This window comes from Saccostrea echinata, unplaced genomic scaffold, assembly GCF_033153115.1.
Source record: "Saccostrea echinata isolate AGI-Se365-2 ecotype Australia unplaced genomic scaffold, CSIRO_AGI_Sech_v1 ptg000009l, whole genome shotgun sequence".
NCBI classification, from domain to species: Eukaryota; Metazoa; Mollusca; class Bivalvia; order Ostreida; family Ostreidae; genus Saccostrea; species Saccostrea echinata.
The window spans coordinates 52,556,536-52,700,714 of record NW_026889758.1 but is presented as its reverse complement, the minus strand read 5'-3'; the positions used below and the strand labels follow the sequence as shown (position 1 = coordinate 52,700,714).

The 144,179-nt window shown below is 33.3% G+C and overlaps 2 protein-coding genes across 3 annotated transcripts; one reads left to right on the top strand and one right to left on the bottom strand.

Moving 5' to 3' along the window:
- Positions 1–47,349: 47,349 nt before the first annotated feature.
- LOC133183093 (small conductance calcium-activated potassium channel protein 2-like) lies at positions 47,350–106,122 on the bottom strand. Of its 2 annotated transcripts, XM_061318039.1 has the most exons (11): positions 105,851–106,122; positions 87,645–88,920; positions 74,953–75,048; positions 71,121–71,539; positions 66,228–66,363; positions 65,459–65,569; positions 64,446–64,573; positions 58,863–58,932; positions 55,864–55,935; positions 52,952–53,053; positions 47,350–51,939 (listed from the first exon to the last, which is right to left on the bottom strand). In XM_061318039.1, the coding sequence occupies exons 2-11, from the start codon at positions 88,518–88,520 to the stop codon at positions 51,574–51,576; spliced, it is 2,376 nt and encodes a 791-aa protein (XP_061174023.1). In that variant the 5' UTR covers positions 88,521–88,920; positions 105,851–106,122; the 3' UTR covers positions 47,350–51,573. The 2 variants fall into 2 exon arrangements, with proteins under 2 accessions (XP_061174023.1, XP_061174024.1); XM_061318040.1 differs by lacking the exon at positions 55,864–55,935 and having other exon boundaries at positions 105,851–106,121.
- Positions 106,123–134,898: 28,776 nt separating this feature from the next.
- On the top strand, positions 134,899–137,038 carry LOC133183935 (uncharacterized). Its single transcript, XM_061318810.1, has one exon. It carries the CDS (start codon positions 134,909–134,911, stop codon positions 136,814–136,816), a length of 1,908 nt encoding a protein of 635 aa, XP_061174794.1. The 5' UTR covers positions 134,899–134,908; the 3' UTR covers positions 136,817–137,038.
- The last annotated feature ends 7,141 nt before the right edge of the window (positions 137,039–144,179 follow it).

Sequence of the window (144,179 nt, the reverse complement as noted above, 5' to 3'; positions counted from 1 at the left end):
GGCCCAATCTCAGACCAAGACAAATGAGCACCAACAATCAACCAACAGTTTGTATCTACAAAAACTAGGAAGCGAGACAAGAACGGAAGAAAAATGCTCCTACGGGAATAAACAACAGAATCAGCGATCCAGGTATCTATGTTGAAATTTTGTTCAATCGTACTCGAGCAAAAATTTTGGTCGACACAGGTACCACTGTCTCACTGATATCTAAAGAACTGTACAACCAAATTCCAGTGCGAGAAGAGGAGGAGCTCATACCACTTACTAGAGATATTCCCTTTGCAAATGTTGAACCAATCGAAGTGTATGGGAAGACTGTTTTGAATTTCCACATCGGAGATAGATCGTACAAGAACACTGTAGCTGTAGCAAAACTGTTTAGATGGTGTATGGGGACTGGATTTCATGACTGAGAATAACTATACCATAGACTTGACAAACAGAAGAATACAAATCGGAAGAAATGGGGCGCCAATAATTTCAGAAGGGGTTGTTGGTTGCTACAAGGTTGCAGTGCAGTTGCAAATGCCCTGAGCGTTCCATCTAGAACTGAAATCATTACTACTGGTGATATTGGAAACGACATCTAGAGGCATTGGACTGATTGAGCCAGGTGAAACGTTCATCAGACCGGACAGAGCTTTAATAGGCAAAGCGCTTGCAATTAGAATCATGAATTTGACCTCAGATGTAAAAGTCTTAGATAAGGTGACGGTAGTTGCCACTCTGAGCCCAATTGAGCAGGTCATGGAAAATACGCATGATACAAATTCGACAGACTTGAATCAGCTCAGTCCTGTACTAGAGGATCTGTATGAGAGATCCAGCAAAAATCTGAGTGCAAAGCAGAAGATCAAGCTCAGATCATTGCTTCAGAAGCATTCATCTCCTTTTGCTGCAGATAGTAAGGATTTTGATAGAACAGACATCATCAAGAATAAAATAAATACAGGAAATGTTGTGTCTATCAAAGAACCGTTGCGCAGAATACCTGCCCATATGCGAAATGAAGTAGACAAACATATAGATTAGATGCTAGAAAATGGTGTTACTGAGTCGTCAACAAGTCCCTGGGCAGCTGGAATTGTACTAGTGAAAAAGAAATATGGCAGTACACGATTCTGTATAGATTACAGAAAGCTTAATGCTTCAAATATAAAAGACTCATATACATTACCACGTATTGACGAGTCTCTCGATCACTTACCTGGAGCTCGTTTGTTCTCACTATTAGATATGCGCTCTGGATACTGGCAAGTGGAGATGGATCCAGCAGATTAGTGGAAAACAGCCTTCAAAACCGAAAGAGGCATTTTTTCAATTTTCGCAGCTATGTTAAGGCTGTCCGAAGGCTCAATATGCATTAAAATATATATTTTATTTTGAGCTAGATTTTAATTTCAATTTGTAATCTATGAATGAATTTGCAGTAAACTTGTGACGACAGTATAACCAGGTATTATAATAACGCATTTTTGTGATGTCACATGACTTTGTTGATCACGTGACGAACGCACAAATTCCTAAATGTTACACAAAAATCGCATCGGCACAAGTGCAAAACAACATTATTGAGAAAAAAATGTCACATAAGTCAATTCATCGTAATCTCTGGTACATATAAAGTGCTGGGGGCAAGTCTGAATTTTCTTTCTTGAGAAAATATTCCACGAGAAATTCAACTTACCCATATACAAGGGGTTATTTTCCACTCTTTATCGCACTTTATACAAAATAGGATAAAATACATACAATCCCCCAGCAAAATTCAGTTAGAGGACGTACTTCTCTAGTAGATTCACGCCGAAGATCTTCAATTTATCCTTATTAATCACTTGTGCCAGTCCAATATATACACGATTTATAAATTTTAACTCTGTCCACGGACATGTAAGGGGAAGCGTTTCACATTCATTTTTTGTTATTGTTTGAATATGTGTATATCGGACAAGTGAAACGAATAACGATGTTCAACATCATAAAAGCACACTTAAGCTTTACGAACAATCCAGACGCTTGAATCAAACGAAAACGCAAAAAAATCTTTACATGTCATGTGAAAGGAATGTATAAGTTATGACACTTTCCCCGTCATTCCAGCTCAAGTTTGCAGTGACTTGACGTCATATGCTATTATGACGTCATATCTAGGTAGTTCATAGAAGTTACTACAGTTGGAACAGTTTGATATTTTACGGACAGCCTTATCCTAGCCACAAACTGACAGAAAAGAGCAAAGCGTTTGTGTGGACTGCGCAGTGCCAAGAATCGTTTGATACCTTAAAAATAAGCTTATACAAACTCCAATATTGGCATTCCCAGATTTTGAGAAGCAATTCATCTTGGACACAGATGCCAGTAAGACTGCAATAAGAACCGTACTGTCACAGATACAAGGACATAATGAGAGGGTCATACATGTAGCTTATGCAAGCCATTCAGTAACGAAGACGAAAAGAAATTACTGCGTAACAGAGAAGGAGCCTCCTGCCATCGTTACTTTTGTTCAGGACTTTCGACACTATCTTTATGGAAAGTCTTTTACCGTAAGAACAGACCATAGCTCATCAAAGTGGTTCCTTAACTTTAAGAATTCCGAAGGCTAGTTAGCCAGATGGTTGGACATACTGAGTATGTACGACATGACCACTGAACATCGTTCAGGAGCAAAACATAGAAACGCAGATGCCTTAAGTAGACATCCATGTAAATGGTGCAAGTTTGATCCTAAATGGGAGGAACAAGAAGTAAACACTAACACAACGCTACACAAGGTTGTTAGTAAGCGGTCAGAGGAAGAAAAGAGCTCATTTGAATTCAACACACTGTGATATTCAGAAGAATGATAAAGATATTTGCTTCATACCAAAATGGCTAGAAGGTAAAGAGAGCCCTAGACCACAAGACTTCAATTCTGGAAGAACCATGATAAAATCTTTCTGTGCCCAAAGGGAGATGCTTACAGTTAAAGACGATCTGTTATTTAGAAGATTGAAAAGTATGGGAGAAGAGATCTTGCAAGCAGTGATTCCTTTGAGCGAGCGCAGAAATGTTCTTCAATACAGTCATGACCAAAAGACATCAGCTCATCTAGGAGTGAGAAAAACTCTTAGCAAGATCAGGCAGTCATTGTATTGGCCTGGACTCTAACAAGATGTCCTTCAGTACATTGCAGGATGCACTGTATGCTCAAAGAGAAAGTCTCCTACGAAAACAAAGAGAGCGCCGATGCAGATAGTTAAAACTGCCGAACTGGCCTCTCAATGGTTTGATTGATTGTATGTTGTTTTACGTCCCATTCGAGAATTTTTCACTCGTATAGAGACGTCACCATATACCGGTGAAGGGTTTCAAATTTTGACCTTTACTCGGCACTCAGGGCCATTGAGCAGTGAGGGATCTTGATCGTGCCAACGCCTGCCGTGACACGGGGCCTCGGTGTTTAAGGTCTCCTCCAAAGGACCCGCAACTTTCACTTCAAAGTGCCGAGCGCTTGGCGAAGGAACAGTTGTTACCTTTTTTTATCGACTTAGGTCAGTCGCGGCCGTGAATGCACGACCTCCCGATCACGGAGCGAGGGCCTCCCAATGGAAAGAATAGCGATGAATATTTTTCGGTGAACTCCCAACAACAGGAAACGGCAACAAATACATATTAGTAATATCCGACTACTTTACGAAGTGGACGGGGCATTCGCCATGCCTAACATGGAGGCAAAAAACTACTGTGAGTTCCACACGGACTGGGATGACTACCTACCATTATTCATAATGATGGCGTATAGGTCAGTGGAGCATGAAACCACAGGGTGTAGTCCAAACAATTTAATGCTGGGAAGAGAAGTATCAACTCCAGTTGGTAATATTTATGAAATGCCAATGAATATAAAGAAGAAGCAAGGTTGAAGGAAAGAATGAAGACTGCACACACATTAGTGAGACAAAATTCTGAAGAATCTATTTTGAGACGGAAGTCTTTTCATGATCAAAAGCTGAATTGGCAGATTTTCAAGCCAGGTAATGAAATTTATGTATTTTTCCCAAGATACAAGCCAGGTACATCTCCGAAATTAACCAGCTTCTGAAGACCATTCAAAATACTGAGAAAATTCACTGATATGAGTTACGAAGTTGACTGTGGTGTAAGAGGTCGACCACAAGTTATTCATGTTGACAGGATGAGGATTAAGAAAGAGCAAGTTCTTCATAGTGAACGGAATGAAGAATATGGAGAAAAAGAAACAATGAGCATTGATATAGAAATTGTTTCAGATAATAATCCAGTAAATCTGAAAATGTCTCAGTCCCAAAACTATAAGGCCGTACTAAAACGTCCCCACACTGGTGGGAAGACTATATAGTTGAGAAATAAGAATAGTTTTACTTGCAGTATATTTGAGCATTCGAAGAACTGTTTGTTTGTTTGTTTGTTTGTATGTTGTTTAACGTCCCTCTCGAGAATTTTTCACTCATATGGAGACGCCACCACTTGCCGGTGGAGAGCTGCAAATTTTGTCCTATACTCGGCACTTACGGCCATTGAGCAGTGAGGGATCTTTTCCGTGCCAGCACCTACTGCGACACGGGACCTCGGTTTATACGGTCTCATCCGAAGGACCGGTCTCCACGTCTCACAGTGGGATTCGAACCCGCGACGTAAGGATCAACTTACTCCGCGACTCTAGAGCAGACGCTCTAACCACTGCGCCACGCGGGCGACTCGAAGAACTGATTTAAAGTAATACAAATTTCTTTTATTGTGGGACCAATTTGCCGAAAACAAAAACAACTCCAAGAAAGGAGCAGGAGTGTCCAATGTGCTCGTTTAAAGTGACAGTACGGCGCATCTTATCAAAAACTGACTAGATAAAATTTTCAGACAAGATTTGGAATTTTTTTACTACTCATAAATGTATAAACTTTCAGAAAATTACAACTTTTACAATTAAATAATTTGGATTATTTCATTAAAATTAATAGTTATTTATGGGACGTAAATATATACATCGCAACGTGTTCGGGGTTCCACATTCCATGCTATGCACGCATGCGTAGTTTTCATAAACAAAACAGCATGGTTAGAGAGGGAAGCCCGGTAGGCCTGCTACATTGGCAAAGTCGACCAAAAAGAAAAAGAAACTGAAAATAGAACTTGAAAAAGCAACTTTCCTGACTAAAATTTAGTTTGAGGATTAATATAATCGCAGGATAAGGAAGAAACGGGAACTCGGCGACACTCACGCAGGGCTCTCGAAGGTTCTATTCGACAGGTTTGTTGATATTTGTTATCATTTCTCATTTTTCCATCGCTTTCAAAGAAAAAAAAATAGTGTAAACTCAACATAAAAATACACCTTTGACTTATAAACATTGTTGCCATTTGAAATGCTATTTTTTTTAACTGTGCAGAAAAATATTTTGTTTGACATTTGCCGCGATAACGTAAATGATTAGTTGGTTTTTCTTTCTCGGACCCCAATACACAAAACGTCAACATTTGTACTTTTAATTCTTTTAAATTTGCCTGAATGCAGACTAAAATCTTCACGATTGTTATTTTAGATTATTTTATCAGAAAGTTATGATAATTTGTTTTTGAAAATTGCTTTTACCTAATACTCATTATAATTGTAAACTCTACAGTGTAGGCACGTGCCGTTTTAGAATTCACGTGGTACAAATAAACAGATCTAAGATTGCTCAAGTTCGTACGACCCTTGATTTTCCGGCAGATTCTAATTACGTTAATTTTGTTTGAGTACAGAATATTTCTGTTTCTCAAACTGCTTACATCAACTTTATACCTTATTTCTTAATGACATATTGGGTAAATTTGAATGAAAAAGCACACATTTTGCAGCCGTACTGTCGCTTTAAGGTTCATTGATACTCTGATAAGAGAGATAATTCTTAATGACATAAATATCTATTATTCCCTTATAAATTTGTCAAGTTGAAGTGTCCTTTTGTCCAATTTTGCCCCGCAATGTATGCTATAATTGTTTGTATTTTACTTAACAATTACATTCCTTTTGGAAAATCATAAGAGTTAAAGAAATATTTTTATATGAGTGAGCAGAGAGTTTATGAACCTTAAGACACTGGACTTGAAAGAGCTGAAGAGACACATTGTAAAATGTGGTTTGAGACAGCTAGAAAAGAGATTTCGATGTAATTTGTGTAACTATGCATCAAACAAGAATGCTAATCTAATCAGGCACAGAACGCGACACGTTCAAGAGAACAACGTCCGCGATTGCACAAATGATGACAAGACGTTGGATCCTAATGATATTCATGGGACCATTGGAACCATGTCAGAAGACTTCAAGTAGCGAGTTTAGTTCAGATCACTCTTATGGTAAAGATACGCCAAAGAAAAAGAATAAGACTCCCAAAGAACCAGGAGTGGTATAATAGGAAGCTCAAAGATCCTCATGTGAAATGCAAGAAGACCTAGAAGGGACCTGGAGGAGTTGTGAGAAAACCACTCCTGTTCATTTTCCAAAGAGAGAGGTTGGAGATGAGAAGTTCCAGTCAGCTCTAAAGAAAACCGTAAAGATGGTACGGCAATTTGTGCCAAAACCAAAGGTTCCCAAACCCCAGATGCTAGAAGAAGTTTTCAAACTTGGGAGTCCGGACATTGAGGTAGTGCTAATGAGGGACCCTCTACAAGACCGTGAAAGGGTACACGTTGGTTTACAGACGTCTTTCTCCAAGAGAAAAGATATCGATGGACCACAGCTAGGTGGAAAGAGGGAGATGAGGACATGGAAAGAGTTGAGATGATAGGACGAATTTGAATAATGAGCAAGAGACGAATCTGCTGAGATAGACAGTTAAGCTCAAAAAGGAAATTGTTTATTTTTATGAATCAGACTAAGAAACATTTTTATGTTTAGGATTTAAGATGGCAATTTTTTTGATATACTATTGCAATATGAAGATATTTCATTTTTAAAAACCTATTTTAAAATATAAAAAAGAATTTATTTTATTATTATTATCACGTGGGACACATGAAGAATAAGGCGTGGGTAATGTGATGATCAGAAATAATTCGAATTAGAAATTAGGAACTCCATAGTAGAGAGAAGATTACATTAAGTCAATAGCCAATGAAAATCAGTTCTTTTGTTAAATAAAAACAATTTATTCGGTCAAGTTAAATTTCAGTTGAAAGCATATGTATATATGGGTGTAGAGTGTTCGTTGCGCCTGAGCAGAAAAGAGCAAATAATGCAGGGTACAAAATATCTACGCGTCAGGTATATAAAATGTAATTTTGTATTTGGCTTTAACTGATATGAGAAAAAACTATTTAAAAATATAGTATAAATGAGAAAAACAAAATGCACAACGAAGCTCAAAAGGACTGATAATTTAACACTTGCTTGTCCAATATTTAAATTGTAATGTTCTTTACGGTTGAAACGATTTTTTTTTGGGGGGGGGGGGGGCTAATTACAAATGTTGTGCAAGTGGATAAAACGTAAAACACAACGAAACTCATTTTCCATGGAATTTCTAAAACGTATAAAAATCGAAATGGAATTAATTCACATCTCATCCAAAGCAGCAATGCAAAACAGCGAAATTCGCTGGGGTCAATCTCAGGTCTGGGCCTTTTAGGGTATGGTTTGATGTAATAGGTTGTACATATTTCTTTTAAAGAAACAACTTGTTATGTTCCCCAAACGAAGTTTGGGAACATATTGTTTTTACTCTGTTTCTTCTTCTTCTTCTTATTAAGGTCTTCCGTCTCCACGGAAGACCTTATAGTGATTCTATTGTTTCTTATTATTATTCTTTTTTTTTTAGACAAAATTTTGTGCACGCGATTTCTCGAAAACTATTCAATGAATTTCTTTGAAATTTTCAGGGATAAAAGGTCTTTATATGAAGTTTATATAAAATTCCGTTTTTTTGGTAAATTCGGTTCCAGTGCCAAGTTATGGACAATTTCCTGATTTTAAAATGAAATTTTGTCCTCGAAGGATCTAAGAAACGGCTAAAGATATGAACTGGAGACTTATTAGAGATGATAGACCATGACTTCTAGATGTTCGAAATTACCTTGGTTTTCGTCGTCAGTACTTCCGGTCGTCACCGGAAGTGTTCAAAGAAATTGAAAATTTCAACTTTTCTTTTTTTAATCAAATCTTGCATCACATTATTGCATCTCTTTCGCAGTTTCGAAATATGTTGGTCCCACCGGAAACAAAAACGACAACTTCCGGTTATAAGAGAAAAACTACATAATTTGAGTATTTTTCTTTCCCATAAATATCTTTTATAGGTAAAGTATTTGAAATAATTTTTAGATATGTTATTCAGATTGCAAATGTCTAGAGTAACGCCAAATATCTTTGCAAAATTCACTTCCGGTCGCGTGTTTTTCTGTCCTCAAAGTGAGAAAATATCTGAGCGAGATCTCAGAAACGGTAGGAGATTAAGACAACAAACTTATATGAGTAATAGACCTTGAAGAGTAGGCAAAATTATTTGGGTTAAACTGTCAGCCGTCACTTCCGGTCGTCACAGGAAGTGATCAAAGAAATCAAAAAATTCAACTTTTCTTGTTTAAATTAAGACTTGCATCACCTTATTGCATCTCTTTTGCTGTTTTGAAATATGTTAGACTCCTCCGGAAACAAAATCGTCAACTTCCGGTTTTAGGAGATAAAATACATAATTTCGATATTTAACTTTCTCATAAATATCGCTTAAAGAAAAAGAATTGAAATGTTTTAATACATGTTGTAGATACTGCAAATGTCTAGAGACACGTTAGAGATTTTTTTTATAAAATTCACTTCCAGTTGCGTGTTTTCCTGTCCTCAAAGTTAGAATTTGTTCTCACAATTGTTCGGCAACAATGAACGACTGAAGTCTGAAACTTTCAGGATTGACAGTCCGTCATCAGTTTATTTGCATCGTATGAAAATCGTGTGTCGCCGTTACTTCCGGTTGTGACAGGAAGTGATGCAAAAAAAGTGAATGGTTAAAGGTTAGCACGTTGGATTTTCACGCTGAAGACCAGGGTTAAATCTCCAGAGTGTCTGAATTTCTTTTATCACTTTTTCAGCTTGAATTTTCGTTTTTATATTCAGAATCGGACGGAAGACCTCTCATTGCTCGCAATGAGTTTCTAGTTAAGGTCTTCCGTCTTCACGGAAGACCTTATAGTGATTCTACTGTTTCTTATTATTATTATTATTATTATTATTATTATTAGGGCTTTTCGCTTTCAGGCGAAAAGCCCTATTGTTTTCGTCTTTTTTATTATTAGGGCTTTTCGCTTTCAGGCGAAAAGCCCTATTGTTTTCGTCTTGTTTATTATTATTATTATTATACTGAACACTTTTTTCGTTCAGCATTTGAGGAGTACCTTTAAATATAGGATTTTTCACTTATAACCACTAAATAGGAAATGTAGATATCTCGCGTATGTAAGGTACTGAACTTCCGATTTAGTCACTTCCGGTTTCTACTAAAGAAAAACTAAAATACCTAAAGAAGCTAAAATCTTTCTCATTTTGAATGTCTAGACTCTCAAATTCAAGATATAAATTCTAGAGATCAATACCTACAAAAAAGTAAGCGAAGGTGATTTTCGGCCAATGATACTTTCTGAGATATATGACTTCAAACATTGAAAAAGGGGGGGGGATGAAATTCTTTAAAGTCACAATTAAGGTTTGAAAATTATTTTTAGCATAGAAATACGTTAAGACTAATAAGTACAACATATACTGTAAGTTTCATATCGATCCAAGCCGAACTTCCGGTTTTAGGGGTCTTTGAAAATTGTCTATGGGAGTTTCTATGTTAAATTGAAATCAGTCGTGGCACGTTTTCTCTTAAAATAATCAAGATATTCTTGTGACATTTTAAGTGTAGAATGACTGTGATACGCTTCCGACTTCATTAGGTCATGGAAAGATAATTCGGGAAAATAAGGGATTTCTAGGGGCCAACATTGAAAACAGATTTCTTCCTGTAACTTTTTTATTTCTCAATGAATTTTTAAACAGTTTTCTATTCTGGGTTCAAATCAAAGAGAACAATCTAAAAAATTATGGTCCGTGGGGTCACTTTTTGATCCCTTATAGGAGTTACAGAAGACTGAAATAATGTAATTTTTATTTATTTCCAAAATAATAGAGTAAGAGTTATCTCCCTTTGAACATCAGTTAACAGGCTTACATACTCTTTAGGTTTCAAGTTTGGTATGCATATGACAAGTACTTCCGGTTTTATGAATCTCTGAATTTGTCTATGGGAGTTCTCATGTTAAATGGAAAATTGCATATTTCACGATATCTCTTAAAGTAATCAAGATAATATTGTGAAAATTTAGTGATATAATGAATGTGACATTGTTTCAACCCCATAAGGTTTTGAAAATGAATTTCTGGAAAATAAGGGATTTCTAGGGGCCAAAGTTGAAAACTGATCTTTGCCCATAACTTTTTTAATTCTTCATGAATTTTTGAACAATTTTCTTTTCTGGGTTTAGCTCAAAGAGTACAATCTAAAAATTATGGTCCGTGGGGTCACTTTTTGACCCCTTATAGGAGTTACAGAGCACTGAAAAAATGAAATTTTTATTTATTTCAAATATGATGGAGTAAGAGTTATCTCCCTTTGCACATCTCTTGGTGGCCTTACATACTCTTTAGGTTTCAAGTTTGGTATGCATATGACAAGTACTTCCGGTTTTATGAATCTCTGAATTTGTCTATGGGAGTTCCCATGTTAAATTGAAAAATGCACATGTCACGATATTTCCTAAACTAAATAAGATATTCTTGTGAAAATTGAGTGATATAATGACTTTGATAATATTTCAACCCAATAAGAGTCCAAAAGTGAAATTCTGAAAAATAAGGGATTTCAAGGGGCTAATATTGAAAAATGATATTCCCATGTAACTTTTTTATTTCTAAATGAATTTTTAAACAGTTTTCGATTCCGAGTTCAGCATAAAGGTTACAGTTTAAAAATTATGGTCCGTGGGGTCACTTTTTGACCCCTTATAGGTGTTTTAGAGACCTGAAATATAGTAACTTTTAGTAGTTTTCAAAATAACATTGTAAGAGTTACGCGCCTTTGCAGAGCTCTAGTGAGAATTACATACTCTTTAGGTTTCCATTTTTATAAGCTCCTGAAGACTTGATCCTGTCTGATTATTTTTTTCATGTTTTTCATTTTGTTAGAGTTATCGCTCTTTAAGGTCCTTGAGATTTAAAGCGTCGAAAAGCCCTCCGTTTTTGTTGAACGACAAAAAAGGTCTAGTTATTATTATTATTATTATTATTATACTGAACACTTTTTTCGTTCAGCATTTGAGGAGTACCATTAAAAATAGAATTTTTCTCTTATAACCACTAAATAGGAAATGTAAATATCTCGCGTATGTGAGGTATTGAACTTCCGGATTAGTCACTTCCGGTTTCTACTAAAGAAAAACTAAAATACCTAAAGAAGCTAAAATATTTCTCATTTTGAATGTCTAGACTCTCAAATTCAAGATATAAATTTTAGAGACCAATACCTACAAAAAAGTCAGCGAGGGTGATTTTGGACCACTGATACTTTCTGAGATATAAGACTTCAAACATTCAAAAAGGGGGGATGAAATTTTTTAAAGTCACAATTAAGGTTTGAAAATTATTTTGAGCATTGAAATACATTAAGACTAATAAGTTGAACATATACTGTAAGTTTCATATCGATCCGAGCCGAACTTCCGGTTTTAGGGGTCTTTGAAAATTGTCTATGGGAGTTTCTATGTTAAATTGAAATCAGTCGTGGCACGTTTTCTCTTAAAATAATCAAGATTTTTTTGTGAGATTTTAAGTGTAGAATGACCTTGATACGGTTCCGACCTCATTAGGTCATTGAAAGATAATTCGGGAAAATAAGGGATTTCTAGGGGCCAACATTGAAAACAGACTTTTTCCTGTAACTTTTTTATTTCTCAATGAATTTTTAAACAGTTTTCTATTCTGGGTTAAGATCAAAGAGAACAATGTAAAAATTATGGTCCGTGGGGTCACTTTTTGACCCCTTATAGGACTTTCAGAAGACTGAAATAATGTAATTTTTATTTATTTCAAAAATAATGGAGTAAGAGTTATCTCCCTTTGAACATCAGTTGATAGGCTTACATACTCTTTAGGTTTCAAGTTTGGTATGCATATGACAAATACTTCCGGTTTTATGAATGTCTGAATTTGTCTATGGAAGTTCCCATGTTAATTGGAAATATGCACATGTCACGATATCTCTTAAAGCAAACAAGATATTCTTGTGAAAATTGAGTGATATAATGACTGTGATATTGTTTCAAATCCCTTAGGGTTTAAAAATAAAATTCTGGAAAATAAAGGATTTCTAGGGGCCAACATTGAAAACTGACCTTTGCCAATAACTTTTTTATTTCTCAATGAATTTTTGAACAGTTTCCTATTCTGGGTTCAGCATAAAGAGTACAATTTGAAAATTATGGTCCGTGGGGTCACTTTTTGACCCCTTATAGGACTTTCAGAAGACTGAAATAATGTAATTTTTATTTATTTCAAAAATAATGGAGTAAGAGTTATCTCCCTTTGAACATCAGTTGATAGGCTTACATACTCTTTAGGTTTCAAGTTTGGTATGCATATGACAAATACTTCCGGTTTTATGAATGTCTGAATTTGTCTATGGAAGTTCCCATGTTAATTGGAAATATGCACATGTCACGATATCTCTTAAAGCAAACAAGATATTCTTGTGAAAATTGAGTGATATAATGACTGTGATATTGTTTCAAATCCCTTAGGGTTTAAAAATAAAATTCTGGAAAATAAAGGATTTCTAGGGGCCAACATTGAAAACTGACCTTTGCCAATAACTTTTTTATTTCTCAATGAATTTTTGAACAGTTTTCTATTCTGGGTTCAGCATAAAGAGTACAATTTAAAAAATATGGTCCGTGGGGTCACTTTTTGACCCCTTATAGGAGTTTCAGAAGACTGAAATAATGTAATTTTTATTTATTTCAAAAATAATGGAGTAAGAGTTATCTCCCTTTGAACATCAGTTAATAGGCTTACATACTCTTTAGGTTTCAAGTTTAGTATGCATATGACAAATACTTCCGGTTTTATGAATGTCTAAATTTGTCTATGGAAGTTCCCATGTTAATTGGAAATATGCACATGTCACGATATCTCTTCAAGTAAACAAAATATTCTTGCGAAAATTGAGTGAAATAATGACTGTGATATTGTTTCAAATCCATTAGGGTTTGAAAATGAAATTCTTGAAAATAAGGGATATTTTCGGGCCAATGGTGTAAACTGACCTTTGTCCATAACTTTTTTTTATTTCTCAATGACGTTTTTAACAGTTTTCTATTCTGAGCTCAGCATGAAGAGTACAATCTAAAATTTATGGTCCGTGGGTCACTTTTTGACCCCTTATAGGAGTTACGGAGGACTGAATTAATGTAATTTTTATTTATTTTAAAAATGATAAAGTAAGAGTTATCTCCCTTTGCACATCTGTTGGCGGGCTTACATACTCTTTAGGTTTCAAGTTTGGTATGCATAAGACAAGTACTTCCGGTTTTATGAATCTCTGTATTTGTCTATGGGAATTTACATGTTAAATGGAAAAATGCACATGTCAGGATATCCCCTAAACTAAATAAGATATTTGTCTGAAAATTGAGTGATATAATGGCTTTGATACTGTTTCAGCCCCATTAGGGTCTGGAAATGAAATTCGGAAAAATAGGGGATTTCAAGAGGCTAATATTGACAACATATTTTCCCATGTAACTTTTTTATTTCTCAATGAATTTTTAAAAAGTATTCAATTCTGAGTTCAGCTTATAGAATACAATCTAAAAATTATGGTCTGTGGGGTCACTTTTTGACCCCTTATATGGGTTAGAGAGGACTGAAATAACGTAATTTTTATTCTTTAAAAAAAAATAATAATGCAAGGGAATTTCAAAGGGTCAGAGTTGAAAGGAGACTTTTCCCTGTAACTTCTTTATTTATCAACCAGTTTTTAAACCCTTTTCGGTTTTAAGTTAATCATAGAGAGTTTAATTTAAAAATAATAGCCCGTGGTTTAATTTTAGACACCTTATAGGATTTTATGAGGATTGAAATTTACAACTTATCATTAATCATGCAAGAGTTACCTCCCTTTGCACAGTTCACAATTGTTATATTTATCTGAAAAGCACTTCCGGTCTTATGGATCATTGCATATTGTTTATGGAAGTAGTCATGTTAAATTAAAATAAAATCTTAAAATCATAAATCATAATAAAATTAAACTCATATCATGTTTTCTCTAAAAGCAAAATACGATATTCTTGTGAAATTTGAAATCAACTAAAATAACTACGATATTGTCCCAACTTGAATAGGTTCTGAAAGAAAAATTCTGAAAATTAAGAGATATCAATGGGTCAGAGTTGAAAACAAATCATTGCCTTTAATCTTTTTATTTCTTTACCAGTCTTTAAAACTTTTTCTGATTTGAGTTCATGATGAAGAGTACAGTCTACAACTTCTGGTTCGAAATTGCTAGAAATAATTATGCATGAGTTATCTCCCTTTGCACAGCTGTTGATAAGCATACCTACTCCTGAGATTTAAATCTATCTATCTATCTATCTATCTATCTATCTAAAGAGCTTTCGATTTTTGATACCCTAGATGAGTGAAATACATTTTTTAAAATTCATTTTAAAATGAAATAATTATAAAAATTAATCTTGAAAGAGTTATCTCTCTTAGAATAGCGATTTATGTCACTTGAGCGAACACGGTAAGGTATATACATGTATCTCTATTTACACAGCGATTGATAATATGTTTTTTTTTCTTACATTTTTTTCTTACAATTTGCAAGTAAATATTTTTTTGTTGAACATCCCCAGACTGATGTCCAGATTGGAAAGAGTCCTGAAAATTAAATTTTCAATTGAAAATCAACAAAATATATATAAAGCATCTATAGTAATACAACTTTCCAACTATCCCGCCAGCCTCATAAACACCATCGTCGCAAACCACGGCCATAATTAATGTACGATCCTCCCCCATTATGATAGGAGAGAACAATATTATATCCAGACTCCGGACTGTGGCTTTGGATGATGCATGGACACATACACGTACCAGTACTAGTGTAGCCTTGCTTCTGTGATGTTACGAGCACGCACATCTCTAAAAATTGTTTTAAAACTACGCGTTCTTATATGGAATTGTCATTTTGTTATTATGATTTCTTTCATTAATTACATGAATGCCTAATTTTGGTTGATGAATAGATGAACTGCCTTATTTCACATATAACCAACGAATAAGTGTTTGAAACCTGTAGTGTAAATCCAGTTTTCTTTCATGAATGTGAAATCCTCATCCACCAGTCTTGATGAGGGCGGATCCAGGATTTTTCCCCTTTGATACATGACTCTATGTATACCATCCAAAAAAATCCGTCTAAGAATTGTTCAGAAACAATTTTTAAAAAATAAAAAAAAATATTGCATAATGTCATAGTGCGATCGAGTACATTCAAATTTGAGAAATGCACTTAGGGAAGAAGAGGATCAGGAGAGAAGACAGCTAGACTGATGCTTTGCTGTGCAGAAATTTTCAGATACTGTTAAGGAGGAATGCCACACCAGAATTTTATTTAATAGATCTTTAAGACATCCCTTTTAAACTACGGTTTCAGCATTGAAAGACCGATATTAGCTCTTAATTATTTTTTTTCCAATTTTTCATGGAAAATGAAAAAAAAAAATGTTTTTCTTGCAAATGCTTTATGGTTTAAAATTTGCTGTTATTAAATGCATAATATGAATGTCTAACAAGATATGTAAAGAAAGGCAGGATAGGCATTTTAGTTGTTTTTTTTTTTAATTTAAAAAAAAAATTAAAAAAAAAAATACTTATGAAAATAAAACACCTTATTTGTTAAAGTTACATAAAACAAAAGAATTATGTGAAATATGACTAAAGCGAAGTTTTGACAAGTCAACTGCACTGTAAAGCAAGAAAAGAACTGCAAAATGTAAGTGCCCGAAAAGCAAAAGTTGTATCTATAGCTTATTTATTATCGTCAATGTCAACAATGTCAAGGTCACGAGACTTTTATTCTTAGCGTGAAACTTGTAAACAACATTGAATTGGAGCAAGCAAAAGTGAGGAATAAGTTCTGATCATCTTTATTGAAGATTGTATCAAAATCCTCGGTCATCCGACATTTATATCATTGACACCATGGTAAATTCTTCAACTTTTCTGCGCTTGCTTGAAGTGAAACAATATTTTTGTGTTGGGGCAAACAAAAATTTTACTTTTATTTTTCTCCATAAAAGTAGATTTTTTAGGTTCTGAAACCTGTAATTTTCTGAAACCTAATATCTTTAAGAATAATCCATTGAACAAAATTTGCATGTGTCATGCAAAAATTCTACTTTTGTCAGATTTCCCCTTTTTCTGTCACGGTGTCTCTTTAATATTAATTTATTTCTTAAATCTATGGATAGAATCTTCATAAAACTAGCTACAACTAGGGAGAACATATCAATCATGTTTTAAAAAGAAATTGAAATGAAATTGCGAAATTGTAGGGGAAATAATTATATTTTATATTTTGACCAATCCCGATCAAAAATTAAACTGATCATGATCAAAATTAATCCAAAATAAATAAAATAATAACTTATTGCCTTCTTTATGTATTTATCACTAAGCAATCTATTTGATTGTTAAGTTTAATTACTTTTTAACCCGTATTACAAATAAACAAACTAGGGTTCTTGTGAAAATGTTATCTGTTTCCAATTATAAAATTCCAATTGGGATCAGTCTAATTTCGATCGGGATTAGCCAAAATTTAAAATATTAATTTCTCCGAAGTTCCGCAATTTCATTTTCATTCCCTTTTAAAATATGATTTTCTAACATATCCTTTGTAGCTGTAATTTGGTTGTTTTTGTTTTTGTTTTTTGTTTTGTTTTGTTTTATTTTTTTCTTTTTTTTTTTTTTATTATTATTTTTTTTTTAAATTTATTATCCATAGGTTTTAAAAATATTCACAAATAAAATGTTTTTTTTTTCATAAATAATTTTTCAATTTAAAAAAAGTAAAATGTCTATCCGGCTTTTCTTTACATATTTTTTTAAAAAGATATTCCCATTATGCACTTATTAAGAGCAATTTTTTTAAAACTCTAAAGCATCTTATTTGCAAAAAAAAAAAAAAATCTTTTTTTTTTTTCATTTTCTATGAAAAAATGGGGAAAAATTCTTATAAGATAATTAAGAGCTTATATCGACCTTTCAATATCGAAACTATAAATCAACAGGGATGTCTTAAAGATCTATGAAATAAAATTTGGTGTGGCATGTCATACGTATAAATTAACACGAGTACATGTCATACGTATAAATTAACACGAATTACCATCGGGATCGAAGTTACAAATATACAATACATTTCTCGTGCTGGAGGAAACGTGGTTACCTATACCGTGCAGAAATCGACTGAGATTATATTCATTATTTCGGGCTTCTCATATTTTTGACAAGTCAGAACATTTGAAGAGTTATTTGCTGAACCCACAATACTTGTAAGTAGAGTTATTGTGTGAATAATAATTTTCATAAGATACAAAATGTGTACAACAGAGTTTACAGTAGAATGTTTTGTTTTTTTTAAGGAAACTTTGAGGCTTCTTGTTCGTAGTCAGAGCTGCATATTTGGTTCATTTAGTTGAAGAATTATTTGCTGTGCCCAGAATAGTTGTAAGTATTTCTTGTGAATTTAGTATTTTCAGGAGATAGAGATTACAAAACAAACGAATATAGGTCTTCCCAATCTTAAACATGTTAATACAAAATATAAATAAATTACGTACCCGTCGACATTTATATTATTGATAAAATGGATACAAATTTGTTTTCTTGATTACTGATTTAGATGGGGAAGACCTATACACTGCTATACAATAAACGACTTACACATTTACACTTGAGGGTTTTTAATCGCAATTATGGAGATCTGATCCCATAAAAAAAACTAGGCCTATGAGTAAGTAGGACTATTACAGAGTCGGCCTACACAGACTTGTACTGTAACAGAGTCTGCCTATAGCTAAAAATCTTAATTATCTTTAAGATATTAAGCATATTTATTTATCCCAAATTTTGCGTTTATTTATCCAATTTCCTTTCACTGGCCGTCAAACAGGAGGTTTTAATGTTGGTTGTGAAAAACATCCAAGGAGTTGCGTTAAGCTATCTCTGGATTTTTCATTATGCTAAACAAAGTAGTACCTGATGACCTTCAGTTTGGCAGCCAGTGAAAGGAGGTCTGATAAATAATCCTAAATATAGGACATATAAAAGATTTTGACCTCGTGTGACTATATTGGCCGGTTGCGTATCTCAGATTTAAACCTTCAATCAATGATTTCGGGTTTAAATCCAAGTTTATGCATTGCACACAGGTAAGGTTTGGCTGAATACAGCTCAAAATTAGGGTAAGTTCTGTACCTGGTGTAGGGGTGGTTTAAACCCAACCTGATGTCGTTCCCATAGACTTTTGGTAGAATATTTTGGTATTTTGGACTGTTTTGATGTAGCGAAAATGTTTTATGGTAATGCTGATTGTATGGATATATTTCGGCGTATTAAAGAGGGTATTTCAACTATTTTACAAAAGAATTTTTATTGTTTTATTGGGGGATCTTTTTTGTACACAACTCTTCAATGCCCCATTTTCACATGATTAACACATGAAATTGAAGTACAATGTTACTAGAACTTTTCAAAAGGGACTTTATTTGAAGTCACAAATGTACAGTTACAAGAATTTTATAGTTAAATCAAATTAGAATCGCTTACTTTCAAACAATGCAAATACCTTTTGATACACATTCCAATAATTTCTATAATGCAGAATTCCATAGAAATAAATAAAGTTTATTTTTCAGTCAATGTGCAGGCTATCCATGACTATAAACTCACACTCAACAATACTTTGTTACTGACTTGGATGATGTTTCACTGAATTGCTGGCATCCTAATCTAAATTATATAAATAATACCCAAATAACCTCTTTGTTAATAAGTTGTATGTTAAACCAAACCTTTAAACTACTGAGTTCTAATGGCTTGATATCTTAATCTACACAGAAAAGGTATCATGAAATATGTAGACAACAAACAGTTATCAAGCTCAAAAGTCCACTGAAACAATACAAATCGGGAGCAAAGCAAACATGGACCACTTAAAAAACATCAGAGGTGGCAACAGGTGCCATCATGGGGGAGTAAGCATTTGAATATTTAAACAAATACATTGTTCCTTCATAATTTACCTCTGCCTTACGTTTAAGCTTTGTTCTGAATCATGAAGTTCCTCAAATTAATGCCAAAGAAATCCAGTTTTCCATCTTCTCAGTAGTTTACAGAAGCCTATATTTTGTTTACGATTTCATATTTATATGGTTTCAGTTTTGTTGATGGATCCCATGGTTTGAATTAAATTGTATTTTTTTTCATCTGCAGTTTTAATTAATAATTTACCATCATTACATCTTGGTTTTTAATTATATCCTTTTGAGATTCAACCAGTTATATAAAAAACTTACTTTGAAGTGCTGTAAAATAGGTAACTAACTTACTTTTGACATTTATTTTAATTTGAGTAATTCCAGCTTAGGTAAGCCTTGCTCAGTTTTATAGCTTGCAACAAAACTATGTCTCAAGTAAACCCGACTCAGCTAGGGCTTAAACCCAGCTTACATGATACGCGGATCAGCGGCTGAGCTATACTTATCTGAGCCATAGGTACGCAACCGGCCATAAGAGGCTTGTAAAACAACATCTCCCTGAACTGCCTTTTGTATAAATTTCATTGGTAATGCTGTATTTACTTTGAAAATCTCCCTTGAAGTGGAGCACCGTGTGAGTTTTCAAGATTTTTATTCTTATCCTTTGTATTTTTATATACCGTAGATGGGCAATCTCTAAAACGTAGCAGCCTTAATATATATAAATATATAATACATCACATATTCCATCTGACTTCGATGAAGAATACCGGAAGTGCAGACTGTGATGAACTTAAAAACTTGAAATCATGCATGCCCTGCATTTTGTGGGGTGTGGTGCAGTGCACCATTATTGCAGTGTGCCATTTTTGGCTGTATACGCATATGGTATGGCATGTTCTTTTCTTCCATGATTGTTATTTTTTCCAAATGAATGAATTTTAAACCTCTACCGTTTTCTCTGTATTTGCCATACGGCTTATTGTTGACCAGCATATATGCACCAGTAACTTTATAAGGGCGCTTTTGTCTTGACCAAAAATGCGGATGAAAATGCTGACTGGCGATAGGCCCAAACACAATAAATGGAGGAAAATGAGAAAGCAGTGCAGAGAACTGTTTCAATTTTTCAGCAGGTATGTTCTTTTTTATATATAATTTGTTGTTTTATGTTGTATTTGTTACAAACTCAGAAGTATATATTCACCCAAAAATGCACTGATAGCAGAGATGTTCTGGGAATTACAAGGAACTTTTCTTTTAAAAGTTGTGGAAATTTTTTAATAAAGTGTATTTTATATCATTAATGAAGAGAGTCTACTTCATATTTGTAGACCTTAGACTCTGATCTTTGGAATAATAGAGTAAAAGTGTTAAGACTGCTTGGTTTTAGCTCATCTGAACTGAAAGCTCAAGTGAGCTTTTCTTATCACATTTTGTCTGGTTTTTGTATGTCCATTATATAGCTGTCCATCCATCTGTCCGTAAAGACGTACATCTTACATTGACATGTTACTCGGTCTTGATGAAATTATCAAATTTTATGCACTTTTTTCGAACCAGGAGGAAAGTAACATCAAATATACAAGTCAATACATTATTTACAAACAGAAAATGCATAGAAAAAACAAGGAATAAACACATAAAATCTAAGACCACAAAAGGAATACTACACGTCAGCCACAAGATTCAAATGTGCAATCGGGTGTAATGAAATCGAAGGGTTTATATATACCTGTGTGACAATGCCTGTTTATGAGTAGTGTTCAGCTTTAAAGATGCTTCCTTAGAGTTTGACCAAAAGAAAGAAATATTTTTATTTACAAGTACATATGCAAGTACATATGGTACAAAAAATCTTAACTAATCTGTTAATTATGACAATTGTAACTGGTTAGGATCAGGTAATATTACCAAAAGCTGGTTAATAGTGACTGTGTGGTTGATTGTGGAATGCGAGTTGAAATAAAGATTGGGAACAACAAAGGTGTCAATTAGCACCTAAGTCCCAGATTGTGTGTAAATAAAAATAAAGATATCCCAGCAAATGGCGAGATATCTCAAATGAGCAAAAGTTGAATGTGTTTATGAAAAGAACTTCTTAATATATTTTTAGCTCACCTGAGCTGAAAGGTCAAGTGAGCTTTTCTGATCACTCTTTGTTCATCGTCCATCTGTAAACTTTTCACATTTTCAACTTCTTCTCAAGAACCACTTGGCCAATTTTAATAGAACTTGGTACAAAGCATCCTTGGGTGAAGGGGAGTTTAAATTGTTAAAATGAAGGGCCTAGCCCCTTACAAGGGGAGATAATCAAGAAAATACAAAAATAGGGTGGGGTCATTAAAAAATCTGCTTCTCAAGAACCACTAAGCCAGAAAAGCTGAAATTTATGTGGAAACATCCTGGGATAATGTAGATTCTAAATAGTTCAAATTATGCCCCCCCCCCCCCCCCCCGGTAGAGTGTGGCCACAATAGAGAATCCAAGTTTTACATTGAAATATATTTTAAAAAATTTAAAAATCTTCTCAAAACCACTGGACTGAAACTTATGTGGAAGCATCATGGGATAATGTAGATTCTAAATAGTTCAAATCATGCCCCCCGGAGGTAGGGTGTGGCAACAATAGAGAATCCAAGTTATACATTGAAATATGTAAAAAAAAAAAAAAAAAAAAAAATCTTTAAAAATCTTCTCAAAAACCACTGGGCCAAAAAGTTGAAACTTATGTGGAAGCATCTTGGGATAATGTAGATTCTAAATTGTTCAAATCATGCCCCCCCGGGGTAAGGGTGTAGCTGCAATAGAGATTCCAAGTTTTACATTGAAATATATATAAAAAAAAATTTTAAATCTTCATCTCAAGAACCACTGGGCCAAAAAGGCTGAAACTTATGTGGAAGCATCCTGGGATAGTGTAGATTTTAAATTGTTCAAATCATGTCCCCTGGGGGTAGGGTGAAGCCACAATAGAGAATCCAAGTTATACATTGAAATATATAAAAATCTTCTCAAAAACCACTGGGCCAGAAAAGCTAAAACTTATGTGGAAGCATCCTAGGATAATGTAGATTCTAAATTGTTCAAAGAATCTCTCCCCCCCCCCCCCCTCCACTCGGCGTAAGCGTGTAGCTGCAATAGAGATTCCAAGTTTTACATTGAAATAAATTTTTAAAAAAATCTTTAAAAATCTTCGTCTCAAAAACCACTGGGCCAAAAAGGCTGAAACTTCTGTGGAAGCATCATGGGGTAGTGTAGATTTTTTTTTAAAATTTTTCAAATCATGACCTCCCTGGCTAGGGTCAGGCCACATTAGGGAATCCAAGTGTTACATTGAAATATATAGGGAAAATCTTTAAAAATCTTCTGATGAAGAACCACTTGGCCAGAAAAGCTGAAACTTATGTGGAAGCTTTCTGAGGTAGTGTAGATTCTAAATTATTCAAATCATGACCCTGGGGGTAGGGAGGGGCCACAATAGGTATTACAAGGGGTAAAATCTGGTAAAGAACAGCAGGGCCAAAGTTACTCAGGTGAGCATTGTGGCTCATGGGCCTCTTGTTACCTGTCCATATCTATATCCTTACATATGTGCAGGTAAATGTCCAACTTGAAACAATTTCTTCCTGTTATTAAGTCAGTTCCTAAGCCTTATATTTTCATTTTCTTGTGCCAAATTGATTGAAGAAAAAGTGTTTTGACAAATTAACAAGAGAATTAAATTATAACAATCCATGCTGTTTAAAGACAAGTATTATAATGAAAACATTTAATGTTTTAGGCTGGATTCCCGTCCTCAAGAAAAGACAATCCCTGGAGGAAAATATGTGTCCTTGTGAGTCTATGACAAAGTTAGTGCACTTCTTCAACATTCCATTGCCAAACTATTTGCCCATCAGAGACTGGAACTTGGCCAGGTGACATTTTATAATCCAGTGAATGAAGTGGAATATGGCACCAAGGGTTTTTTCTTTGATGATATATACTGCAACCTCTGTCAAAAAAGAAACACCAAAGGCCATAACAACATCAAGGTCTGGAGTGCTGTTGGTTTGTTTCCACCTGTCTCAATGTTAATACCAAACCTTAGAAGTCACAGATGCATAAAGATGCATTGTTGAAGGAAATAACATTAGACAATATTATAAAGATCTAGATTTTAATATTTTGACCAAGAAAAAATTTCAAGCTTTTAAGGATGCCCATAACATTTTGTACTTCCTGATTAAACATGAAATGATGTACGAGCCATTGAACACAAACTCCATTGAAAACCTGAACCTGAAGCAAGGTTATGAAAAAACAGAAGGATACTTGGTTACAAACCTTCAAGTGGCTAGTGAATTTACTGTGGACTGAATCTATGCCTGAGTGACATATCCTGACAAACAATTGCAATATTTTATCTATAGAGTAGGGGTCAAATCATAATGAAAATTTCTTAGTTTTAATTATAGATAACATTGATATTTACATTAACTAGTTGTGACTGGTTCAGACTTGAAACAGTGACATGTATGATATACATGTAGGTATAGTTTAAATGATCATAGGTAATATATATTGTGATACATAAATATTTCTGTTAATTATGTTCCTCCAATGTAATTTTGGGATCATTGTATTACTTCACTTCTTATTTCATCTCCAGTACTTTTTTGTCTGCGAGTGTTCTCATAAACTTAACTCATCCCATTAAAATGAAACGTTTCTTGGATTAATAGGGGTATTGTGTGGATGTGCAGAAGGAAAGTCATTTTGCTCACATTTGCTTGCATGCGTGTGCGTGTGCGACGAGTGAAATGACTGGTATTATTAAAAGCTTTAACTGTAATGTCTTTTAATTAAATGTATGAAATGCTTTGAAATTCAGTATATAAACAAATTTTAGTACTCAAGACAAAATGACTTGGTAGGGTTGGCATGAATGCACACCTTTGCATGTGTGTTCAATTCTGACTGGCTGGGATGAAAATCTCATTTATGAATAACATCCTTGTTTTTGACAAAATATCATGAAATTTAAAATATGAATACATGTTATGAGGTTTTGCAATACCACATATACAAAATTTGTTGAAAACACTCACTGCATGTGTGCTGCAAAATGATCGGCTGACTCAATGGCTATAACTTTGTTAGTTTTCGCCAAAACAGGATAATATTTAGAATAGTGATAGGTTTTATGGGTTCTTACATTATGCTACTATAAAATTGGATGCAAAGAGATGTGTGCTGAAATCCAATTGGCTAAATCTTTATTGACTGTACGCTAAAATACTTTGAAAAAGACATATATATTATAAGGCTCTATTGTAATATATTTGTGAAAAATCTGGAAATTATGCACAAACAGGTGTGCTGAAATCTGATTGGCTAAGATTGTAAGCATTTATAAATTTCTTATTTCTTTTAATGAAAGAATATGAAATTCAGAGTATATATAAATAATATAAGTATGTACATTACGGATTAAGGCTGTAACCTTGACCAAAGGTTATTTGAGCAAGTTTACATGGAAGAAGGGAAATGTTTATCAAGCAATAAAAAAGACATTTTCATAATATTGTTTGCATGTTGTAAACATTTAAGTGATTCTTGGATAGATAATGAAATCAAGCTCCTGCTTTACATGCACATAATATTGTTGAATCTCTTCACAGGAAATGGTAATATTACTTAAAACTATGTTAATAAAGAAAGGCAATATGCAATATTCTCTTTAAGGTTTTCCATCCCTGATAGGACCTAATTCTCTATCCTTAAATATCCATCACGTATATAATACTTTGATATTAATTCAAAGCATTTTACAGTAGAAAAGGATTTACCAAGAGAAGGTTTCAAAAATGTAATTAACTAAGCAGTAATTAATTGCATTGAAGTCTATGGAGGCAAGCAATTTTTTTAGAATAAAAATTCAAATTAAATAATAAGAATATCAATAAATACTGTGGTGGAAAGATGCATTAAATCATTAGAAATAAAATGACAATAGAAAACAATTTTTTTTCCGAAAAGATTTTTTAAAATTGATTTTATTATTTAAAAAAAGAGGGAGATAACTCTTCAACTAAGGTCAAGGTCATAAATTAGGACACGTTCCCTTCTTGCTTGCTAATAGTAATAAATGGGAATTATGTCTAAATATACTGAGTATTCCACCCGTACACATCTGTTATGTATTCAAATTCATTGATTCTGAGGCTATTAGGGATGGAATACCTTAATTAAATGCATTTCATAGAAACTGCATTAAAACATATTGCTACATAGAGGTGACATAATGACTTTTTACATGCAAATTACAGATTCCTGCAAGAATTGTGACATACTTTGGTATAATTTAAACTGTTACAGGTCAAGTAGCTTGAGACTCATTAAATAAAGAGATGATGACAGTTTACACAGGAATTTGTTGTGTCTAATATTATTTATATGCTCCCATCTGTAGAAGGTAGGAGATAGGTTTGAATCTGTCAGTATGTCAGTCAGTCAGTGGACAAAGTATATTCAGCCTTCAAAAGAACCTTTTGCTGGCATCAACATTTGATTGATTGTATGTTCTTTTAAATCCCATTTCTGAATTTTTCACTCATATAGAGATGTCACCATATACAGGTGAAGCATCAACATTTGTATATTAGCACTCCTTAAGAAGAGATGACGCCTATCAGTTTTGAGTCACAAGATCAAAAGATCAAGGGTCCAACTACTCATGATGTTTGTTTGTTGATTAATGTCCCTCTCAAAAATTTTTCACTCATATGGAGACACCACCACATGCCAGTGGAGGGTACAAATTTTGACCTATAATCGGCACTCAGGGCCATTGAGCAGTGAGGGATCTTTATCATGCCAGCACCTACTGCGACATGGAACCTCGGTTTATACGGTCTCATCCAAAGGACTGGTCTCAACATCCCGCAGTGGCATTCGAACCCGCGACGTAAGGATCAACTCCTTACTACATGACTCAAGAGCAGACACTCTAACCACTGCGCCATGTGGGCGACTACTCATGATGTGCAATACATAGAGAATAATACATACCCTTTTCCATATCAAATCCTGTATCAGCCTGACACACCAATATCAGCCAGAGGGCTAGATGGGCATAAAATTTTGTACTATTTAGTCCTCTTATAAGTGGATTACACATATGAAATTGAGGTCACAAGGTCAAAGGTCAAACTTCTCTGGTAATGTAAGAAAATATTGTTCCTTCAATATTTTGTGAAACCTTTGAAAGACAGTCATCAAACTGAGTATACTGGTATTACTGGTACTCCCTACAAAATGGATGACACATCAATATTTAGGTCACAAACAGGGCTCTAATTGGCAACTACTTTTGTCGCCATGGTGCCTAAAAATTTAATTGGCACCTAAAATTTCTGTATAAGAAATTGGCGACCATTTGAAATTGACTTGGCGATCATTAAATTCAATTTTTCAACATTTTTTCCTACAGAGGAAAAAGCATTTTAAAAGTTACAGATGAACGTCTTGTTTTTTTCTTTGTCCCCTTGTTTGTTTTTTTTAGCCTCACACTTGCGAACGAAATTTCGCATCACGTCAGTGTACACAGAGCTCAGGTAGACCACATAAAACAATAGAAGTCCCAGGTAATGATTGGCTTCAGAAAATCGACAATTGTGAAACGCAGTTTGCACGAGTGATGTGGTCATTTGTATTTCATTTGAATTCTTCCTCATTAGAAATAATATAGTCTAGACATTTATGCTAGGTCGTAATTGTACAAAGGAGTATAAAATGTAAATCCTGTAAATACTTGATATTATTACATGTGTAGTTTGAAAGAATATTTCATAAAATTGAAGTTTTTTCAAAAGAAATGATCCAGTAAAACTTTCTGAATGTGAGTTTTAACATTGTCACAAACAACGACAATGATTGTATGATCATCTCCCATTTTGGCCAGTAGGAGAGAAAACTATACATGCTATATGAAGATTACGAACAATGGCTTGAGACGATGGAGTTTAACATGCAATGCATGCTTAAGTTAAAACCTTTCAGCATTTAGCTGGCTTATATTTATTGCTGATTTTTTCTTTACGATCGCAGTAGACCCCCTCCCCCTTTCCTGGGACCAACAAAATGGGCCTGTATATTGGATAATATCAGTTTTTAAATTGGAGCCTAAGAAAATTTTGCCAGGCGACTAAAAATTTGCATTGACGACTAAATTTTTTTGTTAGGAACCAGCTGGCACCTAAATTTTAGAGGTCACTTAGAGGCCTGACAAGGTCAAAGTTCAAAGATCAAACTACTCTGTATGTAAGAAGATATTGTATCCTCTATATTTTAAGAACCCTTTGCTAAACATGCATCAGACTTTGTAAACTTGTACCCTGTTAGAAGAAAGTGATACCTATTGATATTAAAGTCACAAGGTCAAAGGTCAAACTACTCTTGATATAGATATTTGCCTGTAGAAAACTGCAAATTTAGACCTGTTTTGGGAACTTAAGGTCTTTGAGCAATGAGGCATCTTTTTCGTGCAAGCACTCTTTGCAACATGGGGCCTTGGTTTATACGGTCTCTCCTGAACAACTTGTTTTCTCATAACAAAGTGCTTTCAAACTTGCAACGTCACATGAGATTCTTTTTATCATTGCCACACATGGAGTTTTATTTGAATTTAAAACATGTCTTCATGTAAAGTATATAAAATTATTTTAGGGAAGTCAAAGTATTTATTTTCCTTAGATGATTATTTCATTGCATTATTCGAACGATAGTCAAATATTCAGAACATTTTCTGCAATTAAAATTGTATTTCCTTTTTTCACTGGTATATGAGGTAATTATAGTGAAATAAACCCTTTTACTTTAATTTATATGAAGTATAACATTAAATGCCCTTGTTATACCTTTAAAAATTGGTTTCTGTATAAATTTATACTTTAAAAAGTCTTACATTTCCAATGTTTTTCTGAGCGGTCATAAAAATGTTTGATGTTTGACCGCAGAGTGAGACATTGGACATGTCGATGAGATATTGGATCGCTTACGTCACACTGTGGGTGGGATCAGCTAAATCTTATTTGCATTTGATGGTGTTTGACAGTGACAGAATTGAGTTTTACCGCAGTGCGTGTAAAGGAAATTTACATCATGGAAGCCAGCACAAGATACATGTATGTCAAAAAAAAAAAAATTAATAAATAAAAGGTATAACAAAACATTTATTGACTATGTTCTCGGGTAAAATGCATTTTGTCGACCCTTTGAACCAAACTGTTTGCCTTTGGCATAATGGCCTCAGGCAAACAGTTGGTTCTTGGGTCCAACAAAATGCAAGTTGCCCTGAAACACAGTCAATAAATGTATAATGTTGCAGTTGTTCACAGGCACCACAAAAGTGGATAGATTATTTATTTGACATTAATTTACACAGCTAATCCTCCAAAATGTATTCATAAATCTGTCTTTAAAGTCAATTTTTTAGTAAGCATTAAAAATTGTGATCATGAAATTGTTTGAGACTCAACATTGTATGAGATCAAGTCCATTTAATAATTTTTTAAAGAAAACCTAGTACCATAGCGATGCATAATTTGTTACAAAAGCAACACACACAGTAATTGACAAATAACTCTCAGGGTTTATAATTTATGTTTTATATATTTCAGTTTATAATTACTGTATTTTCTATATGTACATGGAAAGTCACTTTGAGGAAAATTATCTTATCGACTGTCTTAGGCAAAATGGTTTCTCAATTATGAGATGAGAATTCAATCTCATTATTACTCTTTTATTGGATTAACATGTATTCGAATGTCAGTTCATTATTCGATTGTCAGTCTATTTGACTGATAGTTGACTATTTGTTGATATCCCAACATTTTTATCTTTTCTGAGCCAATAGCTCAAAGAGCTAATCCTATGGCCATTTGTGTAGTGTGCGGTGTGGACTTTCTGGAATATGAGCCATATCTCAAGAATCTCTTGGTCAATTTTGTCAAATTTGTCACAGAGTATCCTTAGCCCAAGGGCTTTCATTTGTACTAAAAATAGGGATGTGACTCTTAAACAAGGGGAGTGGCTCAAAAGTCGATCACGGTGACCTACTTTTTGAATTTTACAGGTATTCATTTTCAGTTTGGTTTTGATGAATATCTTGGACATCCTGGGAGTTTGTCAACCAAGAAGTAGGCCACCATGACCTACTTTCTGAATTTATGGGTATATTTGAATATCTCAGATACTAATTGGCCTAGAATCATCAAACTTTGTCAGTTGATGCATCTTGGGTCCGCAGAGTTAGTCGACTGAAAAGGAGGTCACTGTGACCTACTTTTGAAAATTTATTGCTTCTATTATATATTTTTAGGTACTAATTGGCTTAAAATCACCAAACTTTGTCAGTTGATGCATCTTGGGTCCGCAGAGTTAGTCGACTGAAAAGGAGGTCACTGTGACCTATTTTTGAAATTTTATGGCTTTATTTAATATTTCAGGTACTATTTGGCTTAGAATCATCAAAATTTGTCTGTTGATGTTGATGTATCTTGGGTCCTCGGAGTAGGATGACTAAAAAGTAGGTCACCGTGACCTACTTTTCAATTTATATGGTTATAATTTAATATTTCGGGTACTAATTGGCTTAGAATCATCAGACTTTGTCAGTTGATGCATCTTGGGTCTTCGAAGTAGGTCGACTGAAAAGTAGGTCACTGTGACCTACTTTTGAAAATTTGTGGTTTTAATTAGATATTTCAGGTACTTATTGGCTTAGAATCATCAAACTTTATCAGTTGATGCATCTTGGGTCCCTAGAGTATGACAACTGAAAAGTAGGTCACTGTGACCTACTTTTTAAATGTTATGACTGTATTTAATATTTTTGGGTGCTGTTTGGCTTATAATCATCAAACTTTGTCAGTTAATGCATCTTTGGTCCTCGGAGTAGGTCTACTGAAAAGTAGGTCACCGTGACCTACTTTTCAATTTACATTGCTATAATGATATATTTCAGGTACTAATTAGCTTAGAACATCAAACTTTGTCAGTTGATGCATCTTGGATCTTTGGAGTAAGTTGACTGAAATGTAGGTCACTGTGACCTACTTTTGAAAATTTATTGCTTTATTTAAATATTTTTAGGTACTAATTGGCTTACAATCACCAAACTTTGTCAGTTGATGCAACTTGGGTCCGCAGAGTTAGTCGACTGAAAAGGAGGTCACTGTAACTTATTTTTGAAATTTTATGACTTTATTTAAATATATCAGGTACTTATTAGCTTAGAATCATCAAACTTTGTCAGTTGATGCATCTTTGGTCCTCAAAGTATGTCATCTGAAAAAGAAGGTCGCTGTGACCTACTTTTGAAATTTTATGGTTATAATTTTAAAAATATTTTAGGTATTAATTGGCCATTGAATCATCAAACTTAGTTTGATGCATCTTGGGTCCTCAGAGAATGACAAGTGATAAGTAGGTCACCATGACCTACTCTCAGGTACTAATTGGCTTAGAATCATCTTGGGTTCTCAGAGTGTTTCGTCTAAGATGTAGGTCATGACCTACCTTTGGAATTTCAAGGCTTTATCTAAATATACAGGATACTTAGAAGCTTCAAATAGAAGTGATAGGTTGTACAGTTTATCAGAAGAGCGATTCAAGGCTCTTGGGCCTCTTGTTTATAAACTGTCAGATATATTAAATTATTGAAAAAGTCTTATCCTTTCATTTCCTATTTCTTTTATAGATGAAAACAAAGCGGAAATCAGCCCAACAGAAGGCAGCTAGGGAGAAGGAAAGGAGGATGTTGAGAGCTGCTGGGCCACCTGCTGAAGTAAATGCTAAAAATCGGAGTTTGGTGGGCAGCTCCTTAAAAAACCCAGCATCTAAGAATTCCAATTCTGAAACAAAGGCCATAGCTAACAAAGTTAGCGGCCAGAGGCTTGTCAAGGCCTCTTTAAAAAACCTTGACAAAACTATGAATACTGAAACAAACAATGAACTGAATACTGAACTGAAACTGCATACTGTACTGAACACTGAAAACAAAACTGAACTGAATACTGAACTGAACACTGAAACTGAGCACAAAACTGAACTGAAACTGAATACTGTACTAAACACTGAAAACAATACTGAACTGAATACTGAACTGAAACTGAATACTGAACTGAACACTGAAACTGAACACAAAACTGAACTAAAACTGAATACTGAACTGAACACTGAAATGAATACTGAACTGAACACTGAAACTGAACAGAAACTGAACACTGAACTGAAAACTGATACTACACTGCAAACTGAAACTGAACTGAAAACTGAAACGTTACTGCAAACTAAACTGAATACTGAAACAAAACAGAAATTGAAAACTAAACAAAAACTGAAAACTGAACAGAACCTGAAAACTGAAACTGAAAAGAAAGTGAGCATTGAAAAGAAACTGAAAACTGAACAGAAACTGAAAACTGAACTGAATACTGGACTGATCATGAACACTGAACTGAACACACAAACTGAACAGAAAACTGAAACTAACATTGTTCTCAATGCTGAAGAAAAACTAAAATCAAGGACTGCTACAAAATTGAAAAGTACAGCTGAGCTAAAATCAAGCACTGATAAGAAAAGAAAACCATCAATGAAACGGAAAAGAACTTCAAAACACAAGAAAGTTAGTAATGAAGATTGTTCTGAAATCAAAGAGAATACTCCAATCCACAAAAGGAGATGCGTCATTACAACTGATATTCAGAAGCAGATAGAAAGAAGGCTTCAGCAACTATCAGATCCAGACTATGGAAAATGGGAAGTTAGATTGATTGATATATTAAAAGAAAAGCCAAAAACCAAAATAGTTAAACCTCTGGTAAAGCATGAAAACAATTCACAAATCTTGAAAGAAACAGAAATGTGCCTAGAAGTTGTTGATGCTGAAAAGAATGACTTTGTTTTCTACCCATTATCAAACAATTCCAAAATGAAGTTGAAGAAGCGAATTGGTAGTAATGTGTCCGAAAATGTGGGTCAAGAATCGGTTTCTTTTCAAAGAAGGCTAGGAGATCCCTCTGAAACTAAAAGTATAATAGGCGATGGAAACTGTTTTTTTAGAGCATTATCCTATGCGATATATGAAGAGGAGTGTAATCATTTCACGATAAGAAACAGAATTGTGAATCATCTACTAGAGAATGAAGTCTTGTTTTGGAGCTTTTTAAGATCAGGATACAATTCTGTTTGTGATTATCTTTTGAAAAAAGGTATGTTGAAGAATGGAACCTGGGCAACGGAAGTAGAAATTATTGCCGCGGCACATCTATTACAGACAGACATTTACATCTTTGACGATAGAAATGCAAATTGGACAAAGTATACTGGAAAACAGGTGAACCAGAAAGCAGATGTGGAACTGGAAGCAATTTATTTAAAACACTGTTACAGAGCTCATTACGAAGTTGTACTGTCTGTGAATGAGAAGGATGATGAACATTTTAAGACATTAAATTGTTCTACAAATCAAGAAAATAAATTGTCGGAAAAGTATGAACACCAGGCAGAAACTGAAATGAAAGAAAGTATCCACAGCAAGTTTTCTGTGAAAACAGGGTATGAAATGAAACAAACGGACACGATGGATCATGATATTAGTCCGCCAGAGATTGAAAGAAATGCTTTGCAGGGAAATTTTCATCAGGGTCATCCAAAATTTGGTCATTCTGCTGGAAAACAGTGTGTTATGAACAGTCTAGCCTCATTAATGTACTGTAAAGTTAAGAATTTGAAAGACTGGACTGTGAATGATATGGATATTATTTTGGAGACGGGAAATGAATTGTATGAATGTTTAGTCAGTAGTTCTACGATGCTCAATGATTATATTTTGATTTCAGAAATTCCTAGACAATTAGAGTGTTTTAATAAAATGTACAACTTTGAGTTTGGTGAGTCGTACTTTGGTCTGTTAAACTATAGTTGTGTAGATGATTCGGACTTTCAATCTCACACTTTTATTGAGGCATTGAGTACAAGTCTAGCTGAATCAGATGGTGCATTTGTTACATTCAAGGGTAATACCTATGTAATCATTAAAGAGAGAAATTGCTTTTATGTTTTTGATCCTCATGCGAGAGATATTTGTGGTCGAGTATCAGCTTTTGGGAGTAGTCTTTGTTTAAAATTAAGTACTATTTATGAACTGAGTTTACATTGCGAGGAGTTGGGGAATTCTATGAATGCAGTAGGACATGAACAGTTTGAGGTTACTGGAGTGAACATTATTGATTCTAATGTAGAGGAAATGGTACAGTTGAATGGAAACTTCGATAATGGAGAAGAAATGAATTCTGTAGAAGCCAGAACTATCGAAGTTGAAACTGATAACAACTTGACTATAAGGAGCAATTCAAACACTCTAAAACAAAAGAGAAAAATGAGTAGGGACACTAAGAATCTTCATCGGAAGAAAAAGTTCAAGACTTTTGAATTACAGAACAATCAAATGATTGTAAATCCAATTGATAAACGAAAAGATTATAGAAGACTTTTCATGGCAAAGAAATACTCGGAAAATGAATCGTTCAAAAGGCAGAAAATAATTTCTTCAAAATTAAAGTACAAAGAAAATGAACAATTCAGAAATAGTGTTAAGTTATATTCAAAAACGAAATATAATGCAGATCAGCAACACAGAGATACCGTGAAAAGTGCATCCAAGAGGAAGTATCATATTGATGAACTTCACAAAGCCAAAGTTCAAGAAGCCTCCGTTCGAAAATACTTAATAGACGAAATTCATCGAGCAAAAGTAAAACGAACATCTGTTGAGAAGTACAAAACAGATGACATTCATAAAGCTAAAGTAAAACGAGCGTCTGTTGAAAAGTACAAAACAGATGACATTCATAAAGCTAAAGTAAAACGAGCGTCTGTTGAAAAGTACAAAACAGATGACATTCATAAAGCTAAAGTAAAACGAGCATCTGTTGAAAAGTACAAAACAGATGACATTCATAAAGCTAAGGTACAACGAGCGTCTGTTGAAAAGTACAAAACAGATGACATTCATAAAGCTAAACTTAAATCTGTTTCGATTACAAAGTACAAAACAAGCAAAAGTCACCGTGAATATGTTAAAAATTCGGTTTATAAAAAACTGCAAAATCTTAAGGAAAATCAGAAAAAATGGACAACCGTTTATGAAAATTTTCAAAATGAAATGAATTTGTATCCTGACCATGTATGCTCAGTATGCTATAAACTTTTCTTCAGAAAACAAGTTCTAATCTGCGAGCCAAATGTCTACAACAAAAACACAACCTCGGATAACATCGGATTTGGGTCAGCATATGTATCCGAAAGGTACTTAGAGCATTGTCCAGAGGACGAATCACACATTTGTTCTAGTCGGTGCAAGCTCTGGGTCTGTTATACTTGCCACAGGAAACTGTTATCTGGTTCTATGCCAGGAGAATGCTTTGCAAATAAAATGGAGAATATACAAGTACCAGATGTTTTGCAGGAATTAAATTCTGTAGAACGACATTTAATCGCGCGCATAATACCATTTACAAAGATGATGGCTTTACCCAAAGGAGGACAGTTTGGTGTTCAAGGTCCTGTCGTTTGTGTACCTAGTAATGTTTCGGACACACTCGAATCTCTACCACGGTCTGAAAATGAAAATCAATTAATTCAAGTCAAGTTAAAAAGAAAACTTTCTTACAAAGGCCACTGTGATTTTAAGTTTGTAAACACTCACAAAGTCAGAAGTGCCATTGAATATTTATGCCAATCAAATGAATTTTATAAAGATCTCAAGTTTGATGATTCCTGGGAAAATCCTATTGAATTTTCAAATGTGGAGACAAAGGATACTCAGGAGCAACAAACAAAGGAGAGAGAAAAAAGTGAAACAATGAATGAAGCAATGGAAACTTCAATTGAAAATTCCAGTGATGAAATTAAAAAGGTCACTGAACAAAATTCACAGGAAAATGAAATACGTGAAACAATTGATGATGAGTTGAACCACCAAATGCCGCTTGATACTTGTCTCCAACCGGTTGACATAGGACAAGAAGTCCTGGACCAGTATTTCGATCAGATATTTTGTATGGCACCTTGTGAAAGGAATAACCCAATAAGTATTTTGTCTGAAAAGGGTTTAGAAGCAAAGTGTTTTCCATGCCACTTCCCTACCGGCAAAAATGTATTTGGAGATGAAAGAGATGTTCATTTAACATTATCCAGATTCTTTTTAAACAAATTAATGAATGTTGACTCTAGATTTGCTAATGACACTGATTTCATTTTCTTTTCTCAGTACTTGACTGAACTTCAACAGGTTATATCAAATGTTTCAATTGCTTTGCGAAAAACTCCCGAGAAGGGGTTTGATGGAGAAAAAATAACATTACGATCAATAAAAAATAGAGATTCATTGCAACAAATTATTAAATCAGATGAAGGATATAAATTTTTGAAACCAGTACGAGGGACTCCACCTTATTGGCAATCTGCACAAAAGGATCTTTTTGCAATGATAAGGCAACTTGGACTTCCAACATGGTTTTGTTCTTTTTCCGCTGCTGAGATGAGATGGCCTGAAACGTTTGAAGCTATCCTCAAACAACAAAATGACCAAAGGAATGTTAATGACCTGACTTTGTCAGAAAAATGGGAAATTCTCAAAAAGAATCCAATCACTGTATCCCGGATGTTTGACTACCGTTTTCAGACCTTCTTAAAGAAAGTGATATTATCAAATTCCAATCCAATAGGGAAAGTGAAAGATTACTTTTACCGAGTAGAATTTCAACAAAGAGGGTCACCTCATACTCACTGTTTGTTTTGGATTGAAAATGCGCCAAACTTACACGAGGATACCGATTCCGATGTTGCTGAATTTATAGACGCTTATGTTACCTGTGAGATTCCTTCAGAAGACGAAGCTATATTTGAGATTGTTAACAGCGTTCAGAAACACAGCAAATCACATTCAAAGTCTTGTAAAAAGGGTTCTAAAGAATGTAGATTCAATTTTCCAAGACCACCTTCAGAGAATACTTTTATTTGTCATCCACAGCAAGAAAATATCAAAACTGTTGATCTTTGTATGTCTGAAAAAGAATACAATGAAGTCATGATTCATAATCTGAAAGAGACAAAACGAAAGGATACTTCGAAAGAGTTGTTATCAAAAGTGTGGAATTTCATGAAAGAAAATGATTCTGAACAAATGTCTACGAAAGAATTATTCAAACTATTAAATATTTCTCAGAAAGAATTTGAAGAGGCAAACAAAATTTTGACAAAAACTACATCTGTTGTATTGAAAAGAAATCCAAAGGAAGCATGGATCAATCAGTACAATCGTCATTTACTTTCCTGCTGGAATGCAAACATGGACATTCAGTATATTACAGATGCTTACGCATGTGTTGTTTACATAGTCTCATATATTTCTAAAGCAGAAAGAGAAATGAGTCAGATATTAGATTGCACACAGCGGGAAGCTAGAGAAGGAAATCTTGACGCAAAGTCTGCAATGAAGAAGCTTGGAACGGCTTATTTGCATCACAGAGAAGTCAGTGCTCAAGAGGCCGCTTTCAGAGTTTGCAATCTACAACTAAAAGGCTGTTCACGAAAGGTTCAGTTCATACCTACAGGAGAGAATCCAATTCGTATGAGTCTACCATTAAAAGTTTTGGACAAGAAATCAGATGCAGACGAGGACATTTGGATGTCAAGCTTAACAGAAAAATACAGAGCAAGACCTTTGTCAGAGGAATTTCAAAGCATGTGTTTAGCTACATTCTGCTCTGCATATAGAGTTTTATCTTCATCACAAGTGTCAAATGTGAAAAATCCGAGAAGCCCAGTACATGCCTTACAAAACGACCTGGGCTACATCCAGAAGAGAACTTTGACTGACTGTGCTGTTATTAGATTTCCTCGTTTCTCAGTTTCTGCTTTCCCTGAAAAATATTATTTCAGTATTTTGCAGTTGTATTTTCCACACAGATCAACCGATGAATTAAAATCAAGAAATGGGTATGAGGAATTTTATAACTCTACTGATGTTAAAGAAGTGGTGGAAAGAAATCGTTCCTGTTTTGAAAAAGACGTGGAAGTGTTGGAAAAAGCTCAAGAAATACTAGAAAATTGTGGAATACAAGAAAATGCGTGGTCCCAGGTTTGTCCAGAAACTGAAGTAAATAGATTAGAATGTTTAAATGAAATAGAAGAAAAAGAAAACGACAGGAGCGAATTGGAAGTACGCATTCCAGATTTATTGCAGAACTCTTCTAATTCAATAGAAATTTCACAAAGTTTGATTTCAAAAGAGGAAGGTACCAGGATAATAAGGTCTTTAAATGAAATTCAACGAAGGTTGTTTCAGGAAATGAGACTTTGGTGTTTGAAAACCATAAGCGGAGAAAAGCCACCCCAGATACAGGTTTTCATTACCGGAGGAGCTGGAACAGGCAAGAGTCATCTGATTAAAAGTATTTACTACGAATTGTCAAGACTTTTTGCTCCACTTATGACAAACCCTGATGATGTCTCAGTATTACTGACAGCACCGACAGGAGTGGCAGCATTTAATATAGGAGGAGCAACTATTCATAGTGCATTTTCTATCCCTGGAAATAGCGCTTTGCCCTTTGAATATCAACCACTTGGTGATGATAAATTAAATTCCCTGAGAACAAAACTTGGACAGTTAAAATTGCTCATTATTGACGAAATCTCCATGGTTGATAAAAAAATGTTGACTTACATTCACGGTCGCCTAAGGCAAATCAAACAGACTGGTGATTTTACACCATTTGGAAATGTCAGCGTGTTGGCTTTTGGCGATTTTTACCAGTTACCACCTGTTAAAGGAATACCTCTCTTTACGAGGGATTGCCATTTTGATCTTTGGAATGATTGTTTCAAACTTGTCACTCTAAATGAAATCATGAGACAGAAGGAAGATAAACAATTTGCTGAGCTTTTGAATAGGTGTAGAATTAAAGAAAAGAAAGAGAAACTAAGTGAAGATGACAAAGCACTGCTTTCAAGCAGAGAAAGTGATGACGTTGTTGATGCTTTGCATATATTTGCTACAAATGCTCAAGTCAATGACTTCAATGCACACGCTTTATCTGCACTATGCTTAAGCAACGAAGTAGAACCAACAGTTATCAAAGCCGAAGACTGTTTCAAAGACAAACGACAAGAAGGTACAAGTAAACAAGGATTGCTTTACTCTGTCAAAAAACAGTTTAGATTGGCAAATGAACTTCAAATATGTGTTGGTGCACGTATCATGCTTGTATATAATGTTGATATTGCAGATGGTTTAGTGAATGGGGCATTTGGAACTGTGACCAGGATAGTAGAAGAAAGTTGCAATGGAAGAACAGAAGTAAAATTAGTGGAGGTTTGTTTTGACAATAAAAATATTGGTAAAAGACGCGGTAAGAAAATAAGTAACAAGATTAAAGTTTTAATAGAAAAAGTAGAAGAAATGGGAAAGAATGGAAACATAATAAGAAAGCAATTTCCGTTAAAGCTTGCTTGGGCTTGTTCTGTCCACAAAGTACAAGGATTGACTGTCAGCAAAGCTGTAGTATCATTGAAAAAAATATTCCAGCCTGGACAAGCCTATGTAGCATTGAGCCGTGTCACATCTCTTGAAGGTTTAACGATACAGGATTTCAACGAGAATGCAATATACTCAAATCCGACTATTCAAGAGTCCCTTACTTCAATGGAGCAGTTTCTTGCAGTTAGTGACGAGGTCGTTCAAAAGAAACTCAGTATCTTGTTTCACAATATAGAGGGGTTGCAAAACCATTTGGAAGATCTTAAAATAACAGTTATGCTTCAGGATATTGATTTCATTTGTTTAGTTGAGACATGGTTAGCAAAGGAACCGAGATCCAATATAGATATTGATTGTTTTTCTTCAGAACACCAACTTCGGAAAAATTCATATGCACCTGACAATATAATACAAAGTCAAGCTAAAGGTGGAGTATGTGTTTACAGAAAAACGATTACAGATTTACAGTACGAAAGGATCTTTCTTCCAGTTGATAATCTTGAGTATATAGCATTTAAAACAAACGGCTTATTGGTTGTTACATTATACAGACCATCATCATACACTATTGAAAGTTTTTTGAATATCATGAGTAGATTGGTGAATGCTGTGAACGGGGTTTGCCTGCCTTGTGTCATTTTGGGTGATTTTAATCAAAACATCAGAAATGCTGTCTCTTCTGTCAAACAATTATTAGAGAGAAATGGGTTTAAGCAATGTGTAACGGAAATAACAACAGACAGTGGAACAATGATAGATCATGTTTATAGCAGAGAAGTAGATGTGCGAGTGACCATGATTCCAACATACTACAGTTACCATGAAGCACTCAAAGTTGAAGTAATATAACCTTCTTTTACAGAATAAAAATTCTTAAAATTAATTAACTATTGTTTTTCATGGGAATGTGTCAATAATAGTGTGTCACATTGAAAATAGTGTACTCAACCGCTATGATAATAAATTTCCATATTAAAAAAATACCAACGTTTCATAAATTTAAACAACTATCGCGGGGAAATCTGTGATCGACTATTACTCTGTAAATTACAGAGTAATATTCCGTCACCACCGCCTGATGAGACCCGTGGAGGGGTCGAAATAGTTGTTTGTGGAAAATAATCATAATATCCTCCCCAAAAAAAATCTTAATGTGTTTATTTTTCATTACAGTTATAATTAACGGAATGAAATTACTTTTCATAAAAACCTAATTTAAAGGAAATGTTTATATTTTGTTCCCCCATATCTGTATTCACTGACTATTACAAAGCAAATAAAAAGTAAAATTCATATATGTTCATTTCACAGTAGTTTTTTTTTTTTTTTTTTTTTTTTTTTTTTTTGGTGAATAAATGATCAAGTATTTATAAAAATAATATGTATATGAGACTCCAATGTGGAATTGAAAAATGTTTGTGTTTTTTCGGTTTATATAGAAATTAGTATTTTCTCAGCTTATATTAAAATGTTAATTTTAGACATATAATCTCCAGGTTATGTTAAAATCTGAAAGATCTTAATAATCATAAATAAGAAAAAGAAATAAAAATAGGGAGTTTTCTCAGTTAAACTAAAAAGTAATCTTTAAGTTGTTCTCAGTCTTGAGTTCAGCATGATATATACGAGGGGTTATCAGAAAGTTCGTGGACTGATGCGATAAAATTAATACTATGTAGTCGTTGATTACAAAATTCATAGGGAACTTAAAACAACAAAGTTTGAAGAAGTGTTGAAAATTTCAGCTTGATATGTTGATTATTTGCCAAATTATCATTAAACAAGAAGGGAATTATATGATCACCCGGCGCTGTCGCCGTTTAGTTTCATGACGTCCGACATCATTAATTCTCAATGCACGCTCCTTCTGCCTCAATACACTTATCTTGATGAGATTCTCTGGAGTAAAGTAAAGACCTAAATCCGTCAAGTTTATATGAATTTACAATGTCATGAACTCCTGATTTCAATGCATTAATATTGTAAATATTAAAATCAATACATAGGAAAAGATCCTCTCTTGATTTTGCCACATAATTTTCTTGTCGGCGTTCAATGTCAACCAATGATCAACGTCACTTTTCGATGTGACTGTCTTTGGACACCCTGGCTACAAATCGATATTAACCGTGTGTTTCTTTTCTTGCTGAATCTCTTTTGGTATTTAAAAACAAGTATTTTGAATGAATTTTATTTTTCTGTAACCTGTTTAACATTTTCTAAGGCTATGCCAGGTTTTCCAGGGGCTGAAACCTTATAGAATGTTGTAAAATGGTACCCTACCCCCTTTCGACGTTATTTTTAACCCCTTTTTTGTTTGGACATTCAAAATAAAATTTACGATAAAATTTCATTGAATGTACAGAATGAAGTAAAACTTGCAACTTTTACGAAAAAATTGTGTCATATCACTTGAGTGAAATAATGGGATTTTCGGATGCCAAATGCTCATATAAGATAGAGTTTTTCTAAGTTACACTCAGGTATAAAATACGTTCTTTTCGAGGTTGCGCCGCCTAGACATACCATTGCTTACAAAAACATTTACGATTCTCTAAAAAAATAAAACTTATGATTTATAGTTTATTTTACAGTAAGAAAAGATGATGCTTATTAATTGTTTAAAAATTCATTGATGTACATATAGCGGTTTTATTTTTATGGCGCTAGTCCACGAACTTTTTGATAACCCCTCGTAATTTCAAAATTACAGTCTAGGGGGCCACTTTCGTCTTATACAAGAGTTTTAAAAGACTGAAATGATGTACATTTAATTTATTTGAAAAAAAAATCAATTATTGTTGTTTCCCTTCGCTATGCTAATGAGAGGCAAGCAGATTCTTTATGTCTCTAATTTGGTAATCATCTAAAAAAGTATTCCCAGTTTCATGAGTATACGCACTTTATCAATCACTTCCTTCACTTCTTGCGTCGAAAAGCCCTCCGTTTTTGTTGAACGACAAAAAAGTTCTAGTTATTATTATTATTCTTATTTTTTAGACAAATTTTGTGCACGCAATATCTCGAGAACTATTCAGTAGTTTTTCATCAAACTTTCAGGGATAATGCGATATAAAATGCCATTCTTACATTTGAAAGAGTTTTGGAGAAATTCGCTTCCGGTTCCAAGTTATGGACAATTTTCTGATTTTGAAATGAAATTTTATCCGCGCGAGATCTAAAGAACAGCTAAAGATATGAACTGGAGACTTGTTGGAGAGCATAGAACATGACTTCTAGATATGCGGGTTTGCCTTTTCGTGCGTCGTGAGTACTTCCGGTCGCTACCGGAAGCGAATTAAAAAAGATATTTTTTTCAACTTTTTCGTTTTTCAATATTTTTCTTTGATTTTAAGAGGGGTAATAGAGACTCTTATCCTTATGTTTAATATATAATTTGTTTTTAAAATTATCCATCAGAAGACATCTTAAAAATAGATTTTTTAGACAAATCTTGTGCACGCAATATCTCGAGAACTATTCAGTGGTTTTTCATCAAACTTTCAGGGATAATGCGCTATAAAATGTCACTGTTACATTTGTAAGAATTTTGGAGAAATTCGCTTCCGGTTCCAAGTTATGGACATTTTTCTGATTTTGAAATGAAATTTTATCCTCGCGAGATCTAAAGAACGGTTAAAGATATGAACTGGAGAATTGTTGGAGAGCATAAAACATGACTTTTAGATATGCGGGTTTGCCTTTTCGTGCGTCGTGATTACTTCCGGTCGCAACCGGAAGCGAATTAAAAAAGTCATTTTTTTTTTAACTTTTACGTTTTTCAATACTTTTCTTTGATTTTAGTAGGGTAATATTCCTTTATAGATGCAAGTTACCAAACATAATAGGTATCAGATTCCTTGAGAGTCATATGGCGAGACGTGTTTTGTTGCAAAACAGTCCAGTCTTTTCATTAATGGTTTACTAATTGGAATAATCCACTAGGGGGGTAAAGAGGAATATAAAATGTGTAAGAAAACTTAGCGCTGCCTTTATGTTACTTGCCCGTATACGATATGTTATATGTACAGTGTGATAAATAAACATTCTTAGGCTCGAAAATCAGGCTATAGCAACATATATTTTTTTTAATTTCATTGAAGCTATCACGTACACTTATTCAATTGAAGACAGATTTCAAAGAAAAGGCGCGAAGATTTACTCGTGAAGTTTGGCGCGAAATAATGTATCGTGACCCGCCTTTCACAAATGGTCTGATGCAGTAGTGTAGAAGTACAGAAAAAGATTACACGGACATGTCTGTATTTGGAATTGCATAGAATAGAAAGTTGAATGCATAAAGAAAAAAGGAAGTAAACACAATAGTTTTTTTTTAGTTTTTATTAGTAACAGATTATTTTCTCTGCTATCAGTTATAGTTAAAACTCAAGTAACAAATCCGATTTAAATCTATTAGCACTTGCACAAAATTTAGCTGGCTAGTTTTCATCCTATAATTCCGCACTATAAGAAAAAAAATTAACCTGTCTGACACTCGTTACTTCAGGGAATGAGTGCAAGGTAAACATCGATGATGGCTGGTACATTGCGCTAGTGTAGTGGTTTCAATATTAAAGAACAAGGTTCACTTAGGGCCTTTTTTGGCCCTGTGAACTCAGAAAAACTGAAACTGCTTGGTTTTAGTTGACAGTGCATTAAATTTCATTTAGACCTTTGATGACTGCGTATCTATCAAAAATGACGTAATTTTCTGGCTTGCATATGCATTAAGACGTCATGAAATGCGTCATTTTCCTCATATCCTGAAATTTTCTACAAAACAGCCAATTTGTAAAGCTATTTTTCGATATTTAATATAGGGCGTTACCTCTGATCTTAAATATGCAACTATTAAATGATAGTACTATTTCTGAGGATTACAAAACCTGTTTTATTTTTCAGATCAGAGGGTGCGCTCATATTATTTCTCTTCTGTGAAAGTACTCAAATATACTTGTTTTCCTTAAAATTCAAGAACATTGCAATTCCATGAAGCCTGTTTTCCAGGACCTTGGCTTTAAGGAGAAAACTTTTAATAGGAAACGAAAGCACTAAGTCTCTACTTCATCTTCATGTTTAAAATGGAGCATAAAGTGTTTGTCAATAAATTGGTATATCTACAGGGCTATTTTATGCATAAACTGAACCTAGCTGTTTTTGGGCAGCCGATCTTGGTTTAATCCCGACTAAATCTGAATTTTTTGCTTAAATTTACGTTTTCATCTTTATCAATGATGTTGGACTTTTTTTTCTCTTTGTGAATTCTGTGCTCTTTTTTTTCATAAATAAAAAATCTTTTTAAAGACCCATATTAAATTTTATTAAATTTTATTAAATCTCTTTTATAGTTTCGAAATATGTTGGTCCCAAGAAACAAAAACGTCAACTTCCGGTTATAAGAGAAAAACTACAAAATTTGAGTGTTTTTCTTTCCCATTAATGTCTTTTGTAGAGAAAGTATTTGAAATGATTTCTAAATATGTTATTCAGACTGCAAATGTCTAGAGTAACGTCAAATATCTTTGTAAAATTCACTTCCGGTCGCGTGTTTTTCTGTCCTCAAGATAAGAAGTTGTCTGAGCAAGATCTCGAAAACGGTAAGAGATTAAGACATCAAACTTATATGAGCAACAGACCTTAAGATGTACGCAAAAACATTGGGGTTCAGAGCGTCAGCCGTCACTTCCGGTCGTTACAGGAAGTGATCAAAAAATTCGAAAATTTCAACTTTTCTTTTTTTTAATTAAAAATTACATCACTTTATTGCATCTTTTTCGCAGATTCGAAAGATGTTGGTACCACCGGAAACAAAAACGACAACTTCCGGTTATAAGACAAAAACTAAATAATTTGAGTATTTTACTTTCCAATAAATATTATTTATAGATAAAGTATTTGAAATGAATTTTAAATATGATATTCAGACTGCAAATGTCTAAAGTAACCTTAATTATCTTTTAATTATTCACTTCCGGTCGCGTGTTTTCCTGACTACAAAATGAGAAATCTGAGCGAGATCTCAAAAACAGGTAAAAGATTAAAACACCAATCTTTTATGAGGAATAGACTTTGAGGATTAGGCGAAACCATTTGGGTTAAACGCGTCAGTCATCACTTCCGCTTGCTACAGGAAGTGATCAAAGAAATCAAAAATTTCAACTTTTCTTTTTTAAATTAAAACTTTCATCACTTTATTGCATCTCTTTTCTGTTTTGAAATATGTTAAATTCCATCGGAAACAAAATCGTCAATTTCCGGTTTTAGGAGATAAAATGCAATATTTTTATATCTAACTTTCTCATTAATATTGCTTATCGATAAAGTGCTTGAAATAATTTTATGTATGTTGTAGGTACTGCAAATGTCTAGAGAAAAGTCAGAATTTTTTATAAAATTCACTTCCGATCGCGTGTTTATCTTCCCCAGAATTAGAATGTGTTCTCACAATACTGCTCGGCAACAGTAAACGACTGAAGCCTAAAACTTTCAGGACTGATAGTCAGTCATCAGTTTATTTGAATCGTGAGAAAATCTTGTATCGCCGTTACTTCCGGTCGTGATAGGAAGTGATGCAAAAAAGTGAATGCTTAACACGTTGGATTTTCACGCTGACGACCAGGGTTAAATCTCCAGAGTGTCTGAATTTCTTTTATCACTTTTTCAGCTTGAATTTTCGTTTTTATTTTCAGAATCGGACGGAAGACCTCTCATTGCTCGCAATGAGTTTCTAGTTATTATTATTTTTCTTCCTGGGTACTTTTTTGTCCGTGAGTGATCTTCGAAACTACACATCCGATTGAGGTGAAACCTTTTTATGGTTAATAGGAATGTTATGTAGATTTGCGGAACGAAGGTCATTTTGCGCGCACGTGCATGCACGTGCGTGCGCGTGCAATGAGTAAAATGACCAATATACTTGATATAGTCATAACTTTCATATCTTTTGATGAAATACTTTGATACTCAGAACATAAGGATATATTAAAAGTGTAGACAAGATGACATGGTCAGAATGCACATGCATGCACGTGCGCGCTTGCGCATTGATTGAAATAACCAATACAACTGATATATACTTAACTTGTACGTTTTTTGACGAATTGCTTTAAAACTCAGAATATAAATATAGATTAGAAGTGTAGACAAGAAGATTTGATCAGCGCACACATGTATGCAAGTGCGTGCACGTGCGTGCGCGTGCAATGAGTAAAATGACAAATATAATTGATATAGCCATAACTTTCATATCTTTTGATGAAATGCTTTGATACTCAGGATTTCAGGATATATTAATAGTGTAGACAAGATGACATGGTCAGACTGCACATGCATGCACGTGTGCGCATGCGCAATGATTGAAATAACCAATACAACTGATATAGACTTAACTTGTACATTTTTTAATGAATTGCTTTGAAAGTCAGAATATAAATATATATTAGAAGTGTACACAAGATGACATGATCAGCACACACGTGCATGCACGTGCGCGCGCGTGCAATGAGTAAAATGACCAATATACTTGATATAGCCAAAACTTTCATATCTTTTGATGAAATACTTTGATACTCAGAATGTAAGGATATATTAATAGTGTAGACAAGATGACATGGTCAGCATGCACATGCATGCATGTGCGCGCAATGATTGAAATAACCAATACAATTGATATAGACTTAACTTACGTTTGTACATTTTTTATGAATTGCTTTGAAACATTTTTTGATGTAATGCTTTGATACCCAGAATATATAGATATATTATAAATGTAGACAAGACGACATTGTCAACATGCACATGCATGCACGTGCGCGCGCATGCAATGCTAAAATGACCAATATACTTGATATAATTGTAACTTTTATAATTTTTGATGAAATGCTTTGATACTCAAAATATGTAGATATATTAATAGTGTTGACAAGATGACACGGTCATCATGGACATGCATGCATGTGCGCGCGTGTGCAATGCGTAAAATGCCAGATATACTTAATATAGCTGATTTTTTTTATCTTTTGATGAAATTTGAATATAAAGATTTGTTAAAAGTGTAGACACGTTGACATGGTCATTTTGCACATACATGCCCGTGCGCGCGCGTGTAATGCGTAAAAAACCCAATTTACTTGATTGCCTTATTTAATGAAGCTTACAGGGAATAAGACACCAAAAGGAAGTTGGGGAGCGTTTGGGGAACATCTGTAACGGTCCCCGTTACAATTAATACTAGTTACTTAGTAATATACCGAGATACCAATCTCGATTTTTTTCTGTGCAGTAGACTGCACTTCATTATACACAGAACTGTAGCACTTTCAACCATGGAACTGACTCCAGTTGCCCAAAACTTTCCTGAACAAAAGAAATTGAAGACTACATATGTTATGTTTTATTTTATTTCGCAGAATCACTTCCAAACAATATATTGTCAATGACTATGAGTGCAATATTTTAATATCAGGGTCTGCTGGTGTTAAAAAAAAAGAAGGCAACGACATTAGAAAAGACACAGTACAAACAATTCTTACAGTTCTCCCAAACAATTATATTTTATAATAATAAAATTAATAATTTTTCAATTTTCTTAAAATTCTGAACTTTAAATACAATTGTAGGTAGAAACTGCGCACAGTATATGTATGTCTGTCGAGACCACTTGAGTTATTTGAGTGAAAACGAGGTTTTTCTGTTTTTCAAAAATGTCATTTTTTTGAAATCCCTATTTCATTTTTTTTAATTCGAAATAATTTGAGTAAACTTATGCTTTGAAATAGTGGAATGTTTTAAATGTTTATTATTATTTTTTTTCTTTATTTCCATGTTTCTTTCAAGACAGGAAAGGCAAATAAATACATGTACAATAGAAGTGAAAAAGAGAATTTTACAAAATTTTATGTAAAAGAATAATTAGCGATGTCCTTACCCTAAGGATTACAGTACAATCTTTTAGTTATAATAATGAATGAACACTTCATAATTCACTTTGAGGGGTGGGGTGGGATGGGGGGTAAATGTATATTAATTTTCCTTTTAAAGACAAAACAAATAAAGAGGATTTCAATTCATGTACTAAGTACAGTTTTTAAATCAAAACGGGTATGGAGATATGATCAATGCCTTTAATACTGGCACTAAAATAAATTCAGAGCATTTAAATTATTTCAGCTAGGAAAAAAAAGGGCCCAGTTTTGACTGTTTTCTAGTATAAAGGACATTTTAGTGAAAACTCCTTAATTTTGGATGAATAAAGAATGCAGTAAAAAGGTTGGAATTGTCGCCCCATTAAATAACACAACGCAAACAAGTTTTAAGTTTTACGGGTTAAAATAATTAACATAAATGTTAGACAATAGGGTTACTCACAAAAGTTTCACACTGATCAATTTGTGTAATGATCCCAGGAAATTCAATGATGACTTACGTATCTGCGTAACTTACGTTAGGAATAATTTGTCATTTTTTTTATATTAAGTTATAATTTCTATAAGCGATTATGTATATCTTCATTGCGCAAGTGTTAACAGAAAATGACTAAAAAGTGCATAAAAGATTCACTTCAATAAGTTTGATGAAGGTGAAAAAATTCAATCTTGATTATGAAAAAAAATAAAAGGTTTCAGTGGAGTTTTCATTTATAACATAAATAAATAGTTTAAATAACGGGAGAAAAACATAACATCATTACATATGATCGTTGAGCATGTGGGAATGATATTACAAACATATGTCGACACAATAACAAAACAAAGACGTAATATGTATCAGGAAAGACGAACTATATATTTACACGTTTACAAAAATATATTCAGTTCAGTCTTCTCTAACAGATGAATACCTCAAACTTTCCTGTTTATAAGAATTTAAATATATATTATTTAAGGATTAGTTTAAATTGTGACTTAAAATACAATTAAGGTTGAAAATGTGTAGAAAATAGCACTTGCGTTAATAACGTATAAAAACTCTTGAATAATTTTTGTCCCGATGAATATTAGAAAAGTTATGAATATTACAAGAAAGCAAGGGGTTTGCATGATTTTTTAAAGTGAGTGAGAGGAGTTATGGTTCTTTGGTTAATACATGTCACTGACATTGCATCTGAGTATCAACAGTGATTTAACAGACGTGTACTCACATTCATGTTTTTGATATTGTTCTGCTACAAATTTATGGCTGAAACATAAATATCATAATTTTCTTTCTGACAACAAAGGAATGAATCATTATTAAATAAATCTAGGAATTTCATACTTTTCCTTCTAGAGACCTTAACTTTTTAATTTGGAATCAAAAATCACTTTAATTTGGAATCAAAAAAGCCCATGAGCGTTCAGATATGATTTAAAAGGGCAACAGCCCTGCATACCGGTCTTGTAGAGTAGGCTATCCCCTGAAAAATCTTTCCTCCAGAAAACTGGCTCTAGAGCAGGATTTCCCTCAGTAAAAAACTGTTAAGTAGGATTTCCCCCACGGAAAAATGACTGTAGATTAGGATTTCCTATTCGAAAATCCCTCACAGAATCAATTTTCCGGGGGGAAATTACCCTGTTTGCGATTTTCCTCAGAGCCAATCCCCCCATAAAATATCATGGCTGTACTTATGTATATATTATGGGGATGGGGTGGGGTGACACATTGTTACAAGTGTTCCTTCTTCAAATTGGCGACCAGTTCCACTGAAACTTTCGAAGTACAGTGTATGAAAATTGAAAATTTTGAATATCATTTTTCCCAGTACCTGTCTAACCAATCATTTCGAAGCATTCAAATCTGATTCTTTACATCTCTGAAAAATGGGTACAATGTAATCGATTGTACAAATTTTTACCTATATCCATGGAAACATAAAGGAATTTTATTTTAAATGTTTTCCTCCAACTGTATTTCAAACTACATGTACATAATATTGATGTATAAGTGTTGATGTATAAGATTCTGGTGCTCCAAAATAGCTGCCGTTGCCATAGAACTAAAAGTGGGTCCACTGGGGTCAAGGGAACGTCTGCAAAAGCAGTGTTTCTTGTATTGTTTTGTGATTTTGTTTTTCCTTTTGAAAAACTTCTCATTTCAAAAGCTAAGAAAATGGTACGTGGAACCTATCAGTAACATAATTTTTCTTATAATTTTCTCACATACTCTATCTCTTTGTGAAAAGGATCGATCCATAGATTAAATACTGGGCCTCTGAGGGCGACCAAATAATCAAATCACAAAGGTGGCCTGATGTTCATTCTAAAATTCGTGAACAAACAGGTACCGCTGCGCTGAAACAAAGGATCTTACGATTTTTTGAGTGACTAATTTAATATAAAGTTTCCTATGAGTTAAAACTTTGGGTTGAAACTCAATGATTTGAACTGTATATTTTAAGATTTCATACTAAATTTGACAATTCTTGAATCGAAACCACTCATATTTCCATTAAAAATCATTTGACTTTCATATACATGTTTACCAAAATATTGTCAATATGATTTAAACATTTATAAAAGAGGGGAAATCCTGCTCTGAAGAAAAAAGAGAAGTTCGGCTCTTTATAATTTGGCGAATAGTTTGTATTATCGATTTATTCGAATGAACAAGAATTTGTTAAGTTTATAAAAATTTTTGGTCCCAATTTCAGGCCATGGGGAGAAAGGGACTTCAAAATACAAAATTTTTAACTGAGTATATATCCAAATCTCTTTAAAATGAAGTAAACTCACTGCTTTTATAGAAAATAAGTTTAAAATGTTCTGACAAACGACGGACAAAAACAGATAGTAATACGTGTACATGTAGGTCACATAAGTACTGTGATGACATAATGTCAAAAAAGTTGCCACTTTTCTACACTTGTAGACAAGTACTCTATTCAAATATTGTAATGGCGTCAATTTGATAAAACAAGAATGAAAACAATAGGAAAATTTTCAGAACGTAAAATGTCTAATTTTATCTAATTTGGACTAAAATGAATGTGAAATTATGAAAGTAAGCTCAAAAACATTAATCTTGTGGTATTTGAAAGATAAGTCGAGGCACTGTAGCAATTCTAGACTGAAAACTTTTTTATGTATATAAAAGGAATTTAAGCGGGAGGAATGTGTCCGTGGCGGATCCAGGAAGTGAGCCCTGCGAACGGAAGACACGGTATTAATTATTAAATAATTAATCATTCTGTCAGGTCATCACTGGGACCACGCCGAATTTCTTTTCTACCGTACATCAAACAAGAATCAACATCACAATATAACGTCGTGTTTATCACAGATTTTGCCAATCAAGTAAGACAGAAAGAAGTAACGGTTATAGTCTTATGAAACATTTGTCACTTAGCAACCAAATCACAGGAGTCGTGTTCCTGCTGAAACATTCATCACTAAAATGTTATACGCCAATAACAAAAAAAAAAAAAAAAAAAAAAATCACAAATGACACAATGTTCATTAGCGATTACAGTGTACGTATAGCATAAATCGTTGATATATGTTATAGAAAAATCAATGAATGTGAATAGATCCTAGTATTCAAACAAAAGTATTGGAATGACTTTACTGGCACCAAATTTGATTCCGTAAAAACCGTTTTATTGGGGTTCTTAGGGAAAATCCAGGTCAATATTAGATTTGACTCATGCTTCCTTGAGACGGTGGGTATTGTGTAATAGTGTTTGTTGATGGTGCAGATTGTTTTCGGCGACGAGGTGGCGAAGTTTTTCGAAGTTGATTAAATTCCGACCTTGTAGATTCCGCACTATCGGGAACGTCCGAAGTGAAATCTCCGGTCCTCTTTTCCCGCTCTCGTTGTTCAACAAGATCACGTGGCTCGAACAGTCTATCACGTGGCTCCAAGTGCTTTTCACGTTCTACTTCTCGTGAAGCGCGATCCCTGTCCAAATCACGAACAGGAGGTAGTGTATAATGGGGTTCGTTTCTGCGTGAAGATACTTTATCCGCTATTAGTACTGGAAGTCTTTCAAGATGTTCCTGAAAGAAAAATAATGGTAACCTTTCTAATTTAAGCAGCAGATGTTATTGAATAAATTTATGGATGATAACGAACTTCAAAAATACGTCACATATACGTGTAGTACATTGAATAGGGTTTTAAGGAATTGACAAAGACTGAAATGATTAATCATATCTGTAATTTGTTATAGAAATATAATTAGAGGCCCCTGGGCCCTGACAATCATTTAAGCATCACAAGATTTTAATGACCAACTTAGTCCCTCTTTTGGCCAGAACACATATTAAGGAGGCTAAGTACTCATTCATTTGTAATCATACTAAGATTTTGCCAGCTAGAAGTCATCTATTGAAGAGAAAGGTTTAATGTATTTTCAGTTTATGACGAATTCAATCCAACCCTTGGGACTGTACCGGGGGAGGGGTGGGATGGTGAATAGGCCCGTAGGAAGCAATTTCAGTTGGGGGGAGGGGGGCACAGCCATAACATTTTCAGTTGAGGGGGAACTATCAACTACCAAAAATTCCTTGACAAGATTTTAAAAAAAAAAAAGGTCATCAGACGCTGTTATTGAGGGGGCACAAGCATATACTAGCTATGTTTTCTATAGTAATCTATATATCGGCAAAATTATTGGGGGCACGCCCCCCCCCCCCGGTTCCTACGGCCATGTGCTTAATATAGTTTTTTTTCTATATTCTAAACTTTCTTGATGTCAATGGGGACCAGAAACACTGAATTCAAAATTTTTGATTTCCTTTTCCATTAAATTGGTTGAGATTGGTTCAGCTGTTCCAGAAAAGAAGCTGAAAATTTCTTTACGAACAACGGACGAGAACAGATTCATGTAGCAATCGGTTACCTGAGTGACTCTTGTGACTTTGTATTCTTCAAATATGAAGACAAACTCATCATATTTAATCTCCCTATTTATCAATGTGTTCTGGAAGCAGGATTCTTAGGAATGTGTTTCATCAGTTCGACGCGAGATCTTTTAGAAATCTTCAAAGCTAGTTAATGTTTACTTACTTGTAAAGATACAAGGGTGTTTTCTATTTTGTTCACTCGATCCTCTAAAGTAGATGTCTTTGTAAATACGTCTGAAACGGTGTCATGAATTTGTCCCTGTGTCTGAAAAACAAGATCCCTCAATTGTTGTATGAAGTGCATTATATGAGATGCAGTCTTTGTTATCGCCATTTGTTCACTGTAAGATAACATTTTCAGTTTGAAGCGTTTCTTTTCATCTTCTTTATTAATCTTGGAAAACTCCCCAAATGGATTACTCCAAAAAAAAAAAGAAAATAGAATTCAATTTTAAATTTTCACCTATAAAACAGTTTGAAAACAACATATATTCCAAACTTTTTGTCTGATGATTTATGAATTTTGGAAAATATTAGAAATATGAAAAGTTAAATTTGTTTATCAATTGAAATTAAGTCTATTGATTCCCAATAGAAAATGATTTTTTAAAAATATATATAAATTAGTAGTGTTAGTCTTGCTGAAATATTCAGCATAGTTAATAATTCACTCTGTAAGCTTGATTCAGTTACCAAATCCTTCAAGAAAAAAACACCAACAAAATATAAAAACAACAACTAAACAACATTTCTGTCAAAATTCATAGAAGAATCTGTAAGTATAACCATTCGAAAAACTCTCAAACACGCAGAACTGCAATACAATTTGATGCCTTTTAGAGGTAAATTGCATTTATAGCTGTATCCATTTATAGCCAATGAACATGTATAAGAAACCACTCTGTTTCCTTGGTAACAAATACATTTCTTTAATTTTACAACAGAGCCATTTGTTTATGAAGATAAAAAGAAAGATGAAGGAGTATTGAAGGATATGCTTTAAAAGAAATTAGAAAATGTTTTTGAAGTAAATGAAAGTATAATTTATTACATTCTTTTTTATAAAAGAAATATACTCATTGTGCAGAGTAACTTTTCAAAGGTAAAAGCCATTGACAAGTAGATCAAGTTTTACGAAGTCCCTGTGATTACCGCACATCTACATTTGAGTATATCTTTAGTAGATCAAGTTTTACGAAGTCCCTGTGATTACCGCACATCTACATTTGAGTATATCTTTTAATGTGGGGTTGATCTTGTTCTGTTGGGGTTGAGTTGGCGATCTGATTTTGAATTAGACAATACATTAGGACAAAATAAAGCGACCGACACCTGAAATCCACATAACGCCTCACCTGAACAGTCTGTATAAATAAAGTTTCATAATCAATACAAGACAAACGTTCCTTACTAGCTACATATATGTCAGTTACAAAAAGTTGCAGGTTTCGGGCTTCCACCAAAAAACAAAAACAAAAAAAACAAAAAAACCCAAACACATACATGTATATAGTTCAAGAATTTATGATATGCTTATCTTTGATTACCATTTGTGCCCTAGACCTCTTTAAATAGGTAAAGGGCAGAAAATATACAGAAGCACGTCAAACTCTTCTCAGTATTCTGATATACAGTGAAACACGCGTACAATAATGAACGTACACTTACAGTTATATGTGATTACTAGTAAATTCCCCGTAGCTTTAAAACGTATTATAAACTTAACAGATATAACGAATTATGTTGACACCAAAACGGATCTTTCCTGGCACTTCGCTATAAGTGTGTTTTACTGTAAACCAATTTAATTGTTTTTTGTTCTAATTCTCATGTATCTTGGAACAGGGACCCATAGAAAATCGAGATTATATTTTGTACTTAAAACTTCCCTCACCATTTCTTTGATAGCAATAAAAAGAAACGTGGTTTATAATTTTTAATATCTTGATTTTTTTTTTTAAATCGAAATTTACAAATTTTAATAATTAACGCAACATAACAGACCAACGATATACCTCGAAGTTGGCAAAGCAAATTATTTATTGAATTTTCAAAATTACATCTTTAGTCTAAAATTTGAGCTTAACAAGTTCACAAATGTTTCTCTATTATAACGTTCTACCACCTTGATGGTAGTTATAACGAGTACAATGGTGTTTATTCTTTTTGATTATGATAACAATAACGCAACGAAAGTCAACACAAAGATGCATGGATGACAAGGTCGAGGATAATAAGAATCATATTGGAGAGAATAATTGCACTATATTATGTTATGACAAGTGAGTAAAATAAACGCTGTTGATGTCTGGCTATGCCAAAAATATCTTCTCTTTATAATAATCTGCCAATTTCGTGGAATTAAATACCTATATATCAAAATCTTACATGAAATTTTAATTATGAAAGGTTAGTTTCGTGTAAATACAAGTACGTCAGATTGCTATATCATATTTTGATTACAAACAACTACATTTTATGTGTTGCATGCCGACTACAAATTTAAATGGTAATCTGGACTTTCTTTTAAGTTGATATTTCCTTCCAGGATAAGCAGGTTGACATATCATAAAAGCATTCGTACAACATGCGCTCCTCATTATCACAATATTCACCCCCTAAAGCTGAAGCTTTTATTACTGTGCGAGCAGCACAGTAGAGCAAAGAAGCCATGCTGAAAAAAGTTTCTGTTAAATATGTATACGAACGTGTAGAATACTACAGTACGTGTACAAATCGTACATCTATATTATTGCAGTTATACAACTATACAAAACAGAAATTACTGAAAGAATAGACAAGACAGGCAAAGTGATGCCACCTAATATTGACAATACGTGCAACTCTTTAAGTAGCGCAAGCAATTGTTCCAGCTGAAACCATTTTGAAGAGATTCCATTATACCATCATTTAAACTACATGTATCTGAAACGCCACATCGAACAATTATCGACAGACATTGTGCCCCGCATACATGCGTGATATAAGGGACAAATCTAACTACAACTACAGAGCATGATGCAATTTGGCTGCTACACATGTAAATACGGTGTGCACAGTTTTATGCGGTCAAACCTGTTTGAATTGCACGTGGGGTATTGAAATATACACACTGTGAGGCGGTTCCAGGCCTGTACGACCTAAACTCTACAAAGAAAGGAAAGGGATAATCGAACCTGCTTGACTCAGACTAGGAAAATCTACAAAAAGTGAGCAGCAATAAAATGTCATAGAGCAGATCTGATCAAAATGATTTGTTAAGATTCTTAAACATGACAATTGCTGGCGTCAGTTACATGTAATCTTTTTGTATCCATTTTAGCCTGCTGCTTGTGGCGAACAAAAGTGAAATTTTCGGAATTCATGTTTCAAGCAGGGAACTTGATTTTCCCTTTCCTTATACGTCTTTTTTATGACTTAACCAAAGCTAAAATGAATACAAAAAGTAGGATGTTGCGGAGGGACAAGTGCAATAGAATGACAACAATAAAATATAGGAAGGGGAAAAGGGTGTTTCATAATCAATCAGCAGCCCGAGACAAAATCAAAGTACCATTGCAGCAGGCAATACTAACACGTCCACCAAGTAACTACTTCTAGTAATTCAATTACAAAGTAACGTTAAGGAATAATAGGATGCTTGGGAAAAGCAGGTGTTGAGGTTTGACAGTAACATTTAATTACGGTTCCGCGAACGTAAGCAAGAGGTGTTATTTTCCAATGATCATTAAACTCCCTGTTCATGTAACATACACAAGTGTATACGACCGAGTTTATAAAAAACTTAAATGTTTATCAAATATAAAATCTTAAAGAAAAAAAAAAAGAAATATACGTGTACGTATACTTTTTATCAAAGTCAAAAAGTTAAAGAAAATATTTTAACTGTACGTATAACATAGTGCCATAATTTATGAAAATTAAATATGTTCTGAAAATTGCTGATTTAACTTCTTATTTATAGGAGGCTCATGGGCCTAAAAGAACGCTGGGGGTACCTTCTTGCTTAAATCCACAAGTAATATCTATAGCAAACTGTTAGTATTGTGCTTAAGGATCAACAATTATTGTCTAAAGTATTTCGTGTACATGAATATTGTTTATTCCAGTCGATACATACAATTTAGCTTATTGATGTGTTTTCAATTCTTTTCTTTTTAATTATGAAAAAAAAATAATCTCGACAATTTGAATACATTTTAAGCCCTAACCTCATATCCATGATTTTATTTTCTTTCAATTTTGCAAGTTGTTATTTCATAGATTCGCTTACCAAGTTTTGGACTTACTCCTCAAAAGCTTTCAGACATACTTACCGAGTAATTCAATGGTTTACATGCAACAAACGCATGAAGGGCAGACTTGAACCGCTCGTAAAGTCAATCGAGTGACTCAAGGATATAAAATTAACACTGTGGGTGGGGATCAGAATTCATTCCGTTGTTTTCTTATAAGATTGAAGCTAAAAGTATTTTTATGTATTCCACCCACATTGCGACGACATCAAATGAAAGCAATGTTCTTCACTTCCAAACCTCTTGCATGTGATCTTTACCAAAAAAAAAAAGCTCCAAGACTACCGTGACTTGGGCTCAACTGGGATTCGAAAACGCTACTCAAAGTAGTTGATAAACAATGTGTTGCATAGCAGTGACTGTGATTTCATTTACGACTTCTGCTTAATTAAAGACCCCCCAAAAATAAGCCTCAAGGGTTGAATTTCTAAATATATCTGTAATGCAGATCACTTTAGCAGACAATATTCAACAACAAGAAATATCGCTTGACTTTTCGAGGTGCAAAGCAGTTTTCTTCATTTAGCAATAACGTTTGTATAAGGGAAAGACACCATCAAATTCCTTTGCCCGTTATATAGAGGATATTCAATGTTTTGTGGTTGAATATGTATTTTTTTCACGAGGGGACAGGATTTTCTTTTATATTTTCACGAGTGCGAAGCACGAGTGAAAATATAAAAAAAATCCTGTCTCACAAGTAAAATAAATTCCATATCCAACTACAAAGCATTGAATTTCCTGTTTATTACATTTTCTTTGATTTCTCTTTGCCTCTGTCTTTTCTTAACACAGTGCATCAGTGCTATAGGCTGTGACGTCATAGTTGAGCGGTTGAAACGTCATAGCTTAGCAATTGTGATATTAAAAACATTGAAATATAGATTTTAGCAATATATATTTGGGAGGAAATTCACAGTTTTAGTCTTTATTAAGATGGTTTAGGTACTATTTCTATTTTATGACAGGCCAGAAATCATTTTACTTACTTTGATATTCTTTCACACTGTGACAGAATATCATTTTGGTATCCTTTCACACTGTGAAAGAATATCACATTTATTCAATAAATAAATCACAGTATTTCATTATTGAAAATGTAATAAATATTTTTACCTTTCTTTGATATGTTAGCATATATTTCATTTTGACGGAATAAAGAAAAGGATCTACTCAAGCACAATTCAGTTGACAGTAAGCCGGGTTTAATTTCTCTGCAGTTGTACCAAAAAAAAAAAAAAAGAAGAATAATAAAAAAAATAAAATAGAGCCTTGGGATACGAACAACTTTGTAGTTCACAATGTCCATCAATATTCATCAAAAACCACCGAGAGGTAAAGGTTTTCTATAAGAACCAGTGGATCCTAGTCTAAACAAACATGCTCATCAAGAGGAAGAGGTTTTCCACGAAGCAATAGTGGGTTATAGTCCAAACAAACATGCTTTATGTGTCATATACGAGGTAATCACATGCAATTAATTCAAAATTAAATCTCATTTAAATATAATTAATTTGTAAATCAAACTGTGCATTGGTGTTTTCTACTCCTCTAAAAACCAAAGATCAAGCAATAGACCACTAGAGAATGACATTCTTTCAATCTACTGGTAACGACATGCGTTTCTGTGCTAACAGGTAAATGGGAATGTTTATATAGATTTAACGTAATTTGACAACAGACAACAGACAAACACGTGCACATGACCATGGCATTCAACAAGAGTATTTCTATACGTACATTGCAAGGTTACAAGAAAACGACAGAGTAACTTTATACCTTAGCAATATCAACTAGTGTGTTTTGATTTTCGGCCAATTTCCTTTGCCCCATTTTTACTTTGCGCAAACTGTAAGAAAAAAATTAAGGTTGGTTAGTGATGGCACCCTATTTTACCTGCGCCATGTCGTCAATAGAAAATTTCTCATCATCCACTTTGTCTTGCTGAGACTTAATGTCACGAATACTGAAAAAAGTATGTAGGATTATATACAAATTATAAGGAACATGAAAATTGGACAAGGAAGTATGATTGAAAAAAAAAAAAATAGAGGTAATCATAGAGGTAATCATTGGACTCGAAACCATAAAAATATAATATAGAGGTTAATCATAATCTAAACGTATAGTAATACCTATAAAAATTGTTTCTATTATAATTCTGTATTAAATAGGTATAACTTTTGTAGTGTTTTACTGCGCTGTCCCAAACCAGAAGTCTCTGATGAGACTGTAGCTCTACTGGTCTGTTTGTATAACAAAAGAAAAGTAGCACTTGGATTTGAAACATTGCAACATGCAACAATAAATAGAATTATGTATCTTAATGTAGTCTACTTCTGTGCCAAGTTATATTGAAATCAAATGAAAACTGTAGGAGGAGTAGCGTTTTGAAAGTATTTCACGGAAATTTCTATTTTTAGTAACCATGACAACACCATTCACCCAAATAAAAAAAACAGAAATACATATTATGTATCGTAGTGTATTCTAACTGTGTGCCAAATTAGATTGAAATCAGACCAAAATTGTAGGAGGAGTAACGTTTAATGGGAATTTCACAAAAATATCTACTTTAAGTAACCATGGCAACACTGTTCATCGAATTCAAAAACCAATCCAATAAATTATGTATCTTATTATAGTCTCCTTGTATGCCTAATTATATTAAAAGCAGACTAAAACTGTAGCAGGAGTAGTGTTTTAAAGGAATTTCACAGAAATTTCTATTTTTAGTAACCATGGCAACACCGTCCATCGAAATCAAAACCCGATGCACTAAATTATGTATCTTAGTGTAGTCTACCTGTGTACCAAGTTATATTGAAATCGGACCAAAACTGTAGGAGGAGTAGCGTTTTAAAGGAATTACACAGAAATTTCTATTTTTAGTAACCATGGCAACACCGTCCATGGAAATCAAAAACCTATGCACTAAATTATGTATCTTAGTGTTGTCTACTTGTAAGCCAAGTTATATTGAAATTGGACAAAAACTGTAGGAGAAGTAGCGTTTTAAAGGAATTTCACAGAAATTTCTATTTTTAGTAACCATGGCAACACCGTCCATCAAAATCAAAAACCGATGCACTAAATTATGTATCTTAGTGTAGTCTACTTGTGTGCCAAGTTATATTGAAATCGGACCAAAACTGTAGGAGGAGTAGCGTTTTAAAGGAATTTCACAGAAATTTCTATTTTTAGTAACCATGGCAACACCGTCCATCAAAATCAAAAACCGATGCACTAAATTATGTATCTTAGTGTAGTCTACTTGTGTGCCAAGTTATATTGAAATCGGACCAAAACTGTAGGAGGAGTAGCGTTTTAAAGGAATTTCACAGAAATTTCTATTTTTAGTAACCATGGCAACACCGTCCATCAAAATCAAAAACCGATGCACTAAATTATGTATCTTAGTGTAGTCTACTTGTGTGCCAAGTTATATTGAAATCGGATCAAAACTGTAGGAGGAGTAGCGTTTTAAAGGAATTTCACAGAAATTTCTATTTTTAGTAACCATGGCAACACCATCCATCAAAATCAAAAACCGATGCACTAAATTATGTATCTTAGTGTAGTCTACTTGTGTGCCAAGTTATATTGAAATCGGACCAAAACTGTAGGAGGAGTAGCGTTTTAAAGGAATTTCACAGAAATTTCTATTTTTAGTAACCATGGCAACACCGTCCATCGAAATCATAAACCGATGCACTAAATTATGTATCTTAGTGTAGTATACTTGTGTGCCAAGTTATATTGAAATCGGACCAAAACTGTAGGAGGAGTAGCGTTTTAAAGGAATTTCACAGAAATTTCTATTTTTAGTAACCATGGCAACACCGTCCATCGAAATCAAAAACCGATGCACTAAATTATGTATCTTAGTGTAGTCTACTTGTGTGCCAAGTTGTATTGAAATCGGACCAAAACTGTAGGAGGAGTAGCGTTTTGAAAAATTGTTTACAGACAGACGGACAGACAGACAGACAGACGACGGACACCTTACTATCGCATAAGCTCTTCTGGTCTCTGACCAGTAGAGCTAAAAATCAATGTTGAACGGCTCGGTGAGATGTTGGACCGGTATGACGTTTTTTACGTCACACTATAAGGTCGTCAATGTAGGCGGGATCAGCTAGTATATTTTACATGTATTTGCATACTCGTTTTGTTCGACCGTTATATCTGCAGTGCGGGTTCGCGAAATTTACATCAAAATTTTGTCATATTTATCGCAAATATTGAAGCCAGTGCAAGATATGTCGTAGTAAAAAGTAAAATGTATAACAAAACGTTTACTTGGACAGAAAGCGTTTCGCCAAACCGTTACGTGTGGCTCATGGGTCCAACAAAACGCATGTTGCCGTCGAACCCAGTCAGTATATGAATATTGTTGACCTCTTCAAAAATTAAAAAAAAAAATAGAAAAGCTTGAGAAATAGATCATCAGATAAGATTGACTATAACAGATAGTTTTTTTGATGACATTGATCTTTACTCACCCAACCCGATAGGCGTACATGTACATGTACCACCCATTCAATGTATCAATAAATTAGTCGAATAAATACTAACATTAAAGGTTCTGCCTTCGCCGTTAAGAAATGGCTTTAAATCGAGGTCATAAGACACCATATATAAGCATAACAGATTTTAATATTAGGCCATCTTTAAAAAAAATTTGGTTGCCTTCTCCCGACCGACTGGCTAAAAATGTCCCGATTCAGAACTTTTTTTTAACCTCCACGAAGCAATTATTTCTTATGCATTCCGGAAAAAAGATTTTGAAAAATAAGTGTAGAGGTTGAAATTTCTCTGGAAAAAAAAATTTCACCTACCTACCGACCCATTTTTTTTAATCCTGAGTCGGGAGAGGGCAAGCAAACATTATTTTTAAAGTTGGCCTTACGTCAATCACTTGTATGATTTTAGAATATCTATGTTAATCCATAACCTTGACATCCCAAATATAGTGTAGGAGTAAATAATCTGTCCACCAAAGATTATAATAAATTTAGGTTTTTCTTCTCAGTTTTGAAAGTTTAAGAAATTCGACATAAAATTTTAAAGCTCATGGCTTCAATGATATTGCCTTTTAAATAATTCTGATTTTCGTTTAAAATAATCACACATCATATAGGCAGAAGCAAGTTTTGAGTAGGGTGTCAGCCTGGGGCTGACTTTAGCACTTCGAAAAATTACGCACTTTGAATTTTTTTTTTCAAAGTGCGTTAAATTTGGGACCAAGTTAACGCACTTTGAAAAAAAAATCTTTTCAAAGTGCGTTAATATCGACCATATTGACACGCTTTGAATAAAAATGTGCACGGCTTGGTCAAAATTCTTGCAAATTTTAGGCATGATAAATAATTTTTTGAGCCTGGTTGGATAACTTTTCGGTGATGACGTCACTTCATGATCTGAGATATAGAAGATTTTTAGGGGTTGTCTTGTTCCCAAAACGTAAACGATATAAAAGGGAAATGGGTCTTTAAAAAATGATGGAGGAATGATTTTTTAATAGTACAATTTCGTTTTTTTTTCTCCAAATTATATCCTGTTTGTAAAAAGTTCGGTAGATGTAGGGATGGATAAGTGACTTAAAGCATTTTTCGTAGGGAAAATGGGGCAATTACCATTTTTCCATTGAAAATAATTTACCCGTACAATATGATGGTCTTCTTATAGTTATTTGATTAGTATTTAGAAGTATGAAAAAAATGTTTATTCACGCAAAATATGATGGTCTTTTTTTTTTTTTTTTTTTTTTTTTTAATTTTAAATTTACAGTTTTTTGATTAGTATTAAGATGTATAAGATGTAAATATTATTAATGCATCTTAAACATTTTTTTTGTAAAGCTACTTTGGCCAATATAGTCAGTTGGCTATTGTTTTTTTTTTTTTTTTTTTTTTTTTTTAGATCAGCGATATGGCCCCTGAGCCTCTCTTGTTTAATATAATAGGGTGCGTTATTTTTGTTTGTTTTTTTTTTTTTTCAGGAAAGTTTATCTCAATTTTTTCATCTATTTTACGTTAACTCAAATTTGATAAGAGAAAGTATATCGATGTCATACCAGTTATGTAGACGTATTTGGGTAGGAAAGATAAAGAGTTGGGCTGAAGGACCCTCTATACCTGTCTTCTCCTCGCTCTCGATGAGGGTAGATTAATTCATCAGTTTTTCGAAAGAAATGTAACAAAATAATGTTGTCCATTACTAAAATCTAAGTCAAGAATTTGTTTTTACATAATTTTTCAAAGTGCATTAAGTGTCTCCATGGTAAAAAAAAAAAAAAAAGATTATATACACTCTTGACGCACTTTGAAAGAATTGTTGAAACTTAAATGTGTGTTGATTTTGTCCCAATTTTGATAAAAAAAATTCAAAGTGCGTAATTTTTTCAAAGTGGATTGCCACATATCATACCATTAGCAAGGCAATTGCCACAATGGCTACACTGACCTTGATATTTGATATATGACCTTGTAACAAACTTATCTATGATTGAGGATCAAATTTATAAAGTACACGCTTAACTTACGACAAAAGAATTATTATAAATACATATTTTAAATATATGTCCTAATAACACTTCATGCTAACTACTGTACGCTGTTTTGGTTTTTTTTTTTTGTATTGGGCTATAATTTCATTTGTAAATCATAAAATTGGGTTGACTTTCGAAAGTCATCAGAGCTGAATAGCTTTAAAACTCAGCAACATGAATAATTAAAAATGAACAACAGTTCCTGTGCTTCGGTACATATAAGCACTAGTTGAAATGAAGTTTTTTTTTATTCTTTGTTGACATTTTGGCGTTTCATTTCATTGCATTTTATTTGCATACAAGTCATACACCCCCATAAAGGAAACGCACTGCATTAGAAAATGAGAACACTGATTATTTATTAACAAGACACCTTTGGGAATTTATGTAGAGTGCTCGAAATTCTAGAAAACAACAAAGAAGTCATTTCAGAACTAAAAGATAATAAATGTATAGGCAATGATACTCCAGTCATTCATGGTTCTATTTGGTTGTGTAATATAGCTTTATTTTAGGAGATATTTATTCTATGTAAAAGGTCAAATTTGATAGATTTTAAATCATATTGTTTATCATTACTGTGGTGCATTTGAATGTGTTTCTTATATTCTTTTTAAATTATAATTTCCTCTTTAAGAACTATATAAAAATTGACTTTCTGGAATTAATTATTTGAAGTGTGTACCCGTACAAACTGAAAATGAATTGAACAATGAATGGACAGGTGATCAAATAAATATCAATTTATGTATATTTCAATTTCTCTCCTATATAATGAATAACCATTATAAGGCTCCTTTTAATCATACCTGTGAATCGCCTGTAGGAATTTCCTCTGATGGGCTCTCACTTTGCCTGCGTCTATTTTGTTGACGAGTTTTGTATATTTGTAAATCAACCAAGTCTCCCGTAATACATTAGCTGCCGCATTCTTCAACTAAAATAGATTGCAATATTTAGATATTCGAAAGTAATGGCACTAAAAAATCCTAATAACAAATATATTGTATAAATTACTTTATGTACTGTATCCGTTATTCTTAATATCCAGTTACATATAAGTTCAAGGTTTTATTCTTTTATACTTGTGTAAGAATATAATAATATAATAAGAATACCTTTTCGTTTTAAGTAAATATTCACTGGAACTATGCTTACTATGTTTTATTGGGAAGACAGTACTCAACGATGATACATGTATCGATCATATCTCAATTAAAAAAATTTAAACTGAAGGAAACATAAAAGCACAGCATTCTGACCACAAATGTTTAACCATCAGGAATATTAAAAGAACACTAAAAAAAGTGGGTCACATTTGATAAGATGTAACAGTAAAAGTGAAAAGGAAGATTATCATTGTCGGAAGAAATCGTCATCAACCTTCAAAATTTAAAATATTTTAATTATGTTGTAAATTTTGCATTTACCTCCCCCTAGTAAATTCAAAATTTACAACAAGATAGGTCTCTCCATTCGAACATCAGCTGTGGGCATAAAAAAATGTGATTTTGAAGTGTTCTTTTTTCACATAATGACTTAAAGTAGGTCGTAAGCATCGAAAATACGACTGTCAAAAATGAAGCGAATACACTTTCTTGATCAATCTTGTCCCCCAAGAATCTTAAATCAAAAGAAGGGGACCAGTGTTTCTTCGTCCTTACTACAACCTTGGCATTCTTAAAACACAAACACATTTAAGTTTGAGTGGGTTCAGATTTAGAAGGGGATACTGCATCATCAAATTGAGACACAACGACACACAGCCGGACAATGATGCTAACACCCCCACCCCCTGTATTTGAAAGAGGATGTAACTTACTCTTTTTGACAGTTGGGTATCCATCATAAAGAAATGCACGTGTTTCTCTGCTCGACTTAGCTCTAGCTTTTTGGACAAAACAGCAACGATCAAAGCAGTTATACCAGCACCCTAGAAAATAGAGAGGAAGCAATTCTGATTTTGAACTCTTTTTTTGTGAAGAACATGTACACTCGGAGAATAAATTATGTACTTTCTACAAGACATCTTATGATGGAATTCAATTCTTTTGAACGTACAATTGATTTATGATAGACCATCTACATGTATATTATATGAATAAAAAGGATTTAGCTACGGATTTTCTTAAGCAAAATTGATTTTATCTTAGGATGCCATAACTGCAAAAACAGAAAGTGTCGATGAAATAACGTCAACAATAGTCACCGTTTTTTTTTTAAAAAAGTCTATTCGTAGTATTTTTCTCCATTTCCATGGCAACGAAAGAATTATTTCTTAACAACACACCATAAGGTAATAAAGCAAAATGATATGTAACAACTGTTCGTGATCAGCATCGATTTTGAAAAAACTTTTTTAAAGATTAAAGAAGGCCAGGAATTGGCTGTGGGGGGTATTTGGTCGACATGACACATCAATGACACCATTTACATGACAATTCATTCAAACTTTTCTGTGATAATTATGCGTGCCTTATACCGAATTTACGAGAACAAAAAACATAAACCGATGACGTCATATAGATGTTGATTTTAACAGGTTGAATTATTTATCTTAATCGTGAAAGGATTAATGGTTTTCCACTTACCATGCAGCCAACCGCTATGGAGATGGTTCTACCACAATAAGTGTTAGGAACGATATCACCATACCCAACCGACAGAAAAGTGATAGATATCATCCACATAGCATTCAGTATATTCTCGTGTCTGTGATCAAAATACCTGTAAAAATTATAAATAAATGCCATTATTTAAAGAATACAAAATAGATACAGTGTATATGCAATTTAGGTCGCTTTAACAATAACTGAAAGTGGTTAAAATGCTACAAAGTAACAAACCAAGCAACCTTCATTGGGTAAAGAATTAATGGTTGTTACCGATATTTGTAGCTTTTCCCCCTTCTATTTAAAAAGTACAACTTAACATATGGGCTTTCGTACTGCGATACAAAAACTTTTTTTCAATAATATTTCGACCCCTCATCGGAGCTAGGTTATCAAATATCATCTCAAATGAGCTTAAAGCTACTCTTTTAACTTTATCGATCTAGCTGCAGTGATTTGTCACATAGTGGAAGACTCGGCGAGCTTAACTTGACTAATTGATATAAATCTGCAATCTTAAGTGATTGGATCGATGGGACCCCTGAATCAGCAAAATAGCACTTGACAACAATCATAATTTAGCAACCATTTCAAGGTTTGTGCCAATGAAATTGATATCGCATGTTGTCTTTGAAGATGACATTATTGTGTTTCTGAAGACGAAAAAGTAATCCCGATTTGACTCAGTAATTATATATATGGGTATTTCAGCTCTGTTGAGGTTGTCAACATATGCCTCAGGCATTTTTGACTGAATGGGTTAAATGGTCGAGATTCCGGACGTAAGAGATTAGGTTTTCCACGAGATGATATCTGTTTGTTCCTATGGGAAAATTTCAATTTATACCAGATTCATCTACTGCAATCACAATCAGCACTCAAATCGTGCGCGTCGTATATACATATATATTCTTATGGCAAGGTTTATTCAAGTCAACGCCCCACCATTTAACATTAACATTTAGCACTTAGTACACAAATGAATTCATTAGTTTCAACGAGAATTAAATATAAACTATATATAGAAAACCCCTAGAAGGACATGCTACTAGACTAGGATCAAAGAGACTATTTTTGAGGCGTTCTTGTCTTCCTTCCTATCTTTATACATTTACATATGTACATAATTCTAAATAAGTCCTTTCTGTAGATAATTTTGTATCTGATACAACCATAGGGTTAATTTCAATAAACTTGAAGATAAATACAGAAAGGAAAATTAATAAAGTTCTTGTACACGTTTTCACTTATTTGTTTCCACATATTCCTATATTTTCAGTGGCAGCCAAACATATTCTTGTTGAATAAGGCTGATTACGTCATGTAAATATGTAAAAGGTTTTATATGTTCGACCTTTGCCTCAGTTACAAAAAATGGGGGTTTGAAATAAAACAAAAATCATTAGTACTCCGTATATTGTGGGTTTTATAACTTAGATCAATTCTAAAAAGTAATCGACTCCCACATTTTATACCTAAGTTCAAAGGTGAATGATGATGCGTGTTACAGTTATGAGACCTACTTCAGATTCTGGAATATCTTTTCATACACAGCTACAAGACGTACATTACTCAGTCTTGCATTATTGTATATAGGGATATAATTAGTTCCCCTGGGTTAAACTTCGAATGCTGCATGTGAGATATGTATATTAAAGAAAAGTAATATCATTTAGATTTTGTGTAGGTTGATTTCCTGGTTCGTTACTTTATTTTCGATGAATCTAGATTTTTTTTTCTTTTTGCTGACATTATTTGATCTTTACCCAGAGTGTTTCTGCATTAAGTGGTCTAATTAGGCTGTCTTCCAAATAAATGCCCTTATCGTAAATGCACTATACTGCCTTTAAGTGCATGTAGCAATTTATTTGTACCAAAAAAGTTATTTTTATAAACATTTTAAACGTATGTATTTCACAAAACTGCACTATGTTTATTTCCATGCATTTTTCTGATTTTATGATTAGAGACCGTCCTTTGGACATATTTAGGAAACTAATTAACATGGAACTTCCCATTAAGAAGTTACTCTCTCGCCCTTCTTATAATGAATTTTTCTCATTGATAAAATGCTTTGGCTTTGCAATTGTCAATATCCTGGCTTTCTAAGTTTTTAAAATACATACAATTGTAATGTTGATTTAAAAACGAGAGTTGTTTGTGAAGAAACAGACGTCTTCTGATGTGAGACTTCTGAAAGAGTGAGACAGGTAACGAGTCTTTAATCCCTTCTTTTTTGGGGGTATAGGTAAACAAATTCAAATTAATTTACGTTAACGAGTTCTATTACTTGCAAATATTTGACACAGTGATATCCATAAAAATTTATTAAGGTACATTTATAAACTTATTTGTTCATTAAATAGTGTAATGTACTGTTACTTTATTTTCAGGCATGAGGAGGGCCACATTTCTTAATCACTGACTTTTTATAATACTATTAATTCAAGGCATACTTGAAAGGTTTTAACGATTGAAGGTGGTTTCTTTATATTTGGAGAAATAAAAAATAGATCCATGGTCCACGGCATTAATTTGAGTAACATCATTTTACTGACAACTGAATATGACAGCAAAGTTCTTAATTTTTAGAAACTCAACACTCCATATTCCATCTCAAGTTTAAACGTGTGATACTTATCAAATGCAAGACACATGCTTAACTTAAAATGTTGAAAAATCGGTACATTTCAAAGAAGACCTTTCAAAAATAACGCAAAAACTTCATATATGTGATATACTTCTTAAACTGCATGATACTGTCCCTCTTGAGTCTAAGCACCAAGCCCCTCACACTCTTCCGTCAACAATCTTAAAAGTTCAAACGGCAAAAATTTAAACAAGGTTATTTGGTTCCAAAATATTTTTAAATTCCTATCTTGGAAATGCAGTTCATATTTAGTTGTGGTATTTTTCTTTTTAATTACATTGTATTTTTAAATGCATTCTAAGGATGTTTTCCTTCTCTATGTTCGGTCAATGTCCAAGTCCCAGAAAATAAGCATTTTCTTAAGTTTCATAAAAACATCCGGGACTATTTCTATACCAACTTGATTTACAGAAAAGGAAATGGCCGATTAATAAATAGTCTTTGTAGCTGGAAATTGTTTCAGGCTAATGAATGTTATTTAATAAGTCTGGCAAGTCTGAGAGAGCAATTTATGGAATCTTTCCCTTTTGTAAACCATAAATAAAATTACGCACGAAAGAGTACTGATGATCCTTTTTTATCTTTTCTCGTGTAAAGGCAGCGATATAATATTTTAAATTTATTATCCGTATTAGATTAAGTCTGTTAAGTTCGTCAGGAATTTGATGCTTTTTACCAAAAATAAAATTTGTTGATTTATTTTTATTCCTGGCATTTGAATAAAGGAAAGATTTGACATTTTTTTTTTGCAAATCGAAAAACTAATGGAGTCTTAAAAACATCGTTCTGGGAAGATAAAAAAATTCTCCATTGACTGAAACATCCTATCGTAAAGCATGGAATTTTAGCTGGAAAACGAATTTAAAACTCTTAAACTAATAATATTTTGAATATTTTAATTCCAACATAATGTCTAAATAAATTTCAATGAACAGAGAAAAGTATGAAAAGATAATACTTTACAGCTTTGTCTATAACGTTAACAATTAAATACCCATGAATATATAGCAAAATCCTTTGTTATCCGTGACGATATACGCTGGAAAGATAATAGAGACAAAACAGCTTATTAATGGTTACATTTTCGTGTAGCTTGCGATAAGTTACTTTTTTTTTTAAAGTTTGACCAAAAAAAGTTTTAATATACGTGTTGTCATGACCGGCAGATGCAATCTAGAAAACCCACGCACTTACTGTTCCTCAGCACGCTATTGTCTCTTCTAGATTTGAATCTGATATTAGTTGCTATGACAACCGTTTTAATTCCTATAATGTTTCTCAAAAGACGGTTATTGCTTTTTTTCTCCTCTATAATGTAAGAACAATACATAAAAGTCAAAACCCCGCCGGTATCAATGTGCAGTTATTAGAGATAATAAAAAGTTAATTTTGAATCTTTATTATCAGAGATTACAAAGAGCAAATGAAAATTTTAAATCAAATAACAACATAAAATTACCCCCAAAATTTTTTATTTATGATTCTTTTTCTAGGCAGAGTTTTGATTTATATTCCTGCAAAAAAAGTCGAAAGTTTATACATGTAAATGCATACAGGAATCCCCTCGCCCGTCTGTTTGTAATCGTGTACGGGTCATGACTTTGTAATGGAGAAATACTGGTGGTTCAAACATGTTTGTGAACATGTTGACACATGACCTTGACCCAAAGTCACCTGAGCAAATTCAAGGTCATTGAGAGAAAATAATTTTAACACAGAAAAGGTTATTCGTACTTACATGTAACCCAAAATAGCTTCCGACCAAGGATTTGATGACCCATGGTTATTTGACTTGATGCCATGGGCATAAAAATGCGAAATACCTGTTCCGTCTTTAATTTCATATGAAACAGTGTAAAATATGCAAACAGAAGGATGCAGACAAAGCGGCATTATCAGCGAGGGTTTAGGGGATCACTTAAGATTGCAGCCCCCAAACATGGAAAGGATTAAATTTTCATCAGCAAGTGCTTCAGACGACCTTAAACTTATTATTTATACCTCTAAAAAACGTTTCCCTTTTCACTCATTTCTCCCCCTCCTCTCTCTCAGGGGTTCACTTTTTAAAAAAAAAATTCCTAAATTATTTAAATATTGTACAGGACAATAAGAACAGAACGTAGCTTAGTATTTTTATTTCAACTTTGACATCCTCTGACTTCTATGGGGAAAGTTGTATCCTTCACTATTTTTGACAAGTGTTGAATTTTTTTTATATTTACCTTTCACAGGCACGTAGTAACCAGCTCGTGATAATCCACATAGAGAGAGTAAACACCAGCATCACAGTCCCCGGACAAATGTGCATTAAAGTCTTTAACACAAAACGAGTATCAAAATTAATCCTATTCAGCGCACCTATACTTCTTGAGGAAGCGTCTGTAAATAGTTTACTATGAAGTAACATAACTCTGGCTATGAGGTACAATCTCATAAACATGGGAATAGAAAGAAGTATATCCACGGGGACGTCTTCCTCCACCACGGATGCCCCGTCGTAGATTTCTGTCTTCCATATGAAAAAGAATTCCCCGGGGATTGGATGAACTGCGCAGACAAGAATTTCAAGGCCCAGTTGAAAACAACGCCTCCAAGAAATGGCGATCCGCCAATCTTCCACACAATTGTCGATGGCAAACAACTGTTAAAGAAGGAAGATTAGGTCGTATGAAGAGTTTGAAAACCTTATTTCTTCGTCTATAGCTTTAATTTAGATATGTTTGAGTTTTTATATTCCTAAAACATGTTTGTGTTTCCTTCTACAAAAGGACAAATATCTTAAACATTGAAAACCTGTAATGCAAGAAAAAAAATTACTGTATGAGAAAGTGTGAACTAGATTATTCTTCTGTCAACAAAATTATTATTCTACAGACATGTGTTTTCATGTAAAATTCATGTAAAATTTCAGTCTGAAGAGTTCATTTATTTAATAAATATAAGGCAGGTGCCTGCTATTGACACTTGTCCATTAATTTTTCTCTGAAAATAATTAGACCATTGTTAATAACAGAGACCATTATATTCCTGTTGCAATTACTGGATGATATTACGACCAAGATTGTACAAAGATGTCGATCGTGGGGCACCGACTTTAGGGAAATTACCGTAAAGGGTTGTTCAGTAAATGCTCACTTTATTTCCAATCGATACAACCTTGTTGTAAAAAATTGCCTTTTTTAAATAAGGCACAAGCCAATTGGGTTTCCTGACAAATTAAGTGTCATTTCTATATCCAGTCTTTGACCGAGGTATCTAAATAAGAAATACGAGTGTCAAGTTAATGACCAAATTTTAGCATCATTGTACGATTCTTGGTTTGGCGAAACATTCATAATTGGTGCCATTCGGGGGATGTTTACAGTATATTTGTTTCAAGGGCTATTTTCGTTCAAATCTATATATTACAAAATGGAGAAGCTATTAAGTGTATTATTATATAGAGTGTCAAATTTAAGGCCATTCTAGTTTATTTTTTTTTCTTTCAATCATGTAAATTAATTCATTCACTGATATTATATACAGTTCTATCAGTACCAGTTAAAACCAGGATCAGCCCTGTGGATTTCAATAAGGACCAATAATATGCTCATTGATCAATATATCTGGCCAAAGAAATCTCGCTTATCACCTTAACAGCGGAAGTGATCTAATCTAGAACCAACATCACGTGATTACCTTTATGAGTTATTGCATCCTACTAATTTAAAAATAAAAAAAAATACGTCCTCCTATTGACAGTCTGTAAACATAGTTTCCCGGTTTACTTTTATAATTGATAGTAGGATAATAAAACTGTGTATATAAAGAAAAGCAAGAAAGTCAAAATGGGAAAAATTGCAACTACATAGCAACGTATATATAATTATAATTCAAAAGAAAAAACAAAATAGAGAAAAAGTTCATTAAGGAGTTTATGGAACTCACATATGTAGGACTCTAAAGTATGATGGTCTGCGCCAAACCCCGATGGTTTGGCGTCGGAACGGATGACGAAATCCGATGGTCACGTCAGAGTACGATGACTCGTTTCCTATGAGACGCGTTGCGCGAAAATGCGATGTCTGACACGCCAAAGTCCGATGGTGCAGAGAAACAATGAACGTCTATGACGTCACAATATTCCGACGCCCATCCTCGACGTTGTTGTCTGGCATTCAAAATTAAACAATAAAGGACTATTCTTCGAGTACAATTTAATTGATTTTGCTTATTATTTGAACTCACATGAAATATAAGGTTTAGTACTTGCACCCCACTAGACCGATAAGGATTAGTTCTTGCACACTATTGAACTAATTGTGGGAGATATTCGCAACCATCCGAGAGATAATTTCAGCCGGGTATGACCTCGTACACTATTCCAATGAATGGGGTTATTCTACCATCCACCAAAAAGACTTAGGGTACGTCCTTGCACAATATTCAACTGATTGGTGTTAGCCTCTCTCCCTCCCAGAATGTTACGCGCTTTTCGACTGTTTAGGGTTAGTCTTGCACCCATCACAGGGATTAAGTCTAGCCTCGTACCCACTTGAGAAATAAGGGCTCGTGATACAATTATATTTTTCCTATTCTAGTAAACCATTTCGCTTTGGCGATCAAATGTTTTAATATTCGTTTGTTTTTATTCAAAACTTTCGGACCTTGAAATGACGAGGCTTCACGACTTAGTGCAAAAGCACTATGACGTCATAAACGGTAATTTTATCGCACCGTAGGACTTTGGCGTGTCCAACCATCAGAGTTTGGCGCAAACCATAGGGGGTTTGGCGTGACCATCGAGTCCCATCGCACTTTAGAGTCCTGCATATATATGTGTGAAAAGCATCAAGAGTACACAAAATAGCACAAAAAATGTGTTTACAATGGAAACACACACACAAAAAAATACAAGGATAGCGCAAGTTCATTTCAATCATTTGCATGTTTTATGTGAGCTTGTAAAGTCACGTGATCTACTTACTTTAATCTACCCAAGTAAAAATGACGTCAACGAAGAGCATTTCCAGAAAGTACAAAAACATTACGCCATCAATAAATAAATTAATCATATTCAGTGTTATCTTGAAGTTCACTGTCAAATAATTTCCTTGTTTGTTTTTATCAAATTCAAATGTTGCAAACATCTTCACTATAATAAAAGTTATATATTTATTTGTCCTAAATACGGAAGCTAAACAACAAAGGAGACTGCTAAAGTTTCTAAAGCACTACAAGCAAAATGAAATTATATCGTTGAAAACAAAATAGTTAATGAAAAGCGATTAGAAATCTTAGCTTGTAGTTATCATAGACAAAACACTTTTATAGCGTCTTTATCTAGTACTTCACAAATGAAAAAAAGATCTTTTTTTACATTGCCTCTCTATTTTAAAAGGCCTATCTGCCTTCCCACACTTATGTATAAATTCGCATTTTAAACAATGGGTAGATAGGTTAGGATATAATTTTATTTAGTTTGGAGTTGTTTTTTTTTTAAATGGCAATATAACTTTAAAGTTTTCAGAATCAAAATCAATAGTGCATGAGAATCAGCAATAAATGTTTTGAAGTCTGCAGGTGCAATTTTTTTTTCAAGGTCAGGAGAAAAAGGGGAGGGGGGGGGGTAAGTTGGACTTGTAAGTAGTGTCCTTTATATAAATTTTGATTTTGTGCAAAATTTTTATATTTTGCATAAGAAATATCTTTTTTTTTGTACAGGACAGTAGACATATTCTTCAGTACACTAGTTTTGAAAGAACCTTGCCAACATATTAACAGATTATGTGATTAAAAAACTAAATTGTGCTTCTGAATCACCAAGCTTTGGTCACTAGGGTTATAAGTTTCTCTTAAACCGGTGGAATATCTGGAACTATATTTGTCTTTGAATTTTGTTACGTTTTTAACAAATTCTTTGGTGATAAAAACGACAAAAGAAAGATCAACCATACATGAATCTTTAACATATTTTGCATTTGAAAGAAATCTTGTTATAAAAACTGTGGTCCAATAATCATTTCGAAAAGAAGTCGAACTATATAACGTTTAACCAAAGTTCTAAATACATACCTGGATTTCAACAGCATGGTAAGCGAGTATAAGGCCAATCAAAATAAAAGTGGACAGTGAAATGAGAGATTTCAACACCAGAGAATAGTAAGTATCCTGAAAAAAGAAAATATTTTTACTTCATATTGTTAAAAATTAATGCGGTAACAGATCAATTTTTGTAACCTCATTTTTATTTGAAACCAGATAAAGGCTGTATATTAAGCGTTAATCTCAGATCGTAAAACATAAACCAAGGAATGCAGAAAAATAAATAAGAAACAAATTTGCGTTGATTCTGAAAATAAGACATTTAGCAGTTTCTTTTTTATTTATTTATGTACAGAAACAAAGAAACTAGTATAGCGTCTGTTAGAACTATCTTCTTAGGAATTTTTCTTAATGTATAATTAAACAGTATGAATTCAATCGAAGATCAATAAAACACAAGCAGAGTCTTAAGTTTAAAAAAAATTGTTGCAATCTGGATATGAACAATAAAAATAATGCACTAATTCCAAAATTACTGCTTCAAAATGATTCCAATAAATCCATTTCCTTTATATTGATCTTTGTGAGAAGCCTCGGAATTCTCGGAATTTTTTTTTTTTTTTTTGGAAATAGTTTGGATCAACACCAAACAGTGACCGATTCTAGATTTAATAAATTGAGACTCCGAAAACTCTTTGAGGCCTTTTTATTAGATCTAGACGTCTTTTAATTAAATAACATGATAACCATTTTTACTTGAAATATTGCGTGTCTCAAATTGAATGGCATGATTGACACTAGCCATTTAAAGAAGGTTAAAACCAGAAATAAATTTCCTGACCCCGGTACTTTCTGTAATTTGCGTGCAACTACAACACATGTCGATTTCTTATTTGACCTTAGGAAGATTAATTTTGGCTTCAAAAGGATTTTCCCATTCCATGAAGGAAACGAACATGCTTCTTTCTAATATGGTTATTACATTTACGGATTTCTAATCACAGAATAAAAACGAAAGTAGGACGAGGCACGCAGACGATTGTTTGAAACTTAACCACTTGATGTTGGCAACAAATTGGGCTTCAAAGTATTCTTTACAACATAAATTACCGTTCAATTTGTATTGATTTGCCCAAGTAGGGTTTAATAAAACAACATTTTTAACGCCTAAGAAATGCATTTAGGAAAAATAAAAAAAATATATGTGCGAAATACAAGTAAACATATATATCAAATAACAACAAAAGAGGTAGCGATTCATTGAAGCATTATTGTCATCTATATATTAAACACTGAATTCTCATTTCCGCTGGTACGAGCGGTACCGAGGACATGGAACCTTTTGTGTATTACCAAAAAAAACGACATTTTTCTTGATAACTCGTACCTGAAAAATTGAAAACGAGTCAGTCGAAAATCGAGTTGACTAAAATGTACCTAAGAAAGGTCTTGTAGCTTTCTCGTACATGTATTTCCTAACTAATCAGACTCGTTTAAATCTTGTACTGTAATTGCTTTGTACCTTGTAAGTACCTCTAAACAACATAAATACCCCCCTCCCTTTTCAAAAAAAGGGAGTAAGACTGAAAAAAAAATCAAATACTGTTAAACTATTTCGAGGTCATCTGTGATTTTAGGCATTATAAAGATACCCGATATAGTTTAGAATTAAAAAAAAAAAAGGGTCTGACAGACACAGAGCAACATTAGAATAGCTTCAAAGGACTTTCAACTGTTGTGTTTTATCTGATAGCTTTACAGCAAGGTACATAAACCTTTCACAGTCAACGTTATTTAAAGTGTAGCCAAAGGCAAAATCACAGCAGCTATAGGAGCGCACTTTGAAAACAGGGCTTCAAAAATGGCGTTTCAGGGAATTGAACACCTAAATTCTTCAAAAACTTGTAACTAATAAAATTTGTAACAATTACGTCTGTTTTTTTTTTCAAAGACATACATGTACAAAGGGTAGGGTAATAAATTTACGAGTAATTAGAAAAAAGAATGTTCTTCTTCGTGGAATGCGAATAAAACTTGGACTAAAATCTTTAAAGTAGGAAAAAAATGAAGAAGCCAACAGAAGTAAAGGTAACTGCTCTAAAAAAATCATCTTGATAATTGTTTTAAATGTTTTCTCAAAAGGACCACAAGAAAACAAAAGAAAAAATGGCAAAGGCTTTAATGAAGTTAAATATTTGATCTCAGGCGGACAATAGTTGTACGTGCGTCATACGGCGATGTTCCAATCAAATAAAATGCCAATTACAAAATTAATATTGAACTACTGGACAAATATTTCATCAACTCAGCAAAGATTATAAAAGAAAAAAGGAATTTTCCAAGTCAGAGTCCATCTTTTTATCGAAGAACTAAAGTCAGATTTGCCAGAAATTAATGGTCTCAAAAGAGTATTTACTAAAGCTAAAAATCTATATGTTTGAACACAACAGCAGCTGTGTCCTGTACTGACTTCTCGATGTATGATGATATATAACATATAAATTGTGACTGGTGATTTATTTGATGTATACATGTAGATCTTATAATACCTGTTAAATAATTACAAGAATTTAGATTAATTTGAAATGAATAATCGGACTTACAGAACTATATTTTGGGATAAATTCATTTTAAAAGATTTTTAAATAATTGTACTCTGTACAAACACGAAGTATTTGGATTATGCCATACGATTTTTTTTTTGGTGATGGCATTCAAATTTTCAAAGAACAGTTTAAAATAGATTGGATATTTGATCATCTTGTTCAAGCCTATCTATTTTTATATTCTTTCTGTATCATTTTTTACTTTTACTTTGTTGTAGTATAATTAGATTCTGATGTTAAATATACTCACATATCACTTTAAGGTTTGTCGCTATCATTATTGAAAATATTTGGTCTACATTGATCTTTTCTATGTTTGAAATTCGACCGTCTTTCTATGACTACACTATGAGCCAATGATGTTGCATTTTCCTTGATATAAAGACTCGGGGTGTTTATCGCAACTCTTGAAATATATGCCAACAGATGGGCAGAGTTTATACATATTGTTCTTCAACAGACGGCATCTATCAATATAAAATAATATAACCTAAACAATAGTAATAGAACTTCGTGTATATTTATGACAGCAATGATGAAAGGGTTTCCTCCAATAAGGAAATTTACAGAAAGGGATTTCAAAGCAAAATGTTCATTTATTTCTAATGTGACACGATCTTTGTAGAAGTACACCATTGGAGGTCATTTTTTTCCGTTTGTTCTTCTGTTAAATTACAATGTTGCTAAATGGCATTTGTCTTTTTTATTTGTCAATAATAACAGTAACTTATATTTTACACATTAAAAGTTCAATCACTCGCAAACTTAGACAATAATTGGCAGTTGGCAAATTATTTATTAAATGTACGATCAGAATTGACTTTCAGCCACATAATTGCATTAGATCATTTTAAAGCGTTAATTTAATTAACAAAATCATAACACTGCTACTCGCCTCTGTTACAGTTTTAAAATAAAATTACACATCTATATATTGTACTATATTGTACTTAAGGAAAGATTTCATTATGAACCAAGGGCCACCCAGAACTTCCTTAAATATAAAAATATATACTTTAGACTATTAACCTTAGTATGAAGCATATACAAATACAGTCAATAGATAATCAACTCTGATATGCACCCAGTTCTTTCGGTCGATAGATCTCGTATTAAAGCACATTATGCGAGTTATCATGAAAACGCGATACACAATATGCAAATGTTTAAATTCTATTTCAGAGATTAATTAGAGTGTTTTTGCACAACTATTATAAGATTTCCCCGGGGGTGGTTATCCCACAACAACCCAGGTTCAAATCGATTCTAGGTGATAAAGTGCTAAAATCCCATCATTAGGAAAAAAGATAAAACACACTGCATCGAGGGCTATTGATTATGAACTTGTTGCCATTTTGGTCAATGTTTAAGTAATTTTTTATACCCATTTATATGAAGTCGTCGTAATTCATTTAGGTTTTGGCAGTCGATGAATCGGAATTGGTTATAATGGGAATTTAATGAGTGGCTCTGACAAGTATTGGTGTAGGCAATATGTTGACGAGAAACCATCAGATAGTCCACAGTCGGTCTCCTCAATCAAATATTAATCGTCCATAAAAGGTGTAGACTTCAGTCTCTAAAGACCCACTCTATTTTAAGCAAGATTCTGAAGCAGATGAAAATCGATATACCCGCTCGCCTGTGTCTGTTTGGGCTTAGCGCGAGATAATGGAAGTCAAGAGTAGCTCATGACAAATACTTGTAATCACTCTCAATCATTTAGCGCCATTGAATTCTCAATTAATGATTACAGAGCTCCGTTCGCTGTGTGTTTGACAGGGCATATTGGAGGAATGGGGCTCTATTAACATAAATCCGTCACAGTAAGAAATTTCTTTCGCTTGAGACAGCTTGGAAGTGTCGCAAAAGATGTCCGCAGATTTAGTTAACACCCAAGTAACTGATATTGATTTGCAATGTAAACACCTTTTTTTCTCATAAAAATTACTGTCACATGAACCGACATAATTTACAGAAGATTTATATAAACTATTTCTTACTCCTATATAGAATTCGATTTATGATTTTATTTATTTCATTCCTGGGACTTAATCAAATTTGCCAATTATTGGATGGCAAAAAATGAGTATGTTAAAAGTAAACAGAGAACCAAATTGATCACCCTACTACCTTATAACATACCTAATCAGGGTCTTTGAAGAGGATTAATTTAGATTCAATTAATAGTTCAAGTCAAGCGTTCTTAGGTACACGAAGTTAAATAAGGCATACAACGATAATTTCCTCCACAGTAGACTTCAATGAAATTGAATCCGTGTTATTGGCAGCATTTAATTCAGGAAACCTCCGATATTTTAGAGACGTGAATTGTGTTAGACATAAATAGGAATCTATATTGTAAAACTTCATTAAGTCTCCTTTTTTTAAAAAAAAGGGGGATTGTGATAGACTGAAACTATAATCTGTACTGTGAAACGCCATTAAATCTCTATCTAGTTCAGATAACAGCATTTCATAGACTCTAACCGGGATATGTACCGTCAGACGTACTTGTAAATATTCCTAGAAGGCATGAAACTGAAATTTTGACTGGCTCCTCGTGATTAATAGATTCAATGTTTGCTTTCATAATCATACAGATAAAAAGAAATGTGAAGTTTGGTGTGTTGAATGTTCTACATGTCGTGAATGTACTGTAGGAAATAATCTTGTTCAATAAATTCTGTGTTGGTAATCCATATTTTGTTTTTATTGTGTAAAAATGAAGATCCTGAAATAAATCACACGCTGAGTATAATTTTCAAACCATAAAATAATGTTTACATGTATTTATCATGCTCAACAATCGTAAAATCAAACACTTTATCAATACTTGAGAAATAAATCACCGAAATTCCGACCGTGATTAGTAATCCTCATTAATAACGACAGACCCTAACAGACAGACATAATATACTCATAATGTGTGTTTCTCAACGTCAAAATATTTGCACGTCCAATATCACTACCACAGCAAAGAAAATTAAAATATAATGTGGATGATGTAAAACTAAAATATGCACACTTAGTGTATTTACTTTCGCGGAAAAAACCCCGAAAACGTTGCACTTTGTGAACTTAGAGTTCAACATAAGGTGAAATGGATGCCAAACTCGTAACCCAAAAGATGAGAGCTTACAGAACCATTATTACGAGGTTTGATATTGGAAACTAAAATGATTGAGGCATGTGCTTCTGGGTAATTGCCGAAATAATGAGGGTTGTTATTACATTGTCAAATTGACTACAATATGCAGCTTTAATTTGCATAAAAGCCGCCATGGAATCATCCTCGTTCTGAATACAAGTAACATGTCCGACTCCCCCGCAAGTGCGCAGCTGTTTTTTAGCATTCTGTCATTGACCTAATTTCTATCAGAGTGTATGCCTGTCTGATATTAAAATATGCAAGTGAGGCTGTGTCCGTTGCACAGTTTTATAGCACCCGGGTGCTATGTTTCGTCGCATTATTATTGTCATTTAAGGTTTCCTTCAGTTTTTCATCGTCTTAAGTTCTGATTTAATAACTAAATAACATAGCTGAGTTTTTAAGGACATGTCTTGGATATTTAAAGTATTTTATATATGGAGAGAGAGAGAGAGATGGAATGTTGGAGTTGTCAATCAAACAACTCGTTTTAGAAGGTTTCGTATGAAGATTAAATGCACTGCTTGTTATTGATATTGCATGACAAAGGATTCCAAAAGTGGGATTTTCCAAGGCCAAATAGGAAAAATTTAACCAAGACTAGGACCTGAAGAGTACTAGACAAACAAGAAATCGGAGATTGAAAAAACATGGAACTGCAATGCGTGAAAAGTATTTTCTTATTTGTTGACTTTTCTTTAGACAGCCTTAGACAGAGAGCTTGTGAATGTGCGCCATGTTTAAAATAAATAGAGCATTTTGGTAAAGTCCACTCCTAAGTTCCGTCTTCAGTTTAATAAAAAAACAGAAAAGACGTACATGTATATCACATTTACTTATCATATTAAAAAGATTTTAAAAATTCTATTTAAGTTGGTCATGTTACGTGCAATGCTTGCATACGAGCACAGGACTTTGGTTATTCTCCTATATATATCAGTGATTCTGATAAGTTAATGAACTTCAAACAGAACTCCATTTATATTATTTAGATATAAATTTATATCACCGATACTTAATTCTAAGCTTGAGAAAAATCTGAATAGCCCAGTCGTTTCAAAGATAAAGATGTGTAATTGGTTATTAAATATGAATGCAATCTGGAATGAAATTGTTATTAATATGTGATCTGTAATATATAAATGGACAGTATGATAGTTAAATATAATTTAATCGTTTGATTGATTATATGTTGTTTAACATCTCATTTGAGAATTTTTGATACATATAGAGACGTCACTTGCTTTAGGTGAAGTGTAACAAATGTTGACCTATGCATGGGGCTTTCGGCCGTTGCAGTGAGGGATCATTATCGTGCCAACGCAAAGAAGTGATGAGTAAAAAAAATACAAGTGGTGTATTTGATTTATTATTATAAAATGTTTGGTCTTGTTACGACAAAATCGAATGGTGTTTCACCCAGATTCCACTACCAACCTCTCTCTCACATCCCGACCGTCCACCGTTCGCCCTTTTGTCCCTCGGGTATCTATTGCAGTTTCAATGCCAAAACTCTTTCTACACAGATGAAGAGACTTGTGTTAAAATTCAATGTAAGAAATGTCTACATTGTAACTGATTCGGAGAATCGCATTTATTCCAAAAAGAATCAAGCTTAGGGCAAGGATTATATCATACATGCATGTGCATGATTTGAGGTACTTTATATGCAAGAACTATTGTTTTCTCACCTTAAAGAACATTGGTTCAAAGAAGTCCATCAATATTGCAACAAAGGTAGAACTTTCATGTACATGTACTAATATGCATAGAATTGCATGATGAAAGATCTATAATTATTTCACACATGCACTTTTTAGTGGTATTTTATCTGTCTATATGTCTAACCTGCAACTGCGATGTTCAAGTTGAACTATAAAAAGAAATCAAAATCGAACCTTGATATTGAAGCCATTTGTTTGAAATCAAGTCTTACTACCAATAAATAAATAAATAAATAAATAAAAACTTGCAAGTGCATTCACTTTCTTAAAAAAAAGAAATATATGTTTCTTTATTTAAAAAAAAAAATAGAAATTGTCTTCCTTTACAAGAACCACAAGTTAGTACTCTTCCTTGGTTGATGACTTTTATAGCGATTGTTTTGTCGCAGAAGAATGTGGATGCTGTGCATGTTGTACATAAAAAAATAGCTTAGTGTCTGCATATCTTCAAACTACAAACCACCAAAGTAAAGTTTAATAACCTCGTGAAAGATGTGTGTTTGTACCAAAATATAACTCTGAATGGATGCAGAAGGGGGAACAGCAAATGACGAGGAAAATGGATAAACTGTACCAGAATATTGAAGTATCAAAGGCAAGAAGACAAAAAGATGAGGTAATCTTAGAAATTAAAAAAAAAACTTTTTATTATTAATCCTATTGTTCTAAGGATCAAATTTGAGATTAAGTAAAGACATACTAGAAAATGATTCACGTCCACGTGGTATAAAGAATGCTTGGCACTTATGTAATTATTTTGACATTGTCCAGTTTAAGTTTACTTGCTAGGGAGAGTAGTTATAGGCCACAATGTTGAAAATAGGGGCGTGGCCACTCACAGATCCAGAAAATACACAAAGTTTTAGAGTTTAATATATCCAATGTTTAGTTTAAATTAGCAACGTTTGCAAAACGGGCCTATTGAATAGATGCTAATAGATTTCTTTTTAAATACGCATGATTAAACCATGTTTTAGCGATGCATCAAACGTTCTGATACTTTAAATTAAAAAAAAAAGAGTACATGAAAGAGAAGAATCCTTCAACTTTAGTTGAAAGAGAAAGGCTTCAAAAAGAGACTGATCTAAAGGGCAACGGTTCACATTTCACTTACTAAGATCTGGTTCAGCATTATGTTTGGTTCCTTCTCTAGACCTATATATCTTTGAGAACATCTAAAACAACCTTTATAACTTGATTACACACGCCCTCTGTTCACACAATTAAGGACTTGATAAATATCAGGTGATTAATTAAGCGGTCTAAACAATAACGAATCGGTTAACACATAGCATTCAATGATCGTACATTCCATTAGAACGGTTTGGCATTGTCAGGGTACAATACAAGGTCAAACTCTATTGTGTAAGTTTCATGTACCAGAATTTTTTCGATAAGAGAATTTCCGTGGAATAAATGGATAAATATTGTCCAGATCAAGTAAATATTCACCTCACGTAAGGGACGTGAACAGTTCAGTGGAAGTGACGCATTAGATGTCGAAAACTATATTGTTGTCAAATTGTGTGATTGTCGTAAAACTGTGGCACCCAGGGGATACGGACTTACATTTGACATCGATTTGCTGAAACTCTTTATATGAAACACCACATAAAACAATGATATGATGAAAACTCATATTATGCATCTTTATCTAACAAGGAACCGGGTGGACGATGTGAAAATAATCGTGTTGATGATGGATTACGTTATTGTAAACAATGATTCACCGACTTATATGTAGCCAAGAATAGGTCATTGTTAAAGTAAAAAAGTATTTATTTATCATGTGTTTATTAAGTTTATCTTTAATAACAGCAGTAGTGATGTTCTAAGATATAGAATATTTTGATTCTCAGGAAACCTGAGCTTTGTTTAAAAATAATTGTTATAAAATCGGTGTTCTAAATCCACTTTGCAAAAATAAATTCAGTAAATTTCAAAGTCATAAGATGGTCCGATCCTCAGGTTCTGAAAATCAGCTTTTTAAGTAATTGAAAATGCTCACAAAAAAGTCTCTGATTTCACATAGTAACGTGAATTTACCCATGGAATTTCTTCAAAGTTCATCATTATAGTTAATCATATTATATACTAGGGAAAATTATCATATCTCAAATACATTTTCAAGAAATGCGAATAAAAACACCAGCTATGTATTTTCTAATTGGAAATTGATCAACAAATATAATTTAGGATAGAAAAATATATGTATCCAGGCATTTGGAGAAAATTGTATCTTTTTTATGCTTATACGGTATTTAAGTTCCTCTTTTTACTTCAATTGTCATATAATACATAGTGTAAAGAGCTTGTGCTATCATTGCTAGACAAGACAGATCACATCTAATTTCATATCATGCTAATAAGCAGTCGTATCTAATGCTAGACTAAAGGGAATTCAATTTCTCTATAAAAATGAATTCATTTTTTTCTTTTATGGGGTACACGTCAATTTTTTACAAGACCATTTCTAAGACATCAAAGAACCTTGAATCATATTAAGATGCATAAAATGAAAATTGTTGCACTAAAAGATATCAATTTCAAGCTTCATTTTGAGACTTTTTAAATAAAATAATAAATTTATGAGTTATCCTTCCTGGCTGAGGATCGGATGTCCTTAATGCAATAGCTTTAATTTATGTACTGAAACATGCAAAAAGAATTACTTGTGTCTCAAAAAAAAATGTTCGAGAAAATTTCGTGCAGTTTTACGTTTGAGTGAGAATATTCTACAAAATATATTTCAAAATAAAAGAAGTGCAAGAAAAATCCTTCATGAGTCTAAATTTTTAAACTTGCAAAAAAAAGTATGGAAGGCCATTCTAAAGTTTATGTCTTTAATATGTTCGATTTCAAATACCAATGCTAACCTAGTACATGTAACCTGTTATGCGCGCCCGGTCGACCCCCCCCCCCCTTTTTACACACACAGAGCTGATAATACTCGAAAAATACTGAGAATGAAAATAAAAATCAAATCTACTCAAAAAAAAATCTTATGCATGAACCACCGATTTTTGCCTTTTTCTGGTCGGGTTTTAAAAGAATTATGACAAATTTGGTTGCTTAACATGGAAAAAAGAGCGAAAAGCCCTAACTAATAATATGTACTTTATTCTATCAATGTGTGAACAATGTACTTATTTTATAACTATGTTCCTAAAATGTACTGTCTTCCATAATTTAATAAAATCATTTTAAATATGGATTCTTCGATGAATCACAGCCACATTATTGTAATTCATTTTGAAATCTTCCTCAGACAGCGTGATAATTATTGAATACATATGTAGATGTTCATCATATAATACTGTTAAATATATTTTTAAATTTTCTTTGCGTTTAGCAGAGAGCAGATCATGGTTGGTCTGAACTTGGTCATGCAGTAATGTACACTACTGCGTTTTTTCCCAAGTCCCTCAGCACATGAAATAATGCACATCAATTTGTCGACATCGCGAAGTTTGAATGCGTTTAGGGAAAAAATGAGCATAAATAATTCAAGATTGTTTGAAATTGTACCGCATATCCTGAACTAAGACGTAGCCTTGGACTTTGTTTTGCAGAAGGGAAAAAAGTATTGACGCTTTCAGTTCAATTCATCTTTCTATGACTTTAGTCCTAAATAGTAAATTATTCAGTAATGTTGTACAGTTGACTAATTGCTTTGGTTTGCCAAAGCTACCGCCAGTAACCTCGTTCAAATGGTTACAAGTTTCCACAAAAAAGAGTAAAAAGATTTATTTGAATGTCTTTAAAGAAACATTTAAGTATTCACCCACTCGTATACAAATGTTTAGAAAAGAGAAAGTCACATAGTGTACTCTTCATGTATAGCCGATTAGTTTCTTCAATCATAGCATTATATGAAAACAAGATTAGGTTAATTCTATACCAACAAAAAATGCTTCTTTTTATAACATTACAAAACAAAACTTTACAATTAATTCACATATGTAACTTCATTAAACAATTGCTGATGTTCCATCCAATTTGACAATGACAAAACATTCGAAGCGTTCAATATGAAATTTTATTCCGTAATGGAACCCAATACTGTTTCATGTCCTGCATTAAAACAATTGACCCGTATGATCAATTGGCAAGGCCTATACGATTCTTCTATTAGCTCCGGATTTACATTAAAACAGTATTCATTAAAACTAATCAATTTACAATCCTCAAAGCCGACTTTTTTTATTTTCGAAATATCGAACGCTAAAAGTACAAAATAATCATGAGACAAGATAGTGCATGCTTTTCACCATTGCTTTTACTTTTTCAACGCTTTATGAATGTCTCCCCCGTGCTACCTTACGCAGAGTGTTTTTCACCTACAATGTCGCCATCAGGAGAACTTGATCCGTGTTAATTGGTTTGATGACGTAGAACACAGAACTCCCGTTGAGCTCCACGAGCCTAAAGCTCACTTTTTCTGATGCAGCAACTGCGTGCAGTAATTTGTTTTTTTTAAAGTGCATTTAAGTAGTGTGTGTGTGTGTGTGTGTGTGTGTGTGTGTGTGTGTGAAATAGTGTGACCAAACATTTCTGGGTCTGTATTCTGTATGACGACAAACTGTTTTACACGACATGACATTACTAGCTTTGGTGTAAACAATAAACCACCGGAATACCCTGTAAACTTCTGTTCACATGAAAGCTAATTTTAGACATGTTTGCCTAGAGAATGATGGATTGATGCAGTGAACATTGTACCTACCTAACGAAGAACACCTGATTGGAAGGATTTGGTGCACTTACCTTTTTTTCATGTTACCGTCGTCATTTCAAAAGATTGCATAGTAATTACAAATGTATGAAATGATATGATAAAATATGTGTCTGATATTTCAGAGCGCTATCAACAGGTCTTATAACGGATAGCTAATTATATGAAATGCGACACTCACAGATATAATAAATATCAAATAGCATGACAAACGATGAAGTGATTTTCGATGTCTTCAGAGATGAGTTACAATAAGTATCGCCGAGATTGCAAAGCAGGATTTATGCCAGTGGTTTAGTCATTTACAATGGGTAATTGCTCAAAGGGCAATTATTTTGGTGTAGTATGCTTTGTGCACGGAAGCTGTCTACGAGGTAACGTGGGGGATCTCTCTACTTATTTATTACTCATCAGTTACCATTACAAATGTTCTTTACTATTATCCAAACAATGTTTTCCACAAGAAACATTAAATATTGCGAAATATGATATACAAAACAACCCACCTTGGTGTAAACTTTTGCCATAATAAGTTCCGTCTCAAGAATCATGATAAGAATTCCGGCCATTCCAAGAACGAGACAATAATCCGAGATCTTCCGTCGACGTTCGTACAGGGATTTTCGTTTCCCGAGTCTATATCCCACATTGGGTTTACTGTCTTTGTCCTGTTTATTTTCCACATATTTCCCAGAGTCGCCTTTGTCCACTAAAGCTGTCCCGGCTCCGGTTTCGTCATTAAAACTCATTTTGGAGGAAGTGGGAAGGGACTGCATAGAGGTCGGCTTCTGTAACTGTTTGAACGAGCCAATGGCTCCATTTACTCTCATTATATCGGCACCAATGTCCGAAATAATGTTGTCTTTTGTCGATTTGTTGTTATTTCGCGACTCTTCTTTCCCCCCACCATCCTCCAACAATACGCTTCGCGACGTATCCTCCTCAGCGATGATGGCACAATCTATTTGCGGCAACCGCGTGTGTGGAATGGAAGTATTTTGAAGACTCATCTGGGAGCTTTGTTTACCCTTCTCTCCCTCTTTTTGACTGCTATGGTCAACCCTGTCTTTTTTCTGACCTACATCAAAGCTATAATTTTGTAATTCAATGTCAGGAGAAGAATATGCCTGATTGACTCTTCCGTCAATTTCTCCATGTTCTTGGAATTTTAAATCCTGTAAGTGTCGAGCATTATGTTTGTTTTCTGTGACACTTTCTGAATGTTTATCGAGGTTGTTCGGCAATGAATTAGGACGTTTGACATTTCCACTGGTTTCATCGTTTGGATCCGCGAATGCTACTGGCACTTGGTGTATGAGCTGCTCCGTAGAATCAATACGAGTTTTTTCATTGGCTGGTTCAACCATGACGAGAGCTGACATATTCAAATACGAAGGAAAATTCAATCAAAGTATCGATCATAGAGCTGTCATTCATTCCAGGTACTACGGGGAAAGCGTGACACCAAAGATGGAACACATATCAGGCATCACCATCTCACAGTCTTCTCTCTCCATCAGCCTAATTAATCACTTTTTTATTTATTGGAGAATACCTATTACATCTGAACACATGTAAACACTTTATTATGTGAATAATTACAGTATATTATCGAGCTGCCAGGCTGCACGTTGTGTATTGCTCCAAAAAATAGAATAGAGATGGTTACATATGATGGATGCGCGTGAGAAAGAAGACACTAAGAATTCGTCAGCTTGTTAGACGCCAGGGTTTGTTGTTGAAAATCCGCATTAGAGTTATGCACACCTAGCTGGATCCCGTCTACAAAGGAAAACATTTACATAGACTTAATTCTTCTTAATATCTTGCGTCATCAAAGGATATACTAGAATATTATTACAGTTAATTTACTTTTACATTTTTCATATCACTGGCAGAATTGTATGTGTTATGAAGGTTATGATAATGTTTAAAGTTTGATTATTAGGACTGAAAGTTTCTTTTTCTTAAATCTATTCATCAAATAAAAAATTACATTATCAAAAATCACTACTATTATAAACAAAGTCTAAATTTATCAATGGAAAATGTACATTGGATAAACTGTTATGAAGCTTAATTTAACAAGTAAATATTGTTAAAATAAATATGTATAACAAAGTAAACTTTTGATTTAAACGTTTGACTGGTCCACAGAAACAATCGGCTTTCGATGCAAATTATAATTATCTTAATCCATTAAAAAAATTAGTCAATATTACATGTACTTTATATAATTGTTGTCGTGTTAGGTGGTTAATTTTATACATTTATTGCATGATAGTGAGGGAGACATGAAGATTTCTTCGCCCATGAAAAATCATATTCCCTGAGGGCAACGCCCGAGGGGAATATGATTTTTCATGGGCGATGAAATCTTTATGTCTCCCAAACATTCATGCAATAAATTGTTTATTATACCGAATCAAGCACAATGCAGAAAATCTAAAGAAAATCCAATGATTAAAGTAAACGAAAAATATGAAACAGAAGTAAGTTACACCACTAGTCGCGCTTCATTAAAAAAAAAAAAAAAAAAAAAAAAAAAAAAATTCCTCCGTGAAAAGTCAGTGTAATTTACACACCAGTAACATTAAAACCCCATCCATGAAAACACTTTTCTAAATATTTACATTTTACACGTTTAAATTGACGCAATCAATCAACGGTATAAACAATCTAACTGAGTAGTAAACTCAGTTGCCGCATTGTGACGTCATAATCGTGAAACACGAAGTTTTGTTGCAGGGCAAACACGACGGTCACGTGACTGTCTCGGTCAATCAGGTTCTATTTTACTAGTAATTATTTATATGAGGTATAATAAGATTTGATATTGACCAGAAAAAATGTTGACAAGGCGAACCATTTACAACGTTATTTCAAAAGGTATCGTTTGTGACGTCACAAGCACCGCTGAACACGCATTACTAATTGTCCGAATACTTTATTGTTTTATTTTTGTTTATTCTTATAAAAATATTTATATCTTATCTTTCAATTATAATCACAGATAATCAATTATATTAAAGACCACCCTACCCTTTACTTCCCCAACAATATAACCGTAGTTAATTGTACAAGAATTTACAATCTTATAGGAAGAAAAAATAATAAAAAATATTACCAATCATTTGACGATAAAGACAATCTAAAGACTGGTGTTAAAAATTACTTGTACGTAAGAAATTGATAAAGTAATATTTCATACACAAAGGACATATATGAATATTAAAGGTATTAATGCACGCTTTTGAAGATTACATAGATGGATAACGTAAATTGTTTCAATCGAATCAGGCATTCAAGGTATTTACTCTGTGGAATTTCTTAAAAACAACCGCAGACCAGCCTTCAAACAAAGTGCCCAAAGACACAAGAACCCTTCTACAATAATTACCATAATTACATTAACACATCGTAATATACCATACAGTTTTTTTCAATTATCTACGACTCCCCTGGGAAATTTGGTGCAAAAGCCATAAAACAAAAAAATCATAAAAGAGGTCACTTAAATTTGTCACGGAGAAAAAGAATTTTTTAAATTGTATGCAAGCAAACGAAACGATGAAAACACCATTTTCCCAGCCACCTGAACTTTTTTTGCTCACAATGACTGGTTTTTGAAATACTAATAAGTTGAATATTGAATTAATCGCCTCTTGATCAAATCCCCCTGCATTTGTATTATTAAATAGACGATTTCATATGATATATAAATGTTTCCTTAAAAATAATGTCCTTTTTCACTTCTTCTACCCTCTCTCTCTCTTACATAAAGAAAAAGATAAAAGTCAAATTAAAACTGAAGTCTAGATATGCGGCAGAACAATATTAGACCACAAATTAACTGAATAATGATAATAATATTCATAAAGAATCGTCTAGCATGCGATAATTTTGTAGAACAGCTTTGTAAGAAAAAATATACTGCTGAACTGATTTTGAATAATTTTTTTAAAAATTTTAAAATAAATATCACGACTTACCAGAATAGTGTCTGTTTTGTAACTAAGGTCCTTAAAGATATCAGTTAGGTTCTACATTAGCCGGAATATAATACCGTATCCGTTTACACAGTAGGTCAGGACAGGGGACGTAAGCATTAATCCTCAAGCATTATCTTGATTAAAAACGGTTCATCTTGGCATGATTTTAAATTTGATACTAGCTTCTTAATTTTCCGATTATGACTACAAAGGTTTGTCGTGTATTGTGAAAAACCGTTCTTCTGATGTACATTCCAAGTGTATCAAAGGTTTTAAAATACATAGATCATATTTCGATCTTAGTAGAGTCATCAAAATTTAGTTGTTTTATAAAATTTATTGTTAGATGTCCTGTAGATAACAGATTTTTTATGCTCGCATTAATCATCGATTGTCCAATTCTCGTTTATCATATTAACTCAATTTTACGTTTTTTCTCAAAGCAAGGGTTACTTGGATAAGTTTGCAGGGGGCCACAAAACCTTTCAGAATGATGTTTGAAATCTTCGTATTAGTAAAACAATGAATTTATCTGTATGTCATTATTCATAACGAACGTCTTCTAGTAAAAAAATCTATTGCATGTTTTTCATTTTTCTTAGAAAATATAATTGTACAATAATCTTTCACTTTTATATATAAAAATGCTTATTTCATTATTTGATTCCTTTTTGTTCTTTAATTCAATTTAAAATTTTTATACTATCCGTACACTAAATGCTTTAAACTGTTTATCCACATAACTCAAATGTGTTTGGTGAGCTCTCTCTCTCTCAATTTCAAAATAATACGTTTTACCGGTAAATTTCCTCGAAGAAAAAAAAAATAACACCAACGTTGTCTTGCTCTAGTGTTTAATTTATAAGTTTGGGGACGCAGGGACATTTTTTAGAGGCATTTTGAAAAAAGCTTTTGAGTTTCTTCGTTCAATTATAACAAAAAATGGGAGGCTGGGACTAACGGAAAGAAGTATTTTGTGTGATGCACAGCTAATATATCTCTATGTAGCAACATGTTTGTCAAATCAACTCCCCAAGAATCGAAATGTGGGCCTACAAGGTGGAAAATACCATTTTTCGAAGTAAACCTAAAATGCGCGGGGGAGTTTTTCACTCTTTATACACTTGATGGTTTTTTTTAACATAAAAAAGGTTCTTGGAGTTTTTTTCAACCCCTTAAAAATGACATCTACAAAATTTCATATCTAATAAAACTACAATCAAATGCTCAAAACTTCACATACACGTATACAGTCTCCATAATTTCATGTCTGGTCCATCTGGCATATACATGTATATCGAAAAAATATCGTTTTATTCGTACTCATGACTTTGAAGTGACTCTTGTCCCAAATAAGACTGAAGTATTCCACAAGTACTAGTATGTCCTTATTATCAACGCAAATCTTTATGGTGTGTATATATACTATTTTATCTGCAAGGAAAAATTTCAACGGTACGTCAGAGCGGCGATGTTAAATAGTGCTATTGATTGACAAAGCTAAACAGGGATCATTGTTTAACCAACAAGAATCTTCGTTATCGGATTTTAATTTTTGAATTATGATCCAACAAATTGATTTGTGACAAATGATGAAAAACAAAAGACGATTCTTCCCCTATAAACATTGCGATCATGAATCGAACTATTCTGCCGGTGATAATTAAACGACTGGTTGCAGTAGTTTTCCGCACATAACTTTTTTTCCTAGCGGGGAATTTTACACAAATGAAAAAAATTCTATTGAACTTAATGAAGAGCGCACTCTAACATGAATAATTGCTTACAGAATGTTGATTCTTAAATTCTTTATTCGGTGGGGGAGAGCTCCTTAATTAGCGGCTAATATGTAGTAATAAAACGCATAATTTAACTCGGCGGAAATCACAGCTTTGAGTTGAAGCATCGTTGCTATTTTCGGAATATAAAACCTGGTGATGCGTATATTTGGTAACGATTGTAGAATTACTGGATGATCTGCTAAGCCTTAGGGGTAACTGGGCTGGAAAAAACCGAATTTCTCAAGGAAAAGGTGTCATTGACGTATATTGCAGTATCGTCATAAAAGGATCTTGACTAACCATACTGACGGGGTGAAATAAAGTGCATACTCATGCAGGTGCTGAACTAAGACGAAAGCATATCCCAAGACAGTCAAGATTATTATATTCATTGATTTTTTTTCCTTGTACTAGCATTTTGCTACCCCCCCCCCCTCCTCCTTCACCCAGCTGGCGTCTTCAACATATGACCAAAGCTAAATGTCTAAGTCGTTGAAATTGATTTACAGGATAAATTAGCAGCCTATACAAGTAAATTTTCGCTCCAAAACGTCAAAAAATGATTGAGCACCCGTTTTAAGATCTTCTACTTTAAAGGTGTGTTTCATTTATTAAATATAGCCTGTTTTCGATTGATGACGAACAGAGGTAATACACCAATGCCAAGATTTTCTCAATATACAGTATTATCACGATGAAAATTTTACTGTTATAAGAAATTTTTCTAGTTTCTAAAATTAAGTTCCTGTTTTGTGTTTTTTTTTGAACAACTCTTTCTAAATTCTTGAGCTTTTCAAATCATTTTCTTTATTGAATTTACGACTCTTAATCTTTATTGAATTAAAACATCGGCGATTTCAGATAATCCAAGCCAATTGGGTTTAACACCTGTCATCGCTTGATATTGCTAAATTATCTTTATGCAAAATAACATCAAAAGGACGATAATCTGGCCCTCAATTATTTTAAGGGTTTACTCAAGTGTCAAAACCTTTATCTATTTATCTCCAAATGTCATTTTTACACATGTCACTCTATAATTGTTATATATACTGTGAATTTGTTTTGGATGAGCAGTCGGAATCGGACAGCCGTCCCGAGTACACCGACCTGTATCAAAATTTGTCAGTTCCATATTAAAAGTTAAAACGCTGGTTGGAGTTTGTCTCTAATCTGTTTAATAAGACTCATAGATAGAAAAGAGCGCAGATCGTGGCTGACAGAATCCGTGAGCGGCATCGTCAGGGAACTCAAAGAGAAGTTCTTCAAGCGAGAAATAAGACGTTCATATTTCTACATAGTCTTATTTTAGCACAGCCTGAGTATTGAAATTGTCATATACAAATTTAAATTTAAACATTCTAAATTTTTGTAGAGGACAGTATTTACTTTAGACAACAATTTAATGTACACAGATGATTCATGTCCTCTTATTCTTGTCAAATTAAGACTTTAAAAATGAACATTTCGTTGTCTAGAATAGAGGAATACTCAAAAAGCTAATGTAATATTCTATTTTACTTCATATATACTTTACTGAGTACAAATGAGTAATATCTTGGTGTGATAATTTCACATTATCGACAGGTGCATGCTGTGTGATTAAAAAACATATCATATTTCATGCCGGACTTGTTTTAATTAACGTGAATCTAAGATGCCAGCTGTCATTTGCTTGCAGTTTGAGCTCTCTCTTTCTCTCTCTCTCTTAATTCTATAAAAGTTATTAGTTTGAGGAGATGAATTAATCAATATCATTTAAGAAATGATATTAGAACGGTTTAACATCTTGTGCCCATTCCAACTGCACTTCTTCGGGCACTGTTATTTTCAAATCTACATGTATCATTTTGAAAGTAAAATTTCTACACTCAGTAAGGCATAACAAGCAAAAAAAATCAAGTGTTTTTCAATCGCAGCTACCAAAAAAAAATTAGTTTCTTTTTACATAATTTGAAAAGTAGCTGTAATTTTTTTTAAAAAGATCTCTATATTGATAACTCTCTCTCTCTCTCTGATTTTAATCAACCCCATCGTGTCATTTTAAGGAAACTTTCCTTTAGCAACGTCTATCGTCATGGTGTTCTCTAAAGACTTTCCTCTTTTTTATTACAAAACTCAGAGACCAGAAATTAACTGTAAAAATTGCAAATATTAGAAGCTTTTAATTTCTTTTTCTTCGAATTTGTGCTTTTTTTTTCGGTTTGTTCCCTCAAGCCAATCACGCCATGATTAATAATGATAATAATAAAAGTTGTTTCCATGGTATTTCAGGTGTAGTCATTATCGATTTTATATATGCTAATTTGTACCTGACACTGAAAGGAATCGCAATCATTTCTATATATGTTTTTGTATTTCACTCTTCGTACAGCACATTTTACGCGACTGAAATCGATACAAAATATATATAATCCTAGAATAATTCTGAAATTTCCTCCAAAGATCTGACAACGTCTTTTAAGAAAAAAGTCTCAAGACAGCATGTTAAGAACTCTGTTTTTGTTCTAAAAGAAAGAGAAAAGTTATGAATTTTGTAGAAAATTGCATACTGGTAAAGATTTTTTTTCACCAAAATAATAATCTAAATGAACTTTGTACTGATATATAAGGAGTGGATATTACGCCCTATGGGTGAAAAATAAATGTAAAAGAGACTATCATAGAATAACCCTGCACAGACGAACAGAAACGGGTATACATGATATGTGGACCTAGAGATTCGAACGCTGAGCGTAGACTTGATTGATGTAACTTACGATTCGATAAATCTTCTTTAAACAAAAAATTCAGATTTGACAAACGTTTGGGGAAAAAAAACTCACCTGCTTTTGTAACTAAAGTCGACCAAGCCCTAGCTTATTCCATTCAAACATATTGTACATGCATGTACTATTACTCCAGATAATAAAAACATTGTTATTTAGATTTAGTTACTGTAGTTCAATATCCGCTAACTAATAAAGCATGATGTTTACATATAAAAATATGAAATGAATGTTAAAGACAGTATTAGGAGCGAAAAAAGCTAAGTTATAGTCCTTACCATGTACACGGAGGCATGAGTGGTCAGTTTTTGTTAGTGTAAAAAAGGGCGCGAATTGCATCAATTAGTCGTAAATTTGGGAGAGAGTGTTACATGTATACATACCGTGCAGGTATCTCTACACTGAATGATGATTTTTTTTTCCCTATACCACATGTATAATAAGTTATTGATGTATTTAATATCTAAATCTTGATTTCTCCACGCTCTAACTTAAGTAAAGGATGTAAAAGCTAATAATATCTTTCTTTTTCAAAAAAAAAAAAAAAACCCAAACAAACAAACAAAAAACCCCAGTCTGAATTACCCTGTTAGAGGACGCTTGTGTATAATACATTTTTGTGAAACAGTACTGTTGGAAAATGTCTGTTGTTTTTAAATATATTTTTGAAGCTTTAAAAGAGAGCTGCATGTATTTAACGAAATTGTAAATCAAACAGGATTTTACACAAAAGTTGCTCAAGGCAATGACATAGTTTTCTACGTAGCCATCTGTTGTGTGTATTAATAAAGGCTTGCTTTTAGTGTCCATATATGTAATTAAAAGTTCAGTTCTTAAACACCAGCATTTTAAAAGTATATAAACATGTATATAATAGCCAATTGAATATAATGGAATTTTTTTCAGACGATTGGAGTCACAAGGTTGATATATTGGACCGTACTGTCTTTCTGACGACTTTTCTATTTATCAATAAAATTCTGCATTATGAACTCGACAAAATATTTCCTTTTTCTCAAGTTCAAGAAATATACTTATAGCTCTTGAACTCCTAGATGAACCAGTACTTTACTCATCACACTTAGAAATAAGCGTGCAGGGCGTCTGTCATGAACCAGAAAAGCTTTCCAAGTTGACCGAAATACATTACCTATTGCTAAACATGAATCAGTTCCAGTAAGTCATCATTTAACAAGGAAACGAGGAGTCGGGGGTGTTATTTTCTGCAGTGGCACATGCATAGTGTTGTCTTGCATTTGCACCGTGCGTGGCCTTGGAGTTTGTTAACCTAGAACCGTTCATGAATCATGACCAAGAATCTTGCGAAACTAAAGTACGGGTCGAATTTGGGTGAGACAACAGTACATTTTAACCACAATAGGCCATTCCAAGTTTTTCTAGGGTCAAAAATCATAGTATATTTGGAAATGTCTTGCCACAGTTAATGTACAGGTCAAATATGAAAGCCCTGTCTCTTCCTAATCAAAAGTTATAAACAAAGATTAAATTACTGAAAAATAGTTTAAACTTCAAGGTCAAAAACCATAGCACATTTGGAAAGGTAATGTACTTGTATAATATGAAATCCCTACTTTTTCTCATTCAAATTTTATAACCAATTTAAAGTAATTTTAAAATTTTTGAAAAGTAGGTCAAACTTCAAGGTCACGGGGTCAAAAATCAAAGTATATTTAGAAAGGTCTTGTCACAGGTAATGTACATGTGGAATATGAAAGCCATATCTCTTCTCGTTCAAAAGTTATAACCAAGGTTAAGGTTTTTGTGACAGACAGACGAATGAGATTTAATGTCCCCTCGCTTTCGCGAAAGCGGGGGGCGGGGGGGGGGGGGGCAATTAGATGATGTAGACAGTCAAATATATCTTTAAAGGAAATAAAAGTATTTACTCTTGTTATAGGAATGAGGTAGAAAGAAATTTGGAAGGGGGGGCTTTAATCCTCCACTGGTGAATCTAATTACTAAGTAAATGATCTTATGTACTATGAGGAAAAAAACATGCTCAGCCACACTTTCTTACACGAGTTATGAATAGTTTTTTTTAAAGTTCTGTATATTTTGGTCTAGCATCATCAGGGATGTATATACTAATATATGCGTCCCTGGTATCCTGTAAATTTTGCATTTAATGGCTGGAGGTATATATGCAAAATTTACAACATGATGCTAGTTACGGTTGTCATTCTATTAAAATACATGAGTTGGTAAAAGTGATGTCGAATAATTTTACACGAACAGAAAAAGTAAATGCACATGTTACCCATATAACCATCAAGCAATTAATTACGAAAAAGGTTTTTATAGATAGCTAATAACACAGTTTACTATTCCTTCACCTCCCTCAACTACAGTTTGTCATAGCGACCTGCTTCTTGCAGCACTGCAATTACATGAATATTTAATCCTTTAGGCGTCCCTCCATCTCTTTGCAAAAATAGTAAACTTTATCAAAATCATCATCACGGCTCAAAATAAACACATCCATCAATATTTTAAGAGTACGAGTGGGAGTTTATCGACCCAGGGGCTAGGCAACAGCTGGTGTTGAGAAGTTTTTATGTAAATCAATTTTGCTAAAAATGACACTGAAAAAATAGATATGGCGATGTGACACAGTTTTTGTGTTCATCTCTTCGTGGGGGTATTTTTATTTAAATATAAACTTGTTTTGCCACATAAAGTACAGAGAATTCAAAATTTGTCGTATATGCCTTGCTTTAATTGGTTTAACTCTTCAGTACATAAATCTGTTTAGGTTGAACTAGTGAAGAGTGTAAACTAAGTGCTGAAATTAAATTTAAGAAAATATTGTCGCAATAGAAGTAAGTACGGCAAAAAAAATGGAAATATCAGCTTGTTATTTTTCAACATCTGTGTTTAAAAAAAAAACCCAATCATTTTATTAGTTGTTTATCTCGGCAATTGAAACAAAAAGTTACGAAGAAATACTGCGAAAAACATTAAAATTACAGGAAAATGTAATTATACCCTACCCTAACAAGGAATTTATCTTAATAACAGACCGAAGTTTTCCTGCAGTCTAAGGTTTAAAAAATTATTGTATACCTTTGATTAAGGACCATGACAAAAATCTACAGATTTTACGACAAGTGCGAACTGAGTGTTATCTAAACATTTAACTAAACCATTGCAATCAGCATTATTATCAGCATTAATTATCAATTAACTAAACTGAATGGCCATTTCATAAGCATACAAATAAGCATTTTAGTCGTAAACGTAGACATTTAATTTGTTTCAATACACATTTTGACACGCTTCAAAGCAAACTAGTTGCACGAGTTATCCTTCTTCGAGTATGATACACGTATCAGAATTCACATTCGTTAATTTAAAATCCAAAATTTACAAACATCCTTTAACACTCTTAAAATAATAAACCTGCAGCTGAACAGTGTATTTTATACCTATCGTTCCATTAAACTTCTACTTCAAAAGGGATATGATTGAAAATATTTGCATATACTTATTTACAGTTAGCACCTAATGACAACACATAACCACCTTCACAGAAATTAATATTGTCTCGGCGAAAAGTGTGCTCACTTAAGTGCTCGAAATATTTAAACAACCATCAACAATAAATTTAAAAAGAAAAGCTACCCTTTAATGCATTGTTTGAACGTTCCTGATCTCAAATAACACAATAAATTAATGTTACATATGGCGTATTTTTTTTATAAGTTCAGACTAACTAAAATTAAAAAGACCTTTCTATTTGTTTTATTACTTTATATAAAGATAAGGACTTTCCTGTAAATTACACAATTTAAATCAATCGCGTTTCATAGATATCAGAAATTTAAAACAATAACGGATTTATTTACCGACTTCGCGTTTAAATATCAGACACAATTTAAAGTCAATTTAACTATAGAGACGTGAGGTTATTCAAGTTCAAAATCGGTGAAAAAATTAATTTGAACGTAAATAACAAATATCATGTTTATCTACCCTCAATCTCGCATTTTTATTTTTTTTTTTTAGCTCAGATACACCATATTTAGCTTTAAAGAACGAATATTTGAAATCAAAGTAAATATTTCTAGTTTTGAAATAAAAATGACATTTGAATGTACTATATGTTGAACGAAAAATTTGTTAATGAAAAATAAGTTGTATTTATAATTCAATTATGGATTTTAAAAGCTTCCTATCGCGGCAGTATACTAGTAATCTTAAACATTGTGTGCAATGGCAGAGATTCAGAATTTACTCTTTTATTTACGAACAACCTAGTAAAAAAAACATACCAAAAAAAAAAAATAATAATAATAATCATAAATTTAAAAGTAAAGTGCTCTCAAAATATCTTCAAATAAAAAAAAGTTTTACATTCCTTGAATAATAATTGAAATAAATTATTGTAATTACCAATAAATGATTAGCCTTTTTTTTTTTTTAATTTAAATTGACTTTGCAATAGTTTGCAGTAAATTCCATATGCATACCAACAACTAAAGAATGGCCAGATGCCAAAGAAACCGTAATATCATTGATCAATTTAGAAAAGGGGTTCTACCACAGGCACTTGTTTCGTATACGGGGCACCCCATGCTTATTTTTACCACAAGGTATCTAACTCAATTTCAGGCACCCCCGCTTCAAGCTCGTATTTTGTTAATATATCAATCATTAACCTACATTAAAATGACATCATTCGTTTCGAGAGACTTTTTCTTGTCAAACAAATCGTTTCAGACATCTCTGATCGAGCCTCTTTACTGTAAACCATTCATTTATTCCTCGAAAATTACCTCGATACATATTAAGACTTTAGATGGGATACAAAACTTCCGGTTGGGGTTATAAATGAAGGATAAGAGAAGAGACCTCGGAATGGAATACTCGGAAGTTTGTTTTGTTTTGTTTTTGTTGTTTTTTTTATTCACATATATTTTTGAGTGTAAACCTTTGTCCCTTCCAAGGTTTGAACAACTGTGATTTTCATCACACCAGGATTCAGTGCCAGGCATTCTTGAAAACCTTATTTATCCTGATCATTTTTGTTTCTTTCTTTTTTTTTTTTAATTTTCAATATTTTCTCGCCTACACTAGGAATAGATGTTTTTCAAAGTGTTTAACGTGCTTTTCAGAATAGCCAGCAGCTCAAGGCCACTGCTCAACAGAAGCAAATGCACGTTGCATCTTTCGAACATACTTTGCAGCTGCTCTGAGACTGCAGTCGCATCTGCGCTTGCGCAGGTCTCCGCCTATAGTTAAATAGAAAGCAAACTACATTAAAACCTACTTATACAGAGAATCATATATCAATACTTCATATAAAAATGAATTAGTGCTAAGTAAATACAGTGAATCCTCTTTTTATTTACATCTTTAGTCAGAGCTCTATTATCTGTGTATCAATAAATCGGAATTTGCCGACGTTAAAGATTAATCTAGAAACAATTTTGTGAAAAGTACACAGTGAAGGCAGCTCAAAGTTTTATTGACTTGGTTGGGCCACTCTATTAAAAGCTAATGGTGTGGGGGAAAATGCATTATTCTAGCTTAATTAAAAGATGTTTTTAAGAATTACAAATATCTTTTGTCAGAAAAAAATATCATCTTGTCAGAAATTAATGAATTTACAGATATTGTAAAATGTGTAGCAATAACCAAAGCATGTCGTATATACCCGTAAGTAACTAAGTGAATGTAGATTTGATTTGTTTCGATACAGAGGCATTTGTTATCGATGTCTTACGTATAATATTTTTCTTTTAATGGGATTGAGGAAATAATTTGTTTAAAAACGATACTTTATGAATCTACATGTATTTGTTATTTTTATTTGTGTTTAATATCATAAATAGAGAATTAACCAGCGTATGATTGATATCTATGTACAGGCAATGCCTTGCTGACTATTAGCAATGCTACATTTTAACGACAAAAAAGATATACTGTTAAAGCAGACTTGTTATTTGGGTAAAATAAATTGAAAATTTTAATGTTTTAAAAAGATATCTGTGTGCATAAAGTTGAAATAGTTAGGAATACGCAACTTGAATGCTACATTACATAGAATTTAAGGCATTTACAATTGAATTCGAAGTTATGACGTTGATATCGCGTCTCCCGGGGGGAAAGATACGCATTCATCGTTGGTAGCAGGTCTGTGATATACTTTTGAGGAATTGCACCGATTTTCAAATCAGTCTTTTTTATGGTCTGCCCCTCTTGATTTCATCAGTTAATACTTTTATTCGGAATTTGATGAAAGATTTGGATTTATTTCATAAATTCGAAAAAATCCGTTTCGTAAATGTAATCACAAAAGTATTTTTCCCCACAAATTTGGTAGATGGACCTTATAATTCTTTTCCATTACAGAAAAAACAAATAACTTGTATTAATCAATAATATATAACGTGTAAACACTGCAGGGTTGGGTTCATACACATTACTTAGAAACATTGTCTAATAAATTAGTTTTTTGCAGAATCATACGATAAAACATTTTTATTTTCGAATTTCCGTCATAAATGTCATAACATCTTACATTTGTAAATAGATTGTTGAGCTGATCTAAGAAGAAAATTGGAAATAACCCTGCTATTTCAAAAGGCTTACAACAAAGTGATTAATTACCATGTATACCTGTGAACTATAATCTAGAGTAGCATACCTATCGGGTATGTAACTCCTTCTGCTACCTGAACTGAATTTATTGATCTCTTCACAATTTTACAATTGTATAGCGAGATATAAATGTAAACTACAATGATGAAAAATAAAAACACATATATGGCATGCGTGAGTATGAGGATAGACAAATAGTACAATTATAGGTTTAGGTCTTTACTACCTGATACAACGTAATAACGAGCCAGTACATGTATATATAATATAGGCCTTTGAGCTCAGGTGCTAATGGTGCACTTCGTTCTTTCCCAAAATAAAACAGACGTGGACCCTACTAATTAGCTCGACCTTGACGTTCCCATTTAAGGGGACCGACTGGGGTTTTAATTGCGCAATACTTCGCGCAGCATATATAGTAAAATAAAGCGTATTTACTCTTTTAAAGCAATTATTTTTTACATAATTTATAAAAATTAACAAAATTAGGAAATCTCAGGTTAAAAAAATCTAATTACGTTTTTAAATAACTGATTTTTAAACGATTTTTTAAATGATGGGTAGATTGACGTCGTTATAGTGAGTTTCTGATGTTATGAATAACCGAAGTTCTTTAAGCGGGGTCATTAATTATGCCATAAAATAAAGAGTATAAAATACATGCTCTTGAAATTTTAAACATAGGAAATTGAGAATTTATCAATCATTTTTATTATTTTTATGTAAATCTGTGGTATGTGTCATGTTTTGTTGCACTCCATAAAAACAGGAAAATATCATGAATTTTGACATTTTGAGATGCCCCCTCTGGAAACCAGACGGTAGAATTTTGTGTTTCTTGCACAAAATTTACAATAAAGTATTACCATCAAATAATATAATTTGAGCAATAGTCTTTAGTAGCATTTGTATAATTTGCTCCGAAGTGCGAAAAAATGGTATTTTCCTATATAATCCTATAGTAAATGTACTGTATTTTGAGATGGTCCCTAAAAAATAACCAGACGGTGGTACATATGGTATAAAATTACAGAGTTTCTCTATAGTAGTTTTCACGCAATAAAACCCCAGTCGGCTCCCTTAATTGGACATGCAGTGTACTATTTACAACAAAGACATTATACCTATGCATATAATAGATGGTTCTGTATGTAAACAAGGAAATATTCGCTGCAGTTCTCGAGCTGAACGGCATACTGATTAATTATGGACATAAGGAACTGAAAACCTCCTGCTTCCTAAAGAACATGGACGAACAAAACCCAGAAAAATACTCATCAACCAAAACAAAGTGAAAAATGAAATCTCAGTCATCACGAAATATTCTTTGATATATCAATTACCATTACATGTACATGCTGTTTATATAGATATTGCATGTAGCACTTATTACATGCAATATTTCTTATATCATACTGAGTGTTTTGTTTTTTTTTTTAGTTTTGTTTTGTTTAGTTTAGTTTAGTTTAGTTTTTTTTTTGTTTATAACAAATACATTAAATATTGAATCGTGCGCGCATAAATTTTACACAGTCAATATTTTTTTCGAATATAAACCATGTTGATTATTGCTACGTTCTGTCACGCTGGGGGGCATGGTTTCATCATTCAGAGAAAAATAGTGATTTTAACAAAAGTTTATCAACGAATTAGAATCAGTTAATTTATATGAAAGCATAATATTAATGTACAATTATACATGTAAAATCTCTACAACATTTGCTACAATCTCATAATTATTGAAATTACTAGTATTTGTCAATGAAATAGAATGCACACATAAAATGCAAAGAGGGCAAAAATGACCATTTCCTCATATATAAACAATTTTTTTCCATGAGTGATCCTTCGCTTCAATTTTTTTTTTTTTAATTTTTAATTAATTAATTTTTTTTTGGAAAGTATATCTTTAAATTAAGAGTTAAATAAAAAGATTCTTTAATTAAAAACAAACATGGAGTAAACCCACTGTTAGTGTACTTTTATGACACAATATTCGTATCTTTCCTAGAAATATATGAAGTCCATTTATTCAATGGTCACATCAGAGACAAGATTTATATGCCAACAACTGTTATGAGTTGTGTGGTTATCGTGGTTTACGTTAGAAAACATCGTTAACGCGCCGGTCTCAATGAGAAAACGGTGCATGTCTCAGGATTTTTATCGGTTGAGTTGAATCCTCAAAGAAACCACACATGCACTTTTTTTTAATATAATAGAAATAATGCCAAGAGAATTTATTGTTTTTCATAATTTCATACCCAGTTATAATGAGAACATTGTTCTAAACTGAATTAGATTTTTAAACACTCGAAGCTATAGGCATTTCTGACATCTTATCCACCCGTGTTCCTTTCAATGAATGAAGTAGAAACCTTGATAATTAAACTGAAAGGCTGACATTTAATCGACAAATTATAAATGCAGAGCACATCATACCACATTGAAATGTGGGAGAAGTAAGGTTGTCGTAGCAGTTACATTTACAAACTGAATAAAGGAATCCCAATCCTTAAGCCTCTTCTGACGTCATATCTAACAAGTATTACAGTGGGTAGATGAAGTCATTTAAAGAGCTTTGCCTAGAACTAAAGCAGGATATTTTCACGTTTTTATATAATGTCGATCCATTATATGGGCCATGCAGGCGTCCTCAGAAACTTCTTATTAGAGGTACTTCTAACAAAGAATATAAATGACCATCGTGCCCTCGGTATATCGTTTGTTGATTGCCAAGGAGATCTAAGACTAACTTTCATTCCGCATGAGAGAGACCTATTCTTTATCCTTTCGCCTCCGTGAACAATACAGTTAACGTTTTAGAAAATGCTTGCTTTCTAGCGGGTTGATACCTCCGTTGGGATTCCGTTGGATGAGTGTGTTATTGGTCCGAAATGGGCAGATTTTCATTAAGTATGCATTACTAAATCTTAACGTTAGTTATTCATGAAAGTTGGAGTAAAAATATGATTCAAACGCTGGCTTATTTATTTTGATCATTTTTTGTTTTCTTTCTTGAGTCCACTGTGATAGAGTTTAAAGTTACGTTTTCCTCAGACAGTGGCTATAACAGACGAATTATTGATGTGCTTTCAAATCGCATAAGCGGAAGGTAGATAAATTGAAAGATGAATTTCATTACATTTCTCCCCAATTCCGCATGTGAACACAAAGACTTTAATAAATTTGATAATAAGAAAATGACCTTAAATTCGGTCTACATGAAAGAGTGACATTAGATTTATACCCAAACTTATATATCCACTGTACTTTTATTATGAATTTATAACATACCCGAGGATATTGCACATGCCAAATTTAAACCTTTAAATAGCATGAAAAATCTCACAAACAATATGGAAAAGTGAACATTTTAATTCCTTTTAATTTATTTCATTAAACTAATTAATAAAAATCGACGAATTGAATTAATATTTAAGTTTTAAAACCATAAAAGCGCCCTTAATTTTGTTAAATTGTCAAAGCATATAAAACATATTCATAATAATCAGCTGATTAGGTGAAAAAAGATGAATGAACCTACCTCGTTCTGATAAAGATTAATCCACCATATTCAATCACAGTCAAGCTTACTTATAATATTTATTTTCACAATTTTCAACACGGACCAAGTAATCTACTCAACCGGACACATACATGTAACTTTGAATGAAAACATGTCCTGGGTGATATTCCGCTCCCAAACTGATATGGTCAACTGCATTTCCTGTTTTTAACTCCATCATGGATGCCGTATCACCCTATTGTTTGTGAAGTGAAAAATTTGGGAACTTCTACAGGTGACTATCAAAAATCGTTGCCTTATCGTTTACCTGCAAGAAAAAAATTGTGGTTATTATTTCAAGTTACCAGGGGACGACAAATTAGTTAAAGGTCATTTGTTGCCCAGGCTACAATTAATCGTTTCCAAGAAATTGCAAGAAAAAATAGGTCCGTTACATTTTTTACAAGGATATATTGCCTGTAATAATGTTTCAATGTACCACAGCGGCCATATTGGGACTTGGCAATGATATGAAAATATGTACGTTGGAAAGGGTGTATGGGTCTTAAGAATAAAAGACATGAAAACTGTGTGTATTATCTGTTTTCATGAGAGGTATGAAGTGAAAATGTCATTTTTATAGCTTTAAAAATATTTGAATTATAGCACTTCAATACAGTAATTGTTCTCGCTTTGAAATTGAAAGACCTTTGCAGTAAGGACTAGTGCCAGGGTTTAAAGTGTATTTATTAATTTTGCTTTTTAAAAACACACAGAGATTCACACGTGAACATAAATCAGTGCTATCGCACGCTTTTGCATTCACACATTTAAACAAACAGTTTGCAAAGGCAGGCTTAAGAATTACGTAATTCTCATATAGGCACTTCACTAAGCAAAATACTGTTCCAATAAATACGTATTTACCAAAATTTTGAAATATTATTCAATATAAGTAAACAAATATTTACAAAATGTATTTAACAATGACTTTATAATGCGCTTTTCTTCTAAAAATGAAGGACAAAATTCTTGAGAAGTAAGCTAAAAAGACAATGTTTCCTAAAAGTAAACTCTATAAATTGTACAAAGTTCTGCCTGTTAGGAACTGCGATAAATCCAGAATTCATTGTAACCATGTTGTTTAGATATTGAAAGCAATGGCGCACTTTCTGCAAACTGACGAAAGACAGTGAGTAGATTAAGTGAATGTTTACCTTCCTGAACCAACAGTTAGGCTTTGTCTGTAAACACAACTATACTTCTCATTAAATCAACAAATCTTTGTATATTTCATGAGCGTAAATCGGAGGAACCAATGTTTAAAAAACATCTGTTCTTCTTACGAGAAAACAAAAATACTGCATCTACTATCACACTATTTCAACAGACGAATGTCCTCTACATAAAATGTTGCATCGTCATATTAAGATTTAAAAAACAAAATTGCATAGGGATTTTTTCTTGTAATTAGCTTATCAGTTTCTTTGGTGATCTAGTATGTTTACATGGAAACATTAAAAGAATTTCCCCAGTGGGACAACGTTCATTACCGAAAAGGTCAGAATATCGATCAATGGAGAAATAAATCATAGAAATCAGCAGAAATTAAGAAATAATTTTTCTTTCAGAATGACAATTCTCACTTACCTTCTTAACCCAGATCGACTTATACAAGCATATTAAGAAAACATATTTATATTCATTTCCTCTGAAATGAAGACCTTATATTAACCAGCGATGTTCCATTAGCCTCCCGTAACATCATCATTAGTGAAATGTATTTTTTACGAGCTCTTGCTGGTATATTTACTGGGCTACATTAATTGCGGTAATTGCTTAGGTATTATGTAACTAAAGTCAATCCGTATTCTTGGGTATTGTTTATGCAGTTAGAAATTTGAACTTGATTTCTGGCTAAGATGAGGACTTTTAATTTTTTTTTTAATCTAATGGTAAATTTTTAAAATTTTAATTTTAAATTTTAAATCTTAAATCTTTCTTTCAGTGTGACCATTCTATAACAAAAAGTTAACTATCAGTTTTCGTTATATATATACGCTTTGTCTTAAGGTAACATTTTATAAAAAGATTTTTCTTCTCTCTTTTGTTGTATTGTTCCCTAAGCAAACAATTTCTTTTCACAGAATAGCACAAGAATGAGTAGAACCCAAAAGTCCATGAAAAAGGATCAAGGATACCCTCATAGTTATACATATACAGTTGTGAGAGTGTGTGTGAGGGTGTGTGTGTGTGTGTGTGTGTGTCATTGCTTGATACTTTTTTTTTTTCAATCAAACTGATGCCATTTTTAAATATAAGCTGAACTAGGTGGTTCAAAGGAAGAAAGAAAGACTTTCATGTACCATCATACAAATCTTTGATTATTTCAGAGACCGACACATACATGTTCAGCATTTTCTATAGCTACCAAGGCTTTCTAAGGAAGACCAATAATTCCCTTTTCTACTTTTTTATGATCTGGTGCAGGAATTGTTTTTATTGTGACTTTTAAAACGTGGCTGTCTTATGTTTAATACCATTTGATCTCCCATGGCCTGTGGTTGGATATGACTTTTATCCGGCAAGTTGTGTTTCGTTTATTTGTTTGTTGCTTAACGTCCCTCAATTTTTCACTCATATAGAGACGCCACCACTTCCCGGTGGAGGGCTGCAAATTTAGACACATACTCAGCACTCAGAGCCATTGAGTAGTGAAGGATCTTTTTCGTGCTAGCACTAACTGCGACACGGGACATCGGTTTATACGGTTCCATCCGAAGGACTGGTCTCCACATCCCGCAGTGAGATTCGAACCCGCGACGTAAGGATCAACTCCTTACACCACGACTCTAGAGCAAATGCTCTAACCACTGCGCCACATGGGCGGCGACTCCAACAAGTTGTGTGATTTTTTTTTTATCCCCAAACCTTGAAGATTGTGAAGGATAGAAGTGCGATGTATAAGTAAAATCTGAAAACAACAGTACATGCGACTAATGTAGAAAACTAAAACAGGCGAGTATGAGTGATTCTCAGAAGGAAATTTATTTTTGGAGGTTGGGGGAGCTAGGGTGTGCACAGTCTGAGATTGTGGAAAGGGCATTGTACCGAAAATATTTACGCGCATCCTTCCTCTACCCCAATAGAAGACACAAACAAAACAAAACCAGAACGAAAGACCAAAAGTTTCTGTAGGTAATGTTGGTACATTATGTAGTATCCACTGTTTTATTTTTTATGTAAAGGATACATTAAAACAGAATAGGCAATAGAAACAAACTAAACAGGAATTATGTATCCTTGTAGGAATGTTTTCCCAAGAATTCTGCAATGCAAAGAGAGAAATTAGCCAAAGAAGTCTTTTGTAATCTGATGTGGCATGAGGAAATCTACTCTGAATTTATAATTAATTTTCTTCACTACAGAATTATGTATTTTTGATGTATAAAAGTACATATAGTCTACTTTTATAATAGGTTATAGCAAGATAAGACCATAAACTGGAGGATGAGTAAATTTTAGGCTTTTTCTAATTTCAGAACCCAAAGCAATCTTGTTCATTGAAGCCAAATTCTGATAAAGAAAATTACAGATCTAACTTTTAGTATCTTGATGTTCTCTAAATTTCTACCAAGGTTTATTGAAATCATACAAATGTGCAAAAGGGTTGCATTTCAAAAGTACATTACCGATTACTTGGCAACCAGAATTATTCGCTTTGATGTAGTCTATTGTTGACCAAATTTTCATGTAGTTGAGGCCCATGCACTTGTACAACTTAATCTGTAAAAGTGTGCCAGACGGGTTTTGCTTAATCATACACACCCACTTCTACATAAACCCTATGCTATACGACTTAACATTACACTTTCAGAAACATTACACTTTCAGGAAGTGTCTTCCTATCTAGCTACAGTTTATTTACAGTTGACAGCATTATGAAATGTGAAGATTGCAAACAATAATCGTGTTCAGAAGTCCAGCTAAACAATACAAACTGAGAGCAGAGCAAACACAAATCAATGAAAACATCAGAGGTGGGATCAGGTGCCATGGAGGATTAAGTATCTCCTGTCGACCGGAGCCCTTTGTCTTGATCTGACAAACGGAGAAATCCAAATAATTCAAATAATCTCAAATCAAATAATCTGTAGACAGTTCAAATAATGGCCTAACAATTTGTATTAAATACGGCAGTCAACATTCGACCTAATGGCAGCTTATTTTTGCAAACTAGGTCATTGTATCGACCTTAGATTTTTGCGAAATGTTGACTGTAAACGAGGTTGTTGATAATCTTGTAAAATCAACATTTTTGTCAGTAGCTTGCCTTGATTAACAAATTATTCGTACGCAGCACATGCTCTTGCGTATCGAATCAACTGGAAAACATTTTTGCAATTCAAAAACAAAATTCTATCACAATCTCTTGTTACAGATGGTTTTGAATTCTTTGAATTACAAAACGTTAATGTATACATAAACACCATCTACAGGTGATAATGGCATATGGTTACAAATTGTTACATAAATATGAGAAGTTGAAAAAAGAACAAGTTGAAGTAATCAAGTTTATCATAAAGTTGTCATTAATAAAAATATCTTTCTCCATTTATTATCCAAATATAAAACAGATCTGTCAGACACTGTGGTCTCAGTTTGAAAGCACATATGCATTTCCATATTGCAAACACTCCTTTTTTTCTTTCTTTATTTCTTATGATCTTAGATCGTTATCTTTCTACATATTGTGGTCGAATCTGATATCGTTCAAGAAATGTTGTTTTGGAAAAGAACACATACCTAGTACTTATTTACTTACTTATAGTTTCTCCCTATAAAGTCTTTACGGGTAAAATTATATGCCAATAAGTAACGTGACTGGAGGACAGGCTACATTGAAAAAAAAAACCTGTCACATACGCAAAATTTATGACGTATTGGGTACACTGTAGTTTTTAGTATGATGTCAATTGATAATTTGAAACGTTTGGCGTTTTACAATGTCTCATAACACGATGTTGCATAAATGCAATTGATTAAAAAGAAGTGTACATATACACCTATTGTTATCTATTTGATATTCCTTTAACAGTACAGGGACTAGACTACATGCTGTTACATAAATCAGCATATAGAGTTACATGTGCTAGCAAAAGTTTGAAAACAGTAAGGCATGGCCACCACGCAAACCAACATACCCCAAATTCGGTCAATGCTTAAAAATCAATTAATCCAGCTTAAACGTGTAATCTTTTGTTTATATTTATTTTAGAAACGCGATTTCAATGCATATCTGTACAAAAACTAGTCGAATTTTCTTAGAATTGCAATGGTTAATTCAATTTAAAATCTACTTCCTATATCAATCCAAGCATCAATGCTTCTTTCGGTAGTAGTTATACTTCAGTCAGCTTAGGATAAGCATTGCTACACGTACATGTAGCAAGTATCAGCAATGGCAAGAAATCTTTTTTTTTAAATCAGCATGCTAAGCAATTAATAAAATCAGAAAATGTCCTCTACTGTAATTAAATATATGTAGCATGTGAACGATTCATGGTTACCAATGGCTAACATCTCAAGTGCCTAGGATCTGCTTAGTGTGTCAGTTTCACTTATAACCCTCAATAATTAAACATTATGACTAACAAAGTTTTTTTTTGAGGGTTGGGGGGTGGGGTGGGAGAGGGATAGGTTGTGCTTTACAAATTAATTAGTGGGTATGATTGATTACCTTTCACAGAATTAATTGTTAAGGGAAACATTGTACCTTTCATTAATATTGTTATACAAAAAAAATTAAACAAAATATAATTTTATCTTACAAAGACTGGTTGTTTTCAAAATTTATGTCCTACCCGCTGACATCAAATAACTAGTTTATGAGCTGACTTTGATATAAACAGACGTACACGCAGATCGATTTTACTGTAGACGGCTATGTCGTTCTTGAGAAGGAGAATTTTATAGTTTATTTCTTATATGTTCTCAAGAAAAACTTTGCCCCCAGTTTTAATTGAAGACCCGTAATAATTCCGAGGATGTAGCCTACATTCTTTGAGGAATCTTTCATAGATATTTTGAAAGTCTAACCCAGTGGTGCTTGAAAAGCAGATTTATGTTTGCATTTACATGTGGTCCAGTAGTACTTCAAAAGAAGATTTTAGAATTATCCTTTGCGTATACATGTGGCCCAGTGTTGCTTGAAAAGCAGATTTTAGATTATCCTGTGCAATAACGTGTGCCCCAGTGGTGTTTGAAAAACAGATTTTAGAATTATCCTTTGCATATACATGTGGCCCAGTGGTGCTTGAAAAGCAGATTTTAGAATTATCCTGTGAATTTACATGTACATGTAGTCCTGTCTTGTTTGAAAAGCAGTATTTAGAATTTTCCCTTGCATTTACACGAGGCTTATCTTGAAAACTTATCTTGAAAAGCAGATTATAGAATTATCCTTTGCATTTACATGTTAAATTAATCCCCCCCCCCCCAAAAAAAAAGACAAGCGGCAGACAAACAGATGGACGGACCGAACAGACTTCCATAAAAAAACTTATCTGCATGATCTAAGATATGCTTAAAGAATGGTGAAAATTAAGTCGATTTTCCACTACTCTACCAAAAGAGTGACCTGATACATACATATTCCGTCTAAGATTTAAAAGGAAGTACATGTACTTGTCACAATTTGTGCTAATGGCATGGAAATATTCCCTCGCTGTAACCAAATCTTTGAAAAAGAACAAAAAGTACTGTACGTGCAAACAAGTTTATTATAGTGCTAAAAAAAAAAAACAAAATTCAAAGAACATCTGCACACCTGTCCACACACAACACACACATCTACAACACTCGCACAAATAAAAAAAAAACCAAAATAATAATAAACAAAAAAAAAAAATAATGATAGTATCAATATACCGACTATAATAGCGTCATATCAGACCCGACAAATGTTTCATTGCCATGTGCAAATAAAATCGGAAACACTGACTGTCGAGACCACAGAGATTAACCCAAGACGTTACCGTATACTGTTCATTGACACACAGTCGGTTTCTCGTGGAATTACGGTTACGACACTGTCCAAAGGCCTCACGTCCCTCTAGCCGTCAACGCCTAAGAACTTAGAATTTCCTCGAATGTCTCAGTATGCCATAATGTTCACCTGCTACTTTTAACACGCACATACGCAGCTGGTCACCTATAATAACACATTATTTAAAGGTCTGGGTTTCTATAGTCGATAATAAACGCATTCATACGGAATACTTGAATATGTCGGGTACATATCTAGTACAAATAAAACTTAACAAAGTAATGAAATAATAACTTTTTCTTTAAAAAAAAAATAACCAAAAAAAAAAACCCTAGCTAACAAAATATACAGTTCAAACTCACCGCTGCCAAAGTTCTCAAAATTACTCTTCTGTCCACACAGGAAAACTTCTCGAACACATACAAACCATTCAGGCCAAATGCACGCAGACATTTTTCTCGCGACCACACAGGTCATACAACATTTGTACTTAGGAAGGACACACCTTCTCACTTCTACGGTCTGCTCAGAACTAACTTACACGTAGACAAAATTGTTAAAACCGGTCTGACAGCCATGACCAGCTATCCGTAACGACTACTAGTATACGATGAGAATGAACCTATGGTACACCATAACCAACATAATCAAATTAAACAAAATTGTGACAGTACTGGATGGTAAGAAAACTAATTGTTACATTAATTTCTTTTGGTTATTAATTCACATAAATAAATCATTTGAAATAATAAACATGTAATTCAATGATTGATGATTTTAAAGAAGATTCTACAAATTGAGACACTTATTTTGCAAAATTAAATCACTTAAGCTTTGACACTAATTGTTTTCTCTGTCCTACAAATTCAGTATAGATGTTCTAGCTTGTTTTCAGTCGCCCAGTTGACGTTATAGCATGATATATGGCGGAATAAAGAAAAAGTTCAAATTCACCTATTGTAAATACTCACCGAAAAACGATATAATCCAAAAAAGAAAAACATTTTTGGAACACGGGGATTGCAGAAGAAATAATACATCAGTACCAAATTATAGGTATTATCATATTCCGTCCTCTCCTCTGTAGATCTGTCCTAAAATCTTATTTATATGTCACAGACTGGAACATCTGTTACCAAAAACGGCTCTTCATTTACTTGACACAGGATCAATTTACAAGGATCAGAGGCTGAAGTCCAAGCTGATACAGTCTCTGTTTACCCAGGCTACAAAGAGTAAGCCGAGAGTGCAGCGCTTCTCGAGGATTGTTCGCTGTCAGATTTCCGTCAGGACTCATTTGTCAGGAAAACTAACTCATACGTGGGTTAGGCATCCGCAGGGACGATATAGACACGAAAGGGGCAAGACAAGAAAGACCATAGACTCTTCAGAGAATGAAAAAGGTAGATAAAAAAATAAGGCTGTTGATCACAGTTAATTTTTTGCCATTTATTGCAAACGCAGGCATGCTTTGTAATGACGAATGTGTTTCTGTTGGCAAACTGAAGATATGGGAGAATGTGTGAAACTTTCATTTAATATAAACATGTTGATGTTAAAAATATTGGACTGATGTTCAGTTTCGGAAATAAAAATTACATTGTTCCCTAATCAGTTTTGTAACGTATAGACGGATCTCATTGACAAGATGAATTGTTTCGATGAATAAAATGGGGAGAATGAATTAAATGTATACATAGAGACCATATGTCTCGAATATCAATATTTTCCTACATTTAACGTGTTTATGTACATATTGCACATGTCTGATAAAAAAGGATGACAAAAACTCTTTTGAAACCTTTAAGATACATACAGGCATGATATTTTGGCTATCCATTTACAAAAGTGAATCTACTTGAACATATTTTGGTAATCCAATACCGTAATTAATCCTTCATTTTGTTAACCATTAATGACTAATAAGAGTAATAAATTATATTTTTGTTAAAAGTTTTAACAAGGATTAGAAAAAATACAGGTCAGTGGGGAAAAGGTTGGCCTCAAAAACCGAAGGAGAACAGCAAAAAAGAATCGTGCAATGAAAACTTTATATTTAATAGGTGTACATCATGATTTTAGGTTTGGGGTGGCCCACACAAATCATTATATACCCAGGCATATACTATACAGACACTCAACAAACAAAAACTAATTAAACTGAGATCTAGTGGACAAGTTCATTTGTATTCATAGTCACATTACTGTTAAGATCTGGCTGGTTTTACCAATTACCTAACTCGATCATGTAAGGGTGACTTATTTCAACATATAACGAAGAAACATAAATGAACAAAGTAAATACACTGTAAATTACTAGCAATTGTTAACACTGCTGGACGTACAAGTTCACGTTAAGTGGTTTAAGATATTGCAATTGAATAACGTGAACGTTTTATTGAGTTAAATTTATTGCAGTCTGATAGACACTTACTGATTTAGTACAGTAAATTCTAATTGTTCTGGCCATCTAAGAAAAACAACGTGTTCTTGCATTCCAAGCCCCTGGACATTGACAAACTTGTACTGATATTCTGGTATTTGACCTTTGATCCATGAAATGTCCTTGGCCTTCACACCATCTGAATAAGCTTGTATTTATAATGTTATTGTTATTGCTGAGGTAAAGAAAGGCAGAAAGAATCGTGGAGGTACATGTATAAACCATGGGTTTCAATCGTAGTGTAAATTATACCAGTATATAGAACATTATTCTTAATTAATTACCAAAATTCACTTCGTGCCAAGATTACATGCAGATGAGAAATACACTTGACGTATAGGTTTTTCTATTACTTATTTATAAATATTCATAATATTCAGAATTGATGAACATTTCCAAGCCAGAAACATTTATGCTTATTTTACTGTCAACAAATGTATTTTTCAAGCTTTCTGTACAAGTCAAGCGATATGATGAGTAATTAGCATTTGAAGAGTCCCTGGTGATTGATATTCTCTGTTTTTTCCCGGAAAAATTAATGAGAATACTGGAATATTATAACGTACGGGTTGTCAACTGTATAGGGATAATGCACAAGGACACGAAAAAACGAGAACAAAACGAGATCTCTAAGGTAAATAAACGAGTAAAATATTGATATCAATATATAAATAACCAACATTTCTTGAATGCACAAGTAGTGCTCAGCACACATTAATTACATCAATTAAATTGTCTTAACTAAACAAGTATTTCCCTTTCCTTTCTCAACCAGTGATCTTGTGTTTACTAGTTTAACCTCGAAACCGGACTTCGGTAAAGATCATGACAGATTCATTCTGATATCATAAACAACATGATACTGAAGTCTCAATTCACCTCAGTTTAAGGTTATTATGAATCCCAGCAACGATTAATGATACATACAGACAGTCAAACAGGGTACGACCTGGTAAAACGGCATTTGTTTATAATAGCCACTGGCATACAAAACAAAACATTTGCAAGACTGGTGCATGCTATTATCGTGGCTATAAAGCAGCAGTCAAGGAGCATTACTAGAACCCACTAATTAACAGGCAATCAACCCAGAAGCTAGCCAACAAGAAGATCACTGAAGATACTTCTCAAAGAAAGAATATTATCATATTTTTACTTATAAATTTTATTTTAGTGTTATTCGTATTTTCAAATGCACTGATGAATGAATAGAGTGGAATCATCATTGTTCGTGGTGGACCAGTTTACCTAACTTTTGTTCTGCTGTTCTTGAGAAGATAATCAGAATTTTCATATATTCATATACTTAAGCCCCTATCACACTGTCACGATTTATAGCTACGATTCATTACGAATTAAAAAAAAATCGGGATTTATCGTAGAGGTAGTCGTAAGATATCTTCCTTAATCGTGATGAATCGCAGCAAATCGCAAAACTCTGCGATTGTTTTGAGTATGTTCAAAACAATCGTGGACACAGCACGATTTTCAAGTATTGAAAATTGATAGGAACATAGTACGACTTTCCCGCGAATATGATACTAAAAAGGACGATTGATAGCAAGTGCTGTACGAGTAATGTGCGACTGAACTGAGTTAATACGATGTGCATGTAGGCAACCGTTGTCTGATGTTAACATTGTCGAAATCAAAATACCACCAAAAAATAAAAGGAAAGAAGCTAATAAGAAAAGTGAAATAATCTGAAAATGCATGTGTCATAGAATCTATAAAGACCGTGTTTAATAAATTCATGAAGAGCTTGAACATCAAAAGCTCTAAACTGTAGCTTTTATCCTGATCAAATAACTTTACTATGATGTTTAAAAAAATCAAACAACTCTCCCTTCGTTTTTTATGCATTTCATTACATGTATATTCATAAGAAATCATCAATAATCGTAGGAATATCGTGTATGTATCGTGCCATACTGTAGTCATTCGTACGAGTATCGTATATAACTGCGTTTAATCCTTCAGGATAGTAGAAATATCGTAACCAGTTCGTATTACTGTCGCACTTAAATCGTACAAACCTCGTACTTTGTCCCACGGACATCGTAGACACACCGTTCCCGCAGCAATGAATGGAAAGTCAATGATGACAGAATGACGGAACAGGGTAACACTATATGCCCCCGGCCATTTTATGACGGGGGCATGAAAATTCGAGAATATTTGGTTCAGAAATACTCTTATATTTTATTATTTTAAAATACCTTTCTTACTCCTATTTGAGAGTAAAACTTTAAGATGGATAAAGTATAAAGATTTATACACCTGTACGAGGGGTTATCAAAAAGTTCGTGGACTGATGCGATAAAATTAATACTATGTAGTTGTTGATTACAAAATTTGTAGGGAACATAAAACAACAAAAGTTTAAGAAGTGTTGAAAATTTCAGCTTGATATGTTGATAATTAGCCAAATTATCATTAAATAAAAAGGGCATCATATGATCACCCGGCGCTGTCGCCGTTTAGTTTCATGACGTCCGACAACGTCATTATTTCTCAATACCCACTCCTTCTGCCTCAATGCACTTATCTTGATGAGATTCTCTGGAGAAAAGTAAAGACCTAAACCCGTCTTGTTTATATGACTTTACAATGTCATGAACACCTGATTTCAATGCATTAATATTGTAATTATTAAATCTATACATAGGAAAAAATCCTCCCTTGATTTGCCAGCATAATTTTCTTGCCGGAGTTCAATATCAAGCAATGATTAACGTCACTTTTCGACGTGTCTGACTTTGGACACCCTGACTACAAATCGACATTAACCGTGAGTCTCTTTTCTTGCTGAATCTGTTTTGGTATTTAAACACAAGTATTCTGGATGTATTTTATTTCTCTGTAGCTGTTTAAACATTTTCTAAGTCTATGTCAGGTTTTCCAGGGGCTGAAACTGTATCTTAGAATGTTGTAAAATGACACCCTCCCCCTCTCGACGTCATTTTTAACCCCTTTATTGTTTGGACATTCTCTATAAAATTTAAGATAAAATTTCATAGAATAAGGTAAAAATTGCAACTTTTACGAAAAAATTGTGTCATATCACATGAGTGAATTAATGGGATTTTCGGATGACAAATGCTCATTTTAGAAGAGTTTTTCTCAGTTACACTCAGGTAGAAAATACGTCATGTTCGAGGTTGCACCGCCTTGACATACCATTGCTTACAAAAACATTAACGATTCACTAAAAAAATAAAACTTATGATTTATACTTTATTTTACAGATAGAAAAGAAGATGCTTATTTAATGTTTAAAAATTCATTGATGTATCTTAAGCGGTTTTAATTTTATGACGCTAGTCCACGAACTTTTTGATAACCCCTCGTACTAGTGTATAACGACTGAACGAAATGCAAAACTGCCGTGTACATCCTCACAACGTCAGGTACGTCTTGTGTCAACTCGTTCCCGTGGGATCCCTGAAAAATTTCGCCTTTTTTCGGACTTGCTTCCCTCATTGAAAAGCACCAATCAAATTGAAGTAGACAGGTAATGTAAACAGAAAGGAATCAGTTGATGCCTAAAATGCACATGTTACGCATTATTCTTGAGAGATAAGAAAAAATCATGATTTGAAATTTTCTATAGAAAGACGTCGCTGCAGTAAGACCGTAAGATATGGAATGAAATTTGTCAGCTGCACCATGGCAACGAGTTGACACAGGACCCCTGACATTGTGAGGATTGGCCTTATATTGCATGTTCTAAATGTGAATTAATAAAGAATACTTGGACAAGCCTCAGTTTTGACCCAAACTACATTAGTACATGTACCTATCTAACTCTTAACAGGAATGTGCTCGTATTTCCAATATGAAAACTTTTATTTGAGTTATTTTTCACATTGTTAGAAATTTTTTTCGATTGAATTAGGAGACTATGGGTTTGAGAACCATGATCGTTGGTTGTAAAATTTGACCAAGAGAGATAGGACAAGGGCTTAATGTATTTTTTTACTGATTAATACTGAACAAGCTTTTTTTAAAATGCATATTTTGATTACAGGACTGTAAAAATACGTGATACGAGGAGGAATTGGAAAGTATTAAAGTTACTACTAATTAATAGTTTTGTCAAATAGGCCTATATTACAGCAGAACATATGTTTGAAGCACTGCTCTTAAAATAACATTAATTTCTGTTCGAAGCACGACACAAGCCTTTTTTAAATTCTTTGTTTCTAAAAATATTTTGGGCCTTTGCTTACTGTAGAATTTTCATTTTGAATGCTGTCAAATTCTTGTTTAATTCAAGAACTTTTTAATTGGTTAAAAAAATGTTGATTCTCTGATTTATACCGCAGACATATGATTTAAATAAATAATTTTTGCAAGAATCAAATTAATTTAATACATGACAATGTATATGCAATATATTGAAAATATCTTATAAATTTATCAATGTAGATGACATTTGTTCTGATTCTTTAAACACTGAAACGCTAAGTGTAATTTTGTTGTTTTTGTAATGAATGAATTCATACAAAATGATCACATATATTAAATGTAGTGAATGTTGTTTACATGTATTGATTGTGCCTCTAAATCCTGCTGATTCATGTCGATAGAGACAAAGGTCTACATATAGTAACAAACCTTAGGAGAATAAAGTTCAAAATCAGGGAAAAAACCGGAAAACAGGAGTGCAATCTGATATAAAAGATGATGTTACTCTAAAGAAATGCTTTTACAATGGATGATTATCTGGGATAGAAATTGCTCAGCGGAGAGTCTTTAAATTCTGTTTTAGATATAACAATGCAATGACAAAATTAATGTATAAATATGTTAAAGTTATTTAGTTAAAATATTTTTCTCTTTCACATATTTGGAAAAAATTCATTGCCTTTATTAACCTGAAACGTTTTCCCCCCTTGTTTTACATTAAAAAATCTATGAAACAATGCAGCTTTTTCGTACTCTTTCATGTAGTTTGACTACTAGAAGATCATATTCATGATACAAAGAACTAGGAGATTGCTAGCCAGCATCCAATGAATTTTAGCAGCAGGGACAAACAAAATAAAAATCAGATTATGGAGAGCACTGATCTTTCGACCTAGTAGTCGCAATGACGTAAGAAGAGTCCCAGGTGCCCAGAAACTCTTTCCTGATAAATTGCTGTACGGGTTAAAAACAAATTAAATCAAAGTATGTATCGTTTCCAAGGTGCATCAGCTGACAAGGTCTGGCGATCCTTGTTCTGATATTGAACACGATCAGTATTTAAAACCTTACAAACTAGAAAAGGAAATGAAAACGAAACCATTATGTCCAACTTTTGGGTTGCAACAAACCTTTATTTCAAATTATTTCAACTGACAAGGCTTGGTGATTGAAAGCACAAAACATACGTCTTATCTTTACTATATATGGTAATAAAATTCAAAACGGGGGTGTTTAAACATGTTTAGGTTGATACACCTTGAGGTTCCATTAGCTACGAGGTTTGATGAATTTAGGTCTCATACATGTATCGTACAAAATGTTAGGGTTTAAAGATTTGACAACTGAAGGCTATAGTCACAAAATTCACATCACTATGACCTATTTTCGGACTGACACCCAAGTTAATTACCTGACATGGTTTAATGTTAGAGCACAAAATGTACAAAACTTTTGTAAATGAAGCTAGAGAAAGTTTGACGAGACATAAAATTCAGGAAGTAGGTCACTATGACCCACTTTTATACACTCTCAGATAACAAGGAAATATAATCCAATTCAATTGTAAAGTGTCTTTGTCTTCACTTTGATATACATATCAAAAATTGCAATTTTCAGAAACATTCAAACCCATAAGTAAATCCATTCATAGAAAAAAGTTTTACTTCAAATGAACCCAAAAGTGGTTGAATCGCTCTGTCTGGGAAGGGTTGTGACACATGCCAAAAATACAAAAAAAACAAAAATGGCAAATGCATTCAAATTACTCATCCGTGGTTCGCCATGCGTGGACAAATACTAGTACATGTAGGGACCCTAATGAACCTAAGAAAAAGAGACTTATTTACCCCACTTTCATTACATGTCGGTCGGTTGCTATAGACATGCCAGACGGGCTATTAAGACCCATGATTCTTCGTTGTTAGTTGTTTTACGAGTGTTTCGATTGTCGTTAAATTTCTTTGGTTGCCATTAAAGCTATTTTCTCGACGCTAATTAGAAGTAAAGCTTCAACTAATTGAATTATATTGCACAACGGTAGGGATATAAATAAGATATAAAACTGTATACTACGCTTTAAAAATGCCGATTCTACTTAAACCAGTCAACTAATACCATTTATTTGGAATTATTTCCAGCCTAAGAAATTCCCTTGCCGGAAGTAATGTATGACAACGTCGAATACATTTTCTTTTGTCTTCTAAGGATTTACCAAACATCTTGTGCCTCAGAAACTCCATATTAATGAGGTTACATCCCACGTTGATGTTCAATGAAGTTTACAAAAGTGATAAGAAGTTAAATCAGGGTAATGATTAATTCTTGTCTTTTGTGTTCAAATGTGACACCATACAGACAGACAAACAGGCGGAAAGTCGCCAGTGATCCATGTATGTTCATAATGTGCCTTAAGCGACACTTTTTAACCCTTGGTTATTACTATGAATCTGTACACTCCCAATAAAGTATTTTACTTTGTAATTTTGAATAATGTCAAAACAATGATATTTGGTTGAAGTTTGTATCATGTTTGTTAGCACCGCCTGCGTTCGACATGCATGTATTGGTTACAGGTTTGTTGTAGAATGGCGTGCTCAGGTTGATTACCCGTGAATCATCAATTCTACTACCTTTGTAGTAATGTTCTAAATTCTAAAAGTGGTGTAGTCTGTAATTTGCATATTTCATTTTATAAGTAAATACGTTTGAAGTATGCTAAGAAAGACTTTCTCCAGAAAATTCTCAGTAATTTCCTCAATAGTGAAATACCGTGTGTGATAGATAGAAAAATGCACGAAACTTGGGCGAATATTAGAGAAAATTTTCTTGTTGATTTTGCAAAAAAAAAAAAAAAAACTGTTAACGGTGCTTGTGGAATCGTCGTCGTCGTAAACTTCTACAAAAATCATCTTTGAAACTTGGGCAAATTATTCTGAGGCTTTTAAGTATTGATGTGGGGAATATCTTCTATACACAGTCGAAATTTCATTGAACGGCTGCCTTTACTATAAATAGAACAAAGTGTGGGGTTGAAGGATGGATATGTTTGTTTGTTTGTTTGTTTGTTTGTATGTTGTTTAAAGTCCCTCTCGAGAATTTTTCACTCATATGGAGACGCCACCACTTGCCGGTGGAGAGCTGCAAATTTTGTCCTATACTCGGCACTTACGGCCATTGAGCAGTGAGGGATCTTTTTCGTGCCATCACCTACTGCGACACGGGACCTCGGTTTATACGGTCTCATCCGAAGGACCGGTCTCCACGTCCCACAGTGGGATTCGAATCCGCGACGTAAGGATCAATTCCTTACTTCGCGACTCTAGAGATATGCATTTTTTGCCAGTATCTCAAATTAAAGTAGATAGGCAATATCTAACAGAGGTAAATAAAAAATTACCAGGACGGATAGATCATGCCAAGTGACAAGTTCCCTTGATAACTGTGCACCCTTGTTAGCTTTGTTGGTATTGAACTGTCAAGTTCTTCTGATTTTTGCAATAAATGCAGTAAAATGTCACATTTAAAACTTCTAGCTGGCAGCTACTGATCAAGTAGTATTTTTTCAGAGACTTTCAAGTATTGAAATGGGAATGTCTTCTACAAACGATCCACTTTTCTTTTGATCCACTGGTTTTCGAAAAAGAGAAGGATCATTGGGGGCCGCCAGAAAACTTTCAAAACTGTTCCTACAATATTTTGAATTCATACCGCCGAAATATGGCTGAAATACTAGTAATCATCATCTTTTGATCCAATGAAAAAAGCCTCTGTTAGCATAAATAGAGTTACATGTAAGGTAATAAGCATTTTTAAAATAAAATAATAATTAGCAAGGTGAAGCATATAGGCAAAAGCAAGTTTCGTGACAATCAGTGCACTCATGTTTGATTATATGGCCTTTGAAATGTCAATTTATTTAAAGATTTTTTGCTATCAAATGGTTTAACAAGATCTAACGTACATTTGGACCCATTTTTGAATGCTTAGTTTATAGAATCAGAGCCCCTGAAACATGACATTTATGTCATTTGTATAGTTTTCGGCTGTTTGTTTTAAGTTTATATAAGAAATGGATGCAAATTGTAAGAAGCAAATAAAGTCGACTATCAAAAATCTATACATTTAGCAACTTATATATTGTAGATCACCAAATTTTCGCGACACCTTACTTTCGCTAGAAAATCATATGGTATTTATAAGCTTAAGAAAAAATGTTCACGAGTTCTTGTTATTGTTGTATATCATCTTCAATAATAAAAATTACTCGGGAATGAAATTCTCGCGAGCAGATGGAATCGAGTAATTACATGAAAATAAAGTTCTCGCGAATAAAAAGTGATTAACAGTAAATATCTGACCATCTTTTTTGAATTATTACATCCAAACTACATGTATGAGCCAAGTGAGAAATCTTTTGGGCCTCTTCTTTCAAAGTTGTCAACGTTGTCAAATTGCATTTCAATTTCCTTTATTTTGCTTTTCCCCATGAAAACATATATTTAAAATCTTCACGTTTTAATTAAATTTTCAAGTTTTAATAATTAGAATCACCATAACTTTGTGGAAGATAAAGAAAACGTTTGTGTCACTGTAGAAATATAAGAAAACTATAGATCATATCACATTGAGAGCAACGATCAATAAATCTTTTATTGTCAGTTGTCGTTCACAGTAGCTCTGTCGGTAGAGCGCTTGCTCCGTGATCGGGAGGTCTCGAGTTCGAATCTCGGCCGCGACTGACCCAAGTCGATAAAAATGGGGAGAAACTGTTCCTTCGCCATGCGCTCTGCACTTTGAAGTGAAAGTTGCGGGTCCTTCGGATGAAACCTTAAAACCGAGACCCCATGTCACGGCAGGCGTTGGCACGATAAAGATCCCTCACTGCTCAATGCTAGTCACTGCTAAGTGCCGAGTAAAGGTGAACATTTGAAGCCCTTCACTGGTTTATGATGCCTCTTTTTGAGTGAAAAATTCTCGAATGGGACGTAAAACAACATGCATACAATCAATCAATCATTTGTCAGTCAACATTTAAATCAGTGTAACTAAAAGGCGATTGAAACGGCTAGTTCTTTTTTTTTTTATTCAAAAGTGTGAGTGTATATGTTTGATAGATTGATTGATTCTACATGTTGTTTTACGTTCAATTCAAGCATTTTTCAATCAGAGACGTCACCATATACCTGTGAAGGTGCTTCAAATTTAGACCCAGGGTCATTGAGAAGTGAGGGATCTTTAATCTTGCCAACGCCTACTGTACATGTGACATGGAACCTCGGTTTTTAAGATCTCATCCGAAAGACCCGCAACTTTCACTTCCAAGTTCCAAGCTCTTGGCAAAGTAAGGCTGCTACCTTTTTTTATCGACTTAGATCTATCGCGGCCGGGGGTTGAACCTTCCGATCTGAGCTATTGTGACGGTTGGGTGGGAATGGAGGGATTAAGACTTGCTTCCAGACAAATTTTTCTCACTTACTCAATTTCTGTAGTCTTGGTTGAGAGTGGAGAAAACATTCCATTTTTTTTAATTGTTAATCACAATTTTGTTATAAAACAAATCGCATGACGTTAGTCGCCCGTCTACTACAATGAAGTTTTATTTTCAGATAATTGAAAATTGATTCGACTTAATTTTTTTTAAATTAGTGTTTTGAATAAACTAAACAGGCATTTCCAGTTTAATTAAAGAAATGGAACTGAATACATAGTCGACATTGCTTTAAATTCGTGTTTTTCCCTACTGCCTTTGTGTTCTGAAAATGAAGGAAATAATCTTTTTTAAAGTATGCATCATAAATGGACTTAAAATACAGAAATATTTAAAAGGAAAATTACTAAAATTTGAAATCTTCCTTTAGGTGCAAACGTTGTTTTAGCTGGAGTTCTCAAAGTTCAATGCTTCCGCCTTTCAAAATATCAGTTTTTGTTTTATTTCCTCTCTTTCTCCATGAAAAGAATAAGAAAATTTTGATATTTCGTTTGATGAATTTCATTAGTGTTGAATATGGGAGACGGAAACATCATTTCCTTCAAAAGTTTCGCTCCTAGTCTTATACGGACTTCTAATGAAAATACTGTGTTTTGTTAACTCTGTGATTTACCCTTCGAGTATGTACTTTTGTCAATAATGGAAAAGGAATGTTTCAAGTGTAAAAAACATGATCACCGGATGAATAATGACATCAACATAATATTGTCAGGGCTGAAAATTTCGCGTCACCCCGGAACGGACATGCTTGTCATGAAACCTAGTTCCAATCAATATTCCGACGAGTAAACTTGAAAATTAATAAAATGAATCAAGGCAAACTAATTTGTTGAAGACATAATAACAGGGATGCCACAACACTATTAGGTTTCCCTCCGAGAGAGCGGTAAAAGACATTTGCATGCTCGGCGAAGCCCCACTGTTTATTACGTTACATGTTTAACCTTAAGTCCATTATAAGTCTAAAATGTCAATATTCCTTGTCAACAGTAATAGTACAATATAGATTGAAGCATCAGTAATTAGAAGATTAGAATTATCCAATCGGTAAGTGGCTATTAGCCTGTCCAATGAATATTTATTGATCGTTTACTCTTTGTCCGGAACTCTACCTACATTGCATATTAGTTTCTTCATCCGGAATAATTGTATCTGCGCTCAACAAAACTACATGTACCATAAAATAAATAAGGACAATTTATAGCAAGATGTAAAATATTTACCGAATTAATCGTAGTACATGTTTAAGATATTTTGTAGAAACAGCAATTGTAAGATACAAACTTCACAATTGTTGTCTTTGTAATGAATAAACCGTGACATGCAAAAAAAATTATGATTGTGGAAAATTCCAATTAAATCAAAATAAGTCAACTCTGCGTTTATTCTCTAAATTATAAATGTCTCATTTAATTTTTAAAGCACTTTATTTCTCCAAATGCTTGCAACAACATCTCCATGTCGTTTACAATTTTTCATTTCTCAAATATGAAGGATGCTGATTTAACATCCGATATCAGCAAGGTAGACAAATAGTGTATAAACATCTGATTCCGTATACACCCCAGGCTTAGCACTTATGAAATCATGCTATGATGCGATTTATATAAATATATTATATTTCATTCGTCATTTTGCCTCTTCATGATGAAGTCATACAAAGGTCAGTTCATTGCCATTATTCGAGTTTTCAGTTTTCTTCCCATTGTGAATTTGCATGTTATACTTCTTAGACTGTATTAGTGGTTTTACGTATCTACGAAATATACACTTTCAAATCTTTACACAAATAAATTGTTTTGGCATGTAAATATTAGACAAGAACGGCCGGGTTACACTGTACAAAGTAAATGTTAAAAAAAGAAACAAATTCTTAAACTATTTTATCTATAATCGACCATAGTCTTTGATCCAAGGAAAAAGATAAATCACTTTTATGTAACTAGAACCGTCTAATTTAAAGGAATAACAATGACATACTCTCGAAAGAAAGAAAGGTACTCACCTACTGAGACGATTTTTGCATCATTTGCTAGCACCCACACTTGTTTCACTTCTCTCGCGAACATGAACAACCAATTACACACGATGGCAGATAACAAACACTTACCTTTGGCGCTTCTTAAGATTCTCCACTGCAGCATTGTGAGAACTCATCACTGTATCTATTGTACATCCAAGCAAAATCACCCTATTACATCATGAGTAGCCGATATAATTAATCCTTGAACCAATTACCAAAATTCATTAGATGGCATTTCCTGGAAATATCTTAAACAGAACACCAAAGGGAGGGGTGCATTTAATCTCCCGGAAAAAAAGGGTTTCCGAATCCACGAGTTATTTTCCCATAGTTGAACCAATGTAATTAAAAGTTGTCATCGCTGTAAACTGCGTAAAACAATATCGTATTATCATGTCTCCTCACACTTTGAATTGTATCACAGTTCTCTTCTACCCTACGTCAATAAACGGTGATTGGCGATTCATTCCGACGTGGCATAATTTATTTCAATTGATCTTTCTCACAATCTTCTCTGAAAAGAAACTGAGTTCTAAAAATCCAGGGAAGAGCCCTCTTATTCTGCAAGGAATTGTCTCCCTGGATGAAGTGCCTCGGCTGCATGGCTGAATACATTTCTTGTGACTTTGATCTATCGCTTCTATTACCATGTACATGCAAGGTAATTCCTCGATCTGTTGAAAGACAGTATATCTTATTTAAAGATAATAAACCTCATTTTATGGTTCCAAAGCCTCATTAACTGCAAGGGATGCCAATTGTTTTGGTCAAATCATGACAATGTTGTTTCTTCGCTTTCCATGGATATACTTAACGTTATAATTTGTCAATTTTAAAATTGAATTCTTTCTATTAGCAGTTTATGTTGAGTCATATTCATTCCCTTAAGGTAGTCCGATCCTCAGGTTCTGAAAATCAGCTTTTCAGTAATTGAGAATGCTCACAAAAATGTCTCTGATTTCACAGTGTAACATGAATTTACCCATGGTATTTCTTCAAAGTTCATCATTATAGTTAATCATACTATATAGGGAAAATTATCAAATCTCAAATATATTTTCAGGAAATGCGAATTAAAACTCCAGCTATGCATTTTCTAATTGAAAACTGATCAACAAATATATTTTAGGGTAAAAAAAAATAAAGGTATGCAGGCATTTGGAGAAATTTGCATCTTTCTAATGCTTATACAGAATATTAGTTCCTCTATTTACTTCAATTGTTATATAATACATAGTGTAAAAAGCTTGTGCTATCATTGCTAGACATCACAGATCACGTCTAATTTCATATCATGATAATAAGCATTGTTATCTAATGCTAGATTAAAAGAAATTCGATTTCTCTAAAAATGAGGGGTTTTTTTTCCTTTTATGGGGTACAGACGTCAACTTTTTACAAGACCGTTTCTAATACTTTAAAGAACATTGAATCATATTGAGATGCATAAAATGAAAATTGTTGCACGAAAAGATCTCAATTTCAAGCTTCATTTTGAGACCTTTTAAATAAAATAATAAATTTAAGAGTTATCCTTCATGGCTGAGGATCAGATATCCTTAATCAAATTATGAGTTCTATTTTTTATTTATTTATTTTGCAAACATGCAAAAAAGTAATATTTTATAAATATCATATATTAAGAGTTTCTTGTTTTTTGTTTTGTTTTGTTTTTTTTTGAAAAGGGGGGGGGGGGATGTCTTTTTACACAATATTTCAATTTAAAAAAAAAAACTCCTTCAAATGTAGCCGTTACTGAACATGATAATTTCTTTGTATGTTGCATGCATTGAAATTCTTTATACTTAGATTAAAAACTTAATTATTTAATACACTCCATGTTCCTCATTGTTTTCAGTGATTGGTACACTGATATTAGCGTGATTATCTGTAGGTCGTTTATTAGTCCCCTACCGGTGAAACCGGAGGGGACTATAGGTTTCCTCTGAGTCTGTCCGTCCGTCTGTCTAGCTGTCTGTCTGTCTGTCCCTCTGTCTGTCTGCCCCACTTGGTTTTCCGCACTTTTTTTCCAAACGCTTGCAGATATTGAGCTGATTTTTGGTATATAAGTGTATCTTGATGAGTTACAGATCAAATTTGCATTTCGTTCCGCTTCAATGATTTTTGACGAAATTACGACCTTTTCAATTTTTCAGGGGTTTCCGCAATTTTTTTTCTAAACGCTTGCAGATATTGAGCTGATTATTAGTGTGTGACTTTACCTTGATGAGTTATATATCAAGTTTGGATCTTGTTCCGCTTCATTGATTTTTGACGGAATTATGGCATTTTCAATTTTTAACGGGAACCAGATTACACTTGCCTGTAGGGGACTAGTATTGCTAATGCAATACTCTCAGAATGCTTGTTGAATTTAAAATCAAATCATATTTCATTTAAAATGTATTGAATAGGATAACTATCCACCTCTAGATCCCAAGGTCCGTAATTGAGTCGGTGTCGATAACCAGGGGCCCGTTTTACCAAAGAACTTACGACTAAGACCAAAAACTGTAGTTGATAGTAAAAATTTTACAAAATTAATTATTCTGTTTAAAATTGCTATTGTAAACATATCTTACTGCATTCCTTTTAAAAAGATTAAAACCATTGTCAATATAATGTTAATTAGAAAGTTATATGCAAAATTAAATTTTGGTCTTAGACGTAAGTTCTTTTGTAAAACGGGCCCCTGATGAAGAGCTTCATTCCATTTTGTTGGAGGTGAAACGGTACTGTGGGCATAAGTCCTTGTTGGCGCTAGTCAAGTTCGTTCAGTATTCAGTTGTGGGGTCTAACTGTTAGTGCACATCAGTTATATAAGCAAGAAATTAAATTTTAGCTAGAAAGTAATTGTAGTCATTTGATAGTGCCGTCAAAGGTTGAGTTGATCAAGTCTTTAGTAAGTCGGCGAAATTTCAAGTGACGGTATATTTCATTTTGACTCTGTAATGGTCAAAACATTGGTACAGTGGCCAGTAAATTAATATAGAGGTGAAAAGTCGGAAGTCAATTGTATTTACCGATAGTTGTGTAAAGGTAATTATAAAGGTTCAACTTTTTGTCTATCACGAGATCTGATTACAAAGGAAAAGGAAGTACATGAATGTCAGATAGAGACAAATTTGACGCGAACGCAGTTTCAATTCGATTGTACAATTTTAAGTGCAACGACAATAGGCCGTACGTAACAAAGTTTTTCAAAGGGGACATAAAAATGCTTGACAATCAGAACTCCCTCCTGAAACTGCCAAAGCTAGAAATCCTATTTCGTGGATGGGGATGTCTTTCTCTAACTTTCCAATTTTATAATGCAATCATATGGGAGACTTCGACTGTACATCAACAAAAAAGGGGGAGCTTTGGGTGTAAATTTCTATACTAGATTTCGATTAAAAGACTATTCTGAAAAAAAAATGCCCTTCACCGGTACTATGGACAAGACAATCTCTGTATAAAATTAATTTGGTTTGTTGAATGAAGTAAATCATACTAAAATATTTTCTTTAAAAATACGATAAATCATAAAACGTTATATAAAAAAGAATATCAAACGTTGAAATCACCATCCTACTAATACTTATCCATGTGTTATTAAACATTAAAGAAATTAAGATATTGATATTAAAGACAAAATGTAGTATCGATTAATTTGGTGCTCAGGGAGATCTGAATATCAATAAATTAATTCATTAATGAGAAGAAGATTGGGAACAAGTATTAATTCTATCTGTGAAATATCAGACAAGCATGCACAGGCTAGTAAACTCAGTGAATGTATATAGATAAAAAGGAATTTCATAGAAAGAAACTCAAAAATTGGCATATTTACAATTTTACAAGGTGTGGTTATACATTAATCTTTAACAAAAGGCCCATGGGCCACCTTGCTCACCTGAGCACTAGCTAGGAAAAAGCAGAAATCAGTTCAGTATTAAAAACTTTCAATATAATATGAGTGGTCCCCCCAACCCCAAACCCCCCGCGGGGGGCATGATTTGGAAAACTTGAGTCTACACTAACTGAGAATGCTTCAAAATTCCTTTTGATATATCATGTCTTTGGAAGATTTCAAAAGATATTTTTTTCCTTTAAGTTTGATCTTCTCTTGTGGCCCAACCCTACCCCCGGGTGCCATAATTTGAATAAACTTTAATCTACACTACCTGAGGATGTTTCTGTATTAACATGATAAATCGTGGCTTTGCTGGTTTGAGAAGATTTTAATGATTTCCCCTATACAATGTATATTCTACATGTATATAAATTTGATACCCTGTTGTGACTCCTTCCTACCACCGGAGGTCATGATTTGAATCTACAATACCCGATGATGCTTCTATATTAATGTAACCAATCATGACTTTGCTGTTTTTGAGAAGAAGACTTTTCAAAGATTTTACTTATATATTCCTATGTCTAACTTTGATCCCCGGTTTTGGCCCCACCCTACACCCAGGGTCATAATGTGAACTAACTTAAATCTAGAATACTTGAAGATGTTTCTATTTAATATGACTAATCACGGATTTGGTGTTCTTGAGAAGATTTTTAAATCAGTTATTATTATTTACAAATAATAATATCCTTTATGTGACAGAGTTGAAGAATCTGTATTTGATTTATTTGTTATAATTTATTTTTGATGTGACATGATTGTATTTTGGTAATTGTATTTGTATTTGGTGTTTACAAACTATTTATCTCGGGATCAATTGTCTAATTTTAATCTATGACACGATTGTCTAAATTTACAGGCAACAGGCGTGGCTTCTCCCAATCAAGTGACTTTGTTATTTATTTACCAAAGGAGAAAGCCACGCCAAATTGCGAGGGAAAATTTTGTTGAAAAGACCCTCCATCCATCCATCCCCTTTCTTCCACCGTTTTCTTATTATTGTTATACATGTATTAGTGTTCATATTTTGCATTCATTTTGTTTTATCCCAGCCTTTTTTGATGGCAGACATATCAGTGCCTGATATATGGAATGTTTAACTTTAGGGGGTCAGTTCTTGCATAATATGATGCCAAAGATTTTTGTGTTCTTCAGAAGTTTTTTCTAGTCTCTTCTGACCCCCTAACTATGTGTATTTTTGTTTTGTGTCGTTTACTTGAATAAATGACATTTTTTTCACTTTCAATACTGCTGTTATTTTCTCTTAATCCACCAAAAAAAAAAAAACTAGCTCAGTTGACTTGGCTTCGGACTTGTAGGAATAACAAAGGAACATAAAGATATTTCTTATATTTTCCCATGTATAAATTTTGTCCCTTTTCGTGGCCCAATCCTAACCCAGGGTGTCATGATTTGAACAAACTCGAATCTACACTACACCGGGGATGGAAGAGGTTATGATTTGAACAAACTTTAAATACATACATGTACAACCCCCTTGTTTATTCAAAAATTCAAAATATTTCATATATATGTTAATCATGCAAGAAATTAGTTAATACATGTACTAAATACAATTATGCGCAATTTTAGTATCACTTGCATGCGAAAATTGCAATTAAACGAGAAGTTACTGAAAATATTCATGGGTGCTTTAATAAATATAATTGAATAAAATGTTTACTAGCTACATGTACGGTGTTGAGAATTTAATGTTTTATTTTCAAAACTTTAAAGATTCCCCGAACATTCTTATTTTCGGCATCTTCTGAAATCAAATACATGTACCTGTGAAATAGTGCATATACAAGAAAAAAAAAAGTGAAAAACAAATGAAACAAAGAAACCCAAAATATCAAAATAAAATAATAAACTCATAATTACAAATAAAATTATATAAAATTTATTTATCAAAAAGTTATTTATACGTTTATTTGACGTCATGAATGAAGAAACACGTACTTAATTAATTTACAATGGATGTTAAGATATCGGAAAGGTTCAGCTATAATGGGAAAAACTGAAAGAGGACAAAGAATGCCGGAGTAATCCTTGTTGTATTGATGTAGAACTAATTATTTGTTGATCCATGTTGAATTCCCAGAAAAATACGATACCTTATAAAGATAAAAGATTTAATATACTAATTACATTCTAATTCATTAAAACTGCAGCCTTTAAAGGGAAAATGATAACTTATTGATCTCCTTTGTATATCAAGTAGATTAAAGACTGTAAGACATACATTCGTATTAAAAATTTGATTTTCATCTCTTGAATATATTTTTGATCTGCGAATCAAGAGAGATCCGAGGCTAGCTGTTTTAATAAGATTTTTCATAGTTTTTATCATAACAATAGTCTTGCTCGCCGGCTGAAGATCAGTGGTGTATTGATTAAACTCAAGGTCTTTTTTAAAAACTTCTGCAAAATCAAAATCAATCCACGACGTCATGGCGACGTATGTTTGTTGTTAAGGCAAAAATCTGTAAACCCTCGTAAGAAACATGTGTCTGTTTTATAGTTGTGTTTCCCCCTGATAATTGTGATATAGTGTAACTAAATCAACACTGTGCAAAAAATAAAAAATGGGCCAGTATTAAGGATATGACTTAGTTTCATATCTCAGTATTAATTAACTTTTAGAACAAAACAAGTCGAACTCAAGGAAAATACTAAGTATATATGTAAGTAATTATTTAATCCTTTAAATGGAGAAATCAATCCTAGTTTATGTTTTTATACTTTGTATGATGCAAAGCATAACATTAACTAAGATGCCCATCTTTTTTTTGGTACCCACATAGTAGTCTTTCCACTGATTTTATTTAAAAGAAAAAAGATTTTGTTGTAACGGTTACTTTTCTTTTTCCTTTGGAATAACAGCCACGACAGATAGATCGAGAGCCTTCGTCAGTAGAGAATTAATTCACCACAAGCGAGTTTCCCCAAAATAAACAAGAGGCCCAAGGACCAAAACGCTCACCTGAATCACTTTGGCCTTGCTGTTCTGTTCTTCAGCAGCAGATTTTTTTTTTTTAAATGGCCCTCTTTAATTTCATAAAAAATATTGACTCCATATTGTGCCTCAAAATCGAGCCCTAAGGAATCTCTGATTTGATTTAAGTTGAATCCTCACAACATCGGGATGATTCAATACCAATACTACATGTATAAGTTCTTGAGAAGACTTTTTTCTGTACACACACACAGTTTTGATCCATTTTAAATCCGCATAAAAAATACTTAAAATATCCTCTAATCGTGATGAATGGTTTTTTTTTTATATGATCAAAATGTTATAAATATATTTTACGTTTGAATTCAGATATCTTGGAAAACTTAATGACACATTTTCAATAAAAATGCGAATGTTACAGGACAAGATATCAGCGAATTTCTTTCTTTTCCTTTATCGTCCTTGACAACAGTTTAAGTTTTGATCCATTTTAAATCCGCATAAATGTCAGACATTATGATCATAACTTTAAAATTAGGAAAAAGTTATACTTACCGAACTTTGTGTATCATATGGTTTAAGCTTGTGACATGTACCTATGTATAGGATTGACTTAAAATAAGTCAAAAGTCTCCTCTAAAATTAAGTCTATAAAGACAGTAAATTAATGTTTGTTAACCAAAGAGAACTGTATTCGACCTCGGTAGAATTTAGATACTGTGATATTCCAAAGACGAAATTTTGTTAAAAAACTAAACAGTTAAACCCTTTTCTTCATCCTTCAATTAATATTTAATACCCATTTCCATATCAGTTTTCATTTATCTTGGTATCTGACATTACAAGCGTCCGATATGTATATACATGTATGTATGAGAAATAGTCATTTCATTAGCTCAAAGTCATTGTATCATACATAAATATTCATAAGCAGCGATTTTTTCCTGATGCAGCTACATTTCTTTGAATTAACTGGGACAGTTTTTGAATCGGGCTCATCATACAACATTTTTCTTACTTTCATTTTAACAATTTCACCGAAACGATATGGCAACTGTAAACCAAGAAGAAGAAACTTTTGAGTTGGCAATGTGTTCTATATGCATGGGACAATACAAATTACCAAAATGTTTACCGTGTTCACACACTTTTTGCCAAAATTGTTTATCAACTCATATTAAGTCGTCATGTTCCAGCTGTGATTCACCCCTTGGATTTTCTTGCCCTCTCTGTCGCGTCTTCATACCTGCACCAGGTAGAATTGGTCAGTATTCTTGTAATGATTGGGCTGTCAGATTCCCTGAGAACAAATTCATTGCTGCGATTGCTGGAAACTATTCGAGTTTGAAGGCCATTCCATGTAGTCCTTGTAACGAAGATGGGGAGGAGGCGAAAGCGAATAGCTGGTGTAAGGACTGTTCCGAGGCGCTATGCAATGAATGTGTTACATGTCATAAAAAATCACGCCCCTCCCGTCACCATGAGGTAATTTTACTGACTGATATGTCCAAGACAATGTCTGTTATGCATGAATATCCTGCGTTAGATCTAGAAAACTGCGGGAATCACAATGGTCGAAGGTTGGAATTGTTTTGTGAAACCCATCTTGTTCCGTGTTGTTCCATCTGTGTAACAAAAGAACATGCTGGCTGTTGGAGTTTCTGTCAGATCGAGGAACTGTCCGATAAACTCACAAATTTGGAATCTGCAAAGGTTAAAAATTTGCAATATGATGTAGAGGAATTATGTTCCTCTTTCGAAAGAATAATAAAAGAAGAAAAATCTAATATTGATGAGATTGATGATATATCTGACAAATTTACAAAAGAAATTTCACAGATGTCCTCGACACTCATTGAAGCTGTTAAATGTCTGGAAGAAACTCACTTAACTGAACTCGCAAAGGCATCCAAAGAATCTAAATCAAAGCTTCGAAAATCCCTGGATTCATTTGAGCAGAGGCTACTTTTACTTCAATATTGGAAAGAGTTGTTGCAGAAGAATTTGTTACCTGACGAATCATCAAAAACAAAGTTGGCTTTGTCATATTGCAGAATGAAACAAATTCATGAACATTTGACAAAACTGGACAATGAAAAGTTAAATATTCATATAGAGACCAAATTACCTGATAATGTTCGAAACCTTCTCGATTCTTGTCAACTTGCTGAAATATCTGTACGCGAATATAAAACATTCGTACGGCAAGATCTTTACAATGTAAAAAATGTTATGGTAAAAAAGATCTCTGAATTTGAGATTCCTGGTGCTAAGTTTCATGGTGGAATATTTCATAATGATGACCAATTATTATTAGCAGACATGAAAAAGTGTGTTCTGTGTAATACTAATGGTGTTGTTTTGAGAGAGATATCTTTACCAGGATCCCCGTGGGATGTGTGTTCCAACGGTGAAAAAGAAGTACTTGTATCACTTCCTCAAGAAAAAAGAATCGTCAAACTAATGTCGGACTCGTTTGAAGTTAAGGAAACTGTAGATCTTGGTTGTCACTGTTATGGAATATCGATGCATGGAGCCACGATTGCAGTTGGTGCTCGTGATTCTGTAGAAGTATTTCAAAACTTTGCAAAAGTCACTTCTTTTAACGATTTTCGTAGCACTGATGATGTGGAAATAGACACTGAGAACAATGTAATTTACGCAAGCTACTCACATGACACAGTCATTAAACAAGACATGGAAGGGAACATCTTGTTCACATATGAAAACAAGGAATTAAAACGTCCATATGGCTTAACGGTAGATGGAATTGGAAACATTTATGTAAATGGAAGCAGTAGCAACAATATTCATATATTGTCTAGAAGTGGTGAGAACATAAGAATTCTAGAAGGGGTGGAAAAGCCAAGGTGTATAAAATTCCAGGAAGGTACCAACAGATTTTTTGTTGGTGAAAGTGGAGGCAAAGTGAAGATATTTGAATTAACTGCTTAAATGATCTTTAAAAAAGCATTTGTATAATAATATTGAATATTGTAGTAAACTGTTCAATTCATTCTGACAGACATGTACCATTCAAGTTTGATTAGATGCTGAGCAGACCAAAATAAAACACATTTTCGTGTCATATGTAATGTTTACCTTGTGGATTAAGCCTTGTGAATTAAATATGATTTATAAGAAAACTTGTTATCTTAACAAAGAAACTGCATTTTACTTATAGTCTTTGTTTTTTGTTAGATTATATTATGTTTCAGGATTCTCTATTGCATAATTCAGTTAAACTTTTAGATTTATTTATCTCTACAGCTAAGGAAATGTGATGATTTATCGATCTCCTTTGTAAGGCGTTCATTCAAATTAAAACTGTAAGACATACATTTATATTAAAAATTGATTTTCATCTCTTGAATGAATTTTGATCTGCAATTCAAAAGAGATCCGAGACTAGCTATTTAAACAAGATATTTCGTAGTTTTTATTATAACAAAGTTTTGTTCGCCGGCTGAAGATCAGTGATGTATTGATTATACTTAATCCTTGATCTTTCTTCAAACTTCCTCAAAACCTATCCACGACGTCATAACAACGTTTGTTTGACTTATAATGGAACCTAGTTTTTGTATTTACTACTGTAGTTTTTCAATAATAGGAATCATTGGGAACTGTATTTTCAAAATCAAGTTCTCATTGGGATACAACTTATTGGACAGTGCCATATCAAGTCATCCAGCCAGAATTTACTAGTAACCTGTACCTGTCCAAAATCTTAACAAGGGAAGCATTCGACATTAGTGGAAAGTTTAAAATCAAATATAATCCTTTTAAAAACTGATCATTATGCCATATATTAACACCACTCGATAAAACAGCGTGGGATTGGATTAGGAACTATTCACAGAAATAAAATATAGGCAAATGATTCATTATACCAATCAGTGTGAAATAAATAATAAAGGATGAATTTATGAAATTTAATATCGGTGCCACGGATAATTCCTGTGATACTCTAAGTTCAAGGTGGATTATTTATGCCAATTTCATTTGAAGTATCTTGTTAAATTGTAAATATTTATTCACGCTACTTATTTCCTACGAAAGCCGGATAGGCTCATTTTTGACAAGACAAAAAAATATTTAACTCGTTATAACGAGATAATTATCTCGTAATAACGAGTTAGTATCTCGTTATAACGAGTTAGTATCTCGTTATAACAAGTTAATATCTCGTTATAACGAGTTAGTTATCTCGTTATAACGAGTTAGTATCTCGTTATAACGAGTTAGTTATCTCGTTATAACAAGTTAGTTATCTCGTTATAACGAGTAAGTTATCTCGTTATAACAAGAAAATTATCTCATATAACGAGTTAGTTAACTCGTTATAACGAGTTAGTGATCTCGTTATAACGAGTTAGTTATGTCGTTATAACAAGTTAGTATTTCGTTATAACGAGTTAGTATCTCGTTATAACGAGTTAGTTATCTCGTTATAACGAGAAAATTATTTCGTTATAACGAGTTAGTTATCTTGTTATAAAGAGTTAGTTATCTCGTTATAACGAGTTAGTTATCTCTTTATAACGAGTTAGTATATCGTTATAACGAGTTATTTATCTCGTTATAACGAGATAATTATCTCGTTATAACGAGTTAGTTATCTCGTTATAACGAGATAATTATCTCGTTATAACGAGATAAAAATTGATCTAGAATTGATATATCTAAGTAAAGAATAGACCATTATTTATAGGAAATATACAGAAGCAAGTCGATCAAATTTGTTTGAAGTGTGCGTGATAAAGATTCTATGGAACAGCATACTAGTTTTTTTTTGTTATGCCTTTGATTAGTATTGTTTATTGGAAAGACCGAAGACAAATATACGGAAACTTGTGACCGCCTCATGTTGTTGTGTTATACCTTAAAATTGCAAAATAGAATTAGTTTCATCTTCAAATGGAATGTATATAACATCAAAATTTTGTCAACTTGTACAAGGAGATCAGAAAAAATGATATACTCTGGCTGATTTAACTGCCCTGTTCAAGCTTTCTTGAATTTGTTAAAATTATAATAATGTTTGCGTAATATTTGTCGCAATAAAAAATGCATAGAAATAATCCCATTATTTTGAATATTCCGAATAAATCATGTGGATATGAAACCATTTGTTAGGCTTTAACGATCATATTTTGATAATTCCTTGCCTGTTAACAAGGAATACCAGTTCAATTTTATCGTCTTAAAGGGGCAAGATCAAAATTCAATGTCTGACTAAAAACTAAATTCACGTTGTTTTTATCATCAATCCCTCCTTCCCCTCAATAATAAATATGATGAATATCAAGAACTAATACTGTACTTATCACTTAATAATTTATATATTTCTTCTGTTTATTAAAAGAAAGAAACATTTTAATTTACCAATTTGGCATGGAATCTTAAATTACAATATGTAATTTTTGCGTTATTATCAATGTGGTAGAATTAAAAAAAACTTTTGGAGCTCTTTATTCTACGGAAGCCACAATAAAAGGTGAAGGTCAGCATTAGTAAAAACAGTTGACATGTTTGTGATCCTTCATTGGTATAGAATGAAAGTTTAATATCTAAAGTTTACAATATGATAAGCATTGCTTAAGTTGTATTTCAAGCATAAATTTTGCCAAGAAATGTGTATTGTATGTTGAGACAGGATTTTTGATATTTTCACTCGTGCTTCGCACTCATGAAAATATAAAAAAAAATTCCTGTCCCACTCGTGAAATAAATTCCATATCAACTACAAAACATTGAATATCCTCTATTTATTCCCCCCCCCCCTCAAAAAAAAAAATCATCAATCTCTTTTTGAAATAAAAATTATATGCTTGTAAAGTATACATAATAAATATTGTGATGAGGAAAATAATTAACGACATTGCGTCAATGTTGTATTAATAATATAAATGTACATATGTAGTATTAGGTTTATTCGTTGATCAATCCTAAGTAAAAAGATTATAAAAGTGAACTGGCTTTGTAAACTCTGTAAACTTTTTTTTTTGTTTTGTAAACTCTGGTTTGACGTTCTGTATGTGTGAAACATATAGGATCCGCCAAATAGACGTGAATCTCAAATAGGTCTCCGTGAATCTCCACAACTTGGACCCCCCCCCCCCCCCCGCAAAAAATATAAACAGTGAATCATGACAGAATATTAGATAAAATGTCAATATCAGCAGATCAGATTTAACGTCTTATTACTTAAAATGATGTGATATCATTTTTGCTTCACCATTCCTCATTATCGTGGACAATATGCATAAGTCACGAAGTTCAAAGGGGGGGGGGGGGGTAAACCAAGTAAAATATTTGACAAGTAAAAAGAAAAAAAAATAGATTTGATATTCCAACTACGAGTATTCGCCATTATTTTCGGGAGATATTTATTCAGGTAAAAAAAAATATGGAGGAAGGGGCACAAAGATACTCTTGACCGCCCCCTTTTCAAAAGTGGTGGTGTGGACATTAGCCCCTCTATTACTACGCCTATGATCTAACTGCTGATGTCTCACCATCCCCCGTCTTCAAAACATTTCTGAATCTCAGAAGTAACATATGTATAACACTGTAATCTATATATTATATGTTGCATAAACGATATGTTGCACTTATATTGTCTCTGATATTTAATTTTAGCGGTATAGAAATTGATATATGAAAGTGTATACCGGTAAGTCGTCCAAAACATATCGAAATAGTGTCATTCATCAGAAATAGTTGTCATAAATAAATTGCCAAAGTTTGAAGCAAGTATGTTTGGCAATATTTTTTAAGAAAAATATTGCGTCCTAATGCAACAATTTGAGGAGGAGTTCACGAAAATGTGTAAATGTGTTCGCCTTAGAGTTGCTATGATTATTGACAGCGAGATAGTTCAAGATTTAATCATAAGTAAACCCCAGAGCAAATTAAATTTTCAACCATTTATCAATTGTTCAAGTTAAATTTGACTGATAATTACTTGCTAAAAATTCAACGGCATTTAAAACTGCAGCCATCTTTATTCCTATATTGCTATTAAGTCTCGAAATAACAAGAAAACTGTCTCGTTATAACGACATAACTAACTCGTTATAACGACATAACTAACTCGTTATAACGAGATAACTAACTCGTTATAACGAGATACTAACTCGTTATAACGAGATAACTAACTCGTTATAACGAGATAACTAACTCGTTATAACGAGATACTAACTCGTTATAACGAGATAACTATCTCGTTCTAACGAGTTGATTATTTTTTATCTTGTCAAAAATGAGCCTATCCGGCTTTCGTAATTTCCTATTTTGCTCATATTAAATAGTTTGATTCACCAAAGTCTTTTTAGTGCTGTTTATTTATCTGCATCGCCCTTTGTTTTCATTTCAATGTTACCTGTAGCTGATCAATTAGTTGAATCTTATTGGACAACTACATGGAACTTATTGGGCGGAATACAGGACAAATTAAAAAGAAGAATTTACTAGACTAGATTTTTAAAAAATGACGTCACAAAGATCTTAGGACCAGGAATATAGAGTTCAATTCCCTGAAGTTAATTGGGATCAAGATCTAATCCTAAAATAAAGATACAAATATTAAGATCTCTTGGAATGACAATTCCTTTGCTTAACAAAATTCATATGGAATGGTATAAAGGGTCTATGGTTAACTCCTTCCTTATTAATTGTATTAGAAGCATACTTGTGAATTCAATAACAAAATGTTAGCGATGAAATTAGTCCCAACCACATGTCAATATGTTAAAAATAGAATTCAAGAGACTGATTGTCCTTAAAATAGCACTTTATACGAAAGGCCATATACGTCAAAATATCATTTAATGATGACATCATGTTTGACAACACACCTAAATTAATGTTTGATATACATTTTTCCTATTGAAAATAATGCCAAACTTGAGGTACTGTGAGCACTGGGCTCACAAAATGATACCCCCGTTCCCATTTGAGTATAATTGCAAAGTCATTTTTTGCTGTCGGAAACCCAAATGAATCTTCGATTAGAATGAAATATGGAGATAACGAACAGTATTCAAGCTCATAGTCCATTTAAACAATACAATTCGGGAGCAGAGCAAACACAGACCTCCAAAAACACCAGAGGTGGGATCGGGTGTCATGGAGGAGTAAGCATTCCATATCGACCGGTCACACTCGCCGTGTGCTCTTTGTCATGACCTGGTAAACGATGACATCTTGTATGCACAACACAATAAATTAATGTTTAAAATACATTTTTCTTTTTGAAAACAATGCCTAACTAGAGGTACTGTGAGCACCGAGCTCACAAAATGACACCCCTCCGCTAACATATAAAAAAAAATAATGGTTAAGTCCATTTAAGCTATCGGAAACCCCAAATAACTGTCCGATAACACAAACACAATCGCACTATGTAATAAAGATTCTTTGAAAGTCTCATTTTTATTAATTGCAGAAGATTTTACGGATAAAAGAATCACAGAAATAATGACAGTGTCCGTAATTTGCAATGAGAAACCCCAAATATCTGTCCGATCAGAACATAAAATAGGAGGTGCACAATGGCACTTTGTAGTAAAGAATCTTGGAAATTATCACTATATTTTATACAGTTGTATAAGAGGAGTTGCGGATAAGAGATGGGTACCCCCAAATGGTTATAGAAAGAATGTCTGTGTCCGTGTTTTGATATGGTAAATCTCAAATATCTGTCTGATTAAAACGTAAAATAGGAGGTGCACAATGGGACTATGTAACGAAGATTCTGTGAGAGTCTAAATAATTTTATTCAGTGGTATAGGAGGAGTTGCGGATAAGAGATGTGTACCCCCAAGTGTTACAGTCGTACGGACAGAAGGACGGGCACCCCATCACTATACCGCCCACCTCCACTCCCGCTTTTCAAACAGGGGTATAATAGGAAAATGTCAAAATCTTCAATGGAAATTAGACTCTTTGAATGAAATTGTCCAAAATAAAAAATAATATTCTTTTGCAAAGTATGTTTATAATTTAAATAAAATAATCACCAAAATGAACAAAAATATAAAGGATACTAGTTAGTAATGAAATTTTGTTTAATTCTACATTTCATTCTACCTCATTCCCAGAATATTTCTTTTTCTTCTATCACCAGTACATACAGTCTTACTTCACGTAATTGTAGTGAAAGCCTCTTACAACATATGCTCTTATTTTACATAGTATCACTCAACTGATAAATTCCATGCCTCTTCTAGTCTAATGGAAAAAATACCACACCCTAAGTTGAAATCCTAAGGTAACAACTCTGAAGATATTCGAATTTTCTGTTCTGAGCAAGGTGTCACAAGAGTGGCTTTAGAACTATATGTATTTTATGCAGTAAACTCTGAAAAATTTACCTACATTCACAAGCATAAAACAATTATAACCATCCAAATAACATATACATATACATGCATTGTACTTGATAAATCAGATCAAACAATATACCATGCACCAAGAATCTCCCAATATCATTCGTTGTAAACTTGTGTTAAGTTCATTATGCCCTCTCTGTAATATTGTCAGCAAAATCCAATGCATACTAACATGAAATTAAAAACAATATTCAAGTCCTCTTGTCAAAGTATTCACTATCTGCATCTGTTCTTTGATAATATACTTCGTCCCACAGTGTTTTCCAAATGAAACAGAGACAAAGAGAGGCAAATCAACATAAACCAAGACGTCTGCCGATTGAAAAATCTCCTTTTTAACTTTGAAATATGTTTAATAATGTAGTGGTTTAGATTTTTATTTCATAGCCCTCGTTTCGTAAATTATATTTTGCAAGTATTTGTTGGTATTTCAGTCTGTTAATTCTATTTGCCTTATGTTTTCAGTTGTTACTTAGGTAAAACCCCTTTATTATTTGTCTTTTATAAGTTAGGACATGTGTTGACATTCCACATGTTTTACTTTTTAAACAGGAAGTGTCATCCATGTTGGGAGTCTTTCCATAGTACTTTTGGTAGCTGTATTCTGATTGGCTAAGTTAGTTGTAGGATCTTTGATGTTTATTGGCTTTTATTTTTGGGCCTATAGCTAGGGTATTTAAAGCTGTGTTCGTGTAGTTTTCTTCACTTGGGTTGGGGAACACGACCTCATGGTTAGTTCCTCTTTACTGTGCTAAGAAAACCTCATGGTTTATGAGCACTATTTGATTAGTACCTTAGAGTGCTAAGAAAACCTCATGGTTTAACAGTACTCTAGGTCTTAGCTAGCTTTAGTTTCACGTTTTTCACAAGTTCTAGGTTTTTGTTAGGAAACAGTTAGGATGTAGGTTTGATAGAGTTAA

What these genes read in the sequence shown, in the direction of transcription:
- LOC133183935 (XM_061318810.1), top strand. Translation starts at nt 134,909, where the DNA reads ATGGCAACTGTAAACCAAGAAGAAGAAACTTTTGAGTTGGCAATGTGT.
- LOC133183093 (XM_061318039.1), bottom strand. Translation starts at nt 88,520, where the DNA reads ATGTCAGCTCTCGTCATGGTTGAACCAGCCAATGAAAAAACTCGTATT. An exon ending in TGGCAAAAGTTTACACCAAG is followed by an intron (nt 75,049 to 87,644) that starts GTGGGTTGTTTT and finishes TTCTTTTTTCAG; the next exon opens with GATACTTACTATTCTCTGGT. An exon ending in ACACCCTTGTATCTTTACAA is followed by an intron (nt 51,940 to 52,951) that starts GTAAGTAAACAT and finishes TTTTTCTTTCAG; the next exon opens with GAACATCTTGAAAGACTTCC.